The 119903-nt window shown below is 48.5% G+C and overlaps 6 protein-coding genes across 7 annotated transcripts; 4 read left to right on the top strand and 2 right to left on the bottom strand.

Moving 5' to 3' along the window:
• The first annotated feature begins 3720 nt into the window (after nt 1-3720).
• On the top strand, nt 3721-11873 carry LOC114602813 (F-box only protein 44-like). Its single transcript, XM_077931100.1, has 4 exons — nt 3721-6311; nt 7926-8195; nt 9786-9966; nt 10616-11873. The coding sequence occupies exons 2-4, from the start codon at nt 7952-7954 to the stop codon at nt 10713-10715; spliced, it is 525 nt and encodes a 174-aa protein (XP_077787226.1). The 5' UTR covers nt 3721-6311; nt 7926-7951; the 3' UTR covers nt 10716-11873.
• A 2222-nt stretch (nt 11874-14095) lies between these two features.
• Nucleotides 14096-45505, top strand: TMCO4 (transmembrane and coiled-coil domains 4). Its single transcript, XM_077931097.1, has 4 exons — nt 14096-14281; nt 28377-28494; nt 39040-39157; nt 43476-45505. Exons 1-4 carry the CDS (start codon nt 14266-14268, stop codon nt 43902-43904), a joined length of 681 nt encoding a protein of 226 aa, XP_077787223.1. The 5' UTR covers nt 14096-14265; the 3' UTR covers nt 43905-45505.
• Nucleotides 45506-46593: 1088 nt separating this feature from the next.
• HTR6 (5-hydroxytryptamine receptor 6) lies at nt 46594-78579 on the bottom strand. Its single transcript, XM_028741600.2, has 3 exons — nt 73748-78579; nt 49350-49508; nt 46594-48876 (listed from the first exon to the last, which is right to left on the bottom strand). Exons 1-3 carry the CDS (start codon nt 74477-74479, stop codon nt 48466-48468), a joined length of 1302 nt encoding a protein of 433 aa, XP_028597433.2. The 5' UTR covers nt 74480-78579; the 3' UTR covers nt 46594-48465.
• LOC114602872 (casein kinase II subunit beta-like) lies at nt 46792-47642 on the top strand. Its single transcript, XM_077931098.1, has one exon. It carries the CDS (start codon nt 46851-46853, stop codon nt 47496-47498), a length of 648 nt encoding a protein of 215 aa, XP_077787224.1. The 5' UTR covers nt 46792-46850; the 3' UTR covers nt 47499-47642.
• LOC144328271 (uncharacterized) lies at nt 64874-68708 on the top strand. Its single transcript, XM_077930912.1, has 2 exons — nt 64874-66595; nt 68653-68708. The coding sequence occupies exons 1-2, from the start codon at nt 65425-65427 to the stop codon at nt 68706-68708; spliced, it is 1227 nt and encodes a 408-aa protein (XP_077787038.1). The 5' UTR covers nt 64874-65424.
• A 10072-nt stretch (nt 78580-88651) lies between the features above and the next one.
• NBL1 (NBL1, DAN family BMP antagonist) lies at nt 88652-117391 on the bottom strand. 2 transcript variants are annotated; one of them, XM_028741597.2, is made up of 4 exons: nt 116416-117391; nt 94589-94783; nt 91817-91928; nt 88652-90537 (listed from the first exon to the last, which is right to left on the bottom strand). In XM_028741597.2, exons 2-4 carry the CDS (start codon nt 94753-94755, stop codon nt 90292-90294), a joined length of 525 nt encoding a protein of 174 aa, XP_028597430.2. In that variant the 5' UTR covers nt 94756-94783; nt 116416-117391; the 3' UTR covers nt 88652-90291. The 2 variants fall into 2 exon arrangements, with proteins under 2 accessions (XP_028597430.2, XP_077787221.1); XM_077931095.1 differs by lacking the exon at nt 116416-117391 and adding an exon at nt 114828-114955.
• Between the last annotated feature and the right edge of the window lie 2512 nt (nt 117392-119903).

Raw genomic sequence — 119903 nt, 5'->3', positions numbered from 1 at the left:
AAAACAAGAGATCTTTTTGAGATGTCTTCGGTAGCTTTAGCTACCCTATTTCCCCGAAAATAAGACATCCCCCCAAAATAAGACCTACTTCCAGTTTTGTCTCTCTGTAATATAAGGCACCCCCCTGAAAATAAAGGGATGCGGGTGGCGCTGTGGGTTAAACCACAGTGCCTAGGACTTGCCGATCAGAAGGTCAACAGTTCGAATCCCCGCGACAGGGTGACCTCCCGTTGCTCGGTCCCTGCTCCTGCCAACCTAGCAGTTCGAAAGCACGTCAAAGTGCAAGTAGATAAATAGGTACCACTCTGGTGGGAAGGTAAATGGCGTTTCCATGTGCTGCTCTGGTTCGCCAGAAGCGGCTTAGCCATGCTGGCCACATGCTGGCTGTACGCCGGCTCCCTTGGCCATTAAAGCGAGATGAGCGCCGCAACCCCAGAGTCGTCCGCGACTGGACCTAACGGTCAGGGGTCCCTTTACCTTTACCCGAAAATAAGACCTCCCCGATAATAAGGCCTCCCCCAAACATAGGGCCTCCCCGGAATATAAGGCAGCTTACGGATTGGCCACAGCGCAGCCGGAGCTGTTCAGGCAGTGCGAGGTCTCTTTAAATCAGAGAGCCCGTGCCACTGCCTGGACAAGCTGCCGCCTGCTGCTCACTGTGCCCTGATGGAGTCTGGCTGACTCACAATTAGACAATAAATGTGCACCGTATTCTTCTTCATGGCAAATTAAGACATCTCCTGAAAATAAGACCTCGTGCATCTTTGGGAGCAAAAATTAATATAAGACACTGTCTTATTTTCGGGGAAACAGGTATCAGGAAGAGAACAAGAAGTAGCTTGTTGGCCACCAAAGGGCAGCAAGATGCATCCAAGAACATTTGTTGCGTATAGATAAGCCAACAATCACCTACCCACAATGCCTTTCTTTTAATACCGCACCCATTTGCAGGAACAGGAAAGTGAGTTCCTTCGATTCAGATGCTGCTGTCAGGAAGGCAAAGGGACTTCCAGAATGGGATGTCTTTGGCGTGGTTGTGTTCGATGCTGCTTTCCCGCATTGCAGGGGGTGGAACAAGATGACCGGGGGGGGGGCGTATTTCCAACTCAGTTCTATGATTCTATGGAAGATAACCACCTAGCCGCTGCTTAAATACCGCCAGCAAAGTCTGCCACTTCCCCTATTTCCTCCCTCCCTTTCCCATATCAGAGATGTCATGATTTGCCACTATTATTACACTGGGCAACAATTTTTTACTTTTTGAATGTTGTCTAGATTTCTACAACTGATTTAGGGTATTTTTGCATTGCTGAATCAGGAAATGGCATCCGTTTCTCTCCATCAGGTCAGGTTTTCTGTAAACTGAATGGTGGGCATTGATAAAGGTAAGTACACGTAAATTGCATGTTGCTTCACCATTTTTCAAACTTCAGGGCTTGAACTTCTGTTTCTTGGAACTCCTGGAATGCTCAGCAACACAGAGGTCTCTCTTCAGAGTCCAACAGTAGTCAGCCATCATGACTGCGTCCCAGCGACCCTGATACCTGGTCTCCATCTCTTTCATGTCCTGATGGAATCTCTCCCCCTGCTCGTCAGTCATTGAACCCAGGTTCTCATGAAACCGGTCCATATGTGAAAATAGGTAGTGCATCTTGACGCTCATGTTGCAGCCCAGGTTTCTGAAAGCAGTCAGCATGTTGTTGACAAGTTCTGCGTAGTTTCTGGCCTTATTGTTGCCCAGAAAGTTCTTCACTACCAGAACAAATGCATTCCACGCTTCCAGTTCCACTTCGTTCATTGAGTTTCCGAACACTGGATCTCTGATGAGCTGACGGATCTGAGGACCGTCAAAGATGCCAGCTTTCAACTTCTCCATGGTCAATCCTGGAAAAGCCTGGCACAAGTAAATGAAGCAGTCACCATCCTTGTCCAGAGCCTTGGTGAACTGCTTGATTAAGCCGAGCTTGATGTGCAGCAGTGGGAAGAGTATTCTGTCTCTGTCCACCAGAGGGTCATTGATGACGTTCCTTTCTTTGCAAGGCACCAATTCCTCCCGCACAGGCCAGTCCTTCTTCGTGTAATGCTGAGCACGGTCCCTACTATCCCACATGCACAGAAAACATGGGTACTTGGTGAAGCTAGACTTGTCCCAACAAAAAGTTCACCATCTTCAGGTCAACACAAATAAACCACTTATGATGATCATAACCAATTTTCTCCAGCACATACTTCACCGCTTCATAGTTCTCCTTCAGTGTACTCGAGTGAGCCAGGGGTATAGAGGCAAACTGGTTGCCGTTGTGTAGCAGAACACATTTCAGTGATCGCTTGCTGCTGTCAATGAACAGTCTCCAATCTTTGGTTTTGTACTGTGGCACTCCAAGCTTGAGCAGAAGCTGCGCAATATCTGCACAGTACACCAAGTCCTTCTCTTCCGAGAAAATACGGAGGTACTCTTGATGCCTGTTGCGCAAGAAGCTGATGCGAGCACTGTCAGAGAGGAGGTTTTTTTCCTTCAATCTGGATGCCAACAGTTCGGCAGAGTCCTTTGACAAGCTGAGGTCGCGAACTAGATCATTCAACTCCTTTTGGGAAAATGGATGTGGAGCATCATCTTCAAGAACCACTTCTTCTTCTTCATGTCCTCCAACACTGGAGGCATCTTTGTCACTAATGTCAGGAAGTTCTCCGAAGATAGGCACTGGAATTTCATCACAATGAGCCACAGGACGATGTGCTGATTGAAGATCAGGATATTTCGTGGGGCGGCTGCCCCATTAACTTAGTTTTGATCCCCCAACTTTATGCTTTGCTGGACCAATTTATGAAAGATTTCGAGGTTTTATGACTTCAAACTGATCCCTTTTCGACATAATCACCCAGAACTATCGGACCTGAATACTTCTTGTCATTAAAATAATCATTTCCAATCAAAACAATTATTTGACAAGGCATTTTACCCCCACCAACTTCTTCTAAAATGCTCCACACAAGCGTACATGTGAACAAAAACGTAAAAAAAGACATGTGGCCATAGCTCAAAAACTTGACCTGATTGAGCAAAACCAATGTGATTTTTGGATTCAGCGCATCAGATTCATCCTAAATCAGCTGAAAAAACGCAGACAACAAATTTGTTGTTGACCAGTGTTATTTGTTGAATTTATATACCTATCTACAACCATCATCTCTTGCCACCCTCTCCTTACTTCCCTCCAGCTTCATTTGCCCCCTGTTCCTACCACACCTTTCTTAGGCTGCTCGTCCCCCCCCCCCTGTTCATTTTGCCTTGGGTCACTCTTATTTGCAGCGGTGGCTTCCAACAAAGATTAAAAACACATTAAAATGTCACACTTTAAAAACTTCCCTGAACAGCTGCCTTCAGATGTCTTCTAAATGTGAGGTATTTGTTTATTTCTTTGACATCTGATGGGAGGGCGTTCCACAGGGTGGGTGCCACCACCGAGAAGGCCCTCTCTCTGGTTCCCTGTAGCTTTGCTTCTCGCAATGAGGGAACCACCAGAAGGCCCTCGGCGCTGGACCTCAGCATCCGGGCAGAACGATGGGGGTGGAGACGCTCCTTCAGGTATACTGGGCCAAGGCTGTTTAGGGCTTTAAAGGTCAGCACCAATACTTTGAATTGTGCTCGGAAACGTACTGGGAGCCAATGTAGGTCTTTCAAGACCGGTGTTATATGGTCTCGGCGGCCGCTCCCAGTCACGAGTCTAGCTGCCGCATTCTGGATTAGTTGTAGTTTCTGGGTCCTCTTCAAAGGTAGTCCCACATAGAGCGCATTTCAGTAGTCCACGCAGGAGATAACTAGAGCATGCACCACTCTGGCGAGACAGTCTGCGGGCAGGTAGGGTCTCATCCTACGTATCAGATGGAGCTGGTGGGCAGCTGCCTTGGACACAGAATTGACCTGCACCTCCATGGACAGCTGTGAGTCCAAAATGACTCCCAGGCTGCACACCTGGTCCTTCAGGGGCACAGTTACCCCATTCAGGACCAGGGAGTCCTCCACACCAGCCCACCCCCTGTCCCCCAAGAACAGTACTTCTTTCTTGTCAGGATTCAACCTCAATCCATTAGCCGCCATCCATCCTCCAACTGCCTCCAGGCACAAACACAGGACCTTCACTGCCTTCACTGGTTCCGATTTAAAAGAGAGTAGAGCTGGGTATCATCCGCATATTGATGAACACCCAGCCCAAACCTCCTGATGATCTCTGCCAGCGGCTGCATGTAAATGTTGAAAAGCATGGGGGAGAGGACAGAACCCTGAGGCACCCCACAAGTGAGAGCCCAGGGGTCTGAACACTCATCCTCCAACACTACTTTGTGGACACGGCCCAGGAGGAAGGAGTGAAACCACTGTATAACAGTACTCCCAGCTCCTCTAGACGGTCCAGAAGGATGTTACGATTGATTGCATCAAAAGCCGCTGAGAGATCCAGCAGAACTAGGAAACAGCTCTCACCTTTGTCCCTAGCCCGCCAGAGATCATCAAACAGCGCGACCAAGGCAGTTTCAGTCCCATGATGAGGCCTGAATTCCGACTGGAAGGGATCCAAATGGTCCGCTTCTTCCAGGCGTGCCTGGAGTTGTTCAGCAACCACCCGCTCAGTCACTATGTCCAAGAATGGACATTTGAGACTGGGCAATAATTGCCCATATTGGCCGGGTCTGAGGATGTTTTTTAAAGAGGCGGTTTAATGACCACCTCTTTCAGAGAGCCTGGGAAGGCTTCCTCAGAGAGGGAAGCATTCACCATCCCGCAGAGCCCATTGCCCAGTCTTTTCCGGCTTGCTTTTATTAGCCAGGAAGGGTAAGGATCAAGGAGACAGGTGGTTGGTTTCACGAGTTCAAACAGCCTGTCCACATCCCCGGGGGTAACGGATTGAAATTGATTCCATGCAACTCGACCAGACAGGGCTCTAGCACTCTCCTGCCCCGGCCCTGATCCCACAGTGGTGTTTTACATCTCCATTATGTCCAAAATTCACCATTAAACTACAAGCCAGTATTTCCCATGCAGATTTTATTGCCATTCTATTATATTTCCTCTGTGCTTGCGACCTCCTGGTCTTGTGACTCCGGCCCTAAATTGCAAGGCAAAACCATGGGAGATGGGCACGTGTGTGGAGTCTGCCAGCCTCCAGTCCCTGATTAGATGATGAAATAAATAAATTAAGGTCTTATGTAGATAATAATGGTTCATAAATGTACCAAGCAAACACATACATAGATATATAGGCCACATGTCTGAAGCTGCACAGGAGAGCAGCCATGGAGCCATTTTGACTCCCAGGCTGACCAGGTGTTTTCTCTGCAAGGTCAAATGGAAGAGCCTCCCCGTTGTCTTTTCCTTCACAAATCCTGTCTTAAGGGTAGGCCTGTGTATGAATGAATGGGGTGAGCCTGTGACTTGGCTCAGGAACTAAGTACTTATCATTACAAAAGATTGGCCAGGCTCCCCAGGGTACCAATCCAGTAAACATTAACAGGTAACTTGTCAGACAGGAGGTAAACAACCCACTCAGATTTCTGCTGTAGACCTTGCTGTAGGTATGATGTGTCTGGGGGGTGGTCTTGGACTCCAGGGCAGGCAATTTAAAATGTCTGTATAAGGGCGGGCACACCTTGGTTCCGGGTCCTCCTCCTTTCCTGCCTGTGAGGGGAGCACCTTGTTGCAACAGTTGGATAAAGATCAGGCTTACAAGCTGCTTTGCTTCTGAATATTCTCTGGTTGGCCTCTTGTTATTTTCTCCCACCAATGGGGAACCTACAAAGGACTCTATAAGGACTCTTGTGTAAGGGAATAAGGGCAGATTGTTCGTTTATTACATGGCACCCTCATCTCCATAGATGACTCCATCGTCCTTATAACAAGATGTTGGGTACCCCTTGAAGCATCGTTGGTCATTTGTCACAGATGCCAACTCTCCTGAGCCAGGGAAAGGCTTGGGATGAGGTGTGTATGGTCCACGCTCGCCGGTAACCCTTATCCATTTGCAATGGTTTTGTTTTACTGGACCGGAGCCTCCGGCCACGCCGCTCTTGCCTTTGCAAAGCTGGGTTCGAGATGCGCGTTGGCTCCCTAGAGGCGCGTCATCTGATGCAAATACGCCCTGGCGGGGATTCCCCTCCCGGCGAGAGGAATTGATGGCGGTGGGCGGGTCCTTTCTCGGAATCGAGAGCCTGGACTAGGGTCGCTTTCGTTTTCTCCCTGCTGCCTGGCGGTGGAGCGGGGCGGAGACCAGACTTGCTCTCGGAGGCGCCGCGCGGCTCCTGCGCTCCTTCCAGACCAGGTAAGACTCGGAGGGGATGGGGGTGGGGGGAGAGAAGAGCATCCAAGAGGGTGGATCTTTCTTTTTACAGATAACATTTGTATTTAAGCATAATCAATTTTATAAATCATGGGATTCCCTGAATCCCCGGGCTACCCCCGCCTCCCCATGGCTTCCAATATATATCTTTTTTTCTTACTACTGCATCTAATTATATTTATCCAATTTTGTTTATATCCACTTTTAACCCTACAAAATCACAAGTCCTGCCAACGTCTTCAAGTGCTTACAGTGTTCTTTAAGATATTCTGTAAACTTTTTCCATTCCTTAAATTTCTTATCACCTTGGTGTCTGATCTTCCCCGTCAATTTTGCCATTTCGGCGCAGGCCACCATCTTGATTGTCCATTCTTCTTTGGTTGGAGTTTTCTCTTATTTCCACCCCTGGGCGAAAAGCATCCTCGCAGCTGTCACAGACATAAAGAGTCTTTTCAGGTCCTTTGGCATTTCTTCAAAGGGTGGATCTTTACAATGGGGCAGGATCTGGGAAGGGCAGCCGACAGGAGTCCATTTGCACTTGGGCTCTCAGATAGAACTCTGCACATGCTCAAAGTGTCCCTCTTCACAAAGAGGCAGGTTCTGTGGAACGACACCCCTGTGAGGTAGACTAGTATGAGTGAAGATCGAACACACACACCACCCTTCAAAAAAAATGTATTGGCCCTGACAGGGGTGCCAACTTGAATAAAATGTGGGGGGAGGGGCAGCTAAGCCCTGCCTTGCATAATCAATCACATGATGCAATACCTCAAGGACCGCCTCTTTCCATATGGACCTACCTGGACCCTGAGATCATCTTCTGAGGCCTCCTCCTCGAGAGGTCCGGAGGGTGGCAACACGAGAACGGGGCCTTCTCTGCAGTGGCTCCCCGTCTGTGGAATGCTCTCCCCAGGGAAGTTCCCCTGGCGCCTTCATTATACACCTTTAGTCGCCAGCCAAAAAGTTCCTTTTTAACCAGGCCTTTGGTTGCCCTGATCAACATCCCATACCCTTTTAAAATTTGGCTCTTTTTAAGGAGGTATTATTGGGCTCTTGCCTTTATTTTTAATTTATATACTGTGATCTTCTTATACAAACTGCCCTGAGACCTCCGGGAATAAGGCAGTGTGAAACTCGAAAAATTAAAATATCATGGAAAATTTCATTTATTTCAGTAATTCAACTTAAAAGGTGAAATGCTAAACCAGATGGATCAATAGGGGTCTGACTAGGTATAAAGCAGCTGAACTGAAGCACTTAACGCTGCAACATTTTGTTGCAGTACCCCGCTTTTCTTTGCCTATGGCCCACTTGCAGATCTAGTACAGTGGTACCTCAGGTTAAGTACTTAATTCGTTCTGGAGGTCCGTACTTAACCTGAAACTTAACCTGAAGCACCACCTTAGCTAATGGGGCCTCCTGCTGCCGCCGCGCCACCAAAGCACGATTTCTGTTCTCATCCTGAAGCAAAGTACTTAACCTGAAGCATTATTTCTGGGTTAGCGGAGTCTGTAAGCTGAAGCGTATGTAACCTGAGGTACCACTGTATGTTGGCTCCTTCCCCTTGCTCCCCTCTTTCGTGGTTCATCTCTGCAGGCGGCTGAGACCTCATTGAAGGGAAGATGGCAGCGAACATGGAAAATTTGCCCGAACACATTCTGTTGGATATCTTGTCTCTGGTTCCAGCAAGCGACCTCATTTACAATTGCCGGCTGGTCTGCTCTCAGTGGCGGGATTTGGTAGACCTGCCGGTTCTGTGGAAGCGCAAGTTCCAGAAAAGGGATCACGACGATTCTCCAAAGCCATTGGCTTTCTACATTTTCTCCCGCCTAAAGAAGAACTTAATCAAGAATCCTGATGGCCAAGGTATGTCCCCATTTATCTGGTAGAATAAAACGCTCCTGGACAGAAATATGAATAATAAAGCCTTTAGGAACATAGGAAGCTGCTGTACTCTGAGTCCCAATATTGGTTCATCTAGCACCGTCATGTCTACACTAGGGCTGGGCAATATATCATCCAAGACCGGTTTGAAGTTCACCTGATGATATTTTTTTCATAATATTTGAGCTGGTTTTCAACATCGGGATAACTCACTGCAATGTTATCAGCAGCTAAACCTGACAATATCACCAGTTAAACATTGCAATCTACCATCGTGTCTGAAATGAGGATGGAACTATACAGAGGCGAACAGGACAATGTCCTGGCAACTGCTACTACGTAGGGGTCTGAAACAGATAAATGACAATATTATCAATTATCACACATTCTGTTTCATCTGCAGGCAAGCCAAAATGCATCCCAGCAGGACTACATCCCAGCGTGGTGTAGTGGTTAAGAGCGGTAGTCTCGTAATCTGGTGAACCGGGTTCGCGTCTCCGCTCCTCCACATGCAGCTGCTGGGTGACCTTGGGCCAGTCACACTTCTCTGAAGTCTCTCAGCCCCACTCACCTCACAGAGTGTTTGTTGTGGGGGAGGAAGGGAAAGGAGAATGTCAGCCGCTTTGAGACTCCTTAGGGTGGTGATAAAGCGGGATATCAAATCCAAACTCTTCTTCTTCTTCTTTTTTGGCTTTGGGCTTGGCTACCAAATGGTGGTATTCAGGACAATCCAAAGTGCGATGGTGAGTCATAGTAAATACAAATAATCTGGGACTGCCAGACCGCCAGCAGACCTGCTAGGAGACAGAAGAAGCAGCAGTGGCAGAAACACCTGGCCATGACTGCGGTATCTGTCTGTCTGTCTGTCTGTCTGTCTGTCTATCTATCTATCTACACACACACACACACACACACACACACACACACACACACTGTACCATATGTATATAAATAATTGCATATTCTAAATAGCCAAGCACCGTGTCTTTTCCAGGTGTAAGAACTGAGAGGTTACTGAACTACAGCTCCCATCCACCCCAGCAATCGAGAAATGACCCAGGATGATGGAAATGGTAGTTTAGCAACATCTGGGGGGGGGGCAAAGTTTCCCTACATCTGCTCCTCAGAGTAGACCTGTTGGAATTAATGGACCCAAAGTAATAATGTCAGTTAACTTCAGGGTGTCTACTACTTAATCATGCAAACCAAGGGTGATAATTTAACTACGGTCATTTCTGGACTGCCTGTTTTTTGCCTCTTTATCCTGATTATTTGCCCCACATTTAAGGATACTGGCTATTTATCGAGAAAATTCATTTGTGGGGAGATTTTATGGCATTGCATCAAGAAGTTTGATTTTGTTGTGATGCGGGTTGCTTGCACACCATCGCCAAACCAGCCTAAATCTGAGACCCTGAACTTGCCATTATGCAGTTGGGTCCCTCTTGGAAACAGGGACAGTCTGAAAGTGGCCTAAGTCATTCTTGTTTTCTTTCTAACCCATGGGCTGCTTCCATGCACTCAAAGCCTCTCCCTTCATTTTCTGTCTCCCCGTCACACACGCTGCGTCAGATGGCCTGGACTCCTGGGAAATCCAGACGCCTGCTGAGGGCCACTGGGAAACTGAGGAACTGTCCATAGAAGACTCAAAAAGTGTCGGTGAGATGCTCAGCCCTTATAAAATGGGCGATTTTTGGGAGAATGATGAGGATGCTCCTGTTCAGCTCTACAAATGCTTTGTTGCACTTAACAGGTGAGGAACCTATCATTGTCCAAACTCAAATCCACTTAAAGATGAGGAAAGGGAGTTTTCATATGCCCCCCTCTCAATAAATATAACCCATTAAAATGCAATGGTTACTAAAGGGTTTAGCAATTTGCATCACCAAATCCTATCAAAGGAGCTGTTCTTTTTTTCTTTTTTCTTTTTGTATGGACTAAAGAAGTGTGTGTTGTGGGGAGTGGGGAGAGCCAAATGCTGTGGGTAAAAGGTCAAGGTCAAGGACCCTTGGATGGTTAAGTCCAGTCGCGAACGACTCTGGGGTTGCTGCGCTCCTCTCGCTTTCAGGTTGAGGGAGCCGGCGTTTGTCCACAGCTTTCTGGGTCATGTGGCCAGCAGGACTAGACTGCTTCTGGCGCAACGAAAAATTGTGACCAGAGCGCACGGAAACACAGTTTACCTTCCCGCTGCAGTGGTACCTATTTATCTACTTGCACTGGCGTGCTTTCGAACTGCTAGGTTGGCAGGAGCTGGGACAGAGCAATGGGAGCTCACTCCTTTGTGGGGATTCGAACTGCCGACCTTCTAATGGGCAAACCCAAGAGGCTCAGTGGTTTAGACCACAGTGCCACCCATATCCCCCAATGCTGTGGGGTAGTGATGGTGTTCCTTAATGTCTCAGGCCCTGCAGCAAGTCTCAGCTCATCACCTTGAAGGATGAGGGCTACTGGGATGAACTGATGGATGAAGCCAGACCCACGATTGAGGTGAAGGACTGGTGAGTGCCAAGTGTCCTGTCCAGGCTGGGGCGCAGGGAGGGTGGACACCCCAAACCAAGTTCTCGGCATGTGTGAGATCCCAAGGATAGAGGTGGTCAGTGAGTTGAGGGGAGGGGAGGTCAGAGGGGAGGGTCTGCTTGGACCTAGGTTTCAGCCCCAGGGGCAGTTGTCTAGAGGAATGAAGGCTGCCATTGGCCATCACTTCCAGGGCGGCACAGAGAGGGCAGTGGTTCCCAAGGGTTTCAGTCAGGGAGCATTCCCAGTCTTAGCTGGATTGAACAAGAGACCTTCTGTATGCAAAGCAGAAGCTCTAACCACTGATCTACTGCCCATTAGGGATTGCACTTTGTCTCCGCTTATTTAGAATGGCACCCAGTCTAAATTAGTTAGCAGATGTGTTCATCAGGAAGGCACTGGGACCCATCTTTTAGTTTTATTTTGAATGTTAACGAGACACTTCCTAATATTGAGTCTCTTCACTTCCCTGACCAAAGATACCCAGAAATATAAAAATGCCGGTACCAAGATCCAGTCCTTTTTTCCTGGGGGATGCAGGAGTACACATATCCCTAAGGTAAACTATTGGATACCAAACCAAGAAACACCAGGACTGGTTTGATGAGAATGACAGTGAGATTGAATGCATGATTGACAAGAAAAGGAAGGCCATTCAGATCTGGCAAAGAGATAGAAACTGTGCCACTAAGAATAAACCTATGCCAACGCTAAGGCTGAGGTTCAAAGAGGAACCAGAGAACTAAAAACCACGTGGTGGATAAAAAAAGCTCAAGAGATCCAACCCTTAGCTGACACTCATGATGCACAGAGTTTCTTTAAAGCCACAAAGAACATCTATGGGCCTATGCCCCCTGTGCTCAGCAGACGGTACCACACTTCTAAAAGATAAAGAAGCCATTGCACTGCGCTGGAAAGAACGTTACCAACATCTCCTTAACCGCAACTCCCCTGTAGCGGCTGAGGTCCTCTCACAAATTCCACAAAAACAAGTTAGAGATGAGCTTGCAGTATCTCCAAATCTGGGAGAGTTGTGTACAGCTATTAACCAAATGAAAAACAACAAAGCCAGTGGACCTGATGGGATACCTGCCGAAATCTTCAAAGTGGGTGGAATTGAACTTACACAACAACTTCACAAGCTCATCGAAAAAAATCTTCTGTATGCTGATGACAACGTAGTGTGTGCACACTCAGAGGATGACCTCAAAACCATGCTAAATATCTTTGCAGAAGACCATGCCCCGATGCCGGGCGGCGGGGACGGGGCGGGGCATGGTCACCGCCGCCGGCGTTTAAAAGCACTCTGGGGAAAGCAGCGAAGCGCGCTGCTTTCCCCGAGCATCGGGAAGTCTGGCGGGGGTCCTTGGGATTCCCTCCCACCCCCCGCCTTTAAAAGCACTCCGGGGAAAGCAGCAAAGCGCGGCACGCTTTGTTGCTTTCCCCGGAGTGCTTTTAAAGGCGGGCGGCTGGGAGGGAATCCCAAGGACCCCCGCCGGACTTCAAAAGAGCTTCGGGAAGTCCGGCGGGGGTCCAAGGGATTCCCTCACCGCCGCCCATCTTTAGAAGCGCTCGGGGAAAGCAGCGCGCTTCGCTGCTTTCCCCAGAGTCCTTTTAAACGCAGGCAGCAGTGAGGGAATCCCTTGGACCCCCTCCGGACTTCCCGCAGCTCTTTTGAAGTCCGGTGGGGGGAGAAGGGCTTTTCTTCCTACCGCCAGCCTTCAGAACAGCCTTCTGAAGGCTGGCGGTGGGAAGAAAAGCCGTTCTCCCCCCGCCTGCCTACAGAAGAGGTTCGAGGAAAGAGGCGAAGGAGCGCTGCCCCTTCACCTCTGTCCCCGGAGCTTGCCGTTCCCCGGACCTGGTCTGAAGGTGGTTTCCATAGGAACGCATTAATTGATTTTCAATGCATTCCTATGGGAAACCGTGCTTCGCAAGACGAAAAACTCGCAAGAAGAAAAAACTCGTGGAACGAATTAATTTCGTCTTGCGAGGCACCACTGTATTGTGAAACATAGACCACTTATAAACGCCATCTCCAACTCCTCGAAAGATTCCATCAACGGTGTCTCTGAAAAATTTTACACATCACTTGGGAAGACAGGTGAACTAATATCAGTGTACTGGAAGAAGCAAATATCACCACTGTTGAAGCAATGATTCTTAAACATCAGCTTTGTTGGACTGGTCATGTTGTGCAGATGCCTGATTATCGTCTTCCAAAGCAACTACTCTATTCCGAACTTAAAAATGGAAAGTGTAATGCTGGTGGTCAACAAAAGAGGTTTAAAGACTGTCTCAATACAAATCTTAAAAAATGTAGTATAAACACTGACAACCGGGAAACACTGGCCTGCGAGTGCTCCAGTTGGAGAACAACCTTTAAAAAAAGGTGTCATGGGCTTTGAATACACTCGAACTCAGGACGCAAGGGAGAAACATGCTAAGAGGAAGGCACGCTTGGCAAACCCTCACCGTGATCAACTCCTGCCGGGAAACCTCTGTCCCCACTGTGGAAGGATGTGTGGATCCAGAATTGGCCTCCACAGTCACTTATGGACTCATTGTTAAAACCGTGTTAATGGAAGACAATCTTACTTGGCTACGAGGGATCGCCAAAGAAGAAGAAGAAGATAGAAGAAGATACCCTAAACATGTGAATCTAACGGGAGAAGAAACTAAAAAAATGTAGCTTCTTCTCTAGCACGGTGAATAGTCAGCTGTGTAATATGAAGTACAGTGGTACCTCGGGTTAAGTACTTAATTCGTTCCGGAGGTCCATACTTAACCCGAAACTGTTCTTAACCTGAAGCACCACTTTACCTAATGGGGCCTCCTGCTGCCACCATGCCTCCGGAGCACAATTTCTGTTCTCATCCTGAAGCAAAGTTCTTAACCCGAGGTACTATTTCTGGGTTAGCGGAGTCTGTAACCTGAACATAGCTGTCAACTTACAGATTTGAAAATAAGGGACCAGCAGCCTTGAAAATAAGGGACCTGCAGCCAAAATAAGGGACCTGCAGCCTCACCTGTTCCAGGCACTCCAGTCTTCCTGTCCTCCTGCAGTCTGGTCAAACTCATGCTGGTAGCTTCGAGAACACTGTCCAACTGTCTGGTTATCAAGTGGTAATAACCTTTACAGTGGTACCTCGGGTTACATACGCTTCAAGTTACATATGCTTCAGGTTACAGACTCTGCTAACCCAGAAATAGTGCTTCAGGTTAAGAACTTTGCTTCAGGATGAGAACAGAAATCGTGCTCCGGCGGCGTGGCAGCAGCAGGAGGCCCCATGAGCTAAAGTGGTGCTTCAGGTTAACAGTTTCAGGTTAAGAAGAAGCTTCAGGTTAAGAACGGACCTCCGGAACGAATTAAGTACTTAACCCGAGGTACCACTGTACTGCTTTTTTGAGGCAGGGAGCTTGAGATTTTAAGCTTGTTTGGGTTCTGTCATTCTGTTCCTTTCCCTTCCAGGGCAAGCGGCCGGTTACCTTGATCGGTTTCAGTCTTGGCGCCAGGGTCATCTACTTCTGCCTCCAGGAAATGGCCAAGGAGGAAGGTGCGTGCTGGAGGGAGGTTGGGGAGTCAGGCCGTAAGATAGCTGAGACAGTGTTTCTTCTTCATCAGCAGTGTAGTACTCTGTGGTTGCGGGGGGGGGGGTGTCTCAAAGACCCCTTGTAGCAGGGTCTCCACTTCCAGCATCCCAGGGCCAACCAATAATCATGAAAGGGGAGCTTGTGAGCCACTGAAAAGGAGTCTTCTCACCATTTGTGCCAACAGGGGCCAATCGGAATGAAAGGAGGCGGGTCCAAAACTGGCCATTTAGGCCAAACTTGGGTCTCCAGCCGTTTTTGCACTACAATTCCCAGGAAAAATCCATGCCAAATTGCTGTCCTATGAGATCTCGCCCACTGAATTGCTCAAACTGGATCTAAATGTGGCAAAAAGGTGTATAAATCAAAGGCTGGATGATGCGGAGCTATACCAAAATTTCGTAGCTGGTGGTGGAGTCTGCTCGCCGTTAAATTTCGGCATAACCCCTATCTACCGCGCTCCGTCCTACTTAACATCGCTTATGGCCACGTCTCACCGATATGCCTTCATTAGAGCTAAGTTTAATGTCTTTCCAACAAACGTGCTGAGACATAGATTCACTAAGGGCCAAGTCCCTTCAATGTGTGCGTGTGAAATGAAAACATCTGAATCTCTACATCATGTTATGTTTATCTGCCCTTTGTACAGTTCAGCCCGTGCTAGTATACTAAACTCCATAATCCAGCCTATGGCTGACAAATCAATAGACCTACAGCTTGCCTGGGTTCTTTAAGATGTGGATCCTTATATTACCCTACAGGTTGCTAAATTCCTAACAGCCGTCCTCTCGTACAAGAGACGGAATGGAATGTTAGCTGATTATTGATAGTTATAAGAATTTTCTATAATGACATCAGACATTGATTTTAGTGTAGTGCCTAAAATTTTTTTTAATCTTAATCTTAAACTTTTCTTATGAATGGCTAGTATCTGTCCTTGTGAGTTGTGAACTGTGTTATACTACTTGTGGCTTGTACGAGTCCGCTGTTTTATTTGATTTGATTTGTTTTGATTTGTTTTGTTGTGTTGTGTTTCATGATGGGCGTAAAGCCGAATAAACATTTTGATTTGATTTGATCCCATCTTCCTTGACCACTGGTCCTGCTAGCTAGGGATGATGGGAGCTGTAGTCCCAACAACACCTGGAGACCCAATTTTGAGAACCTTAGGCACACTGAAAGCACAAGGAGCTTCCTGCATTTCAGTGGGTTGGGCCAGATGACCTTGGGGGATTCCCTTCCAACTCTGTTTCGAGAGAATGGGGTGCAAGTTCTGCTAGGTACAAGGAGAACTCCGGGGAAAACACAACTTGGCTCACTCCAAAGGAATTGATGAAAGGCGACATGCGGAAATATTGGGTTGCAATGCACCCTAATTATTATTATTGCATAATTATAAGATTATGGGACGCGGGTGGCACTGTGGGTTAAACCAAAGAGCCTAGGACTTGCCAATCAGAAGGTCGGCGGTTCAAATCCCTGCAACGGTGTGAGCTCCCGTTGCTCGGTCCCTGCTCCTGCCAACCTAGCAGTTTGAAAGCACGTCAAAGTGCAAGTAGATAAATAGGTACCCGGCCAGGGTCAATTCAGGGACCCGGCGAAAGGTGTATGTAACTTACAGATGCACGCCTGAAAGAGCCTGGTTTTGCTGCAGGCCTGGGCAGGTGGCAAACCCTGTCAAAGGCAAAGGGCACCTGTTTGCTTATAGAAGGTCCTAGGCTCAATCCCCAGCATCATATCCAGTTGGGCTGGGAACGCGCCATTGCTGCCAGTCAGTGCAGGCAGTATTGAGCTATCTGGACCCAAGAGTACGGTTCAGTATAAGGCAGCTTCTGGTTCTGATATGCAACAAGAGGGAGTTGCAAAAGGCAGGGGCCACACCCTAAAGCAGTGTTTCCCAACCACTGTTCCGCGGCACACTAGTGTGCCGCGAGATGTTGCCTGGTGTGCCGTGGGGAAAATTCGAAAGATTTTTTTTTTTTTTTGTAAAAGTCAAATTAGGTCCTAATCTATCCCTCGAGCGCCTCTTGTCCGTTATTGTGACGCATGAAGCGTGTTCCCGCCCACTCCCCGCCCTCCCTTGCTTCTCTCTCTCTCTCTCTGTGGCGTTCTCCGCCGCTTCCTGCTGGGCATGCGCAGCTCGCCTCGCGCTTCCATTCCGGCCCCTCCTTCCCCCGACTACCCCGCCCCTCCGTTCCTTTCTCTTTCTCGCGTGTCAGAGAGCGGCGGCGCGAGCGTGGCGGTTCCCTCAGGGCTGACGGAGGGCTCGAGGAGGAGGAGGCAGGACGTGGAGGCGGAGAAAGTGGCGGCGGCCACCCCCCACCTCCGGCTCGAGGCCCGCGTAGAAAGCTGAGGGGGAGAGATAGATAGAGGTGGGCGGCGGCGGCGGCGACCACGACCAACCGCCACAGTAGTTGTAGCGGTGGCGACGGCGAGCAGGGACTCCCGCTCTCTCTCCGTCGTGTCTCTCTCTCTCTCTCTCTCTCTCCCGGGCCCGTCCGTTGAGTCTCCCGCGCGCCTCGGCTACAAGATGAGCATCGAGATCCCGCCGGGTCTGACTGAGCTGCTGCAGGGCTACACGGTGGAGGTGCTGCGGCACCGGCCGCCAGACCTGCTGGCCTTCGCCGCCGAGTACTTCGCCAAGCCGCGCTCTCCTTCCTGCCTCGCTTTACTGCCTCCTCCCCCCCACCCCCAAAGCTTGGAGGTTCCCCGGCGCCGACCCACAGGTTTGACCCCCTTCTCACACCTGTTCGCGCTCCTTGCACGGAATGTGGCGGATGGGGAGGAACGGGGCTCGCCGCTGCCTCCGCTCGCCCTCCCCCCCTCAGCCGGCGGTCCTGCGATTCTTGGCTTTTTGGCGGTTGGCACAGAAGGAAGGCAAGGGGGAGGGGAAAAAATTGAATCTTACACTTTCGTGCGTCCCTCCCGGCGTGACGCTGCGTGCTGACGTCACGGGGCTGTAATGGTGGTGTGCCTAGAGATTTTTTTCATGAAACAAGTGTGCCTTTGCCCAAAAAAGGTTGGGAAACACTGCCCTAAAGGCCTAGGTAAAGGTAAAGGGACCCCTGACCATTTTGGTCCAGTCGTGGCCGACTCTGGGGTTGTGGCGCTCATCTCGCTTTATTGGCTGAGGGAGCCGGCGTACAGCTTCCGGGTCATGTGGCCAGCATGTGGGGAACCAGAGCAGCGCACAGAAATGCCGTTTACCTTCCCGCCAGAGCGGTACCTATTTATCTACTTGCACTTTGACGTGCTTTTGAACTGCTAGGTGGGCAGGAGCAGCGAACGAGCGACGGGAGCTCACCCCGTCATGGGGATTCGAACCGCCGACCTTCTGATTGGCAAGTCCTAGGCTCTGTGGTTTAACCCACAGCGCCACCCGCATCAGAGTTTTAGGGCAGCAGCTGAAGAAGGAACAAAAAGGGTTTTCTTGTGTGAGTTTCTTGTGGCTGTTTAGCTGCTCTCTCTGGGCAAAGGTCAGAGGGGGCAGGGCTTCTGTTGAGGTAGGTGATTAGCTGTGGGAGGAGCTTATCAGAGCTTTAGGGCAGCGGCGCGCGCCTAGCGGCGTGCGCAGTTTGATCCATATTTTAGATTTAGGGGAGCTAGTCTCAAACATTTGTTGGGGGAGACCTAGGTTTTTTGGGAGGGATTTATTTGTCCTGTCTCCACACTTTTTATGATAGAGGACCACTGTAGTCACCCCCAACGACACGTTCCCAAGATGGAGGGTGAGGGAACAGCTGCAGTCGCCTGTGGTTCCTGCGCAATGTTTGCCATCTTGCCAAAGGTTGCAGGCAGCTTTACCTGCAGCAATTGCATGTTGATTGCCCTCTTAAAAGACAAAGTCCAGCAACTGGAGGAACGTGTAGCTACGCTCCAAAGAATTGGAGAGCTGGAACTCTTCTTGGAAGCAACAGAGCACACCGTCTCCACCAAGGAAGAGACAGGGGACTCCCCTGAGAAGGTGGCTAGTTCACCAACACAGGAGTCAGATATATGGAGAAACGTGACTCAAAGAAGTAGGAGGCCCAGGGTTCGCTCTGATTGTTTAGAAATACGCAATCGCTTTGAGGTCCTTTCCCCTAGCATGGAAGACGAAGAGCAGACTCCATTTGAGGATCTCTCCCTCATTACAGTCGATCAGGTATATGAAGACGAGGAGCAAAGGCAGTCCTCTGGGAATGTCCAGGCGACCTTGGAACCGACAGCTCACAGAAGAACCCCGACCAGACCTAAGAGGAGGCGTGTGGTGGTGATAGGGGATTCCCTACTGAGGGGAACAGAAGCAGTGATCTGTGGGCCTGACAAGATGTCTCGGGAAGTGTGCTGTCTCCCCGGGGCTAAGATCCAAGATGTAACTGAACGACTGCAAGGAATCATAAAACCCACTGACAAATACCCCTTCCTCTTGGTTCATGTGGGAACCAATGACACTGCAAGCAATAGCCTCCAGAAGATCAAAAGAGATTACGAGGCTCTGGGCAGGAAATTGAAGCAATTAAATGCACAAATTGTCATCTCATCTGTCCTCCCAGTTGAACGACGTGGCCCAGGGAGAGAGGGGAAAATAGTGGAAGTGAACAACTGGCTTCGCAAATGGTGCAAACAGGAACGGTTTGGATTCTTAGATCACGGAATGCAGTTTCTTGAAGATGGACTTCTGGCAAGCGATGGGCTGCACCTCACAACGGTTGGGAGGAATGTTTTTGCAAAAAATCTCAGAAACCTCATCAGGAGGGCTTTAAACTGACTAATGTGGGGGAGGGAGACAGTGCTCCTGAAGGTAGGAGTCTATCAATTGATGAAGATGATCATCCAAATGTCATAGACCGAATGGAGCAAAGAGCATGCAGACCTAGTGGTGGGAGGAGAAAATCCTTAAATAAGAGACACGGGGGAATGATTAATGGACTTCAATGTCTGTACACTAATGCGCAAAGCATGGGAAATAAACAAGATGAGCTTGAGCTCCTGGTACAGCAAACTAAATATGACATAATAGGAATCACTGAAACCTGGTGGGATAAATCCCACGATTGGAATGTAATAATGGAGGGATACAATCTATTTCAAAGAAACAGACCAGACAAGAAAGGAGGAGGAGTGGCGTTATATGTCAGGGATGTGTATACCTGTGAAGAGATCCAAGATTTAGAACCTCAAAGCCAAAGTGAGAGCATTTGGGTCAAAATTAAGGGGGAGAAGAATAACAGTGACCTCATTGTGGGAGTTTACTATAGATCCCCAAGCCAAACGGAGGACATAGATGATGCCTTCCTGGAACAGATGGCCAAGCATGCAAAAGGAAGGGAGATAGTAGTAATGGGGGACTTCAATTACCCGGATATTTGTTGGATGTCAAACTCAGCCAAGAGCATAAGGTCAAACAGATTCCTCACTGCCCTTGCAGACAACTTCATTGTCCAGAAAGTGGGAGAAGCAACAAGAGGAACAGCCATTTTAGATCTGGTCCTAACCAATGTTGATGACCTGGTTAGTGGGGTAGAAGTGGAAGGATCATTAGGCACGAGTGATCATGCTCTTCTGAAGTTTACTATACAGCGGAAAGGAGCAGCCAAGCATACTAGGACTCAATTTCTCGACTTTAAGAAAGCCGACTTCATAAAGCTTAGGGAAGTGCTGGGTGAGATCCCATGGACAGTAATACTAAAAGGAAAGGGAGTTCAAGATGGCTGGGAGTTTGTTAAGAGGGAGATAGTAAAAGCACAACTTCAGGCAATACCAATGAGACGGAAACATGGAAGGTGCCTAAAGAAGCCAGGGTGGCTATCTAAAGAACTTTTAACTGAGTTAAGATTAAAAAAGGATGTGTACAAAAAATGGAAAAGGGTGGAAACCACCAAAGAGGAATTCAAACAAATAGCCAGCACGTGTAGACACAAAGTCAGAAAAGCTAAAGCACAAAATGAACTCAGGCTTGCTAGAGAGGTTAAAAGCAACAAAAAAGGCTTTTATGGGTATGTTCGTAGCAAAAGGAAGAACAAAGAAACCGTGGGGTCACTCAGAGGAGAAGATGGTGAAATGCAAACAGGGGACACAGAAAGGGCTGAACTCCTCAATGCCTTCTTTGCCTCAGTCTTCTCCGATAAAGAAAACAATGCCCGACCTGAAGAATTTGGAGCAAATGATTCAGCAGAGGAAACACAGCCCAGAATAACTAAGGAGATAGTACAAGAATACTTGGCTAGTCTAGATGTATTCAAGTCTCCAGGGCCAGATGAACTGCATCCAAGAGTATTAAAAGAACTGGCAGATGTGATTTCAGAACCACTGGCAGTCATCTTTGAGAATTCCTGGAGAACAGGCGAAGTCCCGGCAGACTGGAGGCGGGCAAATGTTGTCCCTATTTTCAAAAAGGGGAAAAGAGAGGACCCAAATAATTACCGCCCAGTCAGTCTGACATCAATACCAGGGAAGATTCTGGAGCAGATCATTAAGCACACAGTCTGTGAGCACCTAGAAAGGAATGCTGTGATCACCAATAGTCAGCATGGATTTCTGAAAAATAAGTCATGTCAGACTAACCTGATCTCGTTTTTTGACAGAATTACAACCCTGGTAGATGAAGGGAATGCAGTGGATGTAGTCTACCTTGATTTCAGCAAGGCATTTGACAAGGTGCCCCATGATATTCTTGTAAAGAAGCTGGTAAAATGCGGTCTTGACTATGCTACCACTCAGTGGATTTGTAACTGGCTGACTGATCGAACCCAAAGGGTGCTCATCAATGGTTCCTCTTCATCCTGGAGAAGAGTGACTAGTGGGGTGCCACAGGGTTCTGTCTTGGGCCCGGTCTTATTCAACATCTTTATCAACGACTTGGATGATGGACTCAAGGGCATCCTGATCAAATTTGCAGATGACACCAAACTGGGAGGGGTGGCTAACACCCCAGAGGACAGGATCACACTTCAAAACGACCTTGACAGATTAGAGAACTGGGCCAAAACAAACAAGATGAACTTTAACAGGGAGAAATGTAAAGTATTGCACTTGGGCAAAAAAAATGAGAGGCACAAATACAAGATGGGTGACACCTGGCTTGAGAGCAGTACATGTGAAAAGGATCTAGGAGTCTTGGTTGACCACAAACTTGACATGAGCCAACAGTGTGACGCGGCAGCTAAAAAAGCCAATGCAATTCTGGGCCTCATCAATAGGAGTATAGCATCTAGATCAAGGGAAGTAATAGTGCCACTGTATTCTGCTCTGGTCAGACCTCACCTGGAGTACTGTGTCCAGTTCTGGGCACCACAGTTCAAGAAGGACACTGACAAACTGGAACGTGTCCAGAGGAGGGCAACCAAAATGGTCAAAGGCCTGGAAATGATGCCTTATGAGGAACGGCTAAGGGAGCTGGGCATGTTTAGCCTGGAGAAGAGGAGGTTAAGGGGTGATATGATAGCCATGTTCAAATATATAAAAGGATGTCACATAGAGGAGGGAGAAAGGCTGTTTTCTGCTGCTCCAGAGAAGCGGACACGGAGCAATGGATCCAAACTACAAGAAAGAAGATTCCACCTAAACATTAGGAAGAACTTCCTGACAGTAAGAGCTGTTCGACAGTGGAATTTGCTGCCAAGGAGTGTGGTGGAGTCTCCTTCTTTGGAGGTCTTTAAGCAGAGGCTTGACAACCATATGTCAGGAGTGCTCTGATGGTGTTTCCTGCTTGGCAGGGGGTTGGACTCGATGGCCCTTGTGGTCTCTTCCAACTCTATGATTCTATGATTCTATGATCTCTAAAGGCCTATACATCATAAAGAAATCATCTGCAGGAGGCCTTGTCCTGCCCAGTGCACTTTATTGGTCAGGTACATAACAGACCAGGCAACGTTTTACACAAAGTTGGCACCGTCCTCCTCGAAGCGCCACGGCGTCAGGCTTCCTGGGATCGCCTCCAAGCCTCCCACAGAGGCTCTTTCGTCACGACAGCATCCGTTACTAAAAGTCCGCCTGAGCCGTCTTCGCATCCTCGCACGCCATCCTGTTTTCTTCCTCCTTTTCCTTAAAAGTCGCCGTTCTCGGCTGCCGTTGCCCACCCCCACGCCTGACAGTTCTCCTATTTAACTTGGAAAACAATCTGCCAACTGCTAACATGAGTCGCGACCTCCTGTATTAATAGCTCCACTCAGTGGCAACGAGGAATCGAATGGTCACGATCGCTCGCCAACGTGTGTTTGTGTCCCCCCTCCCCCGGTCTTCCTTGCCGCAGACGGTTATGCTGGGACGATTTATACCAATTAATATAACGAGATGCATCCCCACCGAAAAGGGAGGGACCGTATCCAATATTTCCAGGTGCTTCGTTGAAATTGCTGCGTGGTAATACACAGCGCTCAACGCCCGCTCCTTGTCTTTGCTTCTTCCTGCCGCCCCCGGCCTCATCTCTCAGCCTCAAGGACATATCAGGATCAGGCCAATGTCCCCATTAGTCCATCCTGTTCTCACAGTGGCCGACTAGATGCCAGTGGGGAAATCTGCAAGCAGCGCCTGAGCACAAGAGCGCTCTTTCCCCTCCTTGCAGCACATTCACTTTGGAACTCCCTGGAAGATGAAACAAACTTGTTTTCTCTTGGTCTGGAGGGGAGGACCGGAACCAAGTTGGCATCAAGTCACAAGAAAGGAAATTCTGACTAAACATCAGGAAGAACTTTCTAACAGTAAGAGCTGTTTTGACAGTGGAACAGACTCTCGCAAGAGGTGGTGAACTCTCTCCTTCCTTGGAGGTTTTTAAGCAGAGGTTGGATGGCCATTTGTCTTGAATGCTTTAGCTGAGATTCCTGCATTTGGAGAGGGGTTGGACTAGATGACCCTTGGTGGTCCCTCCCAACTCTACAATTCTATGATTCTGTGCCTCTTGGCACCAGGGAGGTGTCTTGACTGCACTCTTTTCAGCACCTGCTAAGGACATTCTCTCAGGACTCTTATTCTCTCAGGACTCTCTGGGCGGCTTCCAACAAAGACCAAAAATACACTAAAATGTCACACATTAAAAACTTCTCTGAACAGGGCTGCCTTCAGATGTCTTCTGAATGTCAGGTACCGTATTTTTCGCTCCATTGTTCACAGTTTTCCCCCTCCAAAAATTGAGGGGAAATGTGTGTGCGTCCTATGGAGCGAATGCAGGCTTGTTCCATAGCCACGCACATCCCCTCCGGCATGGAGAGGCTGCACGGGGCTATGGCTTCTTTAGCCCTGCGCAGCCTCTCCCGGCAGGGAAGGATTGCGCAGGGCTAAAGAGGAAGCCAAAGCAGCCAGCGGGATCCATCCCGCTCGCTGCCTTGGCTTGTTCCATAGCCACGCACAACCCCTCCGGCAGGGAGAGGTTGTGCGCAGCCTGTACGCTGCTCTTTGGGGCTGGGGGGGGGGGAGATTTTTTTTATTGATTTCCCCGTCTAAAAACTAGGTGCGCCCTATGGTCTGGTGCGCCCTATGGTGTGAAAAATACGGTATTTGTTTATCTCTTTGACATCTGATGGGAGGGCGTTCCACAGGGCAGGCGCCACCACCGAGAAGGCCCTCTGCCTGGTTCCCTGTAGCTTTGCTTCTCACAATGAGGGAACCGCCAGAAGGCCTTCAGCATTGCTTCCGAATGCCACAGGAGGGGAGAGGGCTCTTGTGCTCAGATCCTGTTGCCGGTTTCCCTTTGGGGCACCTGGTCGGCTGCTGCAAGAACAGGGCGGGCAATTAGTGTGATCCAACAGGCTCTCCTTACGTTTTTAAGTTCTTAAAAAGCCTTGGGTGCAGATAGACTAGACCCAAACCACCAAGAGCTTTAATGAGGAAAAAGAGCAATTGCATTCAGCCCAACAGCAAACCCAAGAGCCAGCGCATTTGCCAAGGCACCACTGCGATGAGTTCCCTGGTTGTGAGCTAGCTGCGATTTTCCCAAGCCGTCTCCAAAGGCAGCCCACAAGCACTGTGCCACAGTAGTGCACGTCCGTGCACAGCCCTTTCCCCCTTCTGCTCTTTTCGACCATGCAGGCTTAAGACTGGGTGGCTGTGCAGGGGCCGAAAGATGAGATGGGGAGGAGGGAGGAGGAAGACGTTGCCAGGCAACTCTGGCGACTGTTGATTTCCTGTTGCTTCTTCAGCAACCAGTGTGCTAGGCAGTGGCTGTGTGTTGTGGGTGGGTGGGTGAGGTTCCATGCAGAATGCACCCCATTCAGCCTGGAGCTTCCCTCCCCCCAACCCCACCACCACCCACTGTCCAGTCTTAAACAGGGGGTGGTTTTAAGGTCAGAAGCCCCAATCTGCAAATAACGATGATCACATTACCTGAATGTGATGCTCACTCAGAATCCGTCCTCCCCTCATCTGAACTTCTTCTGCAAAAGAACCCTGCTGCTGTTCAAATTAAGATGAGTCAAATCAGGCTTATGAATTCCTTTTGGGCAGCAGCTATTGCTCCCCCCCCCCCCGCCGCCAACTCCTTTTTTCTCTGGCGTGCACTTAGAATAAGTCTCATAATCTCCCCAAATTGGATCATTCAGAATGACAAATTGGAAGTGTCTTATCTTTTTTGTTTCCTCTTCACTCTCCCCCTCCCCTTCCGCCCTCCCACAAAAAAAGAGACCCTTCTAGGAAAAAATCCAAGAATCAGAACACAGATTGTAAATTGAGTTGCTCCTGAGAGCTGCCTGCAGCCGCTTTGATATTTATTTGCAATCATTTTTTTATTTTTTTTTAATTGTCTTCCCCGTTGCTTGAGTACTGGTTGTACTCTGGGTGTTGGGGGAAAAATAAGTAAATCTCAAAGGTTCCATCTAAGTAAGTCATACTGGGAGTAAGCACATTGAAGGAAATGAACGTAACTTAGTCATGTCCATTGGTTTTGATGGGTCTCCTCTGAGTAGACCAAGCATTGGGTACAAGCATGTAATATAGAATTGTAAAGTTGGAAGGGGGGACCCAACGGTCATCTAGTCCAACCTCCTGCTATGCATGGAGGGACGGACAATTAAAGTTGCTTAGCCCATTGAATTCAGTGGCACCTGCTCCCGAGGAGACATTCAGGCGCTCGCACCTGGGAATGTAAGAAGCTGCCTTACCCTGAATTGTACCACTATTTATTGCAATGCCCGCTATATATAGAACCAAGAGACCAATTTATAAAACCCCTGCTCACGAATGGAACACACTCGAACAGGGTGGAAAGGGTGAAATGGCTGCTGAGTGATACTGATGACTTCGTAACTTATAAAGTAGCACTAAATACGTTGGCAGCTAAGAAGATCAGGAGAAAAGAACTAGCGGTCAGTTGCAAAGGTGATTCGGACATTTAAGCTGGCACATTCCACCTGAGAACCCCTTGCTATTATATCGTATGCAACAAATAATTTTTAGGAGATGTGATCGTGGTTTATTGTATCTGCAGTGCCTGATGTTTTTATGGTTATTGTTGCTTTTACCGTATTTTTCGCACCATAGGACACACTTTTTCCCTCCTAAAAAGCAAGGGAAAATGTGTGTGCGTCCTATGGAGCGAATGCAGGGGGGGAGGCAGGCGGGAAAAGCCCCCAAGAGCCGCACACAAGCTCTGTGCGCTCTTGCGGGCTTTTCCACAGGAGGGAGAAGGGACTGACTGGCCGCATCAGTCCCTTCTCCCACCTCCCAGGAAAGCCAGGAGAAGCCGTGCAGCCCTTTTAAAGTGCACGCGGCTTCTGCCGGTTTTGCGGGAGGTGGGGGAATTCCCCCACCTCCCAGAAAAGCCAGGAGAAGCCGCGCAGCCCCTTTAAAGAGCTCACGGCTTCTGCGGGCTTTTGCGAGAGGTGAGGGAATCCCCCCACCTCCCAGGAAAGCCAGAAGAAGCCGTGCAGCCCTTTTAAAGTGCGCGCGGCTTCTGCCGGTTTTGCAGGAGGTGGGGGAATTCCCCCACCTCCCAGGAAAGCCCTGCGCAGCATCTCCCGGCAAGGAGAGGCTGCGCGGGGCTAAAGGGGAAGGCAAAACAGCGAGCGGGATCCATCCCGCTCGCTGCCTTGCCTTCTTCCATAGCCGCGCGCAACCCCTCCGCAAGGAGAGGCTGCGCGGGGCTAAAGGGGAAGGCAAAACAGCGAGCGGGATCCATCCCGCTCGCTGCCTTGCCTTCTTCCATAGCCGCGCGCAACCCCTCCGCAAGGAGAGGCTGCGCGGGGCTAAAGGGGAAGGCAAAACAGCGAGCGGGATCCATCCCGCTTGCTGCCTTGCCTTCTTCCATAGCTGCGCGCAACCCCTCCGCAAGGAGAGGCTGCATGGGGCTATGGCTTCTTTAGCCCTGTGCAGCGTCTCCCGGCAAGGAGAGGCTGCATGGGGCTAAAGGGGAAGCCAAAACTTGGCTTGCTCCATAGCTGCTCGCAACCCCTCCGGCAGGGAGAGGTTGTGCGCACCCTGTACGCTGCTCTTTGGGGCTGGGGGGGGGGAAAGATTTTTTTCTTGATTTCCCCCCCTAAAAACTGGGTGCGCCCTATGGTCCGGTGCGCCCTATGGTGCGAAAAATATGGTATTTTGTTCGCATTGTGAATGATGCCATGGCCTTTGGCTAATGCAATAAAGTTTATGATGATGATGATGATGATGATGAATCAGGCCTTTGGCCTATCTAGCTCAGTATTGTCTGGATCTTTCCCAGCCCTACCTGGAGATGCCAGGGATTTTAACCTGGAGCCTCCTGCATGCAAAGCAGGTGCTCTGCCCACTTAGCTGTTGTCCTTCTTTGAAAGAGAGTCAAAGAATCCAGTCCTCATGGTTCTGAATGAAGGCAAGACTTCAAATGGAAACATAGGAAGCTGCCATATATTAAGCCAGGCCGTGGGTCCATCCAGCTCAGTATTGTCAACACAGGCTGGCAGCAATGGCTCCCTGGGGTTTCAGGTAGGGGACGTTCCCAGCCTGGAACTGTAGTTTGTTGAGAATTGGTAGGGCACCGCTGTTCCCCTCCCAGGGACGTGGGTGGCGCTGTGGGTTAAACCACAGAGCCTAGGACTTGCCGATCAGAAGGTCGGCGGTTCGAATCCCCGCGACGGGGTGAGCTCCTGTTGCTCGGTCCCTGCTCCTGCCAACCTAGCAGTTTGAAAGCACATCAAAGTGCAAGTAGATAAATGGGTACCGCTCTGGCGGGAAGGTAACGGCGTTTCCGTGAGCTGCTCTAGTTTGCCAGAAGCGGCTTAGTCATGCTGGCCACATGACCCAGAAGCTGTACGCCGGCTCCCTTGGCCAATAAAGCGAGATGAGTGCTGCAACCCCAGAGTCAGCCACGACTGGACCTAATGGTCAGGGGCCCCTTTACCTTTATTTCCCTCCCAGAGCTACAATTCCCAGAGTGGCTTACTGTCCATCCCTCTTCCCAGGGAACATTGGGAGCTGTAGCTCTGGGATGGGAATGTAAAGGGAGGCGGTCTCTTACCAACTCTCAGCACTCATAACCAACTACAGCTCCCAGGATTCTTTGGGAGAAGCCATGGTTGTTGAAAGCAGCATAATAGAGCTTGAAATATAAGGTGTGAATGTGCCCTTCGTTGGAGACAACCCTCTTGCTTGTGCGTTTCTTGCATTTATATCCCACCCTCTTCCTCCAAGGAGCTCCAGTTGGTGCTCATGGTTCTCCCCTTCCTCATTTAATCCCCACAACGACCCTGTGAGGTGGGTTAGGATGGGAAGCAGTAACTGGCCTAACAGCACCCAGTGAGAGCTTCACAGCCTAGTGGGTGTTTGAACCCTGGTTTCTCCCAGTTCCTAGTCTGACACTTTAACCAAAAGGCCACACTGGCTTTTGCTAGAATCTGGATAAGACTAGGCATGCATTGAATCTGGATCCCTCTTCGAGACTGCATCCGTATGCATGGTTACGTGGCAGTGTGTCCCTGTGAATTAAGTGCAGCTTTCTTCTGAGTAAACACACACACACACTGTTGTGTTTCGTGGCGCCAGATTCCCCAAGCTGCGTTTCAAAAGCGGCAACCAGCCATTCCCAAGCCACCGCCACGGCTCTAGAGCATCATCCTCCAAGGCCGTCTCACTGATCCTTAATCCTTTGCGGGGTGGGCGGGCTCCCTCTCTTCTCAGACTGCAGAGGCATCGTCGAAGACGTGGTCCTCCTTGGGGCACCAGTGGAAGGGGAAGCCAAATACTGGAAGCAAATTGCCAAGGTCGTTTCAGGAAGGATTATCAACGGCTACTGCAGGTCTGTAAGCCCTAAAAATAGGGTGGCCGGGCTGGTTTTCTGTAAGCATTTTGTAATGGTTGTGAGGGGTTACTTGTGCGTAAATTGCCTTCGGTTTAGTTAGTTTGCTTGCCCAACCATGCTTGGAGTCAGAGCTCTCCCTCCGTGACCTGTTAGTCACTTGCACAATCCGTCAGTGGGCGTCTCTTAAACCTCTTCCAGCATAAAAGCTGTTTGACCCCAAGTCTCCTCCTATGTTCCCTGCGCGGAACGCGTCTGCGCAAGTGAGGGGAAGGCAGGGGCGTGCCTCCATCTCCCTCTCTTCCCTATTGGTGTTACACTGAATTCCTTCCCCCCTGCTGCTCCCCTCTCCAGCATCGTTCGGGAGCCCTGCCTCCGCTTCTCGCTCTGATGTCAGTTCCCTGACATCCACCTCCCTCCCAGGACCCCCTCCACCCCCGGCCTGACCCTGTAACGGGACCTTGTCCCCTTCTTCAGCCGACGATGCAGGGAACCCCCGAAAGGAGCTGCCGTCATCGTCCGAGGACTCAAACCCCGCTTCCCACCCGCTCCGATTTCTCACGGGAGGGGCTTCCCAATCTGATTCCTCCTCTCCTGACGATTCTCCTCCTTCCTCTGGGGAGGCTGGAAAACCTCCGAAATCCTCCTCCTCCTCATCGGTGGTGGCAAATTGCTCCTCCCAGAATAGCTCCAGGGGTTTGGGCTTCCTCGGATACCTGTTGTGGAACTCTTCCATCAGATATCCATCATCTATTTCCCCCGCTGGAACCCACGTGTTTTCTGACTCGGGTTCCCCCTCCCAAGCCACTAGGTACTCCACCTGCCGCCCTCGCCAACGCGAGTCCAAGATCTCCATTACCTGGTGGTGGTGTTCCCTCTCTTCCAGTAGCGGGTGTGTGAGCCCTTCCCCTCCTACCCCCGGACTCTCCGCTCCCCCCTGTACGGAGAGAGCAGCGACCTATGAAATACCGGGTGGATTTTCATGCTGTCTGGCAACTTGAGCCGGAATGCCACCGGGTTCACTTGGTGTGTCACCTCAAATGGTCCCAGCCGTTTTGGCCTCAGTTTCTTACACCCGCCCTTGAAGGGTAAGCCTTGTGTGGACAACCACACCCGGTCCCCCACCCTAATGGTCTCCCCTTCGCGGCGGCGTTTGTCTGCTTGTCTTTTGTACGCCTCCTTGGCCCTTTCCAGATTCATCTTAAGCTGCTGGTGCAGGGCTTCCATTTCTTCCACGAACTGCTCTGCGGCGGGCACGCTCCACCCTTCCTCCCCCCTCCCTGGAAAGGCCCTGGGGTGACACCCATAATTAGCCAAGAACGGGCTCATCCCCGTGGACACATGCTCTGCATTGTTATATGCAAACTCTGCCAGTGCTAGCTTTTCTACCCAATCGTTCTGTCTCTCGTTGACATAGCAGCGTAGATATTGTTGTAAAATGCTGTTCGCCCTCTCTGCTTGCCCGTTGGTTTCTGGGTGCCTCGCCGTCGAGAATCCCACCTCCACCTGCAATAAGTTCATAAGCCTCCTCCAAAACCTCGAGGTAAATTGTTTCCCTCGGTCAGAGATAACCCTCGAAGGAGCCCCATGCAACCTGAAGATGTGATTCACGAACAACTGGGCGGTTTCCTCTGCTGTCACCGCATGAGAGCACGCTATGAAATGGCACATTTTGGTTAGCAGATCTACTACTACCATGACTGCTGTCTTCCCTCTAGATTTGGGTAAATCTGTCATGAAATCGATAGACACCACCTCCCAGGGTCTTCCCGGTGTGGGTAAGGGTTCCAGTAGTCCTGCCGGGGCTGCCCTCTCTCCCTTGGCCCTTTGGCAGCGGTCACACCCCCGTACATATTCTCGTACATCTTCCCTCACCCTTGGCCACCAAATCTCCCTGGTGACCAGTAACATGGTCTTGTGTTGTCCAAAGTGCCCCGCTGTTGGGTTGTCGTGAAGCTGTTTGAGCACCCTTTCCCGCAAGGCCTCCCCGGGCACATACATTGCTCCCTGGTAGTACAGCAGTCCTCCCCTTTCCTCAAAACCTCCCCAGTCTCCCCCAGTTCCCCTGAGTTCCCTGATTCTGGTTTGGGCGAATTCGTCCTGGCGAATTAGCTTGGTCAGTTCCCGTTTCCCAACCAACGCTCCCCCACAAACCCATCGTTCCTCAGGGAACACGTGTCGAGCTTCTGGTGGTCCTTCTCCTTCCATGTACTCCGGTTTTCGGGAAAGCGCGTCTGCTCTCACATTCTCTTCTCCTGGCACATACTTGATCTCAAAGAAGAACTTGGAGAACTCCTGAGCCCACCGATTCTGTCTCTGGTTGAGAACTCGCGCTGTTCTCCAGTATTCCAAGTTCTTGTGATCAGTGCAAACCTGAATCTTGTGCTGAGCCCCTATTAGGATATGTCTCCACTGGCGGAATGCCACATAAATAGCTAACAGTTCGCGATCATACACCGTGTAATTCAATTCTGATTTATTCAGCTTCCTTGAGAAGAAGGCGCACGGCCTCCAGGTGTGTTGGCCCCGTCCCGGCTGGAGTAATACCGCACCTATGGCTTTGTCCGATGCGTCGGTCTCTATCCTCATCGGCTTCTGCAGGTCCACGTGCAAGAGCTGTTCCTCAGAGGCGAACGCCTTCTTTAGCCTTTCGAAGGACCGTTGGGCACTTTCCGTCCAGACGAACTTCTTTTTGCTACTGAGGCAATCCGTGATGGGCGTGGTCAAGTGGGCGAAGTTCTTGATGAACTTCCGGTAGAAATTGCTGAATCCGAGGAACCTCTGTACATCCTTCCGGGTTTTGGGGGCCTTCCAATCCAGCACCGCCTGCACCTTGCCGGGGTCCATGGCTAGGCCTCTGTCTGACAACCTGTATCCCAGGAATTCCACTTCTTTGGCGTGAAACTGGCACTTTTCCAGCTTGACCCACAGCTGGTGTTCTTGTAGCCTTTTCAGCACTTCCCTGACGTCCTGGACATGTTGTTTTTCATTGTCCGAATAGATCAGGACGTCGTCCAGAAATGCTACGCAGTTCTTGTACAGCAGGGGACCCAGCACATGGTGCATGAAGCTTTGAAAACGGGCTGAGCCCGACTGTAATCCAAAGGGCATGACCAGGTACTCAAAGCTCCTAGGGGGGTGAACATGGTGGTTTTCCTTGTTAGGATTCTCAGTCGTCAGTCAGAGGGAACTGGCCTCACACCAGGCATTCGGCTCAAGATCCTTGATGACCTTCCCGTCCGCTTCCCCGGCAGGATACAGGCAAGGTCACAAATCGGCGATCCCACTCAACGTGAGAGGGACACACACACTCCTCCCTCCTCCCTGCTTCCCTCAGGGAGGAGAAAAGAGACAGACAGAAATCTATTTACATCCTTTTATTTCTGTCACTCTAGCAGTACAGAGAAATATGTCTGTACCCTCCAGTCTCAAGCAGAAGACCACACAGACTCCACCCATGTACTTCCAGTACAGGTCAGATGACACTCTGAGCTAACATCCGGTGCTCAGAACACTGAATAGACTGCCCCCTTTTTCCAAGAGTCCAGTCCCAGACATCAACATTGTGTTTTGCATTCCAGACACCTGCAGCTTGCTTTTGCATTGCTGCTTTTTCCTGACAACCTCCCCCAAAAGCATCAATGCGTGTTGCGGCGAGCAAAGCTTCATCCAGAGAAGAAAACAAACAGTTGTTATACATATAACACTCCCCTGTTGTTTCAGTTCCACCCCCCGTGGAACTCCCCGCCACTGGTTTCCCCAGTGTACCTCTCTGGTTGTCTGGCTTCCAAGGAATGAGTGCATCTGCATTACCTTGGATAGCAACTCTCTGTTGTGTCTTTGTCTCTGACTTAGACACTGCTTCAACCTGTCCTCGGTTGTTTACAACAGCAACACATGCAACAGCTAAGTTAGCAAACTCTTTTGAGTACCTCTTTGGTGGTACACCCTTTGTAACTCTCTCAGACCTGCGTATGAGGTGCTGATCCTCTCTGCTCACTGGTTCATCCTCTGGACTCTCAGGAGAACCAGTACCAATGGTAAACAGTGGTTCATCCTTCATCTGTGAAGGTCTATCCATTATGTGAGATTTCCTCTCAATGACTGTGTCAACTGAGCTCTTTGAGCTATCACTGTCATCATCAGTACCACTGTAATCAGTAAAATCATCATCATCATCATCCGAATCGTTCCCTGTGGGAAATGTGTGAATAATCACTCTCTCCTGTTCAGGAGCACTCTCTAGAAATTTTGTGAGAATCACCTGACCAGATTCAGACAAAATTACTCTGTAGAGACCCTTTTCATAACCCACGAAAATGCCTCTGGCATTCTTTACCCCACCTGGAGCTTCTGTTCTCACTTGAGACCCAAAAACCTTGAAATAGGCAACAGAAGGTTTTCTATTGAACAGTTTCTCAAAAGGAGAACTTCCCAACTCTTTTGAGACCTTTCTCAACCACACGTGAACATAGGACATTAGCGACTCCGCCCAATATTCATGTGGCAAATGTGAACTAAGCAATTGCGCATTCATCTCTTTTTGCAATTCTTTGTTCACCCTTACACAAACACCCCTGTTCCATGCTTCCGCTGAAACAGGAACCTTGTGTCTTATACCTTTCTTCTGCAGGAACTCCTGAAAATCCTGTAAAAGAAAAACTGGCTTGTCATCTGTGAAAAGACAATCAATGTTAGCATCATGCATGTTCTTAACCTTGTCACAAAACTCTTTAAACCTTTCTAAGGCTTCTCGTGGTTTCTCTAAAACATAAATCCAAACAAAATTAGAGAAATGATCCACAAGCAAAAGATAAAATCTTGCATTGCCTCTAGATGGTGCTAGAGGACCAATCACATCAGCATACACCCGCTGAAATGCCCTGTCGACCCTTGTAGACTCCTTCTTGGCGTCCGCCTTGGTCTTGGTCACACCTGTGAGAGAGATCATGTTAGAATCAAAAGAATTACAATTCATGTAATCACTTTGATCAAAAGTCAACAAATACAGTCCATCTTTCTCTTTGGCAGAAAGATACAGCTCTCCATCTTTGTAGATCTTGCAGCTTTTAGCATCATAGGACAGTTTCAGTCCTTTCTTTGCAATCTGCGACACACTCAGCAGATTAAATCTCAGTTCTGGAACCAGGTAAACATCACTTATAGTCAAGTTCAGACTCTCAAGATACACAGTCCCAATTCCGGTCGCTTCCAACTCCTGACCGTTGGCCTGTTTCACAGTGAAGCTTTGCTTCTTAAACGTCGAAAACAGTCCTTGGTGCGGGCACATGTGTTTCGTGGCGCCAGTGTCAATTATGAATGCGTTCCCAACATCTGGCGTGGTTCTTAGCGACATCAAAGCCTTTGCAGGTTTCACCTGAGACTTGGTATCACTTTTGCCTGATGCCCCAGGCTTTCCAGAGCTGCCCTTAGCTCCTTTGTGCTGGCGCGGCTTTCTGCAGTTCCGCTGGATGTGCCCAGTCTGTCCACCATTGTAACATCGGACGGCGCTCAAAGCTACAGCACGCTCCTCAGTAGCTTCAGCAGTGGGGGAGTCAGAACCTTCAGCTACTCTCCCCCTGTCCTTCACATCCAGTGCAGCAAGTCTGTCGTGTTCATTAAGAACGACGGCGCACACCCTCTCCGCGGTCAGATCGGCGGCAGGTAGGGAACCCAGCTGACTGGCAACCGTTTTGTAAGTCCGATTTAGGCTGTTTATCATCATGAAGCAAAACACCTCCTCCTGTAGATGGAAATTGCATTCCACCATCTGTTGGCGCAGATATTTCATCTCCGTCAGGTGCGCTTGAACATCTCCATCTGGCGCAAGTCTCAGATTAGTCAACTTCTCAAAATACAGCAACGCTGAAGAACCAGCATCCCTCTGATGTGTTCTACGCAGCGTCTCCCAAATCTCTCGTGCATTTGCTAAATCTTGAATATGCACCAATTGATCATCTGAGACACACAGAATTATAGCCGTCCTGGCCTTTACATTCTGTGATTCCCAACCTCGCGTTGGTGCTGCAGGAATGGGGTTCTCAATCACCCCAAAGAGCCTCTGATTCTGCAGCAGGGCCTTCATCTTTACAGACCAAGATGAATAATTGTCATTAGTCAGGGGAGGGGGATAAGGCAGGCCTCCCCCCTTTTTGGCATCCATTTTGAATCCAAGCCTCAGCTCTCACACTTGAGCCTGTAAAAAGCCAAAAGTCTTTGCTGGGTTGTTTACTGCCTACTCTGGCAGGCAAACTGCAAGCTGTTTGTCAGTTCTTGCACAGCAGCAAAGATATCCAAAACAACTTTCTCTTCCCAGGCTTCCCAGGCTCTTCCTAGTCGTTGCTTAGCAACTGTTCATTCCAAGCCTTGAACAGGAAACCACAAGAATCCCTGGAATGCAAACATTCGCTCTTGGAGCTGTGTTCTTTCAAACGCTGCTCCCGTGAACCAGGGAATAAATCAACCTGCGTTCACTCTTTTAGCCCGAAAATCAGCATACCTTTTGGGGCTTAGTTGCTTGGAAAACACCTCCTCTCGGTTTCCAACCGTCTGTTCCAGCTTCTGGCTGTTACGCAGACGTTATCTTCTTTCCTTTGGTACAGAGGATGGCAAACGATCCCATCAACCTCTCAGTCTGCATTTCCATGGATCAGAAAACCACCGACTTGCTACCATTTGTTAGGATTCTCAGCCGTCAGTCAGAGGGAACTGGCCTCACACCAGGCATTCGGCTCGAGATCCTTGATGACCTTCCCGTCCGCTTCCCCGGCAGGATACAGGCAAGGTCACAAATCGGCGATCCCACTCAACGTGAGAGAGACACACACACTCCTCCCTCCTCCCTGCTTCCCTCAGGGAGGAGAAAAGAGACAGACAGAAATCTATTTACATCCTTTTATTTCTGTCACTCTAGCAGTACAGAGAAATATGTCTGTACCCTCCAGTCTCAAGCAGAAGACCACACAGACTCCACCCATGTACTTCCAGTACAGGTCAGATGACACTCTGAGCTAACATCCGGTGCTCAGAACACTGAATAGACTGCCCCCTTTTTCCAAGAGTCCAGTCCCAGACATCAACATTGTGTTTTGCATTCCAGACACCTGCAGCTTGCTTTTGCATTGCTGCTTTTTCCTGACATTCCATTCGTCCCCCTCTCTCATTCTAATCAAGTTGTATGCTCCCCGAAGGTCCAGCTTGGTAAAAATCTTACCCTTCCTTACCCTAGTCAGAATATCATCAATTCTGGGCATTGGGAAGGTCACGGGTTCCGATACGAGGTTTAATTTTCGAAAGTCCACTACAAGCCTAGGCTGATCCGTGTTTTTTTTGTCCACAAAGAACACAGGGCTGCCCCCCACTGCCTTAGATTCTCTTATAAACCCCCTTTTCAGGTTTTTGTCTATAAAGTCTCGCAACTCCTGCATCTCTCTGTCCGACATGGCATACAGCTTACCCACCGGCAGCTGCGCCCCAGGGAATAGGTTGATTTGGCAGTCGAAGGGTCTATGTGGCGGCAGCCTGTCTGCTTCCTTCTCGCTGAAGACCTCTTATAAGTCCGCATACTGTGGCGGCACTTCTGCACTCTGCTTCAGTGTAGTTGCTGCCACTCTAGCCAATCTCACCCTGGGCTTCACTCCCCCTAGACAGTGTTCCAAACAGTGCGCTGACCCAAAGGTGACTGTCCGTTGATGCCAAGCTACCACTGGATCATGTAGCACTAGCCAGCTCATGCCCAGTATTATAGGGGGTCCCGCCAGTGTGGCCACGTGAAAGGCAATGGTTTCTGTGTGCCTGGACACACTCATCCTCATTGGCGGGGTTTGATGTGTTACCTCCCCTCCCAGCAGCTCCCTGCCATCCATTGTGGTCACTTGGAGTGGGAAATCAAGTGGCAGCAGGTGGATCTGGTGCTCCAGTGCAAACTCCTTACTAAAAAAATTACAGGAGCTGCCTGAGTCCAGCATTGCCTTCACCTTGACTGGGTGTCCATTCGGGAGTTCTAGCACCACCTCTATCGCTATAGAGACCTTGGGTGGGTCCGGTTGGGGCACTTCTATTATCTGTTCGCTTGGCTGCTGCGCCCCCCTGTGGGCAGTCAAGCGCTGGCGTTTCCCTGCACCTTCTCCTCTGCCCCCTCTTCCTCATTTCCAGCGGCTCCCACCATCCCTTGCCAAGCCTTTCTTTGTGGACAGACCCTGGCAAAGTGTCCTGGCCGTTGGCAGAAGAAACATTTCTTGGTGCTTTTCCCAGCCGTTCCTTCCCTTTTGCCTCCTTGTTGGGCGCTCGGAACCTCGCGTGCGTGCGCCCCATCAATTTCCATTGGCACCACGCTGTCGGGAGGTTGCTTTGGCATCTCAGGAATGCGGTACTCAAGGCAACGCTCTCTTCTCCCTTCCCGCCTTTCCAAAGTGCGCGCTTCCTGGCGAGCGCCTATCGCCATCGCAGCCTTTGTCAGCTGATCCATAGTCTCCGGGCGGGGCGCGCGGGAGAGTTCATCTTTGACGGTTGGGGACAACCCCTCCTCAAAAAGCATCCGTACGGGGGGGCTATCTAGGTCCCATTCAAGCCTGTGTATTAACATCGCAAAGCGGGACCAGTAGTCTCTAACTGAAAGATCCCCCTGTTTGCATCCCATCAGCTCCCGCTGGGTCAGACTCTCCCCCAGTTGGCTTGAATACATAGCGTCCATCGCCTGCAAAAACTTCCGGACGTCCTTCATGGCGGGGTTCTGCGCGGCCATTAAGGGTCTAACCCATTGCCTCACGCTGCCCTCAAGGTGCCCCACTATATACGCCACCTGCGCTGCCTTGTCAGCAAAGTCATCCTGCTGCAGCTGCAAGGCGTACTCTATTTCTGTTCGGAATCCATTATATTCCTGGGGCTTCCCCCCAAATTTGTGTACCAGTCCTGGCACCTTCCTGGCCACTGGGGTGGGTCTAACCTGTGCGTCCTGGTGCGCCTCTCATCCTGAGCCTCTCATCTTCACCAGGTCCTGCACCCCCGCAGCTTCCTCTGCTGCCCCGGTGCCTCCAGTCTGGCTCATGATTCTCCTGCTTGCGCACAAGTAACGTCAAAGACTGACGGATTGCTGTAATGGTTGTGAGGGGTTACCTGTGCGTAAATTGCCTTCGGTTTAGTTAGTTTGCTTGCCCAACCATGCTTGGGGTCAGAGCTCTCCCTCCGTGACCTGTTAGTCACTTGCAGAATCCGTCAGTGGGCGTCTCTTAAACCTCTTCCAGCATAAAAGCTGTTTGACCCCGAGTCTCCTCCTATGTTCCCTGCGCGGAACGCGTCTGCGCAAGTGAGGGGAAGGCAGGGGCGTGCCAGCGCTCTCTCCACTAGATTCGGGTGAAGGGTCTGGGAGCCCTGTCACCAATTCCTCCATCTCCCTCTCTTCCCTATTGGTGTTACACTGAATTCCTTCCCCCCCTGCTGCTCCCCTCTCCAGCATCGTTTGGGAGCCCTGCCTCCGCTTCTCGCTCTGATGTCAGTTCCCTGACACATTTGGAAAATTTAGCGTGTGGTTTTGATGGTCTCTTGAAAAAGATTGCTGGGTCTGATGTCTTTGCCTTGATATTCTACCTGGGAGGCAAGGTGTGTTTGTGTGTGTGTGGGAAGGAAGGAAGGAAGGAAGGAAGGAAGGAAGGAAGGAAGGAAGGAAGGACGGAGAGTTAGGCACTGAAGAGGGGCCAGTCCTGCATTAAACGAAGCCAGAGTTGTCATGGTGGGAGTTAGGGGCAGTAAAGGCAAGTAACGGTCTAGTTCAGGGGTGTGATACCTCGCTAGCTGTTGCTGGACCCAAGCTTATATCAGCTATTCAGATGACATGGCTAATGGCCAAGGAGAGATGGATGTTGTTAATCAGCAACATCTGCAGCTCCCCAGGTTTCCCATCCGTGAATTAGACCATCACTTGCCTTCACTTGCAGAGCTGGCTCGCCAGGCTTTTCTCAACTGTCCAGCCAGCATGGCAAACAGCTAAGGAGGGATGGGAGTTGTGGTCCAGCATCATTCAAAGAAGGCAGAGTTGTGATGGCGGGAGCTAGGGGCAGCTCACTGGAAGGACAGATCCTGAAGCTGAGGCTCCAGTACTTTGGCCACCTAATGAGAAGAGAAGACTCCCTGGAAAAGACCCTGATGTTGGGAAAGATGGAGGGCGCAAGGAGAAGGGGACGACAGAGGACGAGATGGTTGGACAGTGTTCTCAAAGCTGTGAACAGGAGTTTGACCAAGCTGTGGGAGGCAGTGGAAGACAGGAGTGCCTGGTGTGCTCTGATCCATGGGGTCACAAAGAGTCGGACACGACTAAATGGTTAAACAAAGGGGCAGTGAAGGCAAGTGATGGTCTAGTTCAGAGATGGGGAACCTGTGGTGCTCTAGGTGCAGCTGGGCTTCCATCAGCCCCAGCCAACATGGGCAATGTTCCTGGATGATGGGGCCTCAGCACCTGGAGAGTCATGGGAACCCGATCCCTGGTTATATGCTTCAGTCGGTTTAATGATATGGCTGCTCAGTAGTATTGGTTCCTTTTTCTCCTCCCAGGGGAGACTGGCTGCTGAGATATGTCTACCGGACATCCTCTGTTCAACTCAACGTCGCTGGACTTCAGCCGGTTAACCTGGACGACAGGAGAATGGTGAATGTGGATCTCTCGTCAATCGTAAGTAGCGCTTTCCAGACCTGCAGGCAGTAAACATCAGTGACGGCTGCTGAATTCTCCCAAGCCAGAGGGCTGTGTTTTGAGACCTTTCTGGTTCCTGGACCCAGCTAGTGTTAAAATATAAGCAAGGACTCAGTTCCTGGACTAGCTAGTAAAGTAACAAAGGAAGTGGCTCCGTGCCAGATGGCAAATGGGAGCCCTGTGTTCCCTCAGCTCATCGCTAGATAGAAAGACAAAGGCCAGAAGTTGAGAGTTGAGTTGCGTGAGCTTGAAGCTGGAAGTTGGCAGGCTGAGCAGCTGGGAGACAGAGCCATGCCTGATTTCTGTTGGAATCTGAGGCTGCGACTATGGGGGAAGCAAGGCCCTCTTGGGGTGTTAATGCTGTGAACCCCTCCATTGTGGGCTCAGGTTCTGTATATGTATAAATAAAGCAGTCTCTGCTGTGCCTCATTCCAAAGGAAACCGAACCCTGAGTAAGTGGTCGGAACCGCTGGAATCTCGCACCTCTCAGAGATTGGGGTGGCATGCAACAATATTTTGATTGATCACTTGCTCTGCACCCTAAGGTCCCAGGGAGAGTCCCAGCAATTTGAAATGCAGCTTTTAAAAACAGATCAAAACAAACAATTGCAAGAATAGGATGGGTTCTGAAAACATACTGTACCTCTGTGTCAGAGGCCAGGATAAAGAGGTGCAACTTGAGCATATGACAAAAACTGCATAGCGAAGCGGCCACATGCATCTCTGCAGGCTCAGGGGTTCAGCCCTCCTCTCAGCTGTCACTGGGGAGCAGCCGTTCCATCCCACTGGCTCCGTGGGAAAGACAGAAAGCAGAAGGCTCTCTGCATCAGCTCTGCTGTGACAGACTGGCTCCCCCAGTAGGCATCACCTCCCACAGAACTGTGCCAGCTGCTCATTAGAAGAACAACCAAATAAGAGTTGGTGGCCTGTTTGATTTTTCCTCCCTGTCCCATTTTCCTTTTGTGTCATGTCCTATAGTTTGTAAGCTTATTGGCTTGCACTTTCTGATTATACGTGAGCCACACTGGGAGCCAACTCAGCCGAAGAGCTGGGCGCAAATGCTCCAAATAAAATAAAATAAGCTCAGGGGTTGCCGCAGAAAATGCTCTTTCCCGGGCCATCACGGCTACCAGGTCCTGAGGAACTGCCAAGAGGGGCCGGGCCCCCCCCCTGCTAATCTCATTGTTTGAGAGGGTTGGGACTCTTACTAGCTGGGTACGAGCAAGGGAGAAAATTGATTTGGCAAACCTACTTCATTCACGCCTCCCGAAACGATCTGCAGATTGAAACGTAGTGATGCTTTATTCCCCTCCATACATTTCGAGCACATTTAAATCACATGGCGTCCCTCCCCCACCCCCAAGAATCCTAGGAACTGTACTCTGTTCAAGGTGCTGGGAGGATGGATGGCGGCTAACAGATTGAGGTTGAATCCTGACAGGACAGAAGTACTGTTTTGGGGGAACAGGAGCCGGGCAGGTGTGGAGGACTCCCTGGTCCTGAATGGGGTAACTGTGCCCCTGAAGGACCAGGTGTGCAGCCTGGGAGTCATTCTGGACTCACAGCTGTCCATGGAGGCACAGTTCTGTGTCCAGGGCAGCTGTTTATCAGCTCCATCTGGTACGCAGGCTGAGACCCTACCTGCCTGCGGACTGTCTTGCCAGAGTGGTGCATGCTCTGGTTATCTCTTGCTTAGACTACTGCAATGCGCTCTAGGTGGGGCTACCTTTGAAGGGGACCCAGAAACTGCAAGTAATCCAGAATGCGGCAGCTAGACTGGTGACTGGGAGCGGCCGCCGAGACCGTATAACACCGGTCTTGAAAGAACTACATTGGCTCCCAGTACGTTTCCGAGCACAATTCAAAGTGTTGGTGCTGACCTTTAAAGCCCTAAACGGCCTCGGTCCAGTATACCTGAAGGAGCGTCTCCACCTCCATCATTCTGCCCGGACACTGAGATCCAGCGCCGAGGGCCTTATGGCGGTTCCCTTGCTGCGAGAAGCCAAGTTACAGGGAACCAGGCAGAGGGCCTTCTCGGTAGTGGCGCCCACCCTGTGGAACGCCCTCCCACCAGATATCAAAGAGAAAAATAACTACCAAACTTTTAGAAGATATCTGAAGGCAGCCCTGTTTAGGGAAGCTTTCAATGTTTAATAGGTTATTGTATTTTAGTGTTTTGTTTGAAGCCACCCAGACTGGCTGGTGAAGCTCAGCCAGATGGGCGGGGTATAAATAATAAATAAATTATTATTATTATTATTATTATTATTATTATTATTATTATTATTAGTGGACTGTGGTCCCCAGGATTCTTTTGGGAAAAGTGATTTGCTTTCAGTGGATGTGTAGATGTGACCCACGACCGAATATTTTGGACCGCTTATCCGTGCAGAGATGCGGCCGTGACTGCATGATTAGCCGTTCTGGGCCTGCCTCCTTCCAGGCCTACATAATGCAGAAAGATAGAAAGAGAGGTCTTACAGCCGCAGCCGCCCCAGTACCACAAGAGTAATGCTGCCCTCCTCTCACCCTTAGATTCTTCTCCTCTTTTATCCCTCTGCCTGATTTTTAATTTCTGTCTCCTTAGCAACCAAACGGGGTTAAAGAGGAGAGCAGGGCTGCCCTTCCTACCTTCCGCTTCTCAAAATCCCCACCAACATCTGGAGTCTCCTTCCATTAAGCCCTCAACAGCCCCTTTTAATTAAAAGTTCTAACCTCTCCAAAACCGGGAAGAGAAAAAGACCGGTTGAGCCATATGGCTGCAGATTGCCTCGTAAAAAAATGTGGATTAAAAATACGACAGCGGGCTGTTCGTGCCAAGTTCTAAGTGGCTTCAAATGTCAAAGTGTTCCTGACAAAACCTCAGCGGCGTAGGCAGATAGGTCCGTTGTCAGGGGCTATTAGACACCGTAGCTATATAGAGCCTCCATTTCCTTGAGCAGTAGACCTTCAAATAGTAGGCAGGGCTGATAATGGAGACAATGGGAGTCTCCTCCATCCTTTCTCCTCCTGTGCACCTGACCCTCTGCACTAAAGCTTTGTTCCTAACTGGTGGTGTTGTTTGGGGAAGGGTTGTGGCTCGGTGGCAGAGCACCTACTTCACAAGCAGAAGGTCCCGGGTTCAAAATCTCCGCCGGCAGCATCTCCGGGTAGGGCTGGGAAAAGACTCCCTTCCTGAAAACCCTGAGAGCTGCTGCCAGTTAGTGCCGGCAGATCACGAACAGGTCTGACTCAGGATAAATCAGTTTCATGTGTTTAAGCCAACCTCATGGGGACTAGAGACCTTGCTTCATTTTTAAGGAAAGGGCTGTAGTTCAGTGACGCAGCACCTGCTTGATAAGGTACCTTACCTCTCTTCTCCTGACCTAGCCACTGTGATCCACGCGACGGTCACCTCCAGACTGGATTATTGTAACTCGCTCTACGTGGGGCTGCCCGTGAGACTGACCCAGAAACTCCAGCGGGTGCAGAATGCCGCGGCAAGACTCCTTACGGGGTCCTTGCTGCGGGATCACATTCACCTACCACATCTGCGGGATCACATACCAGCTGCACTGGCTCCCGGTGGAGTACAGGATCAGATTTAATGTGCTGGTTTTAACCTTTAAAGCCCTATACGGCCTAGGACCCTCGTACCTATGGGACCGCCTCTCCTGGTATGTCCCACAGAGGAACTTACGGTCTTCAAACAAAAACATATTGAAGGTCCCAGGCCACAGAGAGGTTAGGCTGGCCTCAACTAGAGCCAGGGCTTTTTCGGCTGTGGCTCCGATCTGGTGGAACGCTCTGTCACAAGAGACTAGGGCCCTGCGGGACTTGGCATCTTTCCGCAGGGCCTGCAAGACAGAGCTGTTCCACCAGGCCTTTGGCCAGGGCAAAGCTTGACTCCCTCCTTTGGCAATCCTCACAGAACTCTAGCCCAATGGTTGCCATTAATCTTATTTGAATTAATTTTATAATGAAATGATTTTAGAATGTTTTATCATTTTACTGTTGTTAGCTGCTCTGAGCCTGGCTTTGGCTGAGGAGGGCGGGATATAAATAAAATTTGTTGTTGTTGTTGTTGTTGTTGTTGTTGCAGGGGGTTGGGCTAGATGACCCTTGAGGGACCCTTCCAGCTCTAGGTTTCTCTGAATCCCCCTGGCATGTCTAGGTAGGGCTGGAAGAGTTCTCTGCCTGAAACCCCGGACAGCCCTTTCTGCTGGTCGTTGTGGACTACGCTCAGCTAGAGGAACCAATAGGTCAGACTCAGTCCTGGGCGTCTTCCCGTGTCCCTAAACTCTGTGCTTCTTTCCAGGTAAGCGGCCATCTGGACTACATGAAACAGATGGACACCATCCTGAAAGCCGTGGGTGTCAAAACGAAGCAGTGCCGCCTGGAAGAGGAGGGTAGCCTCACCACTCTCTCCACTGAGCTTGAGGAGGACAAGGAGCCGGTACCATGTGACGCTCAGGAAGAGCAATGCATCGTGGGAGAGGAAGGGCCCGGCGGTACCAATGAAGGCGACGTCAACGGTGATGACCGCTGGGTGTGGGAGCCGGTTTCCAGCCACAGTTCGGGCCCAAATGACCTCCCGCCGCCAGCAGAGGCGGTTTCTGGACAGGGTGAAATCTCTAGTGCCGCAAGGGACCAGGACGCAGCTGGGCTAGAAGAGCCTTTTCCCACCAGCTCCTCACATTCCCAAGAACTTTCCAGCTCCGCAAGCGCCCCTCTGACTCTCAGATAACATATGAGGCGCCGCAGCATGATGGTTATTGTAGTGTTTGCACTGAGTCTCCCCATCAGCCCTTGCTGAAGTTTTCAAAGAACACCAAAGACTTGCCTTTGCAGGAGCAGGCCAAAAATCGATCTGCTAGGATTCTCTGTTCCGCAGCAGTCGTCCGGCCCTGAGAACACCAGCCGCAGAGCGTGATGGAAGTAATCTGTCCACGGTTGTTGTTTTCTATGGTGTTTGGTAACTGGGATGGGTGGGTGAGGAGGTGTCCTGCCCCCTGAGGATGGAAGCTTTCCACCTTTACTTGACAATGGCAAACAGCTCTCAATTTCTACTCATCCTTCCAGGGTCCATCGCTGTGCCTTACAGTAACTCACATTCCATAACTCCGCATTTGTATGAGGAAGCTTGTCCCTTTTGCCAATCCAGAACTCTCCTGAGGGGATGGGCCGTTGCACAGTGACCAAGCAGCCTGACATTAAGAGCTGCTTGACAGTGGAACGGACTCCCTTCGGAGGTTGTGGACTCTCCTCCTTTGGAGATTTTAAAGCAGAGCTTGGATGGCCACATCTCATGGATGCTTCAGTTGAGATTCCTCCATTGCGGGAAGTTAGGGTCCCTTCCAACTCTATTCCATGACATCTCCAGGTTAGTGGTGGGAATGTCCCCTGCCTAAAACCCTGGAGAGCCACTGCTGGTCAGCGTTGATAATACTGAACTAGATGGACGCAGTGATATAAGGCAGCTCCCTAGGTCCATAGACCATCCCCTTTATTCACAACGTTGAGGACTAGCACCTTGCACTGTTTTTAGAGAAAGAGCCATAGCTCAGTGGCAAAGCACCTGCAGAAAGTCCCAGCTTCAATCTAGGACACTGGAGACATAGCAAGGTTCATAGGAAAGAAGAAAATAAATATACCTCTTTTATTTATAACTGCACAGGTTGAAAGGACAAGGGGTTGGGTGGGGAGAGGGACAAAAGTTGTGATTTCTTCACCCCACCCCACCCCGGACATCCGCTTGCACAAACCACGTCCGTTTGTTTTTCCTTAAGTAATTTCTCTGCAAGTCCTCTAAGGAAACTCCCAAGACGTATTCCCGATGTGACGTGCCCTGTTTCCCTGCTTGAGGCAAAATGGAAAGTGTCGCCCTGCCACCTCCATCAAAACATCCCTTACCTAGGTTGCGTGGCGGCGGCACAAAGCAGCAGAGGTGGCGATGGCGGGTTCCGGCGAGATCGTTCCATCTTGCTGGAAATTGGCGCCATTTCTCTGCCATTTCAAGGTGCTGCCTTGGGGCTTCCACTGCCCAGGGCAGCTGCTTCACCCTGCCTGTTGCAGGGGCTGGCCTTTCGTATCCCGTCAGGCTTCACACAACCCTTCAAGCTGTGGGTATCCTTGCTGAGGAAGAATGAGCAACACCCCCCCCCCCGAGGGGCACGGTTTGAAGGCACAGAATTTAGCCAGCTTGCAGAGGAAGCTGAGCAGGTCTCGGTCGGGTTGGGGGTCTGAGATATATGGGGGGTGGCATTATGTTACTGGGAAATGCTCCGCCTCCGCCACATGTAAGAAAGGTGAAGGTGTCAGTATAATAAATAACAATTTTAAACGGTGGCTCTGAGTAAGACGAATTAAAGTCTTGAATCATTTTAATGCAATGGAATGAACCTGAGATTATATCCCCATGCGTTACGGGGTCTCACACCCTAGCTAGAGTGTCAATCAAAAGCCAGTTCTCCCCACGCATGTACATGAAAGCTCTAGCCTGGACATTAGGCCTTGTTTCATTTCACGAGAAAGCTGTCATTCAAACAGGCCTCTCGCTGTTTTTAAATCCTCTTTACTGGTTGTTGTTGAAAGGGATTCTGGTTCCCATCGGCCCAGGATAGGAGGAGGGCTGGTCCCTGTTCTGCTTTGTGAATCACAAGAAACAGGTGGCCTACCGGGCAACGGAAAATGACTGCATCTGCTTCCTGCATTCTTAAGTGGACCCCCAGGTTATATGGCCAGTTTCACACGTGCAGAAAGTGAGAATTTGTACATAGGTGCAATCTAGATCGGGATGCAGTCTCTCCTGGGAAGCAGGAAGAGGTAAAATCAGGCTCACAGGTGCAGCCAGAAGCAATCTCTTGAGTCTTTCCACGCTGCAGCCAGATTTGGCACATACACAAACTGTAGGTGAATCTGTGTGGCTCCATACAAAGGCGGCTTAAACCTTTATACAGCATACTCCTCAAATTGAAAGAAAGTGCCAGAAGACAAGTAAGACCCAGCAAATCAATTTGGGGAGAAATAAAGCTCCTTGGAGGCCCTTTTACAGAAATTAAGGCGGTCTTTTCTTAGCAGGATCTAGGCGTTCCTTCTTTTAAAACACAGAACACACACCTCTCACTCTGCTGTTTCTGAAAATTGATAGAGATATGCAAACTGAAGGAGATAAGGTTAGCAAACCACATCATGGGGAAGCAGGGCAGGGAGGGAGGGAGAGAGAGAGAGAGAGAGAGAGAGAGAGAAGCAAGCAAGCAAGTTCAGATTCCCTGCAAGGAACTCCCAAGCTATATCACCTATGCAAGAACTGACACTGGTTTCTTAAGAGGGTGCAGACACAGACTGGCCTCCCTCACACCTGGTTTAAAAAATAAATAAAAATAAAATAAATAATAATAAATAGTTCTTTTTCGAATCAAAAACCCTGGGATCAATTTATGTGTCAGAAGAGGAGCATTTATGTTGTTCTGCCAAGAAAGATTTCCAGTTCACGTACACAACAATATAAATATAAATCCTTGAACAGGGATTGTCAATTTCATTTTGTCTCAGTTTTCCCATCTGACGTTTGATTTGCTCCATTTCTGCATATGTTGGTGGTTGTTGTTTTTTTAAGTCTGCATGAAGATTAGTACATATTTTTCCTATAAAAATTGCATGTCTGAATTGAGCCCCCTGAGAGGACGGGAAGATGAGTAGCTCTGAGGAAGTGTCCTGGATTTCCTGGTTCTGTGGCTTGCGTGGCAATGAGTTCTTCTGTGAGGTAGATGAAGATTACATCCAAGACAAGTTCAACCTGACTGGCCTCAATGAGCAAGTTCCCCACTATCGCCAGGCCTTGGATATGATCCTCGATTTGGAACCAGATGAGGAGCTTGAGGACAACCCTAACCAGAGTGACTTGATTGAACAGGCAGCTGAAATGCTCTACGACCTCATCCATGCCCGCTACATCCTCACAAACCGTGGAATTGTCCAAATGCTTGAGAAATACCAGCAAGGAAACTTTGGTTACTGCCCCCGAGTTTATTGTGAGAACCAGCCCATGCTGCCCATTGGCTTATCTGATATCCCAGGGGAGGCCATGGTTAAACTTTACTGCCCTAAATGCATGGATGTCTACACCCCCAAATCTTCCCGCCACCATCACACAGATGGGGCCTATTTTGGGACAGGCTTCCCCCACATGTTGTTTATGGTGCACCCTGAGTATCGGCTGAAACAACCTGCTAACCAATTTGTGCCCAGACTTTACGGATTCAAAATCCACCCTATGGCTTACCAGCTGCAGCTTCAGACCACCAGCAATTTTAAGAGCCCAGTCAAAACTATTTGTTGATCTTCTACACCCAGGTGCTCAGGGTCCTTCCCTGATAACTCCCTTTACCCCAGTCAGGGCTGCTCATACTTTGTTTTGATGAAGTCCCCTGCAGATTATTCTTTGTCACTCTCCAGCCTGATTTTTAGTCTCATTTCTGGTGTGTGGTTTAAATTAATAATATAGAAAAGGTTTTGAATGCAGTTTTTCCTAATGGATGCTTCTTTGCAAACGGCCTCCCCTAACGGAATGCCATTCCTGTATGCTTTAGCTAAACATACACGGGTTTTTGCATGCGCTTCACGCTAATGCCTGCACACTCGTGCGCCCGATCTTTGGTTGGAGAGAAACCGCTTCAAAACTCCGGAGAGATGCAAGTTTGGAAAATTCACTGCATTTCAGTTTGCACGTTTGTTTGAGAAGCACATCTCTGGTAGGTCTACATGAAAATACGGCTGAACAAGAAGCATCTCCCATTCCTGCTGCCTTTATATCCTCCTCCCTCAAAAAACTCCATCTCTCGATGGTTCCCTCGTTCTGCCGTGCTTCTGCTTAGCTGTTGTGCCTCACACAGAGTCGAGAGCATCTGACCGTTTGCCACTGCAAGCTCAACACCATGTCTGCCTGCAGCAGATTCTTCTTCCTAGAGCTCTGAAGAACAACAGCCCTGCAGGATCAAACCAGAGGCCCAACCACTGTGAGAAACCAGCAAGTCGGATCTGAACACAAGAGTACACTCTCCCCTCCGGTGGCTTCCAGCAACTGCTTTTCAGAACCATCACTGCCTCCAACCGTGGAGGCAGAAAACAGCCACTGTGGCTCATAACCATCAGCTGCCTTACCCTCCTTCACAAATTGGTTCAATCCTCTTTTAAAGCCAGCCCGGTCATTGGCCACGCCTGCCTCCTATGGAGCAAGTTCCATAGTTGAACCACACAAGGTCCTTTGCGAATGTCTAGGGCAGCTGGGAAGCCCGGACAGGCCGTCCTCAGTCCATGGGGGTATTGAGATGGTGGATACGGAGCTCCTGCTCCATGGCTTGCTCCAAGTTGAAAAGCATCACCGAATCGGCCCCCGTGGCTGGGAGGGACCCCAGGCGCTGACCGCAGTCGTCATGGACTTGGGTGACGGAGTCGGCCGAGTCCGTGTCCCCCGGGAGCGCCAGGACGTTCTTGAGGGACGTGCCGGGCCGGGGACCACTGTTTGAGTTCCTCATGGAGAGCGAGATGGGGCTGGGACGGCGGTCCCAAGCCCCCCGGCAGCAAGGCAGGTACTTTGCCATGGCCCTCTTGAAGTCCCGCATGAAGAGCGGGTAGATGATTGGGTTCATGGTGCTGTTGCAATAGCCCAGCCAGGTCAGGGTGTCAAAGAAGTCCTCCGAGACGCACTTGCAGACTGCCTGGAGGGAAGGAAGAACACGCAGGGTTAATGTTACGGGACTTCCTTTCCTTTTCCTGTAAAACATCGCCAGGCATAAAGTTCAGTCTCCCAAAAGCAAATGCCTGTGCAGGTGTTAAGTCTTGCATGCAGTCATCTGCAGGGCATCAAAAGAGCCTTTTTGGATAACCTTTTGCATTCTGCATACATCTCCCACCCACGTGGTGTACATCAATCTAAAGCACTAAGGGAATATCTTCATCGTGGCCACTGTGGCTGAGACAGACGGGAGATAACTGTACTATTGTTAACGAAACGATAAAAATCGCGACCATGGTGAGTCAAACCCACTTCTTTTGTAGATTGCCCTAGCCCAACGCACTAATCACTACACCACACTGAATCATAGAGCTGAATACAAGCCCATGGAAAGCGATTCCACCACCAGACATGGTTCTGGAGAGCTGAGCCGATTTCCTGGACCCCAGGACTTACCTGGGCCACGTTACAGACGAAAAAGGGCAGCCAGGCCACGAAAAACATCCCCAAAAGGACGCCCAAAGTTAGGCTGGCCTTCAGGGCTCTCTTGCTGTGCTTGTTGGCAAATTTTCGGGTGTCACTCATGGCCGTCGATTGGCTGTGAACTCTGTGGACCTATGAAGGGAAAAGGCAAGAGGGTGCATGAGAAAGAGAGAGGCACACATACACAAATGTGCTCCTCATTCCTGATCAGATTAGAGGACGGCTCCACTTCTCAAAAGCTATATTTGAGTCGACAGTGTGGTGCAGCATCAAAAAAGGCTAATGCAATCCTAGGTTGCCTAGTGGTACCAGTTCTGCGTACAGTCAGACCTCGGTTCCTGAACGACTCCATTTTGAAACGTTTCAGCTCCCGGACACCAAAAATCCGGAAGTAAATGCTCCAGTTTCCTAACGTTTTGGGAAGCCAAATGTCCGACGCGACTTCCGCTTGAGTGCAGGAAGCTCCTGCAACCAATCAGAAGCCACGCCTCAGTTGTCAAATGTTTCAGAAGCTGAATGGGATTCTGGAACGGATTATGTTCAACAACCAAGGTTTGACTACCACAATTTAAGAAGGATGCAGTATTGACAAGCTGGAATGTGTGTCGAGGAGGGTGGCCAAGATGATAAAGGGTCTGGAAACCAAGCCTTGTGAGGAATGGCTGAGGGAAGTGGGTATGTCTAGTCAGGAGCAGAGGAGACTGAGAGGTGATTTGATGGTCTTACTTCGCCAAACCTTTATTGGGCATTACAGATATGAAGGTCGTGGCTGACTCTGGGGTTGCGGCACTCATCTCGCTTTATTGGCCGAGGGAGCCGGCGTACAGCTTCCGGGTCATGTGGCCAGCACGACTAAGCCGCTTCTGGCGAACCAGAGCAGCACACGGAAACGCCGTTTTCCTTCCCACCAGAGTGGTACCTATTTATCTACTTGCACTTTGATGTGCTTTCGAACTGCTAGGTTGGCAGGAGCGGGGACCGAGCAACAGGAGCTCACCCCATCATGGGGATTCGAACCACCGACCTTCTGATCGGCAAGTCCTAGGCCCTGTGGTTTAACCCACAGCGCCACCCGTGTCCCTTATTACAGATATAGGCCATCATAAAACATCCATATATAAAATTTTAAAATATATACAGATAAACAGCCATGTAAAAATATGTAAGAATGAGGATTTTCATTGGATTCTCTTCCAACTAAATAATGCTATTTGATAGTCATCTGTCAAGGATTCTTGAGCAGTGATTTCTGCATTGTTGGGGTATAGACTAGATGACTCTTAGGGTCTCTTCCAACTGTACAATTCCATTGTTCCTTCTACCCTCAATAGAAAGCAACCCAGACTCATGAAATCTAATTAATCCATCATACCTTTCAGCTCAGCCGTACGGTACAAGATTTTTGCTATTGATTACAGAGGCTTCTTAATTAGATTTCTTTCTCTTTTTCCAAGCCTTGAATATTTCAGTTGGCAAATCATAGGCTCTCTCTTTCTCCCAGCAGTCAATTGTTATCACTGCATCATCTCTAAATTAAATAAACCCTGATTTTGGTGGGGGTTACACTGCCGAAAAAAATCCAGCATGCAAAAACACCCCAAGGACTTATTTCCTCCATATTATTTTGTTTTGCAAATTAAAGTTTTTATTTAATGTGTCTAGAGGCACAATTTAGGGATGTGTTTCTTCATCTCCATGGTCCAGAACAATAATACTTTACTTCGTGAATACAGAATGTAATGAAAACACACACACACACACCCTCTGTCATTGACAAAGAGTCTAAGAAGTTGTCCACTCCCCTTTTTAATGTAACCAAGTTAGTGGCCCCCTTCATGGATCACTGCCTTGCCGTGGCGAAGGGGCTTGAAGAACTCAGAGAAGCTATGAACTACGCCGAGCAGGGCCACCCAAGATGAACAGGTCATAGTGGAGAGTTTTGACCAAACATGATCCACCTGGAGGAGGAACCGGCAAGCCACTCCAGTATCCTTGCCAAGAAAACTCCATAGACAAAGACAACAGGCATATAAAAGTTATGACGCTGGAAGATGAGCCCCTCAGGTCGGAAGGTGTCCAACATGCTACTGGGGAAGAGCGGAAGGCAAGTACAAGTAGATCCAGAGCTGATGAAGCGGCTGGGCTAAAGCCGAAAGGACGTTCAGTTGCAAATATGCCTGGAAGCGAAAGGAAAGTCCAATGCTGTAAAGAAAAATATTGCATAGGAACCTGGAATGTAAGAACCATGAACCTGGGTAAGTTGGAGGTGGTGAAAAATGAGATGGCAAGAATAAATATTGACATCCTGGGCATCAGTGAACTAAAATGGACGGGAATGGGCGAATTCAGTTCGGATGACCATCACATCTACTACTGTGGGCAAGAAACCCGTAAAAGAAATGGAGTGGCCCTCATAGTCAACAAGAGAGTGGCGAAAGCTGTACTGGGATGCAATCTCAAAAATGATAGAATGATCTCGATACGAATCCAAGGCAGACCTTTTAACATCACAGTAATCCAAGTTTATGCACCAACTACTGGTGCTGAAGAAACTGAAATTGACCAATTCTATGAAGACTTACAACACCTTATAGAAGTGACACCAAAGAAGGATGTTCTTCTCAGTATAGGGGATTGGAATGCTAAAGTAGGGAATCAAGAGATAAAAGGAACAACTGGCAAGTTTGGCCTTGGAGATCAAAACGAAGCAGGGCAAAGGCTAATAGAGTTCTGTCAAGAGAACAAGCTGGTCATCACAAACACTCTTTTCCAACAACAGAAGAGACGACTCTACACATGGACATCACCAGATGGGCAGCATCGAGATCAGATTGATTATATTCTCTGCAGCCAAAGATGGAGAAGCTCTATACAGTCAGCAAAAACAAGACCTGGAGCTGACTGTGGCTCAGATCATCAGCTTCTTATAGCAAAATTCAAGCTTAAACTGAAGAAAGTAGGAAAAACCACTGGGCCGGTAAGATACAATCTAAGTCAAATCCCTTATGAATACACAGTGGAAGTGAGGAACAGGTTTAAGGATTTAGATTTGGTGGACAGAGTGCCTGAAGAACTATGGATGGAGGCTCGTAACATTGTACAGGAGGCAGCAACGAAAACCATCCCAATGAAAAGGAAATGCAAGAAAGCAAAGTGGCTGTCCAACGAGGCCTTACAAATAGCGGAGGAGAGAAGGCAAGCAAAATGCGAGGGAGATAGTGAAAGATACAGGAAATTGAATGCAGATTTCCAAAGAATAGCAAGGAGAGACAAGAAGGCCTTCTTAAACGAGCAATGCAAACAAATAGAGGAAAACAACAGAATGGGAAGAACCAGAGATCTGTTCAAGAAAATTGGAGATATGAAAGGAACATTTCGTACAAAGATTACCATAATAAAGGACAAAAGTGGTAAGGACCTAACAGAAGCAGAAGACATCAAGAAGAGGTGGCAAGAATACACAGAGGAATTATACCAGAAAGATATGGATTCTCGTACACCCCAGGTAGTGTGGTTGCTGACCTTGAGCCAGACATCCTGGAAAGTGAAGTCAAATGGGCCTTAGAAAGCACTGCAAATAACAAGGCCAGTGGAAGTGATGGTATTCCAGCTGAACTATTTAAAATTTTAAAAGATGATGCTGTTAAGGTGCTACACTCAATATGCCAGCAAATTTGGAAAACTCAGCAGTGGCCAGAAGATTGGAGAAGATCAGTCTACATCCCAATCCCAAAGAAGGGCAGTGCCAAAGAATGCACCAACTACCGCACAATTGCACTCATTTCACACGCTCGCAAGGTTATGCTTAAAATTCTACAAGGAAGGCTTAAGCAGTATGTGGATCGAGAACTCCCAGAAGTGCAAGCTGGATTTAGAAGAGGCAGAGGAACCAGAGACCAAATTGCAAACATGCGCTGGATTATGGAGAAAGCTAGAGAGTTCCAGAAAGACATCTACTTCTGCTTCATTGACTATGCAAAAGCCTTTGACTGTGTCGACCACAGCAAACTATGGCAAGTTCTTAAAGAAATGGGAGTGCCTGATCACCTCATCTGTCTCCTGAGAAATCTCTATGTGGGACAAGAAGCTACAGTTAGAACTGGATATGGAACAACTGATTGGTTCAAAATTGGGAAAGGAGTACGACAAGGCTGTATTTTGTCTCCCTCCTTATTTAATTTATATGCAGAATACATCATGCGAAAGGCTGGGCTGGATGAATCCCAAAATGGAATTAAGATTGCCGGAAGAAATATCAACAACCTCAGATATGCAGATGACACAACCTTGATGGCAGAAAGTGAGGAGGAATTAAAGAACCTTTTAATGAGGGTGAAAGAGGAGAGCGCAAAATATGGTCTGAAGCTCAACATCAAAAAAACGAAGATCATGGCCACTGGTCCCATCACCTCCTGGCAAATAGAAGAGGAAGAAATGGAGGCAGTGAGAGATTTTACTTTTTTGGGCTCCATGATCACTGCAGATGGTGACAGCAGCCACGAAATTAAAAGACGCCGGCTTCTTGGGAGAAGGGCAATGACAGGCCTAGACAGCATCTTGAGAAGTAGAGACGTCACCTTGCCAACAAAGGTCCGTATAGTTAAAGCCATGGTTTTCCCAGTAGTGATGTATGGAAGTGAGAGCTGGACCATAAAGAAGGCTGATCGCCAAAGAATTGATGCTTTTGAATTATGGTGCTGGAGAAGACTCTTGAGAGTCCCATGGACTGCAAGAAGATCAAACGCATCCATTCTTAAGGAAATCAGCCCTGAGTGCTCACTGGAAGGACAGATCGTGAAGCTGAGGCTCCAGTACTTTGGCCACCTCATGAGAAGAGAAGACTCCCTGGAGAAGACACTGATGCTGGGAAAGATGGAGGGCATAAGGAGAAGGGGGCGACAGAGGACGAGATGGTTGGATAGTGTTTTCGAGGTTACCAGCATGAGTTTGACCAAACTGCGGGAGGTAGTGGAGGACAGAGGTGCCTGGCGTGCTCTGGTCCATGGGGTCACGAAGAGTCGGACACGACTAAACGACTAAACAACAACAAGTTAGTGGCTGTCGCTGCCTCCTGCAGGTGTGAATTCCATAGTTGTGTGGAGAAGTACTTTCTTTTCTCTTGTTGCTATTGCACTCTGGGAGTCTGCTTGTAAGAGGAAATCGAAATTATTTGTTGCAGAGGAGACCCTTTCCCCTGTTTCCCCAGTCTGTTCCTGAGGCCTCAGTAAAGCCATTAAGCCTCGGGTCTTGCTTGTTCCTTAGTGTCTCCTCTGAGCTTGAGTCCACATCACAATGCAGCCAGTCATGCGCTAGGTGGGTGTTGCCAGGGGCTGGCTGAGGTTTATATAAATCAGACCCTTTTCCTGTTTCCCCAGTCTGTTCCTGAGGCCTCAGTAAAGCCATTAAGCCTCAGGTCTTGCTTGAACCCAAATTGACTTCACGCTCAATCTTGTGGCTGTGTCTAAATGCAGGCAAGTTGGAAGGGATATTCTCAGTCTAGCATAAGGGACTATCAAGTTCAAAATCCTGTGGAAGAAATACTGTGCAGATGGTATGGGTCAGCTTTTCACAACTGGTGGTTTATGGATCTGTTTATGGCATGTATATCCTGTCTTTCTCTCAAGGTAAGATCCATATTTCTCCTCCTCCTCACAAGAATCTGGTGAGGCCAGTTAGGCTGAAAGTGAGTGACTAGCCCGAGGTCACCCAGGGAGTCTCCTGGCTGAGTGGGGCTTTTAACCCTGCTTTCCCAGGTCCAAGTCTACTATGACACACTGTCTCTCCTAGAATCTTGACACGGTGGCCGTGCATTCCATGTCACCAAGGGCTGTTACCCAGCAACAAAGTGTGTGGCCATTTGAGCGGAGGTTCTGGCATCCTCAGCGTGTAGAGGCTTGCAGAGGTTTGCTGTAGTGACCCTTGCTTAGTCGGTTTAGACTATGGCATCTGAAAAACTCCTGGCAGTAAGTGAATGTTGGCATTTCCTGTGGACTTTGCTCTAGAACATAGCATACTGGTCCTGTTATGTACGTTCCTTAGTGTCTCCTGCTCTGAGCTTGAGTCCGCATCACAAGGCAGACCAGGAACCTCAAACCTGCATTGTGATTCACTGCCTGGCGCAAAGCAGCCAGTCATATACTAGGTGGGTGTTGCAAATGATGTGCAAAGGTTTTTTTCATTTCTGGAAGGAGTTCCAGGAGCTGGGTTCCAATTTTCCCAGGGCAGAATCTGCATATGGGGAGAGGTTTACTTATGAAGAGCCATGAGCTTCAGTTGCTAAACAAACCAACGAAAGCTAGATTGGTGGGGATTCAGTTTTCCTCTGTGAGAGCATGTTTATAATCTGAGAACTAAGGGCAGCAGCACCATTTAGGATTATAACTGTTGAAGGATTTTTTTTGCTGCTGTAACCTTAAAGATATCGTTTCCTTCCACCATGGGGTGGTAGCCTTCCAGTGGCTTAAATTATAGGGGTCTCAGACTTCACCATCTGAACTAGACGCTGCCTTAGAGGTTTGAGTAAGATGCAGGGGTATTTTAAAAGCTTTGTTAAAGGGAGATCATTAACCATCTCAAAACCCTTTGATGGGCTGAGGCTACAAGGATTTGCCAGTCAACGTCCACTCCCTGTTGATGGTGCAGTGGCCACTGTCCGTGGTGCTGAAATGGCTCCATTGCTATCTAGAACAGTGTTTCCCAACCACTGTTCCGCGGCACACTAGTGTGCCGCGAGATGTTGCCTGGTGTGCCGCGGGAAAAATTAAAAAATTGAAAAAAAAAATTTTTTAAAGTCAAATTTTCGATTGGGGCGCCGTCACTAGATGACCCCTGGGGTTCCCTCCCTCCCTCCCGCTCTGCGCCTCCCTCCTCCTCCTCCTCCTCCTCCGGAGAGGCCCTTCCTGGCTCTCGGCCAAGGCTTGGCGGCTGCCACTCACTCACTCGCTCGCCCACCCGTCCCTCCATCCCTGCACCCGGCCTCTCCCCCTCCGTCCCCGGCGCGGGGGCTGCCGGGATCCGTAGTCCCCTCGCCCTTGGGCTCCGCGCCCGCGCGGGGTGCGCAAACTACGTTTCCCAGCGTGGCCTGGCGGGCCGGGCGTTTTGTTTGAAGCGCTCTTCTCCCGGCCATGGAATGAGCGCAGCGGCGGCGGCCGGGCAGGCAGGGGCTCTTCCGCGCAGACCCCGCGCAGCCTGCCTGTGCCCCCCGGAGATCGGGCGGCAGGATGGAGCCCGGGGATCCCCGCGGAGGCGGAGCGGCGGAGGCGGAGGCTGCCCCCCAGGTAGGGCTGCGTCGGGGTTTTTTTATTTTTGCAATGCTGCATCCGCGCCGGAGGGGACGCATCGGATCGCGGGGAGACCCCTTGGCGGGCGTGCAAGGCAATGCATGCGTGCAGGCGTTGCATGGAGTGCAGTGCAATGCAATGGCAACGCGGCGCCCTGCATGCATGCATGCAACTTCCACCGGCGCTCCAGACTTGGCAGGTGAGGGGGGTCCCCAGTGGGCGGCAGAGAGAGCCGGGAGGGCGAAGGGGAGCCGGGGGGGAGCAGCGCTGCTCCCCGAGCCGAGCCCGGGGGAAAACTTCGGCGTCGTTGCGCCGGGTGTTGGAAGCGGAGGCTGGCGGGGGGCCCTCACCTGCAAAACCTGGTCGCCTCTCATATATTTCGTGCATTGCATTCATCGCCCGCTTTCTCCTCCAAGGAGCTCCCGGGGGCGCGCGTGGTTCTCCCCGTGTTATCCTCGCAACAACAGCCCTGCGAGGTGGGTCAGGCGAGTGGCCCAAGGGAGCACCCAGGGATTGTCCTGGCCAGGTGGGGTGATTTGAACCCTGCTCTCTGCCCGGTCTTCGTCCTCATTTAGCCCCCACATGTGCATGACTGTGCATGACTGAGGTTTTCCCCCCTCGTCTTGGCTATGGTGTGAGTCTGTGCTGTTAATTAATGGGGTTCTGCCTTCGGAGAAGATGAGCCAGCCCTCAAGGAGGTGATTATGTAATTTGCTAGCAATTGATGTCCCTCCCGGCGTGACGCTGCGCGCTGACGTCACGGGGCTGTAATGGTGGTGTGCCTCGAGATTTTTTTCATGAAACAAGTGTGCCTTTGCCCAAAAAAGGTTGGGAAACACTGATCTAGAAGAGACCGACCAAGTGTCTCCTCGTGGTCTTGAGGACTAGACTAGTGAATGATGGCAGGCAGAGGTGAAGGACCCATCTCCCTTTTCTCTTCCCTGTCCTGGGAAGCAGAGGAGAAGTGAAGCCCCTCTTTTATCCCTGCAGCAAAGATGTTGTCTATTGCTGCCAGTGACTTATAACAGCATTCGCAAACAGAGAATCGTAGAATTGTAGAGTTAGGTCTTCTAGTCCAATCTGCTGCAGTGCAGGGATATCAACTAAAGCATCCATGACAGATAGCCATCCAACCTCTGCTTAAAAACCTCCAAGGAAAAACCTCTTGTGGGAGTTTGTTCCACAGTCGAACAGCTTCGACCCTCAGAAAGATCTTCCTGATGTTTAGTCAGAATCTCCTTTCTTGTAACTTGAATCCATTGGTTTGGGTCCTACCCTCCAGAGCAGGGGGGAAACAAGATTGCTCCACCCTCCATGTGACAGCCCTCCAGTCACCTCTCAGTCTTTCTTCTCTTTTCCAGGCAAAGCATACTCCGCTCCCTCAACTGTTCCTCATCACACTTAGTTTCCAGGCCCTTGATCATCTTGGTCACTCTCTTCTGTCCACATTCCAGCACTAGGGCTGCCTTCCTCTATTGGTGCTCCTCCGGATGTTGTTGAACTACAGTTCTCATCATCCATGACTGTTGCCCATGGTGTCTGGGGCTGATGGGAACTGGAGTCGATAACAGTATCTGGAAGAGCAACAGTCGCCCATCGGTGAACTAAACCATCATTTGCTTTTGCTGCTCCCACCTACCTCCATCTGCCCTCACTTCATGTAGGGGTGGGCAACCGGTGGGCCTCCAGGTGTTGTGGGTTTGCGGACCACATCATCCCTGGCCATTGGTCATCCCTGGCTGGGGCTGATGGAAGCTGGAATCCAACATCAGGTTGAATTGGACCCCTTGAGCTAACCACCAGCAAGAGAGTGTCGCATTGAGGCAATTTAACGGGATGGATTAAAACAACTCTGATCATAGTTTTCAACACTCGCTGTCCTTTCCTGCACAATTCTCCTGGTTCTTTCAATTATTCCAAATGGAAGGGTTGATGATGGCTTTGTAAGTTTGATGATGGCTTTGTAAGTTGCAAAACATCATTGTGACCCTTTTAGCTTGTGTTTGTTTGCAGTAAATGGGGTGGGCAATTATGGGGTGTTCAAGTTGAGATTAGCTACTTATTGAGGAACATAGCAATTAGGTTGTTTACCAAAGGTGCCGAGCCAATTACTTAAATGAAGGGGGGCGGAATTGCGCTAATTATGGCAATGCAGTAAAAGCTGCAGGTATCCGGCTAGTATTGATCACTATCCAAAAGGGAAATAATTCAAGCCGTTCCTTCCTCATCCCCTACGGATAAATTGGAATACCAGATTCCAGGTCCCCCTGCTTCTTTCTCTTAAAAGCATTTCTAAGCCGAGAACCTGTCTAGCCCTGACATGGCGAGTTTTTCAAGTTTCCGCCTCCAAAATGTTTAAAGGTAATTAGGCCTGTCATTCTCCTGTAGGGCACAATAGGTCAATAGATGAGATTGCTGGAGAATGAAAGCTGTCTGCGGCCTGTTGCCTCTTATTTTTGAGGGGAGGGAAGGAAAGCTCTGAGGACAAGGAAAATGGGGAAGATAAAAGAAAGCTGAGAAGCTAGGTTCTGCACCCTGTAAGGACCAGAACCTTGACATGTGTTTTATTATTGCAAGCCGGCATTCTTGGGAAGCTGGATCCTTGCTCCCAGAGTTGGTTCTTGCACATCTGCTGAACTGCAGCACACACACAGAAGGAGGGAGTAAGAGAGAGAGAGAGACAGCCCTGGGAACAGCTCCATTTCCCCTTAACAAGCACGCTAGTGACTAAATGATCTTGGCAAATTAAATCTCGCTTGCCTAGAACATTAGTCATTTGTCAGAGGGTGGCATTAGAAAAGTGTGGCGCCGGGGAGGCTGCTTTTCATCTTACTGATGCATCTGATCTCCACCCTCCTCAAATGCCAAGAGAAAGATTATGTTATTCATCGCAGGGTTTGCCAATCTTCACCTCCCCCCCCCCCAAAAAAATGCCCTGCTGACATGTCTGATTTCCCGCTAGTTGGAGTGCTTATTGAACTTGGCAATGGGGTTAATTAGATTTTCCCAACATGGCACGCATGAGGAGAGCAGGGTCTGGAGCTGGCTAGGCTGGGCTGGCTGGCAAGTTTTACTTATTTACATCCTTGTGAAGATTAATTTCCAGAGAGGTGCAGATTAATCTGGGCATTCTCCCCTGCCCCCTTGCAAATGCAGGGCTCCCTCCCAAATGGGCATTGTGGTTTTTTTCAACCAGAGCATCGCAGCTTTAAAGGTAAAGGTAAAGGGACCCCTGACCATTAGGTCCAGTCATGGCCGACTCTGGGGTTGCGGCGCTCATCTTGCTTTATTGGCCGAGGGAGCCGGCGTACAGCTTCCGGGTCATGTGGCCAGCATGACTAAGCCGCTTATGGCGAACCAGAGCAGCGCACGGAAACGCCGTTTACCTTCCCGCCAGAGGTAAGGTATTTATACTTGCACTTTGAAGTGCTTTCGAACTGCTAGGTTGGCAGGAGCAGGGACTGAGCAACGGGAGCTCACCCCGTCGCAGGGATTCATAGAATCATAGAATCATAGAGTTGGAAGAGACCACAAGGGCCATCGAGTCCAACCCCCTGCCAAGCAGGAAACACCATCAGAGCACTCCTGACATATGGTTGTCAAGCCTCTGCTTAAAGACCTCCAAAGACGGAGACTCCACCACACTCCTTGGCAGCAAATCCCACTGTCGAACAGCTCTTACTGTCAGGAAGTTCTTCCTAATGTTTAGGTGGAATCTTCTTTCTTGTAGTTTGGATCCATTGCTCCGTGTCCGCTTCTCTGGAGCAGCAGAAAACAACCTTTCTCCCTCCTCTATGTGACATCCTTTTATATATTTGAACATGGCTATCATATCACCCCTTAACCTCCTCTTCTCCAGGCTAAACATGCCCAGCTCCCTTAGCCGTTCCTCATAAGGCATCGTTTCCAGGCCTTTGACCATTTTGTTTGCTCTCCTCTGGACACGTTCCAGTTTGTCAGTGTCCTTCTTGAACTGTGGTGCCCAGAACCTTCTGATTGGCAAGTCCTAGGCTCTGTGGTTTAACCCACAGCACCACCCACGTCCCATTGCAGCTTTAGCACGCCACAGTTAAAGAAATCACCAGACTGTGCACTTCAGTGCTGTCCAACTAACACCAAGTCTCTTTCAGCATAGCATAAGAGGCAACCTCTTGCCTGTGGATGTTTTCAACCGTCATTGGTTTTTAGAGGGTTTTGATCTGTTCTGAAATGTTTTGATTTGTGCATCTTATTCTGCCTGCCTGGGCTTCTTAGGGTGGAAGGGCAAGTATAAATACAACAAATAAATAAATAAATAAATAAATAACACGTTCAATGGTTCAGACTCTGTTGCAGACATGATGCTTTCTGATAGGAGCAGCTGCCATGTTCACCTGCGAGCCGTTAAGTCTGGAATTGCTTGGTGTGTCTCTGCACGCTGCTTTGTTCACTCTCCCTCAAATTTATTTCCTGCCCCTGAACCTGCTTAAGGGCCTCCGTACAGTATAAATGAAAGCAGAGTTCTGTTGGATCAGTCCAGCATCCTGCGCTCATGACAGACAGTCACACGCCCTAATGAAAAGTTGTTCAAAAATCTTTTTACGGTTGCATTTTAATTGTTCAATTGTAATTTTCGCAACTGACCACGGGACCTTAAGATGAAAGGCAGGCAATGTATCGTAACTATAATTAATATTAATATTATATTAATATCAATATATTATATTATATATTATATTGATATTAATTAATCTGGCGAACCAGAGCAGCGCACGGAAACGCCGTTCACCTTCCCGCCGGAGCGGCTGTGCTTTAAATATCCACCTCTGAGTGTGTTCAAGGAGAGGTGTGGCTTTCCCTGCTAAAACCTGCTCTTTTAGGCCGGAAGGTTTGAGGCCTAGTTCTCCAACTGTCACTCCTCATTGGAGTGACACTCCTCCAACTGTCACTTCCTTATTGAGAATGCCTGCCGGAAGGAGAAAAGGAGGTGCAAAGAGCCAGAAGACCATTATTGAGACTCACAATTCCTCTAATGCAAAGAATCGGCAGAGAGCCAACGCCATCTGCCCTGGCTCAGAGACAGAGCGGGTTGAGGAAACCGAGAAAACGGAGCAAATAGAACAAACAGTGAGTAACAACGTTGGGGGAACCTCACCCCCCCCCTTAAGGAGGATGTCAATGACCCAACTCCCCCTCCTCCCAGAAAAAGCTAATCCGTCCAAGAGGGCAAGAGCAGGAGCAGGAGGGATTCCTCCCACGCCTAACGCTGACCCACCCATGCCTCTAGAACAAGATATCAGAGGAGCCTGCTTTCAACCGATTCCAGATACGCACCCCTACCAAGAGATTTGCATGTTGTCTGCAGATACTATGGTTCTGGTTCTCCAAAGACTGGATGAAATCTTCACCAGAATAGTTAACATTGAGAAACAATTGGATACTAGTTCCCCCCCTTTAAATGCCCAAAGGCTTAATAGGATGATAAGAAATGACTCTGTTAACAACTCACCAACTAAATCTATGGATGAAGTGAGGTCCTGTCAAGTCTTGCAAACGAACCAGATAATGCTTGAGATTCACCGATACACTCATAGGTGGATGAACCACAGACAAATTACTATGTCCTTGTCTCAGCTCCTGAATTACCATTACAGTGGTGCCTCGCAAGACGAAATTAATTCGTTCCGCAAGTCTCTTCGTCTTGCGGTTTTTTCGTCTTGCGATGCACGGTTTCCCATAGGAATGCATTGAAAATCAATTAATGCGTTCCTAGGGAAACCGCCTTCAGACCAGGTCCGGGGACAGACTGTCCCCGGACCTCGTCTGAAGGCTGGGGGGGGGGGGGGACAAGGGCTTTTCTTCCCACCGCCAGCATTTTAAAAAACCCTGGGACAGCGGAGGACTTCTCCGCTGTCCGGGCGATCTTAAAATGCTGGCGGGCGACATTTTAAAATCGCCCCGGGACAGCGGAGGACTTCTCCGCTGTCCGGGGCGATTTAAAAGCCCCTGGGAAGGCAGGCAGGGGGGACAAAGACTTTCGCCCCCTGCCCGCCTTCAGAAGGTGTTCCCGCCCCCCCCCCCCGCCCGGCTTCGCAGCAGCGCTACGAAGCCCGGCGGCTGGGGCAAGTGTTCCCGCCCCCCCCCCCACTTCGGAGCAGCGTTCCGAAGCGGGGTGGCTGGGGCAGGTGTTCCCGCCCCCCGCCCGGCTTCGCAGCAGCGCTACGAAGCCCGGGGGCTGGGGCAAGTGTTCCCGCCCCCCCACCCCGCTTCGGAGCAGCGTTCCGAAGCGGGGTGGCTGGGGCAGGTGTTCCCGCCCCCCGCCCGGCTTCGCAGCAGCGCTACGAAGCCCGGGGGCTGGGGCAAGTGTTCCCGCCCCCCCCACCCCGCTTCAGAGCAGCGTTCCGAAGCGGGGTGGCTGGGGCAGGTGTTCCCGCCCCCCGCCCAGCTTCGCAGCAGCGCTAAAAAGCCCGGCGGCTGGGGCAGGTGTTCCCGCCCCCCCACCCCGCTTCGGAGCAGCGTTCCGAAGCGGGGTGGCTGGGGCAGGTGTTCCCGCCCCCCGCCCGGCTTCGCAGCAGCGCTACGAAGCCCGGTGGCTGGGGCAAGTGTTCCCGCCCCCCCCACTTTGGAGCAGCGTTCCGAAGCGGGGTGGCTGGGGCAGGTGTTCCCGCCCCCCGCCCGGCTTCGCAGCAGCGCTAAAAAGCCCGGCGGCTGGGGCAGGTGTTCCCGCCCCCCCACCCCGCTTCGGAGCAGCGTTCCGAAGCGGGGTGGCTGGGGCAGGTGTTCCCGCCCCCCGCCCGGCTTCGCAGCAGCGCTACGAAGCCCGGCGGCTGGGGCAGGTGTTCCCGCCCCCCCCACCCCGCTTCGGAGCAGCGTTCCGAAGGGGGGTGGCTGGGGCAGGTGTTCCCGCCCCCCGCCCGGCTTCGCAGCAGCGCTACGAAGCCCGGCGGCTGGGGCAGGTGTTCCCGCCCCCCCCACCCCGCTTCGGAGCACCGGGAGAAGCGATCTCCCCGCAGCCCCTTGCTTCAAAAGAGGTCCGGGGGCAGACCTCTTTTGAAGCAAGGGGCGGTGGGGAGAAGCGATCTCCCCGCCGCCCCTTGCTTCAAAAGAGAAGACCCGCTGTCCCCGGGGCAAGCTTTGTTTTGCGAAGCAAGCCCATAGGGAAATTTGTCTTGCGAGGCAACTCGAAAACGAAAAAACCTTTCGTTTTGCGAGTTTTTCGTCTCGCGAGGCGTTCGTCTTGCGGGGTACCACTGTACCGAAATGTAGATCTAGAAAATTTCCACTTCCTGCCTACCTTGAGAAACACCATGCGCCTATTTATGACCTTTAGGTCATCAACCCTCCCATCTCGACTCATGGAGATAAAGGATACTCTATGGTGGTTCCATTCTCTCCGCCCAGTGAGGGTATTTAAGGACGAAACTAGGAGGCAATTGGTCCCTTGCATAGAGTCAAAGCTAATGCGGATAAAGGAAACCAAGCTCAACACTAGAAACACTAATTGCCCGAAGGAAAAAAAGAACTCTGTAAGCCTAGAATTACAAGACCTGAAGAAGAGGCTAATGAGTATAAAGACTGAGATTTCTACCCAAAATATAAGGACAGTAGAGCCTAGAGCACAATATTTAAAGACGTCCAACAGCTCTTTATCCCATAGAAAGACATCAGTGCAACTCCCTGTTTGCTTTTCAAACGACACCAAATTAGATGAGGAATTTGGCGCCTCCGACATTTCTATGGCAACAACACCTAAAGAACTCTATGTTGCTGACAATCTGGAGATATCCAGCACCAATTCTACATCTGGACCTTTGCCTAATGTTCCAAAAACATATCAGAATGATCAGCCTTCTCTACTGTACTCCTGGCGAGACAGGATGGACAGATCTTCCGAATTCGAATCTGGCTCTTTGTTGGCCAGTGATCCACATTTTATAACACATACCTCATTAATACTTCCACAGCTACAGATAGAACCAACAATCCTCCAATTAACCCAGGAGGGAGAGGGGGATTGACAGTTAATGAAACACCATGGGACTGTCCCCATGGTGCGGTTGGTTGGGTTTTATCTTCTAGGGATACTTACCCTATCGCAGTGTTTCCCAACCTTGTGCCTCCAGCTGTTTTTGGCCTACAATTCCCATCATCCCTTGCCACTGGTCTTGCTAGTCAGGGATGATGGGAGTTGTAGGCCAAAAACATCTGGAGGCACAAGGTTGGGAAACACTGCCCTATCAGACCTCCACCTCTTTCCCATACCATTTTGACCCAGGAGTCCTGGCCCAAGGATGACTTGTTATTGAGGGGATGTTACCCATCTATTGGGGAGGCTAGTATGGGATCTGGGATTTCCACAATTGAAGGGCTAGGGAGGAATGGCGGTGGGGCTAGATATCTCTATCAGCGAAGGGTTTCGAGATGCAGTGATCCTCGAACCCCTTCCAATCTACGGCCCATCCCAAGGGATGAGGGTAGGGAGAGCAAGGATTACCCACCTCCGTCATTGGTGCTGTGCAATGCCAGGTCCATAGGCAACAAAACCGCCACCATGCGTGACTTTTTTGTCTCGCAGGGGATTGACCTGGCTTGCGTGACGGAGACCTGGATATGGGAAGGCGAAGTAGTTATTCCGGGAGGATTGCTCTTTCAGAGCTCTGCCATCACCGGCGATCTCCAGCATTGAATGTGTTGGTCTCGTGTGGGGCACCAAGGAGAGCTTGGCTGTCTGGCTGGTGTACCGACCACCCAGCGCACCTGCAGCCACCCTGTCAGACCTGCTGGAGGTGATGGCGGGCTGGGCCTTGGAGTTCCCAAACCTACTGGTTTTGGGAGACTTCAACGTCCATGCCGATGCCGCTCCCTCCTCACAGGCTCTGGACCTAGTGACTTCCATGGCAACACTAGGGCTCTCCCAGTTTGTTTTGGGCCTCACTCATCAAGCAGGCCACACGCTGGATCTGATCTTTGGGGCTGGCATAGATGTGATCATGCTCCCCCCTGTGGAAGTGCCGTGGTCTGATCACTACGCTTTGAAAGCCAAGATTGACTTCCCGCTCCTCCCCAGCTCGGGTGGCGAACCTATTTGGGCTCGTCCGCGAAAACTGATGGATCCTGATAGATTCCGACAAGCCTTGCGGAATCCTGCTCTTCCTGCCGACTCATTAGATGACCTTGTTGAGGACTGGAATAACCGGCTCTTGGCAGCCATTGATGAGATCGCGCCTAAGCGCCCTCTGCGACCCCGTCGAAACCGGGCCCCTTGGTTTACTGAGGAGCTCCGGAAAATGAAGCGGGATCTCAGACGGCTAGAGCGAGTATGGCGACGGACTCGTGACGGAGCCTCAAGAACATCTTATAGGACGCTTATGAAAGCCTATGAGATGGCTATGAAAGCTGCTAAGAAATCTTACTTTGCAGCTTCCATTGCATCCGCTAGCTCTCGCCCGGCACAACTTTTTAGAATAATTAGGTCAATAACGTCCTTAGGAGGACAACCAAATTTAAGCACAAATTCGACCCACAGCTGTGAGGCATTCGTGAGCTTTTTTGCGGAGAAAGTCCTGTTGCTCCGCCGTGACCTCCCTGCCAATTTAGATACAGTGACTGAACTGGAGGCCCCTCGACTGACTTCAGGTCCAGTGTTGGACCATTTTGATCGGATACTCCCTACTGATGTGGATAGATTCCTCCAAGTTGGTAGGCCCACCACCTGCCTCCTTGATCCGTGCCCATCTTGGCTGATTAGGGAGTGTCCAGATGTTGCGCGGACCCCCCTGGTTGAAATTATCAATTCGTCCCTTGACACGGGGACATTCCCAGGGGAACTGAAGGAAGCAGTGGTGTGTCCACTCTTAAAGAAAACTTCATTAGATCCCTTAGACCTATCCAATTACCGCCCAGTTTCAAATCTTCCATACCTGGCTAAGGTAATTGAGAGAGCGGTTGCTGAACAGCTTGGTAGGTTTCTGGAGGAAACATCGGCATTAGATCCATTTCAATCCGGTTTCCGTCCTGGTTTTGGGACCGAGACGGCTCTGGTTGCCCTAACAGATGATATCCGTAGACAACTGGATCGAGGCGGGTCAGGACTGCTGATCCTTTTAGATTTGTCAGCAGCCTTTGACATGGTCGATCATGATCTTCTGGACCACCGCCTCGCAGACGTGGGGATACAGGACATAGCCCGTAACTGTTTGTGCTCTTTTATCTCTGGTCGGGGACAGAGGGTGGCACTAGGGAGGGAAATGTCGTCGCGCCACTCCTTGGTGTGTGGAGTGCCGCAGGGCGCAATTCTCTCCCCGATGCTTTTTAACATCTTTATGCGCCCCCTTGCCCAGATTATCCGGAGCTTTGGGCTGGGCTGTCACCAATATGCTGATGACACTCAGCTCTATCTGCTGATGGATGGCCACACCAACTCGGCCCTGAACACACTGACCAGATGCTTGGAAGCTGTGGCTGGATGGTTTCGTGGGAGCCGATTGAAACTAAATCCTTCAAAGACAGATGTCCTATGGCTAGGTCGGGATGGCATGGGGATGAGGGACCAACTCCCTTCTCTTGCGGGGGCCCAATTAGTGCCATTGCCTTCCGTTAAGAGTTTGGGTGTAATCCTTGACGCCTCCCTTTCCATGGAGGCGCACGTTACAGCAACAGCCAAGGCGACATTTTTCCACCTTCGCCGCATCAAGCAGTTGGTCCCTTACCTTTTCCGCCCCGACCTGGCCACAGTGATCCATGCGATGGTCATCTCCAGGCTTGACTACTGTAATTCGCTCTATGTGGGGCTGTCCCAGAAACTCCAGCAGGTACAGAATGCTGCAGCGAGGCTCCTCACGGGGTCTTTGCCATGGGAGCATATTCACCCAGTGCTTTTCAAGCTGCACTGGCTCCCGGTGGAGTACAGGGTCAGATTTAAGGTGCTGCTTTTGACCTTTAAAGCCCTTCACGGCCTAGGACCCTCGTACCTACGGGACCCCCTCTCCTGGTATGCCCCACGGAGAGCCTCAAGGTCCATAAATAACAACACCCTAGTGGTCCCAGGCCCTAAGGAAGTTAGATTGGCTTCAACCAGAGCCAGGGCCTTCTCAGTGATGGCTCCGGCCTGGTGGAACACTCTGCCTCATGAGACCAGGGCCCTGCAGGATCTGATTTCTTTCCGCAGGGCCTGTAAGACAGAGTTGTTCCACCTAGCCTTTGGCTAGGAGCCAATTTGATTCCCTCCCTCCCTCTCTTTCTTTTTTCTTTTCCTTCTCCTCCTGCAGTGAGGCTTCATTTTAATATTTTAATGTTCCATTATTTTAATGTTGTATTTTATTTTTGTTTTTAAGTTGTAATCATTCTTCTTGTTTTTATTATTGCTTGTAAGCCGCGCTGAGCCTGGCCTTGGCTGGGGAGGGCGGGGTATAAATAAAATATTATTATTATTATTATTATTATTATTATTATTATTATTATTATTATTCCTCTTCCCCCAGGAGGCAGCTTACACACAAATCAAACCGACACAGATAAAATGCAAAAAGCTGAAAACGTAATAAAAAGCGATTGTTAAAAAGTAATTCTAATCTAACTAAAACAATGTAAAAAGCAAATTTTAAAATACAAGTGATAAAAACAGAACAGTCCTGTTGGAATGAAACCATCTTCATTTGCTGGCAGAAGGACAGCAATTATTATTAAAAATATTTTTTCTAATAAAATAAAATAATGGCTCATGCCAAAAGCCCATCTAATCCATCACCCTGTCCCCACAGAGGCCAACAAAATGCCCCAATGATAAGCCCCAGAGAGGTAGGCTGTCTCTGACCCTGGAGGTTCCATTCAGAAATCATGAGGACTAGTAACCTTTGGGCTTCATTGCTGCCTCTTCCTCTTGTGTCATCTCCATTTTCAAAGGCACGTGCTGTGCGCAGCCATTGCCCTCGGTAAACAGGGACAGTTGGAGCGTAGGAAACGAGCTTTTGGAGTCACTGCTCCGTGTCCCTTGCCTGCTCTCTTTCTTCCCTGCACAGCGGCTGCTTCCTGCCCACTCACACATGGCACCGGGTTGCGGAGGGGACCGGAGTAGCTTCTCCCCCCCTCCCTGCCCCGCTTTACATGATGAGCAGCAGCTCCTCAACATTCTCCGACAATGAGCCTGACAGATTTCCTCCTCCTCCACTGTTTTCGTTTCGGAGGCTTCAGCTATCTTCTTCAGGAGAGAACAAAAGAGTCAGAGACAAAGAGAGCATGAGAAAAGGGGGAGATTTCTCTCCCCAAACTCCTTACGGGGTCCTTGCTGCAAAATCACATTCATCCGGTGCTATACCAGCTGCACTGGCTCCCGGTGGAGTACAGGATCAGGTTTAATGTGCTGGTTTTAACCTTTAAAGCCCTATACGGCCTAGGACCCTCGTACCTACGGGACCGCCTCTCCTGGTATGTCCCACTTACGATGGGGGACTTACGATCTTCAAACAAAAACATCCTGAAGGTCCCAGACCACAGAGAGGTTAGGCTGGCCTCAACCTGAGCCAGGGCTTTTTCGGCTGTGGCTCCAATCTGGTGGAACGCTCCATCACAAGAAACTAGGGCCCTGTGGCACTTGACATCTTTCCGTAGGGCCTGCAAGACAGTGCTATTCCACCAGGCCTTTGGCCAGGGCACAGCCTGACTCCCTCCTTTGGCAATCCTCACAGAACTCTAGCCCAATGGTTGCCATCAATTTGATTTGAACTGATTTTATAATGAAATGATTTTAGAATGTTGTATTATTTTATTGTTGTTAGCCGCCCTGAGCCCGGCTTCGGCTGGGGAGGGCGGGGTATAAATAAAAATTTATTATTATTATTATTATTATTATTATTATTATTATTATTATTAAACAAAACAGAAATGTGCATTCCTCGATTTGCTTGCAGAGCATCCCAAGTTGAATCCCTGGAATCTCCAGGTAGGACTGGAACAGACCCCTGTCTGAAACCCTGGAGAGATCCTGGCAGTCAGTGGAGGCAGTGGTGAGCTGGGTGGACCAAGCGTCCTGACTCAGAATAAAGCAACTTCCTGTGTCTCCTATCTGCTTATATAAGTATATAAGGAGGAATTCCTGTGCGTCACGTAAAGGGCAAGCAGAATGATCAGGGGGTGAAGCAACTCCCCTATGAAGTTAGTGGAACGTACTCCTTTGGAAAGTGGTGGTTTGTAGGTAGAGGTTGGCTGGCCATTTGTCGGGGATGCTTTAGCTGAGATTCCTGCATTGCAGGGGGTTGGACTAGATGATCCTCAGGGTCCGTTCCAACTCTACGATTCTATGATTGCAGTGTTTGGGACTTTTCAGTTCAGAGGAAAGGCGAGTGAGAGCCTGCATGGTAGACCTTTATAAAATTCCACATGACATGGAGAAAGTGGGTGGAGAATAATTCTTCTGCCTTGTAACACTGCAAACTGGTGGAAGCTGAATGTTGGACGATTCAGGAAGGATTTTTAAAAGCCCTTTTTCACCCAGCACAGTGTTAGCCTGTGGAACTCTCTCCCACAGGAGGCAGTGATGGCCACAAACCTAGTAAAGGTAAAGGGACCGCTGACCATTAGGTCCAGTCGTGGCCGACTCTGGGGTTGCGGCGCTCATCTCGCTTTATTGGCCGAGGGAGCCGGCGTACAGCTTCCAGGTCATGTGGCCAGCATGACTAAGCCGCTTCTGGCGAATCACAGAAACGCCGTTTAGCTTCCCGCCGGAGCGGTACCTATTTATCTGTTTGCACTTTGACGTGCTTTCAAACTGCTAGGTTGGCAGGAGCTGGGACCGAGCAACGGGAGCTCACCCCGTCGCGGGGATTCAAGCCGCCAGCCTTCTGATCGGCAAGCCCTAGGCTCTGTGGTTTAACCCACAGCGCCACCCGCATCCCTGTAATGGCCACAAACCTAGACAACTTTAAAAGAGGATTGGGCAGATTCATGGAGGAGGAGGGGACTATCAAAGGCTGCATTTCGCTTGCCCTTTCCTACTCTCAGCTGCTAGGGACTGGTGAACATAATCAATTTCAGTTTCTTTCTGTTCCTCAATTTTCTGCGCTGAAATTCAGCCTGCCTCCTTACTGAATCGCTTCAGTTCTTCATTTTTAATTCCATCTGGTGTCCATTTCTCCTGATCTAGACTTTTTCTGTGTGTGCAAACAATTCTCCCCTGAAATCACACTTGGGGACGAGGATAGGTCATTTGCAGAAGAATATGCACAACTTTAACGCCTTCTTCCCCACCAGCCCCAATGGGCACCAACAGCCAATGGATGCTTCAGGAGTTGCATCCTGAACTGCAGATCCTACTTTGAACTGGGGGTTGGTCTAGGTGTCCTCTGAGTTCCTTAGCAGCAGATGTGGGGTTCTAAGCTTGGGGAAGTGTCTCTACCACCACCAGTGACAAATAAACCCCTCACAAAAGCCTGATTTTTGAGAGAAGCTTTGTTGTAAGACCTTTCCAAAGTTAGTCAAAGAACACTTCATTCTCTCTATAATGAGATTGTCTCTTCCCCACAAAAGACACCCAAAAGCAGCGGCGGGGAGAGAAATGGAGGAGGAGGCAGATTAAAGGAATTGGCCTTATCTGGGGAAAACACAGCACCCGACTGCGAGCAGGAAACTGAGCCGTTAACTAGCAAGTCACACCGGATTTGCTGTTTTATCACCTGTCTTCTGACAGGACTTCCAAAGAAGAAGCCCAGCTGATTCCAAACACTGCCTCCACCAAAGAGAGAAAGTGCAGGTTAATCTTGCTCTTAAACTGGTTCCAGGTTCCTGCATATATTGCCAGATTCCTGAGCAGGAAAATGCTTTCCTTGCAGGAGATAACACACAAAGCACCAAGCCAGCCCTATCATTAAGTGGTTTGGGGTGGCTGCCTCAGGTGGCAAATACTGGGGAGTGACGACTATCATTTATTACCTGCTTTCACGCTCAGGTCCCAGGGCAGTTGACAACAATATTAATATTAACAATTGTAAACCACTTACAAGGGACGCGGGTGGCGCTGTGGGTTAAACCACAGAGCCTAGGACTTGCTGATCAGAAGGTCGGCGGTTCGAATCCCCGCGATGGGCTGAGCTCCTGTTGCTCGGTCCCTGAACCTGCCAACCTAGCAGTTTGAAAGCACGTCAAAGTGCAAGTAGATAAATCGGTACCGCTCTGGCGGGAAGGTAAACGGTGTTTTTGTGCGCTGCTCTGGTTCGCCAGAAGCGGCTTAGGCATGCTGGCCACATGACCCGGAAGCTGTTCGCTGGCTCCCTCGGCCAATAAAGTGAGATGAGCGCCGCAACCCCAGAGTCGGCCACGACTGGACCTAATGGTCAGGGATCCCTTTACCTTTTTAAACCACTTACAGTGAGATGTTGGGAGGACAGAGGAACATAGGAAACAGCCTTCCACTGAGCCAGACCCTTGGTCCATCTAGCTCAGTACTGTCTACATTGGCTGGCAGCAGCTACCGGGGCTTCAGGTTTGCAGCAGTGACTCATACAGGGAGGCAACGGGCCGCTTCTTAGGCTCAGCCCCCTTGAACGAACCAGTTATGCTGGTTGTCATGGTGTGATAGTGGCTGATTGGAAGGTGACAAAAAGCCCAAACAATGAGCTGCTCATTTTGATGTTTCCATGGCAGGATGATTGATCACTCTCAGTGCAGATAATACAATAGGGGGATTGGATGAATCTGTCTCGCTCTGGGCTGACTGGCCTAAGAAATGCATTGACTGAGGCAATGGGGAAGACTACTGGGGGTGGGAGAGTGTCCCCCATGTCCACACCAGGGGACTAGGGGAAGCCTTGCAGCAATAGAGGGAAATGGCCAGAGGGGAATTAAATTCAGTTGATGTTTAAAGGAGAATCCGTCTATTTCACACTTTGCTTTAAAATCTGCAAAATGGAACTCAGCCACCCATAAAAATTCACACTTCTCTGAATTTTGCAACATGTTGCACCACCCAAGTAATGCTTAATATACATAAAAAATGCATATATGACATTAAAGCATGCACGCAAAATGCACCCATTTGTGAAAATAAGAAGGAAAAGTGTGTTCTGCCAGGGAAGATCACTCTGCAAAGAATGTGTCCGTTAGGGGAAAGTGCGTACAGTCATGAGTCTGTCGGGAGAGATTGCCCTGAAAAGCTGTGAACTTTCACAAGAACTTTATTATTTTTTGCTACAAAGTGGGCTTAAGATTGGGAAGTCAAGGAACAGAGAAAGACTGAAATGGGCAGGTTTGCCTATCGATAGTAGGCGCTTCCTTCCAGCATCTGTGGCTTCAGGTGACATGATTAAAGTTTATAAAACTACTCATGGCAGGAGTAGAGAAAGGTTTTCCTGCTTCTCTCATTTGCACTAGAAGTTGTGGATATCCAATGAAGCCCAAGGTTGGCAGATTCAGGAGTGATAAAAAGAAAGGACTTCTTGACATGACACAGAGTTGACCTATGGAACTCCCCGCTACAGGAGGCAGAGATGGCCACCAACTTGGATTGTCCTAAAACAGAATTGGACAAATTCATGGAGGAGATGGCTGTCAGTGGATGGCTAGCCACAGTCAGAGGCAGTAACGCTTCTGGATTCCAGTTTCCGGAAACCAGAGGGAGATAATACTCTTGTAATACTTGAATCCTATTTGCGGGATGCTGAACTAGATGAGTCCTTGGCTTGGTCCAGCAAGCTCTTCTTAGGACTCTGGGAGGGGAGTCCTCTGACAGCATGGCTGCTGACCTTCTCTTGAGTTTTATCCCCCCCCCCCCCAAGTACAGTGGTACCTCTGGTTGCGAACGGGATCGGTTCCGGATGCCTGTTCGCAACATGAAAAGAGCGCAACCCGCAGCGGCGCGTCTGTGAACACGCGGGTTGCGATTCGCCACTTCTGCGCATGCGCGTGACGTCATTTTGCACTTCTGCACATGCGTGAGCGGCGAAACCCGGAAGTAACCCTTTCCGGTACTTCCGGGTAGCCGCGGGACGTAACCTGAAAGAACGTAACATGAAGCGGATGTAACATGAGGTACGACTGTTCAGACAACAGCTGGGCCTCGGAACAGGCCCAGAGCCCTGATGCCTGTCAGATACCAGTTAGAAACATGGAGCAACGTGGACCTACCTGTTGAGTTGGTTCGTCGGCTGCGACGGACACGTTGTTGGTAAGAGAGGCCACCTGCAGCGCCTGCTTCCGGGCAGCGAGCAGGATGCGGCAGTAGGTGAAGAGGATGGCGACGGATGGGAGGAAGAAGGTCAGACCCGAGGCGATGAGGGCGTAGGGCAGGCTGACCGCCACGCGGCACTGCCCCTCTTCTTCGGCCTGGAGGGTGGCGTTGAAGGGCCGCGGGCCGAACTCCATCTTGTGCCAGCCCATCTCGATGGGCAGGAAGGAGACCAGGGCGGCTAAGGTCCAGGTGGCCAGGATGAGCAGCACAGCCCTGCAGGACGTCATCCTCAGCTTGTACCTGAGCGGGGAGATGATGAGCAGGTAGCGGTCGAGGCTGATGACGCACAGGTTGAGGATGGAGGCGCTGGTGCACATCACGTCAAAGGCGAACCAGACAGAGCAGAAGGCGCCGTCCAGCACCCAGCGGCCGTAGTGCTGGTTCAGCAACGCCGGCGGCATCACCACCGAGCCCACCATCAGGTCAGACATGAAGAGAGACACCAGGAAGTAGTTGGAGGTGTTGCGGAGTGCCCGCTGGGTGAAGATCAGCAGAATGAGGGAGAAGTTGCCCAGCATGGTCAAGAGGACGATGAAGGCGAGGAAGGCAACCGTCCAAGCGCTGCCGCTCGGCACGGAATATTCCCCACCGGCCGCGCTGGCGTTGCTGCCCCCCAGCTCCCCTTCCATTGACAAGACAGGAGAGCGTGGTGAAAGGGGGGGTTTGCGGCTCGGCCGAACGCTGGCGCTAGGTGATCATCACCGACAGCTCGCCATTCGGAGGATGCGAACGGATTCGGTGCCCTTTTCGCTCTTTCCTTGCTTCTCTTCTCCTCCTCCTCTCGCCTTCCTCCCACTCTTTGCCGGGAGCCAGAGCTGCACAGCGTTCCTCCGCGAGGAGGGAGACCCCCATCAATCATTCAACAGCCTCCGAGCCATCAAGAGGTGAACCGGGAAAGTCGGGGAGGGGAGCAGCAGTAGAAGCCACAATCCTCCAAGCGCTCTCTGCCACCCCCACGGCTCCCCACTTTTGCTCCCTGCAGATCTTCTCCTGGCGTGCGGAAGAAAGCGGAAAGGAGGCACGCTCTCTCTTCTCCCTGCTGCCGTGAATGCGGCTGGCTGGCAGCACCGCCGATGCCTCTCCACCACTCCTGCATCTATCTCTCGCTCTCTCTCGCAAAAGCTCTGCTCCGTTGCTACAAAGGATGTGAATTTTCTCACCCCGAAGATTTGGCTGGGTGTGGGGAGGGAAGGGAGCACTGAGTGTGCAGCTGGTGTTTTCAAGAACCACATGCCAACTTGTGTGTGTGGCAGAGTTTATTTCCCTCCATGGGCAGTTAAGGCTCCAATCGCCCAGTGCAGCGTAGAAACAGTTACTGGGTTGTTGTTGTTGTTGTTTTTAAATAACCCAAAACACAATTGTTAACATTTTCCAAACTCTTCAGAATCCTGGAGTCATTCCCTGGGAATATTTGTAGAAGCAGGGAATGTAACAGGAGTCTGCTGGATCAGGCCTGCAGCCTGCCTTGTCCAACATCCTCTTCTGACAGTGGCCAACCAGAAATGGAAGGGACCCCCCACCCCGAAGGATCATCTAGTCCAACCCCCTGCAATGCGGGAATAACATCTGAAGAATCCCTGGCAGATTTTAACAAAATACCAGAGGCATTTATTTTAGGTTTAGTTGGAGAGGATATTCTAAAAAAAGGTGTAAATTTGTTTAGGTATGCCACAATGGCTGCAAGGATACTTCTGGCGCAGAAATGGAAGCAGCAGGAAATTCCAACATTGGAAGAATGGCGGAGTAAGATGGTGGAATACGTAGAATTGGCAAAGCTGACCGGGAAGATCCCAGAATCAGTGCAACGAACTGTTTCAAAAGGACTGGAGCAAATTTGTATTATATATGAAACAGCATTGTAAACATCTGAAAATGTTTGTAGGTTTAAGTTGAAACGTTTTGTAATGTGAATATAAGAAACTGATTTACATATTTATGCAATTGGAGCATATTCACCCAGTGCTTTTCCAGCTGCACTGGCTCCCGGTGGAGTACAGGGTCAGATTGAAGGTGCTGCTTTTGACCTTTAAAGCCCTTCACGGCCTAGGACCCTCGTACCTATGGGGCCGCCTCTCCCGGTATGCCCCACGGAGAGCCTCAAGGTCCATAAATAGCAACACCCTAGAGGTCCCGAGCCCTAAGGAAGTTAGATTAGCCTCAACCAGAGCCAGGGCCTTTTCAACACTGGCTCCGGCCTGGTGGAACGCTCTGCCTCATGAGACCAGGGCCCTGCAGGATCTGATCTCTTTCCTCAGGGCCTGTAAGACAGAGTTGTTCCGCCTGGCCTTTGGCTTGGAGCCAATTTGATTCCCTCCCCCTCTTTCTTTTTTCTTTTTCCTTTCTCCTCCTGTGATGAGGCTGCATTTTAATATTTTAATGTTTCAGTATTTTAATTGTTGTATTTTAATATTGTTTTTAAGTTGTATTTATTCAACTTGTTTTTATTATTGCTTGTTAGCTGCCCTGAGCCCGGCCTTGGCTGGGGAGGGCGGGGTATAAATAAAAAATTATTATTATTATTATTATTATTATTATTATTATTATTATTATTATTATATAATGAGGTGAAGTACAAAAATAAGATAGAAGTTTAAAAAGTGGTTATAGAAATGCTAAGAATCTAGTAAAGATATCTGGAAGTCAGAAAGAGGGAGGGAAGAAGGTTGTTGCTCAGTATGAGCAAGGTTTCAGGTTACAGAGTTATGTAATAGAATGTGATATGATAAATATGAAAAACTTAATAAAAATTATTATTATTATTTTAAAAAATTAAGAATCCCTGGCATATGGCAGAAGGCTATCCCATCCTTCCCTCAGCTTTCCCTTGTCAAACAGCTCTTGCTCTCAGAAAGTTCTTCCTAATGTTTAGTTGGACTCTCCTTTCTTGCAGTTTGAATCCATTGGTGCCCCATTGGATCTGAGCACAAGCTCATCCTTCCCCACTACAGTTTCCCACAACGGATATTCAGAAGCATCCTTGCGTCTGACTGTAGAGGCAGAGCCTAGCCAACTTGGCTAGTAGTCGCTGATAGCCCTTTCCTTTTCCTAAGCCATCCCGGTTGATGGTTGTCACTGCCTCCTGTGGCAGTGAGTTCCATGGCTAAACTATGCCCTGCATGAGTCTGGAGACACACAAGTTCCCCGACCCTAATGTACAGGACTGCACTGCAAGGAGGAGGTGTGATAGACCAGGCTTGCCAAATCTGAAGCTCTTCAAGGACTGCCATCTCCCCAGAGCTCCAGCCAGCATTGCCTACCCCCCCCAAAAAAAAAAAAAATCTGGAGGAGTTCCCCATTCCTTTATTAAAAGAAGGCAGAGTTGTGACCGGGGGTGGCGGAAGCGAAGGCAAGCGATGGTCTGGTTCAAGAATGGAGAACGTGCAGCCCTCCAGAATTTGCTGGGCTCCTGATCCCCAGAGCTCCAGCCAACATTGCCTTTGTTGTTGTTTAGTCGTTTAGTCGTGTCTGACTCTTTGTGACCCCCTGGACCAGAGCACGCCAGGCACTCCTGTCTTCCACTGCCTCCCGCAGTTTGGTCAAACTCATGCTGGTAGCTTCAAGAACACTGTCCAACCATCTCGTCCTCTGTCGTCCCCTTCTCCTTGTGCCCTCCATCTTTCCCAACATCAGGGTCTTTTCCATGGAGTCTTCTCTTCTCAGGAAGTGGCCAAAGTCTTGGAGCCTCAGCTTCAGGATCTGTCCTTCCAGTGAGCACTCAGGGCTCATTTCCCTAAGAATGGATAGGTTTGTTCTTCTTGCAGTCTATGGGACTCTCAAGAGTCTCCTCCAGCACCAGAATTCAAAAGCATCAATTCTTTGGCGATCAGCCTTCTTTATGGTCCAGCTCTCACTTCCATACATCACTACTGGGAAAAGCATAGCTTTTACTATACGGACCTTTGTTGGCAAGGTGATGTCTCTACTTTTTAAGATGCTGTATAGGTTTGTCATTGCCTACCCACCCCCAAAAAAATATCTGGAGGAGTTCCCCATTCCTTCATTAAAAGAAGGCAGAGTTGTGATGGGGAATAGCTAGGGGCAGTGAAGGCAAGTGATGGCCCAGCTCAGAAATGGGGACCTGTGCCTTCCGTGCATTGTTGGGACTCCAACTCACTCCAGACTCAGCCGGAATGGGCAACAGTCAGGCCTCAGGTTCCCCTATCCTGGCGTGGCAGGATGCAGCCTGGTCTGATCCGGCAAGGCTGTTAACGATGCTCTTACGAAATGAGCTTTGGCCCTTCCGCCGTTTTTATGGACGTTCTTGCCCTCCGTTCAACCTGCGTTAACTTGCCCTCACCTCGGATTTTTGCATCCTGCTCAAACCGCTCCAGGGCTGCCCCGAGGCTCTGGCCTCCCGTTTCCTGGAGAAGCAGACTCAGTGGCCTCTTGTAAATCTCTCCCTCCTTGCAGTAACCAAGAAACAAATCTGCCTCATCTAGAATCGGGCCTTTCCTGGCTGCAGATGCCTGCTCGGCTGCTGAGGTGCCAACCTTCCCCGTTGGCAACCTGTTGTTGTTTAGTTGTTTAGTCGTGTCCGACTCTTTGTGACCCCACGGACCAGAGCACACCAGGCACTCCTGTCTTCCACTGCCTCCCGCAGTTTGGTCAAACTCATGCTGGTAGCTTCGAGAACACTGTCCAACCATCTTGTCCTCTATCATCCCCTTCTCCTTGTGCCCTCCATCTTTCCCAGCATCAGGGTCTTTTCCAGGGAGTCTTCTCTTCTCATATGATGGCCAAAGTCTTGGAGCCTCAGCTTCAGGATCTGTCCTTCCAGTGAGCACTCAGGGCTCATTTCCCTAAGAATGGATAGGTTTGTTCTTCTTGCAGTCTATGGGACTCTCAAGAGTCTCCTCCAGCACCAGAATTCAAAAGCGTCAATTCTTTGGCGATCAGCCTTCTTTATGGTCCAGCTCTCACTTCCATACATCACTACTGGGAAAACCATGGCTTTAACTATACGGACCTTTGTTGGCAAGGTGATGTCTCTGCTTTTTAAGATGCTGTCTATGTTTGTCATCGCTTTTCTCCCAAGAAGCAGGCGTCTTTTAATTTCGTGGCTGCTGTCACCATCTGCAGTGATCATGGAGCCCAAGAAAGTAAAATCTCTCACTGCCTCCATTTCTTCCCCTTCTATTTGCCAGGAGGTGATGGGACCAGTGGCCATGATCTTTGTTTTTTTGATGTTAAGCAACCTCCTGAAGCTCAATGGCCCAGTGAGCCCAGAACTGGCTCTGTGTTAGGGATGGTGAATATGAGACCTTTCTGGTGTTCCCAAAACCTGTTGCTGCTTCTCATTGGATCTGCTGCCTGAGGCTGCGGGGAGTTGGAGACCAGCAACGCCCTGAGGGCAGAGGTTCCCCTTCCCCGAACTAGACCAGTCGCTTGCCTTTATTGCCCCAGCCGCCTCCGCCACAACACTGGCCATCACCTGGGACTCCTTAGGTAAAGGTAAATGGACCCCTGACCATTAGGTCCAGTCATGACCGACTCTGGGGTTGTGGCGCTCATCTCGCTTTATTGGCCGAGGGACCTGGTGTACAGCTTCCGGGTCATGTGGCCAGCATGACTAATCCGCTTCTGGCGAACCAGAGCAGCACACGGAAACGCCGTTTACCTTCCCGCCGGAGCGGTACCTATTTATCTACTTTCACTTTGACGTGCTTTCAAACTGCTGGGTTGGCAGAAGCAGGGACCGAGCAACAGGAGCTCACCCCGTTGCAGGGATTCGAACCGACAACCTTCCGATCGGCAAGTCCGAGGCTCTGTGGTTTAACCCACAGCGCCTTAGGGTAGTGATAAAGCGGGATATCAAATCCAAACTACTACTACTCCTCTTCTTCTTCTTCTTCTTCTTCTTCTTCTTCTTCTTCTTCTTCTTCTTCCCTTTGTTCCCCCTCATGACAAGGACTTGTAGGAGCCAAGCGGGAGGAACCTCTTGGCTGCTCCGGGCGAAGAGCGAGGAGAGGAGTTCCAATTTTGTGTAGGAAGCCCTGCAGGATCAGGCCCCGAGTACAGGATCCTCTCCTCCAGCAGGTGCCCCATGCAGGATCCAGTGACCATTGAGAGCCATGGCATATGCCTCCTTTTTTCCACGACTGGCAGTCAAGGTGGCTTTCAGATAAAACAGGAAAACTAACATAATCCTTAAAAAGTAATTCTACTCTAATAAAGATATATACATAGAAAGAACTATTAAAAATAGCTAATAATAATAAAAAGAAGTAACAAGGGGGTCATCTCTCTTGGACCTGGTCCAAACCCACAGGGAGAAACTGAAGTATTATTATTATTATTATTATTATTATTATTATTATTATTAAATTTGTATACAGTGGTACCTCAGGTTACATACGCTTCAGGTTACAGACTCCGCTAACCCAGAAAAAGTACCTCGGGTTAAGAACTTTGCTTCAGGATAAGAATCTTGCAGCGGTGGCACGGCAGCAGCGGGAGGCCCCATTAGCTAAAGTGGTGCTTCAGGTTAAGAACAGTTTCAGGTTAAGAACGGACCTCCGGAACGAATTAAGTACGTAACCAGAGGTACCACTGTACCGCCGTATACCCGCAGGACTCAGGGCAGTTCACAAAATAAAATCACAATATGAAAACAGAAGATACACTATGACGAGGACTTGTAAACGGGTTCAACCTCTGGGAAAGACTTCTGCTTGAAACCTTAGAAAGGGCAAGGCCGCAGTAACTGTTAGGCTAACGAAGCTGTAGCCTTGTCCTCATGATTTTTTAGGCTCTCAGTTCACGAGTTTAGCCATGAACTTGGTCCAGTCGCTCTTAGCGTTACCTTCTTTACAGGGTCGTCGTTGTGATGCCCAGCGGGGGGGGGGGAGAAAGGCAGAGAAATCCCTGTAACTCTGTGCTCTTGCGCCCCCTGGAGATAGTTCCTGGCTTCACGCAGGTGTTTAGCAAGAGACACACCTTGACCTTAATCGGAAGAGATTCCTTCCATCAACATTTGTATCAAGAAAATACTCCCTTTCCCATCCCACGGAGCTTTGCTAGTCCCAGAGTGCCACCTGGTGGCCATAGAGGGGGAGGAAATGGGTTTGATTAGCCCCACACACATCCCAGAAATCTATTTCTCCTTTGGCTCCAACATTTGCTCCTTGACGTTCATTTGGATCCAATGTGTGTCCGGAAATAAAGGGCGGTGGAATTGAAAGTCTCGTGTCGCTCAGGGGTGGAACATCTGCTTTGCATGCTGAAAGGTCTCAGGTTTGTATCCCAATGGCATCTCCAGGTAGGGCTGGGAAAGACACACACAAACACACCTCCTATCTGAGATTTTGAAAACCTGCCGCGAGCCAGTGCAAGCAGCGCTGAACTAGCGGACCAAAGTTCTGGCGGAGCGGAAGGCATTCTCCTGTGTTCCTTCATTAAGTGCCCTGCACGCAAAGAGGCTATGAGAAAGGTATGCCATTTGCTTCCTCCCAAACTCACAGACGTGGGTGGCGCTGTGGGTTAAACCACAGAGCCTAGGAATTGCCAGTCAGAACTTCGGCGGTTTGAATTCCTGCGATGGGGTGAGCTCCTGTTGCTCGTTCGCTGCTCCTGCCAACCTAGCAGTTCGAAAGCACGTCAAAGTGCAAGTAGATAAATAGGCACCGCTCTGGCGGGAAGGTAAACGGCGTTTCCGTGCGCTGCTCTGGTTTGCCAGAAGCGGCTTAGTCATGCTGGCCACATGACCCAGAAGCTGTACGCCGGCTCCCTTGACCAGTAAAGCGAGATGAGCGCTGCAACCCCAGAGTCGGCCACGACTGGACTTAATGGTCAGGGGTCCCTTTACCTTTTAAACTCACAGAGGTGCTTTGCTATCTCTGAGCAGGAAAAAAATTGACTTTCCTTTCGGCAGTTGCAACCCCGGAATTGAATGCAGAGCTACGGTGGCTTCTCTTTTTCTTCTTCTTTTTTTAAAATATTTTTTTATTGGAGATTTTATTTACAACATAACATAACCCCCCCCCCCCCAAAACAGAAATCCACCCCCTTCAGACACAAATATAACAAACAAGAAGCATAATTTACAACAATACAAACAACCAAATAAAAGACTTCATTTATCCTGTTTCTGGCATCCTTATTTACTTCTTATAGGCTATTTCCTTTATGAATAATTATTAAGATTTTCCTAATTATAACTTAAATATCCACAAAGTCTCCTGCAGACATTAATTGAAACAAGTCCAGGTATGAATTTTAGGGCACTGTTTTGTGAAGTGTTCTCTGCATTTCCCCCAGGCTTTTTGAAATTCTTGTCTAGTATGATCTCTAATTGGGAAAACTATTAACAGCATGGGAAGAATTATGGAGAAAGACCTGGAAATTTACAGCCTGTGAAGTATTGAGGGAAAATCTAATCAATAACTTTTATCGATGGTACTTAACACCTACCAAAATAGCTAAAATGTATAAGACAAAAACAGAGGAGGGAGAAAGGTTGTTTCCTGCTGCTCCAGAGAAGCGGACACGGAGCAATGGATCCAAACTACAAGAAAGAAGATTCCACCTAAACATTAGGAAGAACTTCCTGACAGTAAGAGCTGTTCGACAGTGGAATTTGCTGCCAAGGAGTGTGGTGGAGTCTCCTTCTTTGGAGGTCTTTAAGCAGAGGCTTGACAACCATATGTCAGGAGTGCTCTGATGGTGTTTCCTGCTTGGCAGGGGGTTGGACTCGATGGCCCTTGTGGTCTCTTCCAACTCTATGATTCTATGATTCTATGATTCTATGAGATCTGTGTTGGAGGTGTGGTGAAACAGAGGGGGCACTTATACATGTTTGGTGGACCTGTGGAAAAATCAAAAGCTTCTGGAACGTAGTATATGACGAGCTTAAAAAAATGTTTAAGTAGAATCATAGAATCATAGAATCATAGAGTTGGAAGAGACCACAAGGGCCATCGAGTCCAACCCCCTGCCAAGCAGGAAACACCATCAGAGCACTCCTGACATATGGTTGTCAAGCCTCTGCTTAAAGACCTCCAAAGACGGAGACTCCACCACACTCCTTGGCAGCAAATTCCACTGTCGAACAGCTCTTACTGTCAGGAAGTTCTTCCTAATGTTTAGGTGGAATCTTCTTTCTTGTAGTTTGGATCCATTGCTCCGTGTCCGCTTCTCTGGAGCAGCAGAAAACAGCCTTTCTCCCTCCTCTATGTGACATCCTTTTATATATTTGAACATGGCTATCATATCACCCCTTAACCTCCTCTTCTCCAGGCTAAACATGCCCAGCTCCCTTAGCCGTTCCTCATAAGGCATCATTTCCAGGCCTTTGACCATTTTGGTTGCCCTCCTCTGGACACGTTCCAGTTTGTCAGTGTCCTTCTTGAACTGTGGTGCCCAGAACTGGACACAGTACTCCAGGTGAGGTCTGACCAGAGCAGAATACAGTGGCACTATTACTTCCCTTGATCTAGATGCTATACTCCTATTGATGAGGCCCAGAATTGCATTGGCTTTTTTAGCTGCCGTGTCACACTGTTGGCTCATGTCAAGTTTGTGGTCAACCAAGACTCCTAGATCCTTTTCACATGTACTGCTCTCAAGCCAGGTGTCACCCATCTTGTATTTGTGCCTCTCATTTTTTTTGCCCAAGTGCAATACTTTACATTTCTCCCTGTTAAAATTCATCTTGTTTGTTTTGGCCCAGTTCTCTAATCTGTCAAGGTCGTTTTGAAGTGTGATCCTGTCCTCTGGGGTGTTAGCCACCCCTCCCAGTTTGGTGTCATCTGCAAATTTGATCAGGATGCCCTTGAGTCCATCATCCAAGTCGTTGATAAAGATGTTGAATAAGACCGGGCCCAGGACAGAACCCTGTGGCACCCCACTAGTCACTCTTCTCCAGGATGAAGAGGAACCATTGATGAGCACCCTTTGGGTTCGGTCAGTCAGCCAGTTACAAATCCACTGAGTGGTAGCATAGTCAAGACCGCATTTTACCAGCTTCTTTACAAGAATATCATGGGGCACCTTGTCAAATGCCTTGCTGAAATCAAGGTAGACTACATCCACTGCGTTCCCTTCATCTACCAGGCTTGTAATTCTGTCAAAAAACGAGATCAGGTTAGTCTGACATTACTTATTTTTCAGAAATCCATGCTGACTATTGGTGATCACAGCATTCCTTTCTAGGTGCTCACAGACTGTTTGCTTAATGATCTGCTCCAGAATCTTCCCTGGTATTGATGTCAGACTGACTGGGCGGTAATTATTTGGGTCCTCTCTTTTCCCCTTTTTGAAAATAGGGACAACATTTGCCCTCCTCCAGTCTGCCGGGACTTCGCCTGTTCTCCAGGAATTCTCAAAGATGACTGCCAGTGGTTCTGAAATCACATCTGCCAGTTCTTTTAATACTCTTGGATGCAGTTCATCTGGCCCTGGAGACTTGAATACATCTAGACTAGCCAAGTATTCTTGTACTATCTCCTTAGTTATTCTGGGCTGTGTTTCCTCTGCTGAATCATTTGCTCCAAATTCTTCAGGTCGGGCATTGTTTTCTTTATCGGAGAAGACTGAGGCAAAGAAGGCATTGAGGAGTTCAGCCCTTTCTGTGTCCCCTGTTTGCATTTCACCATCTTCTCCTCTGAGTGACCCCACGGTTTCTTTGTTCTTCCTTTTGCTACGAACATACCCATAAAAGCCTTTTTTGTTGCTTTTAACCTCTCTAGCAAGCCTGAGTTCATTTTGTGCTTTAGCTTTTCTGACTTTGTGTCTACACGTGCTGGCTATTTGTTTGAATTCCTCTTTGGTGGTTCCCCCCCTTTTCCATTTTTTGTACACATCCTTTTTTAATCTTAACTCAGTTAAAAGTTCTTTAGATAGCCACCCTGGCTTCTTTAGGCACCTTCCATGTTTCCGTCTCATTGGTATTGCCTGAAGTTGTGCTTTTACTATCTCCCTCTTAACAAACTCCCAGCCATCTTGAACTCCCTTTCCTTTTAGTATTACTGTCCATGGGATCTCACCCAGCACTTCCCTAAGCTTTATGAAGTCGGCTTTCTTAAAGTCGAGAAATTGAGTCCTAGTATGCTTGGCTGCTCCTTTCCGCTGTATAGTAAACTTCAGAAGAGCATGATCACTCGCGCCTAATGATCCTTCCACTTCTACCCCACTAACCAGGTCATCAACATTGGTTAGGACCAGATCTAAAATGGCTGTTCCTCTTGTTGCTTCTCCCACTTTCTGGACAATGAAGTTGTCTGCAAGGGCAGTGAGGAATCTGTTTGACCTTATGCTCTTGGCTGAGTTTGACATCCAACAAATATCCGGGTAATTGAAGTCCCCCATTACTACTATCTCCCTTCCTTTTGCATGCTTGGCCATCTGTTCCAGGAAGGCATCATCTATGTCCTCCGTTTGGCTTGGGGATCTATAGTAAACTCCCACAATGAGGTCACTGTTATTCTTCTCTCCCTTAATTTTGACCCAAATGCTCTCATTTTGGCTTTGAGGTTCTAAATCTTGGATCTCTTCACAGGTATACACATCCCTGACATATAACGCCACTCCTCCTCCTTTCTTGCCTGGTCTGTTTCTTTGAAATAGATTGTATCCCTCCATTATTACATTCCAATCGTGGGATTTATCCCACCAGGTTTCAGTGATTCCTATTATGTCATATTTAGTTTGCTGTACCAGGAGCTCAAGCTCATCTTGTTTATTTCCCATGCTTTGCGCATTAGTGTACAGACATTGAAGTCCATTAATCATTCCCCGTGTCTCTTATTTAAGGATTTTCTCCTCCCACCACTAGGTCTGCATGCTCTTTGCTCCATTCGGTCTATGACATTTGGATGATCATCTTCATCAATTGATAGACTCCTACCTTCAGGAGCACTGTCTCCCTCCCCCACATTAGTCAGTTTAAAGCCCTCCTGATGAGGTTTCTGAGATTTTTTGCAAAAACATTCCTCCCAACCATTGTGAGGTGCAGCCCATCGCTTGCCAGAAGTCCATCTTCAAGAAACTGCATTCCGTGATCTAAGAATCCAAACCGTTCCTGTTTGCACCATTTGCGAAGCCAGTTGTTCACTTCCACTATTTTTCCCTCTCTCCCTGGGCCACGTCGTTCAACTGGGAGGACAGATGAGATGACAATTTGTGCATTTAATTGCTTCAATTTCCTGCCCAGAGCCTCGTAATCTCTTTTGATCTTCTGGAGGCTATTGCTTGCAGTGTCATTGGTTCCCACATGAACCAAGAGGAAGGGGTATTTGTCAGTGGGTTTTATGATTCCTTGCAGTCGTTCAGTTACATCTTGGATCTTAGCCCCGGGGAGACAGCACACTTCCCGAGACATCTTGTCAGGCCCACAGATCACTGCTTCTGTTCCCCTCAGTAGGGAATCCCCTATCACCACTACACGCCTCCTCTTAGGTCTGGTCGGGGTTCTTCTGTGAGCTGTCGGTTCCAAGGTCGCCTGGACATTCCCAGAGGACTGCCTTTGCTCCTCGTCTTCATATACCTGATCGACTGTAATGAGGGAGAGATCCTCAAATGGAGTCTGCTCTTCGTCTTCCATGCTAGGGGAAAGGACCTCAAAGCGATTGCGTATTTCTAAACAATCAGAGCGAACCCTGGGCCTCCTACTTCTTTGAGTCACGTTTCTCCATATATCTGGCTCCTGTGTTGGTGAACTAGCCACCTTCTCAGGGGAGTCCCCTGTCTCTTCCTTGGTGGAGACGGTGTGCTCTGTTGCTTCCAAGAAGAGTTCCAGCTCTCTAATTCTTTGGAGCGTAGCTACACGTTCCTCCAGTTGCTGGACTTTGTCTTTTAAGAGGGCAATCAACATGCAATTGCTGCAGGTAAAGCTGCCTGCAACCTTTGGCAAGATGGCAAACATTGCGCAGGAACCACAGGCGACTGCAGCTGTTCCCTCACCCTCCATCTTGGGAACGTGTCGTTGGGGGTGACTACAGTGGACCTCTATCATAAAAAGTGTGGAGACAGGATAAATAAATCCCTCCCAAAAAACCTAGGTCTCCCCCAACAAATGTTTGAGACTAGCTCCCCTAAATCTAAAATATGGATCAAACTGCGCGCACCGCTAGGCGCGCGCCGCTGCCCTAAAGCTCTGATAAGCTCCTCCCACAGCTAATCACCTACCTCAACAGAAGCCCTGCCCCCTCTGACCTTTGCCCAGAGAGAGCAGCTAAACAGCCACCATATAAGTATATAAAGTATAACTTTATAAAAAAATACAGAAGCTTTTCGAGAAGATCAGAAAACATTCCTCTATGCCACAGGAGCAGCAAGGATCCTAATTGCTAAAAACTAGAAAAAAGAAACTGTGCCAACAAAAAAATGAATATTGAACTGGCTAGATTAATAGGGTGGCTTCTCATATGAGTGCGGAACTAGGGTGGGTTCCCATTCCCCCTGATAATGCTTTCACCCTATTTGCTCCTGCTACAGCTCTTTCTTCCAGGTCGTAAAGATCCAGGACGGGCCATTCCCTTTTCTCCTCCCACCGCCTTTCAAATTGCTCCCCCAAAAACCACATTTCCCGAGAAAGACTCGCCTCCTTTCTCCCCCTTCAACCAACTGATCCTGCAGCAAGGCGTCTCTGCTGTTTGCGAACGTTGCCTCTGGAGACGGGGGAGAAATTTGGTTCTGTTCACCTATCTAACTTAAAGGTGAAGGTAAAGGGACCCCTGACCATTAGGTCCAGTCGTGGCCGACTCTGGGGTTGCGGCGCTCATCTCGCTTTATTGGCCGAGGGAGCCAGCATACAGCTTCCAGGTCATGTGGCCAGCATGACTAAGCCGCTTCCCGCCGGAGAGGTACCTATTTATCTACTTGCACTTTTGACGTGCTTTTGAACTGCTAGGTTGGCAGGAGCAGGGACCGAGCAACGGGAGCTCACCCCGTTGCAGGGATTCGAACCACCAACGTTCTGATTGGCAAGTCCTAGGCTCTGTGGTTTAACCCACAGTGCCACCGGTGTCCCCTATCTAACTTACACTCCCGGAAATCTGGGACCTAAAATGCAGCTTTCCTCGAATTTTGCACTTCCCTGAATTTTGCAACACGGTTTCCCCCCGACCAAAGGAGTGCAGGTGTCAAGGGGAAGCGTGCACCTAGAAATGCACATCTCGGTGAAAATAACAGGCCTAAATGCATTATGTTGGGGAAGGTTGCAAGAATGCCTATATTAGGAGAACTGGGTGCTTTAGAAAAATGCTGATGGGTTTTCAGGAGCTAGGGAGGCTGCAGATCAGGAGGTCCAGGTAGCCAGAGAGACCTCCCAGGCACCTGCATGTCAATCAAAGTTCAGGGGAAGACATCATGAGTTAACACCTCCCCTTATGAGATAACACCTCCCCTGGGGCATGTTCAGATCAGGAAGTGCGGGCAGCCAGGGAGCCTGCAGATCAGGAAACATGGGCAGCTGAGGAGACCTCCTAATGACTGATGTTTTAATGTATTTTTAATATTTTGTTGGAAGCCGCCCAGATAATAATAATAATAAGCTTGTACCAGGATAAGATGTCATGCATTAATTCCTCCTATGGCGGGGGGCAGGTCAATTTCAGCATAAAAAGATCTAAAATGCTGCTGTACCATCGCCTCTCTCTTATGTGTCCAATTCTTCTGCCCCTTGTATTTAGACTCTATTTTAGACTCACAGAAGTTGCTGCACATGACCGACTTAAGTCTGTTACCCGCAGCGGGTCTATTCTGAGTAGGACTTAGAGGGAAGCAGCCCCACATAAATATTGGATTTGCATTCTGAAAGGACTATATTGTCTCACTCGACAAAAGACCCAGAGTGACACGGTATGTGGATGTTGGATCTAATTTATTTAATTAAGAGGGATGAATAACACAACGATAAAAGTGGAAATATATATAACGTGTGTGTGTGTGTGTGTGTGTGTGTGTGTGTGAGAGAGAGAGAGAGAGAGAGAGAGAGAGAGAGAGAGAGAGAGAGAGAGAAGCCATGAAGAGTGTTGTAGTCAGCAGAGCAAGGAGAGAGGCTGGGTGTATACATAGGCAAGAGTTCGAATCTCACTCTAAACATTCAGTGATTAAGACGTTTAAAAATTCAAGGAAAGGGTGGGCAAGATGTCAGCCTCTTCATCCAATAATCTGACTCACGTCAGATCCAGATTATGTTAAATTCTGGCGGAAAGGGCTGTAGCTCAGTGGTAGAGTATCTGCTTTTGTAGGCAGAAGATCCCAGGTTCGTTCCCCAACATCTTCCAGTAAGTGTGGGAATGTCCTCTGCCTGAATTCCTGGAGAGCCGCTGCCGGTCAGTGTTGGCAATCCTAGGTTGGATGGACCAGTGGTCTGTCTCGGAATAAGACTACCTTCTGTGCACCTCCTCATTGATCCAGCCCTTTAACCATAACCATGAGGACTAGAATCCTTAGGAAAACCAGGGCCCAGTGACAAGAGGGTCTGCTTTGCATTCAGAAAGTCCCTGGTTCGACCCGTCATCTCCAGGTACGGCTGAAACCCTACTGAGCTGCTGCCAGCCAGCATTGACAATATTGAGCTAGATCTGACTCGCTAAAAATGGTCTGGAGCCACCCCACCTGTTTCTTCCCCCTCGCCTAGCGCTCTCCAATAAAATTTCCTTTGCTCCCTTCTATCTTCCGTTCATTAAAGTGCTGCTAGGAAGTCAGACAGGGGTAAGCAAAGTGGTGCTGTCCAGACATTGCTTGACTCCAGCTCCCAGCAGTCCCAGCCAGCATGGCCACTGTGCAAGAATGATGGGAGTTGGAGTCCAGCGACACCAGGAGCGACACGGGCTTGCCAGCCCCGCATTAAAAGAAGGCAGAGTTGTGATGGAGGTAGCCAGGGGCAGTGAAGGCAAGTGAGGGCAGAACTCAAACGTGCAAGAAATGTCTCGCTTCTGCTGCTAAAAAAGCACCAAAGGGGAGAGTCTCTTTTGTCAAAACGGGTTTTTTGGGGGGGTCCAGTCCGGCTCCTCCGAGATCAGTCCTCGATTCCCCAGTGGTAGAACCGGACCCACAGCATCTGTGGTTCCTACACTGCAAGGGGGTCCCTTCCAAGTCTACAATTCTATATGTAGTCTTCACAGAGAAATATCCTGATGAAAAGCCAGAAACCGAGAAGCCGCCTTTGATGTCTTTGTTTGGAGTGTCCGCCAGACCTTCAAGAGGAGACCCCTCTCTCATTTTGCCCCTCCCTCTTCCCTCACCCCCCCCCCAATATATTAGAGCAGTGTGCAATTTCGTCAGTGACACCCTCCCAACCACCCCCTCCCCCAATTCTCTCGCCGGTTGCCAGCTTGTCCCATTGGCCGCCCCCGGTGAAAGGTCCGCCTTCAGCTTGGCCTCTGCTTCCCCACGACGACATTGCCAAGAGCAAAGCATGATGGGTGTTTGAGAGGCGGGGGGGAAAGTCGTCAAGGCCTGGGCTGAAGGGGCAGTTCACCCCCCGGAAGGTCGGAGGTCAGTCCTTGGCCTCGTCTTCATGGTGGTGGTGGTTGGAGGCCTCTTCCCCTGGGTGGTGGTGGCCGTAGGGGTGGGGCTGAGGACCCTCAGCTGGCAGGTTCTCGTCGCCGTTGACGTAGACGTTGAGGAGCGCCCCCTCTTGGCTCTGCTCCTTTCCACATGCCTGGCAGCTGCAGTGGAGGATCTTCTCCACCAGTTTGTCCACCCTGGGGATGTCTTCATTGCTGGGGCAGTCCAGTGTCACCTGGCGGAAGGAGAAGACATCAGAACACACAGGAAGAGCTTGGCTGCTGGATCAGGCCAATGGCCCATCCAGTCCAGTCTCCTATTCTCACAGCAGTCAACCTGTAGGAACCCCTCAAGCAGCACCTGAACTCAAGACCCCTCTCCTCTCCTGCGGTTCCCACCAGCTGCTATTCAGAAGCACTGCTGCCTCTTGCCGTACATAGCTCTCAGGGCTAGCGGCCATCAGTGGCTGCCTCTTCCCGAAATTTGGTTCACCCTCTTTTTTCAGAGAGTCACCACGATCATCTAACATAGAACATCAGTCCTGAAAGACCTACATTGGCTCCCAGGACATTTCCAAGCACAATTCAAAGCGTTGGTGCTGACCTTCAAAGCCCTAAATGGGCTCGGTCCAGTATATCTGAAGGAGCGTCTCCACCCCCATCATTCTACCTGGACACTGAGGTCCAGCACCGAGGGCCTTCTGGCGGTTCCCTCCCTGCAAGAAGTGAGGTTACATGGAACCTGGCAGAGGGCCTTCTCGGTGGTGGCGCCCGCCCTGTGGAATGCTCTCCCACCAGATGTCAAGGAAATAAACAACTATCTGACTTTTAGAAGACATCTGAAGGCAGCCCTGTTTAGGGAAGCTTTTAATGTTTAATGTCTTACTGTGTTTTAATGTTTGATGTTTTATTGTATTTTTAATATTTTGTTGTAAGCCGCCCAGAGTGGCTGGGGAAACTCAGCCAGATGGGCGGGGTATAAATAATAATATATCATCAACATCTAAGAACATCATGAGCTCTGCTGTTGGGTCAGGTCAAAGTTTCATCTAGTCCAGCTTCCTGTTCTCACAGGGACCAACATGCACACAGGATCTCGCCTTCCTGCTTTTTTTGTAGCAACTGGAATTCAGAATAATTGCTGCCTCCAACCATACAAGCAGAGCATAATGATCACAGTTAGTGAATTTCTCTAATCCTCTTTCTAAAGCCATTGCAGGTAGTGCCCATCGCAACATCTTGTAATAAGAAACTTAAGTCTGGCTACCAGATCAGGCCAGTGGCCTACTTAGCCCTCATCCTGTACTGACATCGGCCAACCAGGTGCAACAGCAACATTCTTCCCAGTTGTGATTCCCACTCTAGCCCCCTACTTGCTGCCCCACAGTGAATCCCCCCTCCACATGAATATTCCATCTATTTATTTATTAGAGAGGGGATGCTAATGGATATTCAGCGGACAGCCCTTCTTGGACGATCGCCGCACAATTTTCCATCCTGAGCGGCATTACTTACCACTTCCCACATGGAGAGGGCTGGCATGCAGGAGTCGCAGTGCACCAGGGACTCGGTGGACTGTGGGAAGGTGTTGGGAACGCTGTAGCTGAAACACTGCCCCAAGCAGGCTCTGCAGACAAGAGGTGAAGATTAGGTAAGGTAAAGGTAAAAGGACCCCTGACCATTAGGTCCAGTCGAGTCTGACTCTGGGGTTGCGGCACTGATCTCGCTTTATTGGCCGAGAGAGCCGGCGTACAGCTTCCGGGTCATGTGGCCAGCATGACTAAGCCGCTTCTGGTGAACCAGAGCAGCACATGGAAACGCAGTAGGTGAAGATTAGGAAGGTGCTAAAAGCCAGCAAAATGAGGGTTGGGTTCAAAATTGGGGAGGGCGGTGTTCAGGAGCGCCAGACTTCCCAAGTGGACTGAGACCATCCCTTGCCTCTTAATTAAGAAAGCAGAAGCATTTTTACTTGGCGTTGTAGGAGATGATATAAATAGAAAGGACTGTAAGTTGTTTCTATATGCAGTGACAGCAGCAAGAATATTATTGGCACAAAAATGGAAGCAAGAAGAACTACCGACTAAAGAAGAATGGAGGATGAAACTGATGGGCTATGCAGAACTAGATAAATTAACAGGAAGGATTCGAAACCTGCGGGACCGGAGATTCTCAGAAGACTGGAGTAAATTTACGAACTATTATTTGAAAAGCAATGGTGATGAACAGATTACGCAAGTAGGTTTGCAAGAAGTTTTGTAAGGTGAATTATTTGAAATATTGCAAGAAAGATCATGAGGAGCATTATTAGTCAAGGATAATTAAAGGTAATATGAAATTAAGAAATGGATAATAAGTGATAAAGAACAGAAAATCATCAGAGGTGTTATGGAAGTCTAAAAATATTGTATAAGATGAGAAGTTATGTTGTATGACTATTGGAACTGATAAGTTAAAAAAATTAATAAAAATGTATATTTTTAAAAAAGAGACCATCCCTTGCCTTCACTCCCCCTAGCTACCTCCATCCCAGCTCTGACATCTTTTAATGAAAGGATGGGAAACCTGCAGCTCTTGAAAGGTTTCTCAACTACAACTCTGGCCACTGGCAATAGGCTGGCTGCATCCATTGCGGACTGAAGTCTGAAAGCAGCTAGAACTAGCCATAACTTGCCTTCACTGCCCCTAGCTACCTTTAATACAGGGAAGGGGACCATTGGTCATGCCGGGCCCAAGCATGGCCAACAGGTGGTGCTAGAGAGCAAAATGGTGTCCTACAACAACTGGAGAATGCCAGGTTCCCCTTCCCCAAACGAGACCATCACTTGCCTTCACTGTCCCCAGCTACCTCCATCCTATCTCTGACTTCAGTTGTTTCTGGTCTCCAACTCCCATCTCCCCTCACCATTAGGCCTGCTGGTTTTGACTCATGGTTTTGACAACAGCTCAAGGGCCATAGATTCCACATCCCTGTTTTACAACCCTGCTATCTTGGGTTCTCAACATTTTTTATTTATTATTCTTTTATTTCGAGCGTTTGTTTGATGTCATAAAATTTATATAGTGCTTGATTGTAAAAACAACAACAACAACAACAACACCCACCTCAAAGCGATTTGCAATAAGAATAAAACAAAATTATTGGTGAAAACAGTTAAAAACAGCAACTTAAAACATTTTTAAAAATTAAATAACCTAAAAAACATTAGAATACATGTGGGTATTCTACATATCTGCGTAGGCTTGCCTAAACAACAACATTTTTTTAGCAGCCACTGAAAGCAGTATAGTAAATTAAAGAAAAGAAAATTATTACAGGGCCTGTCTTATATCAATAGGCAGGGAGTTCCAAAGGCTGGGTGCTGCCATGTTAAAAAATTGAGTTCTTACAAATGTGGAACTATTAACAGTGCCATGTGTGCCACTTTTCGTCACGGCGGAAAATCACAAATCGGTTTACAGCCACGATGCTTTTACTTGTGATACGTTAGCAGGAAGAGGCAGAAGTTAATTTCCAGAGTCGTGCTGGCCAGAGCTGGTGGTGAAGAAATGGGTTTCTGTGCAGTCAGTTTGAAACTGACTCAAAAAACCCCTTTTTCTTATTTCTCCAAGAGAGCATTTCTAAAATGCATTAACAAGCTGTTGAGCAAATGCATAACAAGAACACAGCTGAATAAACAAAGCTCTCTCCTTTATCAGTCATGGCAAAGGATGACCTTGGCTGTTCCAGTGGAGTAGGGATGGCACATCTAGGTCTTATCTTACATTCTGAACACACTTTGACGCACAGACCTAGTTCGGGAACAGCGCCAGAGTGTGTTCTTGGAGTTGGCGACCTCTTGCTCCAAGATAAGAGTATAGGAACAGGAATACACTTTTATGGTCAGAAGTACAGGAAGGAAAACCCTTTTATGGTTAAGAGTACTGGAGCAGGAACATCTGTGATGTCCACCTGCGTGTATAGGCTGACGTGGCTGGATTCCTGGGGAAGGGGGAAGAGGGTGCCTGGAGGATATATATACTGCATGAAATTTCTCATTTATTTGGACTTGCTGTGGACTGACCACGCAAGTGCCTTTCTGCTACTCCGGAGAGCAGAAATAAAGAACTCTTTCTCTGAACCAACCCTCAGTGTCATTTGACTTCCTTCCTCCTGTCCAGGAGCAACGCTCACCCTACCAATTGGTAAAGTCCAATAAGGCTACAGTGGAAGTTGGGAGTGCGACACAGCTTGGGGAAGATGGCTATGGGAGATCTGGAGATGTTGGATCCATTGGCCCCGTACTGTACCTGTTCTGGATGGATTTGGACTCGCAACCGCTGTGCCCAACGATCTGGGTGATGTTCTTCGCCTCGCACCAGGCGCTCTTGTCGGGAAAGAGGGCCAGCTTGCTAATGGGAGGAGGCGCCGCCAGGATCAACGATGGGACGAGGGTGGTCACCAGGAGCTTCAGCATCTTGGCCTTTTCTGACAAAATCCTAGAACTGGGGGAAAGGGGTTCGAGAAGGATAAGAAGCATCAGAACACCAGAAGAATCTGCATTATATATTCGTATCGTAGCGTAAAACCTTTATTGACATCACCTACAACATCCAAAACAAATCAATACAGAATCACCACTACTTTCTTGGGCTCCATGATGACTGTGGATGGTGACAGCAGTCACGAAATTAAAAGACGCCTGCTTCTTGGGAGAAAAGCAATGACAAACCTAGACAGCATCTTAAAAAGCAGAGACATCACCTTGCCAACAAAGGTCCGTATAGTTAAAGCTATGGTTTTCCCATTAGTGATGTATGGAAGTGAGAGCTGGACCATAAAAAAGGCTGATCACCGAAGAATTGATGCTTTTGAATTCTGGTGCTGGAGGAGACTCTTGAGAGTCCCATGGACTGCAAGAAGATCAAACCTATCCATTCTTAAGGAAATCAGCCCTGAGTGCTCCCTGGAAGGACAGATCCTGAAGCTGAGGCTCCAATATTTTGGCCACCTCGTGAGAAGAGAAGACTCCCTGGAAAAGATCCTGATGTTGGGGAAGATGGAGGGCACAAGGAGAAGGGGATGACAGAGGAAGAGATGGTTGGACAGTGTTCTCGAAGCTACAAACGTGAGTCTAACCAAACTGTGGGAGGCAGTGGAAGACAGGAGTGCCTGGCGTGCTCTGGTCCGTGGGGTCACGAAGAGTCGGACACAACTAAACGACTAAACAACAACAATGAAGGACTTGATTGGGAGTTGCCATGGGTGAGTGGGAATTGCTTGCTGGCGTGTGGATTAGGGGCATAAGAATAGAAGAAGAGTCCTGCTGATCTAGTCCAGCATCCTGTTCTCACAGGGCCTGACCAGATGCCTCTTATGGGAAACCTGAGAGCAGGATTCGAATACAGAAGCAATTCTTCCCTGCTGGCAACTGATATTCTCAAGCATCTGTTCTGCCGGGACAGGGCTGTAGCTCAGGGGCAGAGCATCTGATTTGCATGCAGAAGGTCCCAGGTGTAGTTTCTGGCATCTCCAGAGACCCCCTGTCCCAAACCCTTGGAGAAACAACGCCAGTTAGTGTGTGCATGGGGCAGTTTCCCATGTTTCTAACAGAAGGCTGATGTTTCAGTGTGTGGCCAGTAGGTGGAGCTCCAGGGCAAGACAAACTAGGAAGTTCTGGCGTAAAATGTATTTGGGGGAAGAGGGTGGCCAACATAGGAGCCAACTCCTAGGGGTCGAGGTCCCTCCACCCCACCCCCCATAAAATATTTGAGGGGGCCACCCCCCACTAAAAATTAATGAGTATTGCCATTCAAATAGTGTGCACGTGCTGCATCATGTGACCATATATATATATATATATATATATATATATATATATATATATATATATATTGAATAATACAATCAAATTTCCAGACATTATCTGCAAAAACACAATTATTTACATATTTGCCAAACATAAACTGTGAAAGAAGATAAAGAGTAAGAAGAAATGAAAAAAGGAAAAAAGAAAATGCTGTTTTCCATAAACAGTAATTCACTTACACACATTATAACATACAAATCTTAATTAAAATATCTTAAAAGACTTCCACCACCTAAACCACACTTCTTTTGTTAATTAATTCTCCTTTACCTCTGTTCTTCACTTCCATCCCTTTAGATCCCTTAGGAACATCATGTGACCTATATACAGGGTGGGGTTTACCTGCCCCCCCCCTCAATATTTTATTCACATTAGCATCCCTGGTTGCCAACTGACCACAGAAAAATCTTCCTGGGATGCTTTTCTGACTTTAGTACCAGCAGAATGTGAAGAAATTGGCTCTTCGCCAGCATGAAGGGAAGCAATATCACCATCTCAAAAAATAAAATGAATTTAAAATAAATTACATGGGGGTGATAATTTTTCAGGTGGTTTGAGACAGTGGTAATATGTCTCTTCATGCTGCCAAATACAGTGGTACCTTGGTTTGCATACATTTTGGATTACAAACACGTCAAACCTGGAAGTGCGTATCACGGTTTGAAACCTTTTTTTGGATTACAAACCATTTTTGGGGGATTATGAACAATTTTATTTTTTTGGGAAGCCTCCTTGGCGAAAGCGTGCCTTGGGTTATAACCTGTTTTGGTTTACAAACGGACCACCGGAATGGATTATGGTTGTAAACCCAGATACCACTGTAGTCCATTTTTATTTTTATTCCATCCTTTCTCCCAGGAACGAGGTGGTATTATTATTATTATTATTATTATTATTATTATTATTATTATTATTTTCCACAACGCTTTATATTTTTAAGAAAATAATTCAAAGCTGTTTAGAACACATTAAAACAGGCACAGGCAAACTCAGCCCTCCAGATGTTTTTGGACTACAAATCCCATCATCCCTAGCTAACAGGACCAGTGGTCAGGGATGGTGGGAGTTATAGTCCCAAAACATCTGGAGGGCTGAGTTTGCCTATGACTTCATTAAAACATCAAATAAAACAAACCAGAGTTAAAAAGATAGTGTCCTCAAAACGTCGTTGGCAAGCTTTAAAGCAGCAGATCAATTAACCAGAGCTTTAGATGATTAATTAATGAGCTCCTTTGGTTCTGGTGTGTTATGGTCAACAGAAGGAAAGAGAAAGTTTTGGACAAGCTCTGTTGCGGCAATTAAGAAGACGCCATCCTCAACACATGATTTGCAACTGTAAAATCATCCCTAAACTTTGACCTTCACTTGCCTTCACTGCCTCCATTATAACTATGTGATCAAAAGCATTTTGATCTGACCGGAGCGTTGGGAAGGAACTGTCACTTTCTAATATAAAGAATGTGTGCCATTGGTTCTCAGGAGTACTATGAAATCCATAACCATTGGGAAAGAAATTGAAAATGAAACTGCCACTATTGCAATGCCGTTATACAAAATCTGTGGTACCTCCCCATTTGCTGTGATTCCTGCATTGCATGGCGTCAGACTAGATGAGTCTTGGAGTGCCCTTCCAACTCTGAAATTCTGAGATTCTATGAATATCGTGTACAAAATGGATATTCTAGAGTTGGAACTGGTTCTGAAGAAAGGGCAACCCAAAAATTTAACAAAGGTGGGTGGGTGGGGAGCGACTCCCTTATGAGGAAAGGTTGAGGCAGCTGGAGTGTTTTGGTTCAGAGAAAAGGTAAGAGGCGAAATGATAGAAATTTATAAAATTATGCACAGCATGGAGAAAACGGATAGAGAAAGGGTTTTTTCTCCCTTTCTCATAACATCAGAACTTGTGTATACTCTGTGAACCTGGATGTTGGAGGATTTAGGACGGATTTTTTAAAAACACCTGTGGAACTCACTTCCACAGGAAGTGGGGAAACGTCCACCAACCAAATGGCCTTAAAAGAGGATTAGGCAAATTGTCGGCTTGATCCAGCAAGTTCTTCTTGTGGTCTTAAAATATTACAAGATATAGTATACTCGGTAAACTCTCTGGCTCTCCTTGATTTTGCATGTTAACATCTCACACCATTTTCAAGGTTTGCTCAGCTACAAGACGTATTTTTTAAAGGACTGGTCCATTATTATTTTCTTGGCTTCGCAAACTTGTGCCCTTTAAAAAAACAACCAGCCACTTGCAAGTCTTTGCGCCAAGATGTCAAGCTGGGGTTCCCTGCACAGACTTGCCCCAAGAGGATTTTGTACTCCTCGTTGGCACGGGCAGAAAACCGGTCTCGGGTACACAGGCAAGATGCAACTGGGTACCCAAACAGACATGTATCGACACGGACTCTTGCCCAACCGTCCTTGTACGGCAGCCAAGACGCAAAGCCATGAGCAGCCCTCAGTCACCACCCTCCCAATCTTTCCCTGAGCCTTGTTTATAAAGATCTCCCTTCCGTCATGCGAGCTCAGACCCGCACGGACAGATGATGTCAGCAGGCCTGGAGCTTTCAGGGGAAAGAGGACAACATCGAAAGCAACAACTCCTACACCCAGGATGATCTGATGGAAATGTCGCCATACAAGCATTGGAAATGGCATTGGGATGTTGCACTAAGCATATACCCTCCAACCTTTTTCTGATGAAAATAACGACATCCTATTCTATTGTTGTTGTACAGTATTTATATCATGCCCATCTGATTGGGTTGCCCCAGCCACTCTGGGCAGCTTCCAACATATATATAAAACATAATAAAACATTAAATGTTTTTTTAAAAACTTCCCTATACTGGGGCTGCATTCAGACGTCTTCTAAAGGTTGTCTAGTTACTTAACTCCTCGGCTCGGGGGGTTGCATAACTCCTCCAACATTTCTCCGATGAAAATAGGGGTGTCCTAAGGAAAAGTGAGTATGGGACGTGGGTGGCGCTGTGGGTTAAACCACAGAGCCAAGGACTTGCCGATCAGAAGGTTGGCGGTTTGAATCCCCGCGACGGGGTGAGCTCCTGTTGCTCGGTCCCTGCTCCTGCCAGCCTAGCAGTTCGAAAGCACGTCAAAGTGCAAGTAGACAAATAGGTACCGCTCCGGCGGGAAGGTAAACGGTGTTTCCGTGCGCTGCTCTGGTTCGCCAGAAGTGGCTTAGTCATGCTGCCCACATGACCCAGAAGCTGTATGCCGGCTCCCTCGGCCAATAAAGCGAGATGAGCGCCGCAACCCCAGAGTCGGCCACAACTGGACCTAATGGTCAGGGGTCCCTTTACCTTTACCTAAGGAAAAGCGGGACATTCTGGGATCCGATCAAATCTGGGACTGTCCTTAGATTCAGGATCAGTGTTAGAAACTGAGATAGGAAAGGCAGGAGCTAAATGGCACCTTAAACCTAGGTTATGGGAGCAACAACGGAATGTCTAGGTGAGCCTTTTTTTAATAACAAGAATACAAAGCTGAAAATGAACGAACTGCGGCTGAAATCTTATATTCATTCTTCACATGGTCTAGTCCTCATCTGAAGACTGCAGAAAGCCAAAGCCATACTTCCCCTGCCCCCCCCCCCCAATATTCATAAGAGGATGTCTTCTCCAGTCTTCAGAGAGTAGCTGGAAGAGGGGTGGGGCAGGAAAAGGTCCTCCTTTCCTTCCACTCTGCAATTAATAATAATAATAATAATAATAATAATAATAATAATAATAATTTATTTATTTATATCCCGCCCTCCCCAGCTGAAGCCGGGCTCAGAGCAGCTAACAACAGTAAAAACCACACAGTTTACATAAAATCACAATCAATTAATCTGAAATCTTAGGCCTAGCACCGCTCCCAGAGCTCAGAAACTGCTCGCGCTCATGAAATTCCCGGTCGCAAAATGCGCCTAGAACAATGGGAGTCTTCGAACGCTGTCCGGGATGCACCAGAAGTTTGTCTCGGGACAGATAAAATACAGGACTTCTTCAGGCAGCGCGTAGTCGGACTGTGGAACTCGCTGCAACAGGAAACGGTGATGGCCACCAACTTGGATGGCTTTAAAAGAGGATTAGGCGAATTCATGGAGGAGAGGACTATATCAGTGGCTACTGGCTCTGCTCTGTCTTGATGGACAGAGCAGTGATGCTTCTAAGTGACAGTTTCTGGAAGCCATGGGAGGGTAGAGAGCTTTTGTATTCAGTTCCTGATTGAGAGCTTCTCAGAGACATCTGGCTGGCCACCGTGAGAACAGGATTCTGGGCTAGATGGGCCCCTGGCCTGATCCTGTTGAAGACTCTGCTCATGCCCTTGAGCTTCTCCAGAAGGCCTTGTTTCCTAACCCCGGGTGGAGGCCAGTCCAGAACAGCGAGCTGCAAAGGGCCCCTGGCTCAGCGACAGAACACCTGCTTTGCATGCAGAAGGTCCCGGGTTCAAATCCTTAGCATCGCTAGGGAGGGCTGGGAAAGGAACCCCAGGAAGCCAGGGCAACTATAGACAATAATACAGTGCTACCTCGGGTTACAGACACTTCAGGTTATAGACGCTTCAGGTCACAGACTCCGCTAACCCAGAAATAGTACCTCGGGTTAAGAACTTTGCTTCAGGATGAGAACAGAAATCGTGCTCTGGCGGTGGGAGGCCCCATTAGCTAAAATGGTGCTTCAGGTTAAGAACAGTTTCAGGTTAAGAACGGACCTGCGGAACGAATTAAATTCTTAACCCGAGGTACCACTGTACTTAGGCGAAGATTTGGTGTGAAGGTTTCCTGTGCTCCTATCCCAGAGCTGCTAAAATACAGTGGTACCTCAGGTTAAGTACTTAATTCGTTCCGGAGGTCTGTACTTAACCTGAAACTGTTCTTAACCTGAAGCACCACTTTAGCTAATGGGGCCTCCTGCTGCTGCCGCGTCGCCGGAGCACGATTTCTGTTCTCATCCTGTAGCAAAGTTCTTAACCCGAGGTAGTATTCTGGGTTAGCGGAGTCTGTAACCTGAAGCGTATGTAACCTGAAGCGTATGTAACCTGAGGTACCACTGTATCCTCATTCTGAGGGCGTTTAATCCTGCAGGGAGTGTGGCGTTGTACATTTAAAACACCATGACGCCACTTTAACTGTCACGGAGAATCCTGGGAATTGCAATTTCTTAACAGCGCTGATCTCACCGAGGTACAATCCCCAGTACCCAAACTACTCGCCAGAGTGGTGCATGCTCTAGTTATCTCCCGCTTGGACTACTGCAATGCGCTCTACGTGGGGCTACCTTTGAAGGGTACTGTATCCAGAAACTACAACTAATCCAGAATGCGGCAGCTAGACTGGTGACTGGGAGTGGCCGCCGAGACCATATAACACTGGTCTTGAAAGACCTACATTGGCTCCCAGTACGTTTCCGAGCACAATTCAAAGTGTTGGTGCTGACCTTGAAAGCCCTAAATGGCCTTGGTCCAGTATATCTGAAGGAGCGTCTCCACCCCCATCATTCTGCCTGGATGCTGAGGTCCAGCGCAGAGGGCCTTCTGGTGGTTCCCTCATTGCGAGAAGCAAAGCTACAGGGTCCGACCATAACCCAGTAAAAATGGAGATGAAACTAGCAACTACTGGTACCTTCAGATGGAGGATGAATGACACCTTGTTTAGAGATTAAGAAGTTTATAAAAAGGCCCAAAAAACTCTGAGAGACTATTTTGAAATAAACATGAACACTAATGTTGAAAAAAGAGTAATTTGGGATGCAAGTAAAGCCGTTATGAGAGGATTTCTGATACAACAAAATGCAATTAAAAAGAGAACTCAAAATGAGAAAAAGGACAAGATTTTGGAAAAGATAAAAGATGGGGAAAGGAAATTAAGATCTAAACCAAAGTCCCAAGAGATTTTGAGAGAAATCAAGTTATATCAAACACAATATATGGAATTGATGAATCAGGAAATAGAATGGAAAATTAAACAAATGAGACAAAAGACATTTGAATCAGCGGATAAATGTGGTAAACTTCTGGCTTGGCAAATGAGGAAAAGACAAAAACTTAATACAGTTACAAGTCTAGAGGTGGAAGGAAAGAGTATTTATAAGCCAAATGAAATTAGAGATTGTTTCCAGAGTTATTTTAAACAATTATATTCACAAGGACCGCAGAAGGAAGAAGATATGGACCAATTCCTTAAGACATTTGGATTACAAAAAATCTCCCAGGAAAGTAAAATAGGGCTGAACCAGAAAATAACTGAACAGGAAATAGAAGGTGCCATTCAAAATATGCAACTGGGCAAATCCCCGGGACCAGATGGGCTTACTTCCAAGTATTATAAGATGTTGAAGGAATGGATTGTACAACCAATGAAGGAAGTTTGTAATGAAATTTTGGAGGGGAAAAGGGCACCGGATTCGTGGAAAGAGGCCTATATCACACTAATACCGAAGACAGAGACAGAAAAGACCCAACTTAAGAACTACCACCCCATCTCGTTATTGAATGTGGATTACAAAATATTTGCTGACATTTTGGCTAAGAGATTGAAGAAAGTTTTGATGGAGGAGATTCATGGGGACCAAGCGGGCTTTCTCCCGAGAAGACACTTGTCAGATAACGTAAGGAATATAATTGACATTTTGGAAATGTTAGAAGCGAACATAAATACTAGAGCAGTTTTGATATTTGTGGACGCGGAGAAAGCATTTGACAATATTTCTTGGAGTTTTATGAAGAAGAATCTTCGGGGGATGGGGGTAGGCCAAGGGTTTGAAAACGGTATTGGTGCAATATACTCAGAACAGAAAGCAAAATTAATTGTGAACAATGTGATTACAGAAGAGTTTAGGATAGAAAAAGGAACACGTCAGGGGTGCCCAATCTCTCCACTACTTTTTATATCAGTCCTGGAGGTTTTGCTAAATATGATTAGAAGGGACCAGTTGGTTAAAGGGGTCCAGGTCGGAGCTAAACAATACAAACTGAGAGCATTCGCAGATGATTTGGTACTTACTTTACAAGAGCCAGAATCTAGTACAAAAAGGGTTCTAGAACTAATTCAAGATTTTGGTCAAGTGGCAGGATTTAAACTGAACAAAACTAAAACTAAGGTTTTGGAGAAAAACTTAAAACCTATTGAAAGGGAGAGGTTTCAGAGTGTGACAGGTCTAACTGTGGTTAAGAAAGTGAAATACTTGGGGATTAATATGACAGCTAAAAATTTGAATTTATTCAAAGATAATTATGAAAAATGTTGGACAGAAGTGAAAAAAGACTTAGAAATTTGGTCGAAGTTGAAGCTTTCCTTGTTGGGTCGAATTGCAGCTATAAAAATGAATGTATTGCCTAGAATGTTGTTTTTGTTCCAAACACTACAAATTGTGGACAAGATGGACTGTTTCAAGAAGTGGCAAAAAGGCATTTCTAAATTTGTCTGGCAGGGCAAAAAGCCCAGAATAAAATTTAAGATATTAACTGATGCAAAAGAAAGGGGGGGTTGCCCTGCCAGACTTTAAACTCTACTATGAATCAGCAGCTTTCTGCTGGTTGAAAGATTGGCTGCTTCTGGAAAATACAGACATTTTGGACTTAGAAGGGTTTAACAATACTTTTGGATGGCATGCATATCTGTGGTACGACAAGGTCAAAGCTCATAAAGCTTTTAAAAATCATATTGTCAGGAAAGCACTGTATAATGTTTGGACCAGGTATAAAGATTTGCTGGAAAACAAAACTCCCAGGTGGTTATCTCCAATGGAGGCGAAGGCCGTGAAAAAACTTAATATGGAGTCGAAATGGCCGAAATATTGGGAAATTGTAGAACAAGAGGGGGACAAATTGAAATTGCAGAGTTATGAGAAATTGAAAGATAAAGTGCGAGACTGGCTTCATTATTATCAAATAATGGAGGTTTTTAAGTCCGGTAGGAAAAATGGTTTTCAGGTGGAAAAATCAAAATTAGAGACAGAGCTGTTAGAACCCAAAACTAAGAACTTGTCAAAAATGTATAACTTGCTGTTGGAATGGAATACACAGGATGAAACAGTTAAATCAGCTATGATCAAGTGGGCACAAGATATTGGTCATAACATTTTGTTTGAAGACTGGGAACGGTTATGGGCCACCGGTATAAAATTTGCGGCATGTAATGCCCTAAAAGAAAATATTATGAAAATGATTTATAGGTGGTACATGACCCCAGTCAAGCTTGCAAAAATCTACCACTTGTCTGACAATAAATGTTGGAAATGTAAAGAGACTGAAGGTACATTCTTTCACCTTTGGTGGACGTGCCCAAGGATTAAGGCTTTCTGGGAGAAGATATATAATGAAATGAAAAAGGTATTTAAATATACCTTCTTAAAGAAACCAGAGGCCTTTCTCCTGGGTATGGTCGGCCAATTGGTGTCAAAGAAGGATAGGACATTTTTTATGTATGCTACAACAGCAGCAAGAATACTTATCGCGAAGTATTGGAAGACAGAAGAACTACCCACCGTGGAAGAATGGCAGATGAAAGTTATAGACTATATGGGACTGGCAGAGATGACCGGCAGAATCCGAGACAAGGGAGAAGAGTCGGTGGAAGAAGATTGGAAGAAATTTAAAGACTACCTTAAGAAATATTGTAAAATTGTTGAATGTTAAGACGATGTTGATTCTGAAATTAAGGGGTTGCTAACTGCAATTATTATGTGAATATGAAAAGAAAGCTTAAAAACTTAATAGAAATTAAGGGAAGGATTTGTTGAAGAGAATTAATTAGAGAATGGAATGCAGTAAGGGGAGGTATGAGGAGGTCGGGAAAGTAAGTTTCATGAACATGAACATGAAATTATACATGTGGTTTTTTGCTTTTTTGTATGTATTTTTGATTTTTCTTTTTGTGTTTTTTGTGATTTTTATGTTTTATAAAATTTGTGAAAATGCTAATAAATATCTTTTTTAAAAAAAAGAGAGAAGCAAAGCTACAGAGAACCAGGCAGAGGGCCTTCTCGGTAGTGGCGCCCGCCTGTGGAACGCCCTCCCATCAGATGTCAAAGTGATAAACAACTACCTGACATTCAGAAGACATCTTAAGGCAGCCCTGTTCAGGGAAGTTTTTAATGTGTGGCATTTTGATGTATTTTTAATCTTTGTTGGAAGCCGCCCTGAGTGGCTGGGGAAACCCAGCCAGATGGGTGGGGTACAAATAAATTATTATTATTATTATTATTATTTGTGTATTTAGTCGTTTAGTCGTGTCCGACTCTTTGTGAACCCATGGACCAGAGCATGCCAGGCACTCCTGTCTTCCACTGCCTCCCACAGTTTGGTCAAACTCATGTTCGTAGCTTTGAGAACCCTGTCCAACCATCTCGTCCTCTGACGTCCCCTTCTCCTTGGGCCCTCCATCTTTCCCAACATCAGGGTCTTTTCCAGGGAGTCTTCTCTTCTCATGAGGTGGCCAAAGTCTTGGAGCCTCAGCTTCACGATCTGTCCTTTCAGTGAGCACTCAGGGCTGATTTCCTTAAAGATGGAGAGGTTTGATCTTCTTGCAGTCCATGGGACTCTCAAGAGTCTCCTCCAGCACCAGAATTCAAAAGCATCCATTCTTCGGCGATCAGCCTTCTTTATGGTCCAGCTCTCACTTCCATACATCACTACTGGGAAAACCATAGCTTTAACTATACGGACCTTTGTTGGCAAGGTGATGTCTCTGCTTTTTAAGATGCTGTCTAGGTTTGTCATTGCTTTTCTCCCAAGTACTAGATGGTCTTAAAAGTGTCTGTGCAAAAGGCAAATTCTGCCCGCTTATTCCTCAGCGAGACGTTTCGCACTTCCCACGAACAACCTTTTAAAGAAGGCGCCCTCAAATATTGATCAAATACTGGGGCTGCTGCTGATAAGTGCCATGGAATTGCACGAAGACCTGTAGGATTTGGCAGGTAAAACACAATGGTGTTTAACGCACTGGAGTCTTTGACAGGCGACATGCAGCGGCATCTGGCAGTATTCAAAGGGGCAACATGCAATGGCATTTAATACCTGGCAGGTGACACGCAAATGCATTTAGTAAGTGACTGCACCCGATAGCTAAGGTAAAGGGACCACTGACCATTAGATCCAGTCGTGGCTGACTCTGGGGTTGCGGCGCTCATCTCACTTTATTGACCGAAGGAGCCAGCGTACAGCTTCCGGGTCATGTGGCCAGCATGACTAAGCCGCTTCTGAAGGTCAGAAGATCTGAAGGTCAGAAGATCAGAAGGTCGGCGGTTTGAATCCCCGCGACGGGGTGAGCTCCCGTTGCTCGGTCCCTGCTCCTGCCAACCTAGCAGTTCGAAAGCACGTCAAAGTGCAATAGATAAATAGGTACCGCTCTGGCGGGAAGGTAAACGGCGTTTCCGTGCGCTGCTTTGGTTCACCAGAAGCAGCTTAGTCATGCTGGCCACATGACCCGGAAGTTGTACGCCGGCTCCCTCGGCCAGTAAAGCAAGATGAGCGCCGCAACCCCAGAGTCGGCCACGACTGGACCTAATGGTCAGGGGTCCCCTTACGTTTACCTTTAAGCATTTGAAAAATCTATTGAAACCAGACATTATAAGTTCATCTTAGGTTGGGTAGTTCTCAAGTCTCTGTGGCTTTGTTTAAGGTTTTGTATTTTTCTCAGAAGGTTGATAAAGAATGTATAATTTACTATTCTGTGTATATTAATCGCCAACGTGTTTCATGAGTCGCACTACTTCTCTATCAGCACAGGTTGAATTTTTCCAGCAGTGTATTATAGCAGATCACTTGCCTTTTGGACTAAACAGCCTTTCCCACACCTTGGTAGACTCACACTAGAAGACTGGCAGAGGGGGCAAATCTGGGTTTCTAACTCATAAATTGCAGGAACGGAATCTCAAAACAAGAGATTATTCCAGATTAATTAACACAGGGTATGAGCACCACAGAAGCTGAGCATTAATCCCACCCCCAATTTTAAAAAAGTCACATTAGACTTCTTTTAATATGTCTACATATACTTGATTTTGCCAAACATCACAAGTCAGCAAATAAATCTCCACGCCATACCTTACGGGACATAAATTCTTAACATCAGTCCCAGTTAATGTCGCCCTGCACAGCGTGAACCCAGCACGAAAACAAACCTTTTAAAAAATAAAAATGTCAAAAAATAGGTGGCCATCCATGCCCTCTGCTTTTATTTTTGTTTTAACTGCATTGATGAAGATGGATAGAACTTAAATTTACGTAGGCAGTTTTGCCAAGAGACAATTGAAAGTTGCCTCCAACTAAGAATCAGAATCAGAATCAGAAGAATTTTTATTTGAATCAGCCACTAGCCACTAGCCATAGCAATAAAATAAAATACAATGTATTGAAGTTAGAGGTAAAAACTATGCAAAATACTTTCTGGAGGTTTACTAAGTTTTACTCAGAGTAGACACATTGAAGTTCATAGACCTCGGTTAGCCACAGCCATTCATCATCAACGGGTCTGTTCTATGTAGGATTAGCATTCGATGCAAACACCCAACAAATGTGCTCCTTATCAGAATTATTCCATTTCCACTCTTATGGAGCAAACCTATGAAACACTTTTTAAAAGATGTGGGTGGAGAGGAAAAATCAGTCACTATTAAGAAAAGCACACACCACCACAAAAGACTTTTTGAAAATCAGGGGTCTCTGCTGCATTATAATGATGGCTAATCGCTTGCAAAATTCTGGATGGTTTATAAAATGTAGAAGCATTCAGACCGCTGTCAGTGAAATTTGCAAATAAACCCACAACCAATCCTGCGTGTTCTCTTGCTTGAGGTTTTCCTGTTGTTGTTGTTTTTCCAGTGCCACTTAATAAAGAGACCTGTGAAACTCCAAACCTTGCAGACTTTCCCATCACCTTAAATTGGCTCAGGAAAGGACACAGTTTTATGGGCTGTAGAGGTTTAGGATAGACTTCATCACCGCTGTGGAAGGGATCTGTGTGTCCCGTTTGCGTAAACAGAAACCCCTGTAATCAGTTCTGGCAATGAAAGGTTGTATGTGCAAACACGAACATACACAAGCATAGAATCATCAAATTGTAGAACTGGAGGGGACTCCAAGGGTCATCTAGTCCAACCCTCTGCCACGAAGCAATCCTACAAAAGTTTAAGGAAGCTTTTAATGTTTGATGTATTACGGTATTTTAATATTTTGTTGGAAGCTGCCCAGAGTGGCTGGGGAAGCCTAGACAGATGGGTGGGGTATAAATAATAAATTGTTGTTGTTGTTGTTGTTGTTGTTCAGCTATTCTGTCACATTAAAAAAAATCAACCTACCTTTGGAAGCTTTACTTCCAAAGAACTACATTTCGGATCAAATTGTTCTCAAGAGCAACATCTAGCTGGAACAGCTCCTTCTTTTAATTTCTGATGTATTTCTTGCTGCTCTGCATCACTTCCCAAAATCCCGTTCATCATATTCCTGGACTTCTGGGGGAACAACCTGTCTGGTTCAGCCCAAATTGTATCCTCTTCTCTAGCACACACACTAACACACACACATATTCACATTTGCTGGGTGGAGAAGAGACAGCCTCAGAATTTGGTGTGTTCATTGTTGTTTAGTCGTTTAGTTGTGTCCGACTCTTCATGACCCCATGGACCAGAGCATGCCAGGCACTCCTATCTTCCACTGCCTCCCGCAGTTTGGTCAAACTCATGCTGGTAGCTTCGAGAACACTCTCCAACCATCTCGTCCTCTGTCGTCCCCTTCTCCTTGTGCCCTCCATCTTTCCCAGCATCAGGGTCTTTTCCAGGGAGTCTTCTCTTCTCATGAGGTGGCCAAAGTCTTGGAGCCTCAGCTTCACGATCTGTCCTTCCAGTGAGCACTCAGGGCTGATTTCCTTCAGAATGGATCGGTTTGATCTTCTTGCAGTCCATGGGACTCTCAAGAGTCTTCTCCAGCACCATAATTCAAAAGCATCAATTCTTCGGCGATCAGCTTTCACTTCCATACATCACTACTGGGATGTATGTTCATTGAGGGACCCCATTATCCAGAAGGGGCTGGGACACGCAGTCTTCTCTGACCATCGGGGGAGGGGGGCTAAATTGTTGGGGCATTGGATTTCAGCATTATATGACTCCAAGAAATCTCTCCTTGTTCCCTCCTTTTATGCTGAACCCAAGAGGGTGGGACGGGTGAGTGGCCAGCGGTTGCACTGGCCCTAGATTTGAACATGTGGATTTGATTTGATTGACTGTATCTTTACGCCACTTTACATTCAAATTAATCTCAAAGCGGCTTACCACCAATAAACAACCTTAGCATAATAAAACATACCAGCACTTCGTGAATACAGCATACATCGTATAAAATAATCCACAAATTATCAATAAAACAGTTGCAATCTGAGCAAAACAGCAACTAAAAAATGAGCTAAACCTCACAATGACGGCAAGTCATGTGATTAACAAATCAATGCAGCATTTAGAATCCATAAAACAATATGAAAAGCATTAACAAAATAGCAATTAAAATACAGTGCTACCTCGAGTTAAGTACTTAATTTGTTCCGAAGGTCCGTTCTTAACCTGAAACTGTTCTTAACCTGAAGCACTACTTTAGCTAATGGGGCCTCTCGCTGTTGCCACGCCGTCACCACACAATTTCTGTTCTCCTCGTGAAGCAAAGTTCTTAACCTGAAGCACTATTTCTGGGTTAGCGGAGTCTGTAACCTGAAGCATCTGTAACCTGAAGTGTCTGTAACCCGAAGTAACACTGTATAAGGTAAAGGTAAAGGGACCCCTGACCATTAGGTCCAGTCATGGCTGACTCTGGGGTTGCGGCGCTCATCTCGCTTTATTGGCCAAGGGAGCCGGTGTACAGCCTCCGGGTCATGTGGCCAGCATGACTAAGCCACTTCTGGCGAACCAGAGCAGCGCACGGAAACGCCGTTTACCTTTCTGCTGGAGCGGTACCTATTTATCTAATTGCACTTTAATGTGCTTTCAAACTGCTAGGTTGGCAGGAGCAGGGACTGAGCAATGGGAGCTCACCCCGTCGCGGGGATTCGAACCAGCAACCTTCCGATCGGCAAGTCCTAGGCTCCGTGGTTTAACCCACAGCGCCACCCGTGTCCCACCACTGTATAAGCTAAGCGCTAAATTCATTCACACAATCTCTGCAGCCCCATGACTTGTGGATGGGTTGAGACGAAGTCAGGGGCTAAGAGGGGGACTTTTTCAACCTGAGAGCCACATCCCCTCTTGGCTAAGATTCGGGGGCCACATCTGGAAGGTGGGTGGGGCTAGAGGGAAAGGTGGGTGGAGCTATGGGTATTACTGTTCCCTTTGTTTACTGGGCTTTATTTCAACCACACTTAAGAGCACAAGGGTCCTATATATATCCACACGCACATATGGGTCTCTAATAATAATAATAATAATAATAATAATAATAATAATAATAATAATAATAATAATAATAAATAATAAATTTCTTATACCCCATCCATCTGTCTGTGTTGCCCCAACTACTCTGGGCGACAAAAATACAGCAAAAACATCATCATCATCTCAGACATGAGAAACTTCCCAAAACAGGGCTGTCTTCAGATGTCTTTTAAACATCAGATTGTTTATTTCCTTGACATCCGACGGGAGGGTGTTCCACAGGGAGGGTGCCACTACCTAGAAGGCCCTCAGCCTGGTTCCCTGTAACCTCACTTCTCGCAGGGAGGAAACCACCAGAAGGCCCTCGGAGCTGGACCTCAGATGGGGGTGGAGACGGACCGAGGCCATTTTGGGCTTTCAAGCACCAACACTTTGAATTGTGCTCGGAAACGTACTGGGAGACAATGTAGGATTGGTGTTAAATGGTTCCAGTCGCCAGTCTAGCTGCCACATCCTGGATTAGTTGTGGTTTCTGTACATTGGCTCCCAGTATGTTTCCAAGCACAATTCAAAGTGTTGGTGCTGACCTTTAAAGCCCTAAACGGCCTTGGCCCTGTATACCTGAAGAAGCGTCTCCACCCCCATCGTCCAGCCCGGACACTGAGGTCCAGCGCCGAGGGCCTTCTGGCGGTTCCCTCACTGCGAGAAGCCAAATTACAGGGAACCAGGCAGAGGGCCTTCTTGGTAGTGGCACCCGCCTTGTGGAACACCCTCCCACCAGATGTCAAAGAGAATTACCAGACTTTTAGAAGACATCTGAAGGCAGCCCTGTTTAGGGAAGCTTTTAATGTTTGATGTATTACTGTATTTTAATATTTGGTTGGAAGCCGCCCAGAGTGGCTGGGGAAGCCCAGCCAGATGGGCGGGGTATAAATAATAAGTTGTTGTTGTTGTTGTTGTTGTTGTTGTTGTTGTTATCACCTTCAAAGATAGTAGAGCACATGGCAGTTGTCCAAGCAGGAGATAACCAGGGCATGGACCACTCTGACGAGACAGTGGTAGGCCAAGAAGCATTGACACAGTTTAAGGACACACCCCAGCCAGGGAAAAGGGAGGTGTGGGGAGTGGGGAATGGGGTTGATAAGGGGTGCGGCCCCAGGAGGGGCACGGCTTGGGGGAAGGCCGGACTGAGAGGGCTGAAGGTCCATGTTGGCCTCTCATCCTGAGATCCCTGCAGTAACCACAGGATGGCATTGGGGAATTGTGTGGACAAGCCTACAAGCTTTCGCCGGTGCCTGATGGGTTGATTTTGAGAGAGCAGAGGATCATGAACCCAGCCGCACCTCCAGGTAGCACAGTCTAACCAAGCAATCTCTGAGGATTTTATCCCCAGGCCTGGCTGGAGAACCAGTGCGGTCCTTCAGGTCCTAAGTCAGCAAGGCCAACAGTGAGGAGAGATGATGGAAGTTGTAGTTCAGGAATATGTGGGAAGCTGCAAGTTTGCATTGCAAGAGGATAGAGGTACAATGGGCATGGCTAGGGGCAGTGAGGGCAAGTGATGGTCTAATTCAGGGAATGGCCATCAGTTGAGGGAGTTGTAGTCTAGCACAATACAGTGGTACCTCAGGTTACATACGCTTCAGGTTACAGACTCCGCTAACCCAGAAATAGTACCTCAGGTTAAGAACTTTGCTTCAGGATGAGAACAGAAATCGTGCTCCGGCGGCGCGGCAGCAGCAGGAGGCCCCATTAGCTAAAGTGGTGCTTCAGGTTAAGAACAGTTTCAGGTTAAGAACGGACCTCCAGAACGAATTAAGTTCTTAATCCAAGGTACCACTGTATACAGGACCCCCATCTCTGCCCTAAAAAGAAACTGAAAATAATTTCTAAGATATAGAAAGGGGGAAATCAGCGGGGGGTGGGGGCACAATCTTCCCTGCGAGGGAAAAAGAGGAAAGCATTTGATTTTCGCCTTTAAATTTTTTTTAGCAGGAAGGTGACTAAAGGAAAGGATAGATATTACGGAGATTTTCTGCTATCGTGAATAAAGAGAGCTTTTGCCCTCTCTCATAATACAAGAACTCAAAGCCGCCGCCCAAGCGAAATCAGCGAGGTTAAGGGCAGATGCGAGAAAATCCTTGTTTGTGCGACACCAAATCAGCTGATGGAACTCACTGTCACATGATGCACAGGTGGCTTACAGACTTAGCGGGCTCTAAAGTGGGACTAGGCACCTTTATGGAGGAGAGAGAAGCCTATCAGCAAGGATTAGACATGACCATTTAATTGAGCCTCAACACCTGGGGGCAGTCTATCTGCGAATGTCAAATACTGGGGGCATCTGAGAGGCCACTATGGGGGGAAAGTTGAGGGTCTAGATCGGGGGGAGGGGTAGTGATCTAGTCACTTGATAGATCTCTGGCCTGGATCCAGCAGAGATTTTTTTTCTGTGTTCTTAAGAGGAAGGCACTCATATGACTTCACCGCATAGATTTTATAGCAAAGAAACGCTTTTCTTTCTTATCTTCAGTCACAGTACAAGCCCATTATCTTACAAAGATGGAGAGTTGCTGGTACCCTGTTCACAGTGGTAATTTGCCAGGGGTATGAACTGAACCCAGTAATGCGAAGATTTCGGGAAGTTTTTGATAGATAGCACAGTTACAGAATCTGACCTCACAAAATTAAGATTCTCAAAAGCCAGTTGTGTTGGCTGGCTGTGTTTAAAAATGGTTAGGCTGTGCTAGGGGGATTTTGTTTGACAATAAATATATGCAAACCCCAAGAACCGGCCGTTGTGCGTGCTAAACCACCTTTCACAAAAGCTAGAAAGCCAAAATTAGGCGCAATGATTATCTCTGGGGGATGACTGAACCGAGGGAATGTTTTTGAAAATTCGGGAGTGATGTCTAAACCACCACCGCAACATTCTACAACCTCATCGCTTTTCAATGGGGTTTCCCCGCTGAAACTCCATCATAGGACCCATTTTTTTGGGGGGGGGGTATTAAAATTTGTATTAAAATAGAGAAAGACTTTGAATCTTCCCTAGCCCTCAGGAATTTGGGGGAACTTTTAATCCGCAACATTTTCGCTCTGATTCAAAGGGTGGGGTGTTGATACAACTGAGGGCAGATTTAGAAAGATAAAATTATCCTCATCATCCCACTGGGATTTTTCAGGGGAAACAGGAACTTCCCCAGCAAAGTCCTCTGGAAGGAATGTGGATGTATTTAGGAAAAATTTGCCCGGGAGGTCAGAGGATGTGAAAAGATGTGAATACAAACTATATATTTTACGAGAAAGGTCAGGAGGCAGAAAGAGCCCTTCAAAACCATCCTAGATTGCTTTTGTCAGTCAAACTCACTAAGAAAATCTATTATTGAGCAATGCCTTCAGATTGCGATGCCTTCAGATATGTGTTTTTCTACGGGGGTGCAAGCAAATGTCACTGGGTTTTTTAAACTGGTTTTGAAAGATCTCATGGCAGCAAGACAGCAAATACTTCTAAGCATGCAGATTGGAACATATGCAACCTTTTAACTTTTCTTTGAAAATGGAAATCTTTTGTTTTCTCTTTGTTCAAGCTCCTCTCCCTCCCCTTTGCCCCCACCCCCACCCCACCCCAAATGAATTAATTTCAGATTTCTTGGCTCAGTTATTCCCCCCCCCTCTTTTGAGGAAAAAAGAGAAGAAGAAAAACGGGGGGGGGGGGGGGAGAGAGAGAGAGAGACTTGATCAGAGAACGGGCACACACAAAAGAAATTTCCAAAATGCGATTCTTCACGGATTTGCTCCTTTCTTCGCAGGAGAGAGGAAAAGGTGGGAGGTGGAAATATTTTAATGACTTGAAAGCTATGCCCCCCCTACCCCGGCTTCATCTGTAACTGATTTCTATTTGTGAGCTATTTCTCCTCTTTCAAACCATCAATCACAGCAGGGAAAGGGGGAGGAAATTCGGGGTGGGGGGGGGGAGAGAAGCGTAAAAATCTGGTCTTGATAAATGGAGAAAAAGAGAGAGACAGGTTTGCTTTCATTTCAGGCTCCCCCTGGAGGGTGGAGGAGAAGGGGGGAAACTTTGCAAGGGTGTCTGACGGCTGCCACCTCTGCCTTTGCTGCTGGGAGGGGGGACATGAAGGTAGCCTTGCAAATAAGTCCACAGAGATCACTAGCCTGCATGCCCGCCTGCCTTCCACACTTGAAATGGACAGGATGAAAAAGAAAGATATAACACTATTCTTTTCCCTTTCACCAAGCCCCCCTCTCTCTCTGTGCCTCTTTCTCTCTCTAGCTGGTCGCCTAGGAGTGAGAGTTACTCACCCCAGAAGAGTAGGCTGAGTCACGGGCCTGGAAAGAGTTCTTTGGATTCCCAGAGATAGCTTCCCTCTGCGGCAACCAGAGGGACGGTTTGCTTTTTTGCCACAATTCAACATGGGACAAGGTGTGTGACGAAGTTCGCCAGAATTAGCCGGCTGGAGGAATTATAAACTCACTTAACGAAGGGAGCAGGGACTGTTGGATCGGTCCATTTCAGTTTGTCGTTTTCAGAAAGGCCATTGGATCAGGCCAGTGGATCATCTCATTCAGGAACCCGTTCCCAGAGGTCTGCCCACCACCTTTTTCCATATCAATTTGCCTGGGGGGGGGGGGGGACGGGACGGATGGGAGAAGTCCTCAAGCAATTGCACCAGCAATTTAGTCTGCAACCAGTTTTGTCTAAAGCGTGCATTTTTGCAAAGCAATGTTCCCTAATACAATGCAAAATTGTATGTGATTTTTGCTAATAGAGGGATTTTACTAGACACTTTACCCTGGCCTGTGTTTTCTTCTCGGATGCATCACTCGGCTGGAGAACCCCATTGCAAAATTTGGAAAACAACGAGCTAGACACTTGTCATCTACCGTTCCACAAGGAGTTTAATTCTAGTATCCTGCACCTATTTTCCCTGCCACCCTGTGACTGTACTCTGTGTGTTGTTTATAAAATCAAATAAATGCATTCAAAGCGCAAACTCCGAAGGACGGACACGTTTCGCTTTGCACCAGATTTTCTCGGAAAGCACAAATTTGCTAGTTTCACCTTTCAGTGCAGACTGAATCTTCCTGTTCCCTATTAAGGAGTAAACTAGGGGATGGTTGGGTGTCAGCTGAAAAGCAGTACAGAATCCACTGGAAAATATAATCTGTGGATGCTTTGATATAGGCGCATCGGCCACCAAGCAAGAGAAGATGCGGCACAGGTCGTCACTGGTGGGTGGAGGAAAAGTGGCGACTGTGTTCCACTTTTATTATATGTGTAGAAAGGTCCTGAAATGATGACCACCACCTACTTCCTTTCATATCTCTCCCTGTTCTAGCCTGACGGGGCAACTGAGCCACTCACACAACACCATCTGAGATGTATGAATCATGTTCGTAAAGAAGCATCATGCCACAGATGTTCAAAAGCTGTTACGATAGGTTGGAAAACAGAGAACCTACATTATTAAAATCAGATGTGCGTTCTGTTGTTTTTTTAATGCCTTTTCATATCAACCTCAGAAGCACAGCACCAACAAAGTGCTACTCAGGAGTATACCCTTTGAAACTAATGAACCTACATTTGTCAATACCCATAGGGTCTTACTACTGAGTGCGGCATGCTGGATACAAGCCCACATTTTTATATTCATTTTTTAAAAAAACAGTTGCTTTAATATCGATCTTTTTTCTTTATTCGTACAGCAAGTTTCACACATTGCATTAAAGGTCGAAAATCTTGTGTCGCTGAACTTGGCCAATGTCAGAATTGGCAAAATGTTCAGGTCACACAAGACACTTCATAAGTAAGCTAAATCTCAGCTACCCACAGGGAGCCAGAAGGGATACAAAATCATAGCAGAGAAGGTACCCAAAAATGGTTACTTACCATTAAATGGACTGGTCAGAGAGGTGTTCCATCAAACTTCCTCAGATAATATTCTTGTCTCTTCTTTTTTTAAGGGGGGGGCACTCAAAAATTAAAACAGCTCATTATCCAGTAAAGTGTGGGCCCCGATTCCTAGCCTTTCTGTAAGCAAATTTCCTCCAAAGGTTTATTTCCAGTTCATCCCAAACGTTTAAGGGAAACGCGGACGGGTATTTTTGCGGGGAGGTGGACAAGAAGACAATTCCTTGCAACCTGAACTTCAGCAAAACTTTTATCTCCTTCTCAGGAACGGAGGAAAAATAAATTATTTCCAAACCAGGCACCGGGATCAAAAAAGTCCGGGGGGGGGGAACCCTCTAGTCCATTCAGAGTGACTTTTTTCCTCCCCCCTTTGGTCAATAATTAAAAGTGTGGGGGTGGAACTATTGAAAGTTTCACCCCCTCTCCCCGAAAAAAATCCCCAAGTAAATCAGAGATCGGAGCAGAAAGAAGGCTAGGAAAAGAGCGAGGAGGAACTTTTAAAAGCTGCTGTTGCTGCTTTCAAAACAATATGCAGGCGTAATAATTATTTGGGGGAGGCGGAAAAGACCCAATTATAATAAGTAGAGTTTTGCAGAGTGCGGCGCAGCTCCTGTGAAAGATCCAAGCTTCCTAGAAATGCAAGAATTTCCAACTCTGAAGAAGAGAAGGAGGAGGAGGAGGGGGAAAGAGGGGGAGATTTGAACTTTCTCGGTGCTTTCTGGCTAGGCTCAAAAAAGGAAAGACAGCAGGGCTCTCCTCCTAGTAAATCAACCCCCCCCCCCCGTCTCTCCTCCCTTTTTCTCCGGGTAAATCAACCAACCCCAGCCTTTGACTGCTCCCTGTTTAAAAAAAAAGAAAAGGTGGTGTAGTTGTGGGAAGCAAATCCTCTCTGCTGCCTCTTTTGCCTCTTCAGTGGAGCAAGATTATATTGTGAGCAGACAAGAACCAGCTAGCCAGGACAAGGGGGGGGGGGGGGAATGGGTGTCGATGGCTGGTGCTGATGGGAGATAGAGTGCCCTCACCCTGTTTTCTTTTTTCTCTCTCTCTCCAGGGCGAGGTGGCTTTCCTGCTGTTGCAGCTCGGACTGGAGACGGGCCAAGAAACTCCTGCAAAAGTGGCTGGGAAGGCAAAGGGGTCTGGACTCCAAGGAAAACAAGAAATGAGAGGGAGGGAGAAATATGTGTGTGTGTGTGTGTGTGTGTGTGTGTGTGTGTGTGTGTGTGTCAAATTTCCTAGTCTTTTTTTCCTTTTCTTTTGAGGATGGGTTCTTTGGTCAGGGGGAGGCAAGGCTGGTAGAGCCTCCCTGGACAGGGGCACTCTACCTGCCTTGCCAAACTACGGAACTCGGCTCCCAGAGGAGGTGGCGACAGCCGGTGACTTGGAGTCAACTTTAAAAGAGGATCGGGCAGATTCATGGGGAAGGAGAGGGCGATGGACGGCTGTTAGCCACGATGGCTGTGCTCTGGTTGGGGGCAGCGCATGCTTCTGGGTAGCAGACGCTGGAAACTGCAGGAAGGGTGCTCTGGTGCTTGGATCCAGGGTGCTGTGTACAGTATTTTAAAGACATTACAGTAGTTGTTTACGTTTTATCTTTAATTTTGATGCAATTCAATTAATTTTTTTTTTAGCCTGACCAAACTGCGGGAGGCGGTGGAAGACAGGAGTGCCTGGCGTGCTCTGGTCCATGGGGTCACGAAGAGTCGGACACGACTAAACGACTAAACAACAACAACATGTTTTTAGTCTTTTGTATTTTATTTGTCTTGCAAGCCATCTTGAGTCCCCAGTTTGGGGGAAAGGCAGAATATTGACATTGATACTACACTAATAACCCAGTAAAGGTAAAGGGACCCCTGACCATTAGGTCCAGTTGTGGCCAACTCTGGGGTTGCGGCATTCATCTCGCTTTACTGGTCAAGGGAGCCAGCGTACAGCTTCTTCTGGCAAACGCAGCGCACGGCAGTGCACGGAAACGCCATTTACCTTCCCACTGGAGCGGTACCTATTTATCTACTTGCACTTTGACATGCTTTCGAACTGCTAGGTTAGCAGGAGCAGGGACCGAACAACGGGAGCTCACCCCATTGCGGGGATTCAAACCGCCGACCATCTGATCGGCAAGTCCTAGGCTCTGGTTTAACCCACAGCGCCACCCGCGTCCCTAATAACCCAGTAGGGCCCTTCTTAAATTTCTTATACATTCGATAATGAATAAAGGAAAACCTCCATGGGCAGAGGCAGTCTACTCCAAATGACAGGTGCGCTGGGGACAAATAACGAGGGAGGGATATTGCCCTCATTCCCTGCTGGTGAGCCTTACAGAGGCACTTAGCTGAGCACCGTCAGAAACAGTGTGCTAGAAAAGGTAGCTTCTTAAGTCTCCAGGTGTTCCTGGACTCCCAAGTCCCATCAGCCCTAGCTTGCATGGGCAGCAGTCAGTGATGACTGGATCTGGGAGTCCAGTAGCATCTTGAGGGTCACAGGTTCCCACCGCCTTCGTTGAAAGATGGTAAGAGTTGTGATAGAGCTAGCGAGGGGCACTAAAGGCAAGTGATGGTCTAAATCCAGAATGGAGAACTAGCAGCCTTTCTGATGTTGCTAGACTCCAATTTCCATGATCTCTAGCCCATCATAGCCAATGGTCTGGCAACATCTGGAGAGCCACAGGGTCCCCTTCCCTTCATTAAAAGATGGCAGAGTTGTGATGCAGGAAGCGAGGGGCACTAAAGGCAAGTGATGGTCCGCTTTAAGAAAGGCAAACCGGAAGCTCTTCTGATGTTGCAGAACTCCCAGTTTCCACAAGCTCCTGGAATCGTGGTCCATGGTCCAGCAACAGGTTGATAATGACAGAGTTGTGATGCAGGAAGCGAGGGGCACTAAAGGCAAGTGATGGTCTAGTTCAATCATGGAGAACCTTGTGCCTTCCAGAGGTTGAACTCCGACTCCTTTGAGCCAACAGACCAGCAACATCTGGAGGGCCACCAACTCCCCATCCTGTAACGATGGCAGAGTTGTGGTGGAGCTAGCTAGGGGCAGTAAAGGCAATTGACAGTCTCTTTCAGCGACCTGCAGCTCTCCTGATGTCACTGGAGACACCAACTCCATGTCCAGCCGGCATGGCCAACAGTCAGGGGTGACAGCGAGTCCCATCAACATCTGGAGGGGTGCAGGTTGTCCAGCCTGGACAGAGGGAACACGGACCGAAGGGTTCTTTCAGAACCTCATCTTGCGCCATCTGCTTGGCAATTGGTTTTATCTGAGGCTCCGGCTCCCTGCGCCGCTGCCAGGGCTCTCTGAACATGTCAAGACGCAGCAGGGACCCGCGTGGGCGTGAGAGCTGGAAGGATTGGTACATGGGAGAACGAAAGGGGGGGAGAAGAGAAAGAAAATAAACTTGTTGTTGGGACTTGATCAGGGATCCGAAGGGCCCGACGGATAGAGGTTGCACGCCTTGTTCTCAGAACGAA

This window comes from Podarcis muralis, chromosome 7 (assembly GCF_964188315.1).
Source record: "Podarcis muralis chromosome 7, rPodMur119.hap1.1, whole genome shotgun sequence".
Lineage (NCBI taxonomy): Eukaryota > Metazoa > Chordata > Lepidosauria > Squamata > Lacertidae > Podarcis > Podarcis muralis.
Note: the sequence above shows the minus strand (reverse complement) of the source record. Positions and strands in the feature narration are given on the sequence as shown.

Coding starts and splice junctions, on each gene's coding strand:
- LOC114602872 (XM_077931098.1), top strand. CDS start 46,851: ATGAGTAGCTCTGAGGAAGTGTCCTGGATTTCCTGGTTCTGTGGCTTG.
- LOC144328271 (XM_077930912.1), top strand. CDS start 65,425: ATGGCGGGCTGGGCCTTGGAGTTCCCAAACCTACTGGTTTTGGGAGAC. Junction 66,596..68,652: donor AGCGGTTGCTGAACAGCTTG/GTAGGTTTCTGG, acceptor TTCCCTGCACAG/CGGCTGCTTCCTGCCCACTC.
- HTR6 (XM_028741600.2), bottom strand. CDS start 74,479: ATGGAAGGGGAGCTGGGGGGCAGCAACGCCAGCGCGGCCGGTGGGGAA. Junction 49,509..73,747: donor CCGACGAACCAACTCAACAG/GTAGGTCCACGT, acceptor TTCCCTTCATAG/GTCCACAGAGTTCACAGCCA. Junction 48,877..49,349: donor TCGTCTGTAACGTGGCCCAG/GTAAGTCCTGGG, acceptor CCTTCCCTCCAG/GCAGTCTGCAAGTGCGTCTC.
- TMCO4 (XM_077931097.1), top strand. Junction 28,495..39,039: donor ATTATCAACGGCTACTGCAG/GTCTGTAAGCCC, acceptor TTCTCCTCCCAG/GGGAGACTGGCTGCTGAGAT. Junction 39,158..43,475: donor ATGTGGATCTCTCGTCAATC/GTAAGTAGCGCT, acceptor GCTTCTTTCCAG/GTAAGCGGCCATCTGGACTA.
- NBL1 (XM_077931095.1), bottom strand. CDS start 114,940: ATGTTGAATTGTGGCAAAAAAGCAAACCGTCCCTCTGGTTGCCGCAGA. Junction 94,784..114,827: donor ACTCAGCCTACTCTTCTGGG/GTGAGTAACTCT, acceptor CCTTTCCCCCAG/TTCTAGGATTTTGTCAGAAA. Junction 91,929..94,588: donor TCCAAATCCATCCAGAACAG/GTACAGTACGGG, acceptor TCTTGTCTGCAG/AGCCTGCTTGGGGCAGTGTT.
- LOC114602813 (XM_077931100.1), top strand. CDS start 7,952: ATGGCAGCGAACATGGAAAATTTGCCCGAACACATTCTGTTGGATATC. Junction 8,196..9,785: donor CAAGAATCCTGATGGCCAAG/GTATGTCCCCAT, acceptor ACGCTGCGTCAG/ATGGCCTGGACTCCTGGGAA. Junction 9,967..10,615: donor TGCTTTGTTGCACTTAACAG/GTGAGGAACCTA, acceptor TTAATGTCTCAG/GCCCTGCAGCAAGTCTCAGC.